This window comes from Camellia sinensis, chromosome 5 (genome assembly GCF_055761805.1).
Source record: "Camellia sinensis isolate YWXY chromosome 5, ASM5576180v1, whole genome shotgun sequence".
NCBI classification, from domain to species: domain Eukaryota; kingdom Viridiplantae; phylum Streptophyta; class Magnoliopsida; order Ericales; family Theaceae; genus Camellia; species Camellia sinensis.
In genome coordinates this window covers 20,969,216-21,109,312 of record NC_138965.1, presented here as the reverse complement: position 1 = coordinate 21,109,312, position 140,097 = coordinate 20,969,216, and the positions used below count along the sequence as shown (strand labels likewise).

The window sequence follows — 140,097 nt, the reverse complement described above, 5'->3', positions numbered from 1 at the left end:
AGTCTTTCTATATTCATTTACCACTTATATTTGTTATTTAGAATAATCTTAAATCATCTAGACAATGAAATCATCAGCAAAAAAAAAAAAACTAAAACTTATTAAAGGACGTGCCAAAAAAAAGTAAGATGTGTGACGGAAAATTGATCATAGAAACCCAGTTTAACTAAAAGAGCTACCTTCAAATCACAAGCTCTGAGATAAGTTAACTTACCAACATGAAAGCTAAAATATAAAAATTTTAATCAACCTAGTAAAAGGAATTGCACTTTTCAATAATATATCCTACCGTGTGCTTGAAAAAAACATTGTGCTAAGAAAGGGATTCAAAACCAAAAACCAAAAACCAAGAACACAAGCAAAGGATATGAAAGTCAAAGCACAAGAATTACATATTATATTTAGATAAAATAGGCCAATGTCCAGGAGTGATTTCAATAATATATCCAACCATGTGCTTGAAAAATACATTGTGCTAAGAAAGGGATTCAAAACCAAAAAACAAAAACACAAGCAAAGGATATGAAAGTCAAACCACAAATTACATATTATATTTAGATAACATATGCCAATGTCTAGGAGTGATTGTAATTAGTAAATTCATCACCAAAGCCTAGAAAAAGCTGATATTCTATTTAGTTCTCAACAATCACATAGAATAAAATGAAATACTCATTTCTTAAATTTCCCTATGGAATGATCATTTGCAATGTATTTTTTGTTATTCTTTTAGTCACCCAAACATAAAATAATCCATATTTTGATGTATTAAACATTTCATTCCAATGAACCAAACACTAATTTAAATGGACTATGTATGTATGTAAAAGATCATTCAATCCAAACTGAGAACTATACATGGTAAAATATTTATATAATTTTTAATGACAAAGATAGAAAAGGTAAAAATCATACACTCCAAAATGCAACAATAATTGTGATTTACACCAAGAAACAATCAATAGCAGCTAAGACATGGCAGAGCATTCTCTCTACAATCAAACTGTATCGTCCCAAGTTCTTAGACCCCTTTTAACCGTTAGTTTGATTCCCCGGTGGACTTTTGGGCTTGTGGCCAATGTTATTGTCCTTTTAGCATACATTCTAGAATTTATTTTTTAATTTTTCTTTTATTTTTAAATAACCCAAAAAAAAAAATTCTTTAAAAAAAATCCAGCATTTTTTTTGTAAGGGCTGTTATATATAACATTTTTATTTCACCAAACTTTTCATCTCCTTGGTGATTTCTCATATATAACATGACAAGTTTCAAATATAGCCATATACTATATATATAGATATATATATATTTAAAACAAAAACTCACAAGAAAACAATATAAAAGTATAGTAAGAGCCAATCACTCTTAGTAGCATTTTATCAAGCACCTAGGAGGCATAAATAACATGTATATAGTTTTCTTCTCTGCTGGACAGTAGAAACAAAATAAAGATATATAAAGATACCTAAGCAAACACAGATACACAAACATAATCAACCAAAGACAACATGGAGAAACAAAAACAAGAAATCATCATACAAATTATGGAGTCACAATTTTGGGTATATGTTAATATTTAGATACATACAAACATGTGCAAACATCACAGAGAGACAAGGAACAGAATCACCTGATACAAATTTTCTTTCCAGCAACAACCTAGCACAAACCTTGAACAAAACAAATGGTCAAAGTAAAATAGGAGCCATTAGAAATAAAATAAAATAACCTGAAAATTTGGCAATGGCAACAAAATCTTAATTTTTGGATCAAAACCCCCAAATAAAAACCCTAAATTTTCAATTTAAAACTTAACTTCTCAAAACCATTTTTTCCCCAAATCACTAGACATATACATGAAATAGAACAAATGGTGATAGAAAAATATGAACAGAGTTTCACAAGAAACATAAAAATCTGCCTCCGTTCAATCAACACCTCTTGATAGTGGTGGTTTTGAAACCCTAGCTTCGTAGAGAGAGAGAGAGGGAGAGAGAGAGAGAGTGAAAGAGAAGAAGCAATAGTTTACCATAAAAAGAAAGAGAATCTGTAATAGAGAGTTGAAATCAAAATCGATGAGATGATCAAAATCGAAATCAAAATCGAAATCAAAACCAAAACCAAACAAACAATGAGTAATCACTTTAATAGAAATCAACAAAGATAAGAGGAAGGAGATGAGGAAGCAATGTACCAGGTAACCCTTCTTCGATGAGATGATTCAGAGAGATGAGATTGAGCTCCCTCCAAACTTCTCTCTTTTGATGAAACCTTCTGGGTTCACTTTGATTAGAAGCCAAAGCCAAAGCCAAAGCCAAAGCCAAAGCCTTCTGGGTTAACCCTCTCTTCTTGGTTTTGCCCAAGTATCTTCTTCGAACCCTCTCTCGTCTCCCCCATCTTCTGAGTTTATATGTTCCTCTATCTAATATGTTTTTGGGTTTGGGGGTTTGGCGCTAGAGTATTTTATTTTGACACCTATTTTTATTTCGGTCATACTATTCATGATAAGAATTGCGCGTCGTAAAAAGTAAAATATTTTTAACGGTTAACATATGTGCGTCGTGAAAAGTGTATTTTTTAACGGTTAATTTTTTGTGCGCTGCAAAATGTTTAATATTTTTAATAGTCAGTGTACATGTGTCATGTAGAGTTGATGTATTAACGGCATGTCATATGCACGCCATAGAAAGTCTTATTATTTACGGCTAACATTGCAAACCGTAAAAAAATCATTATTATTAGCATTCACGACCTACACAATAGACACGTCGTGGTTGAGAAATTATTTACGATGTGGAAAAAAAGAAAGTCGTAAAAGTGAGAAATCATGGCGTGCATTTATTGTATGTCGTTGATGTGGTGCTGTAAAAATCCAGTTTTGTTGTAGTGATAATAGGGAGGGAGGGAGGGAGGGAGGGATGAAGAGAGAGAGAGAGAGAGAGAGATACATGTTGTAGCGAGCGCCGGCCGGCGACGTGCGGGTAAGCCGGTGCGACAAAGATAGACGGACGGTGTGATGGAGATGAATGTGTGAAGGGGTGACAAAGAGCGATATAGAAGGTAAAATATATGCATCTAAATAGAGAGATATCTATCTCTTGGTTCAATTTTATTTTTTATTGATTTTAAGCATTTGGTGACGAAATTTGGTTTTCCTCTCTAAAAATAATACATTTGGAGATGAAATTATTTCCTCTCTAAAATTTTTTTACAATGGTGACGAAAAATTTCGTCTCCAAAATGGTGCCAAATCTTCCGCCAAATTTTCCCAGGGTGAGAAACTGTTTTGTGACGAAAAATAAAATTTAGAGACGAATAAATTTTTTGTCACCAATTGTTTTATTTGATTTTAAGTATTTGGTGACGAAATTTGGTTTTCGTCTCTAAAAATAGTACGATTGGAGGCGAAATTTTATTTTCATCACTAAAACATGTATATTTGGAGACGAAATATTTTTTCATCATGCGTTTTCGTCACCATAGACCTTTTTTTGTTGTAGTACCATAGTTCAAAAATAACATAATTTGTACATGTAAACAAAGCTTAAATTGCAAATACATACATAGCGATGACCATTCCAAGGTTTTCGAGTCAAGAGTCCACAACAGGTGGCTAGAGGAGCTCGGTTAGTTAGAAGTTATTGGCATGATTCACAATAAGAAACAAGATCCAAGTTGTCATCTTAATGCATGGTAAAAAAAATATAAGATGTTCATTTATAACAAAACAATATCATAGCTTTCTTAAAATATTGTAAGTTTGCATTTCGAATAATAGCTTTAACAAAAATAATTTTACTATACTACTACTCACAAATGGCTCTTGAACAAAGGGTTACTTCCTCCAAAGTGCTTGACCTACAAAAGTACAATACAAGCATTCAATGAAATACGGTCTAAAACGATGAAACATTACTCTTTTCGGTTCTAATTCTAATGTTCTAGCTTATCTTTATACTATTTCTCTCAACTATATACTTTTAGGTCCATTTTCAAGCCTTATTTTATTTTATTTCAAGTACCAATTGAGCAAAACGAAGCCCAACAAGCCAAAAAGGTGAAAAGTTGAGCAAACGCTCTGCTGGCCGTTGTGGGATGCCTTTAGGGTTGCCAAGCACACCATACAATTCAAACTTCCGATCTCTTGATCTAGTCTCACTAGTGCAATGTGAAACAGAAAATGAGAGTTCAAATCCGACAACTTTTATAAAAAATCCATTTATTTCAAAATATGTCAGAAATGGATTATATCATTAGATTTCAGAGTTGCCACCTAATCTTTTGAAGAAATTAGGAAACCCGTGACTCGTGCCAAAGGCCATTATTCGCCATCACCAAATTGTCTCATATATGACATGGTATCATCTCAAGATATGTGGTAGCGCATATATTCAACTTAGAAATGATAAACCTACAAATGCAAATGAGCTGGACTTGAATGCATAAAAAATGGATGCAATACATGAGTGTGATAAATAAGACATGATGATATATAGAAAGCTTGTAAATAAAAGGATTAGAAAGACGTCGGGCTGAAGATTATTACAATTTGAATGGAAAAAAGAGGGGGGGGAAGAAGAGAGAGAGAGAGAGAGAGAGAGAGAGAGATTATTATAATAATTGAATAAATAATAAAAGAAAATAAAGAGGATTTGAGAAATTATTACAACATTGACATGATATAGCCAAACTACTGTTAAATCCAACAAATCATATTAAATATGGCAAATAAACCATCTAGCAGCTCTAGAACCACTCAGGAGAGCACTTCCCAGAAACTGTTTGCTCTGTTCTTGGGAGAATCATCCAACCAGATACAAAATGGGTCGGTCAAATAGGAAATTGGCCAATCGAACCCTTTTTCTAGTCAAGATTTAGGTCAGTGTAGAAAATTCATTACAGAAGCTAAGAACATCTTCCAAGGGGTGCTCATTTCTTCTACCTCCTTCACTTATAGAAATCACTTAGGAAAGAAGTAGATCGATCTCAACCCTTAACCATAGTATGAACATATATTTATATACAATAGACATTTTCACTACAAAAAAAAAAAAAAAAACACTTTTAGCGACCTTTTTTTTAGTCACCAAAAGTGTAATTTTGGTTGCTAAAAGTATCCGCGACATCAACAAAATCGGTCGTTGAAGCCCTGTCACTAAATGATTCAGTGACCAAATAAATAAATCGGTGACCAAATATTTCAGTCACCCAATGACTAAAATTTCGTCGCCATAAATTAACATTTAGTCGCCATAAATTAACATTTAGTCGCTAAAAGTAGCCTTAAGCGGATGACATGTTAGGTTTTAGCGACATATAAATGCGTCGCTAAAAATATCTTCCAGTGACTAAATGAATTAGTTGTTGAATGTTAAAACTTTTGGCGACCAATCAAGTTTTGGGTCGCTAAAAAAATTATTCACACAGACTTTCAACAACAGGAACAAAGTGTCACCAAAAGTAAATTTACAACTGCAAAACCTGTCACCAAAATTCATTATTTTTTAAAAAAAATTTACAATTTCCATGTTCTGTACATAATTCATAAACCTATAAACATAAGCAAAATATAATTTAAATTAATACACTTGTGTAAAACATCTAAAATATAAACTTCATTCAAAAGTAGTAGCATATTAAATATAAGCAAAATATCAAATCCAAAACATCCAATATAAGTACAAATCTCTTACAATCCCAAACTTCAAACATATGTAATTCCAAAAAAACTCCTAGGCTTGCAAATTCATAACAAAAACCTATGACAAAATATATCAAAAAATTCAAAATGTAATCCTTTGATGCTCCCCGAACTATGTTCCATCCATTGCCAATCTGTTAAACATATGAAAAAAATTACAATGTTAAAATGTTAATAATAAAGTTCTTGGTCTGAAAACATTCATTTCACATTATAGATGAACAAATTAGGAGCAAATTTTCCTACGGTGAATTACAAGATTTCAATATATCAAAATAAAAAAGTAACACGTGATTCACCAGTTAAAACTTGGCATGTATGAAAAGTTAAAACAATGTTCATGTGTTGAGCCAGAACCTACAATCTATTGTAAATATATTTTCTAGAGACACCAAGAATATACATCACCACGACATAAGAGACCATATACCAAACGAAAAATTAATTACTTTACATCAGATTAGCTAAACCAGTATTTCAAAAGTTGAACAAACCCCACTGATCAACACAGGAGGTTGTTAAGGTTAGGAACCACTTTCTTGGGCAAGCCAACTACATATGCAACATTATAAAGGATCTATTTCATAATATTCTTTACTCATGGAAGAATCAAAAGAATACACACAAATTTATTCAAGTACACATATTTTTTTATAGGTACTGAGTTAAATTTTTGTGTCACATTTGTCTTTTATGTCCATTGATTGAGCAGTCACCATCTTTTAGAGTCCAAAGTTATATATCAAAACATGAGAGAATTTTTTTATTTTTTTATTTTTTTTAAAGAAGAAGAAGAAGAAGAAGAAGAAGAAGAAGAAAAAGAAAAAGCTGAAATTTGCATACCTCTTCATAAAATGTCATTACTGTAAGACGGTATCCTGCTAAAAACAAATACTCCTTTACAGCACAGTTGAGATCTCGACGTTCATTGTCCTTCAAAGGGCCCGAGTCAGAAAAGGAAGTCTCTCTCTTTCCTTGTTGAGAATGTGCCCCATTATTTGCAGAAACATTGGCATTTGTCCCTAAAAAATGCAATTAAGATAGATTAAATTCACAAAACTGGAGAAAACATTGTGGCCTATTTCATGATAGAATATAAAAACTATAATGAAACCTACAAAGCACCACTGTAAACCAGGAAAAACTAATAAGATCTCATTATTTACTGTGCAATTTTAATTTAAACAGAAAAAATCATAAAGATGTTGAAGAAGGGAACAAGCAAAGGTGTACAGATATGAGTTTTTTAATATGTTCGCTTCTAAAAACTCTATTTTACCATGGATGATTAATAGCCAACACAGTTATAGGAGAATATTGCATATGCAGAGCAAAAAAACAAGAGGAGATATGAAGGAACTCAATTTTATCCCAGGTGTTCCTATATATCTACTAAATTTAACATCAAAATAATACTCCCTAATCCATGCTTGGATCAAAGAAATGTCAAGTAATTCCTAATTTCTAACCTATAAGGCAGCATTAAACCATTAAAATGATTGTAACAGACTTGTTCATATACATGTCCACAAATGTGATAAAAACATGCTTTCCCTCATGAGACTCAAGGTTATGCTAAGAAGGATCCTATGTCAGATTTAAGCATATTCAAAACACAAGAACATTTTGTTGTTCATGTAGGTTTCAATTAATTTAAGGGACTGTAGACCGCCCGAACTCGCTCCGCGCGCGAGGGCTCGAATTGGGTTCATAGCTACTACAGTTTGGACTCCTATCACGGTTCTGAATCTAATCTTACAAAGTGTAATGTAAGACTGATAAATTACCAAAGAGTCCAAATCCGGAAAATCGTTTTGGAAAATCGATTTTATTCAAAAAGCGCCAAACATGGACTGCTTTTCTAGATTTCAGAGTCGCTACCTAAATATTTTGTTTTGGAAAATTTAGGAAACCCTGACTCTTGCCTAAGGCCACGTGTCCGTCATCACCAAAGTTGTCTTGGCTCGGGAACTTGGGTACAAGAGGGGAAGGTCCTGAAATGAGCACCCCCGCTTGCCCGATCAAAGATCGGCCTCTACTAACATGATATGTTGTTTTTGAAAACACATGTGTTCTTATTCTGGTTATTAATCTAGAATTACTATGTGATGCGTACAGCATACAAGTATAGACTCAATCACTCGGATTGGAACAAAATAACTCATGTTTATTTTTCGAAAATGGTTTGAAGTTGTTACTCGCAAGTAGGCTAAAATGCGGATTTGCCACCCTCAAGTGGGCTTAAAACATGATGATTTGCCACTTCAAGTGGGCTTAAAATGCACATTTGATGAATTGTTCCAATTCAAGCAATGAAGCCTTCATCCACAGGCATTCACGTAGTTAATCACTTAAGCGCATAGCCTCATGGCAAGCATGCTGTCATGGTAATCACTTATACGCATGCAAGGATGGTAAAGCATAAACACTCACAGTGTACTCTAAGCCAAAACAGAAGCTAGTTAGAAATCATGCATGATCCTAGCTATGTTAGATGCCTAATGCAACACATGCAAAAATGCAACTAAGATAGGCTCGACTATTCTAAGATGGCATATGAATGCAACACTTGATAACCTACTTTGAAACACGTATTCAAGCAAGTATTGAAATTCAATGCAGTTTGAATGATGCGCCAAGCCTGGTGCATGCAAGACAAATGAATGATGCATGCATGCAAGCATAAGGATGCTAATTGAAATATATCCTAAAACTAACCATCAAAAGCTGATAAGTAAAAGGGAGAAAGAAATGGGGTTGGAAGACATGCACACACTCACACACACTTATTACAACATTGTGGCCTCTCGACGGAGGGTCCGAATAATAAACTAACTAGCCACGCTAATTAAACTAATTATTACAAACCAAAACTAATTAACTATTTCTAGTTAACTAATTATTACAAAACAAATCAATTAATTAAGCACATTAACTAATTAAGTACAAAACCGACGAATTAGCTAACTAAGTAAAGCAGCTACAGCTGTTAAAAGAGGTCCTCGGGGCAAGGGGTGCATGCATGCTCGATCGCCTCGCTCAGAAATCCATTGCTATGCTCAGAATTGCCTCTGTTTGCATTTGATTTGATCTCTGAAAAATGCACTAACTTCCAGATTGCTTCTGCTCCAACATGGGGACCTCCTGGTGGGCTGCCGACCAGAAAAGGGGGCTGACCAAAAAAACTGGTTGTAGACTAGAAAAATGGTCGGTCGACCACCCCTACTGGTCGGCCAACCAGTTAATTTGCTAAGCTCCAGTTTTGCTGCAACAAAGAACAAGAAGGGGCATAACAGTGTATTTGCAAGATATGTGTGCACAACCACCCTCCCTATCATTTCTCAAACTCAAGGGAGTGCGGTACTCGACTCTCGGGCCACCAACCGACCATCGCAATGCACAATGGCCGAGAAGCCAAGTTTGCACAAGTCAATGTCAATGAATGCACAAATAACACATAAGGGCCTCCACCGCTATCATGCTTGATCAAGAGGGTCGACGACCAAGAAATGCTACACGTTTCATCACTTTGAGTATGAAACGTGCGACATTCCTCGTGTTTGGATTAACGTCCAATCTAAACACATGCAACGCAAACAAGATGATCAACTTTCAATGCTAAAGTGACATGCGCAAGACTCTCTCATGTAAGCAATGCATGCATGGCATGTTTAAAAGCTAAGGCATCAAAGCTAATGAAACATATTACACATGAGGTATGCGCTATCAATCTCAAATGGTCAAACCAACCCCGGACAGAGGTCGAACATGCCAAAACAGTGGCTGAAATATGTTTAGATCAAGGCATACAACACAAGGAGAACTTGCTCATTTGATGGCTCATTAACAATGCACAAAGACACAACTCTCAAAAGCTCTCAAGGAATGAAAGAAGTGAGAACATGACACACGTACATGCTCTGAAATAACATGTTAAGCGATGCCCAAACATGCAACCATCACAAATATAGCATAGTAGGGTGCTCAAAACTCAAGACTACCTAAGGTACTTGCACCATAGCCATATCAAGCAAGCCCCAAAGGGCCAAGATGACTCAAAACAGTCCCAAGGCAGGTCAAAACAATGCCAAAACATGCATGGAGTAGAGCTAACACATGCTAGAATAAGAGGCATAAAGCATGACGCATGCAAGGCCAATGAGTGGGATTACACTACACATACCAAAACCAAGCATGAGGTGACTTCACCAACAAAAATTAGAGTTGTAACATGGTAAAATAACACCAAAAACATGCTGAGATGGTAGCCCCAAAAGCTTAGGCAAGCATGCATACAAATTGGCTCATAAGTGAAGCATAAGGCTCAACCCTCAAACACAACAAAGGGATGATAAATGCGAGAATATGGCAGAGGCATATGGTTTGAAATAACATGCCAAATGATGCCATGCCATGCAAAAAGCTCAAATATGACATGCTAGAGGTCTCAAAGTTTATGGCTAGCAAAGCCAAATGCACTATAGCTATGCAAAGCCAAGCATGCATGACCAAGACCACTCAAATCAGACCTAAAACATGTTAAATCAAGGCCAAAAATGCACTAGAGTAAAGCATACACATGCTAGATCAATAGGCCAAAACACCAAACAAGCTAGGCTAGTGAACAAGCTTGCACTACAAGTGCATAAACCATGTAAGAGGTGACCTTGTCGACCAAAATCAGAGCTAAGGCATGCCAAAATATGAGTAAAAGCCTGCTGGAGTGGAGCCAAAAACATGCTAAAATGATGGTCCAAAGCATAGAGAATGTTAGGCTAACTAAGAGGATTGCACTACAAGTACATGAAGCATGTAAGAAGCAACCAAACTAACCCAAAACAGAGTTATATCATGTTAGAATAAGGCCTAAAACATGCTAAGATAGAGCCTTATGAAGGTAGAAAAGCATGCTAAAGTGTTAAGCCAACAACACATGCAAACAAAACACAAGAGGGGGAGACCACCCCCATCCATTTTGGGTCTCAAAACCCACTTTCCACCTCTAAAATTCCTTTGAAATTCAGTGGTTAAAAGGCCAAAACAAGGTGGTCTGAAAGGCCTTAAGAGATAGAACAAAGCAAAGGAAAATAAGCCACCAAAGGGGGTAAACCACCCCTAACTCAAACAAAGCATCAAGCAACCTTTTAAAAAACTTTAAAACAAAGGTTTTTGCAGTTGAAAGTTAAGCCAAAAGAGGCATGCAAATGTGGCTAAGTATGCAATCAAAACAAAGCTTAAAAAAAAGGGAATAGGACTCACCTTAAAGAACAACAAGAACAGCCACTTTTGAGGCAAAACCAAGCCAAAATCACTCAAATGCAACCTCCAAGAACCTCAGCTCAAGAGTGAAGGTGTTTCACGGGGTGTTTAGTGCAAAAGTGTGAACAAAACTCACTTTAAGGCACAAAATAGCACAAATATAGAGAGAGAGGGAGAAATCAAGAGAGAGAGATGTTTATCCCTTGTAGACGCCCCCGAACGCCCTGGGAGGACGAGTCCCCCGTTCTGTTCGTTTTTGGGCTCATTACAGTTCGGACTCTCAAATTGTCACGGTTCTTAATCTGAACCAAAGAGTCCAAATCCGACAAATCGTTTTGAGAAAACAGATTTTGAAAAGAAGTGCCAAACATGGACTGCTTTGCCAGATACAGAGTCGCCACCTAAATATTTTTTATGGGGGAATTTAGGAAACCCTGACTCGGTGCCAAAGGCCACGTGTCCGTCATCACCAAAGTTGTCTCGGCTCGGGAGCTTGGGTACGATTGGGGAAGGTCAGCTATGAGCACCCCTTCTCGCCCGATCCGAAGATCGACCTCTACTAACCGTGATATCCATTTTTGAAAACGTTATGTGTTCTTATTCCGGTTATTAGCCTAGAATTACTATGTTATGCGCACAATAAACAAGTATAGACCAAATTGCCTAAATTGGAACAAAACATTTCGTGCTTGTTTTGAAAATGGTTTGCTACTCGCAAGTAGGCTGAAATGCAGGTTTTGCCACCCTCAAGTGGGATTTGGAAAAGATGGTTTTGCCACTATCTAGTGGGCTTAAAACTCATAGTTTTAATGCATTATCCCAATTTAGTTAATTCAACCTTCATCCATAGGCATTCAAGCAGTTATATCACATAAGCAGCTAGCCTCATGGTAATCATGCTATTATGGCAACACTAACACGCATGCGGTATGCTAAAGCATAAATGCTTACCTAGTACTCCGAGCCAAAACAAAAGCTAGTTAGTAATCAATGCATGATCCTAGCTCATGTTAAAATGGCTAATGCAAAACATACAAGATGCAACTACAATAGGCTTGGCTATTCTAAGATGGCATGTGATGATGCTACAACTAACATGTATTCAACTTCGGAATTGAAATACATATGTAGTTAGTATGATGCGCCGAGCCCGGTGCATGTAAGACAAATGTATGGATGCACGCATGCTATCATACTGTATGCTAATTGAAACATGCCCTAGGCTAACCATCGAAAGCTAGGAAATAAAAGGGGAAGAAAGACGTGGGGTTGGGAGACATACACCACACTCACGCACACTTATTACACAATTGCCCTCACTCGGAGGGTCCGAATAAATATTACAGTCCGAATAAATAATACTAAATTAGTTATTACAGCATTTCAAATTAATTAACAAATTAAATGCAGAAAGAAGGTGGCCACAGCCCCGCCTCGGGATGCGTGAATGATGCATGCTTGACTCGTCTTGCCCGAAAATCCGTACCATGCCACTGTTGCCTCTGTTTACACTGCCTTGCCCCTCTGAGGATCACATAAATTTTCAGAACTGCTTTGAATCACTCCCTGAGTGCTCTAGAGTGTCACCGGCCAGAAATGCCACCGGCCATGGGAATGGGATTATCGGCCAAATCTTATGCTCTCGGCCAAACATGTTTTGCCGGTCGGCACCTAAAACTGCCGGCCGGCCAATTCTTCCTGCTGAAACCTGTAGTTGACAGCAGCAGAGGGCAAGTAGTGTATGGCATGGAATTTTCAAACAAATGTGTGCATGGCCACACTCCCTATCATGCAATGGACTCAAGGGAGCATGGCCATCGACCCTCAGGCCATCAATTATGCATGATGGCCTAATAAGCCATGCTTGCAACTTGATGTAAAAATGCATGCAAACAAAACACATGAATGCCAACACCCTATCATGTATGATCAAGTGTGTTGGCGACCAAGGGGATTAGCTCATTTCATCACTTTGAGTATGAAATAGACTAATCCGCCTTGTGTTCGATATAACATCCGATCGAACGCCTGACACATGCAATGCCAACTCATGTTATGCTTATCTTGCCATTTTACTTGGTCAATTTTACTTACTCATTTTAGCATTACCCATCCATCCTTTAATTGATTAAGTCCAAATGAGAGTCCTTTAATGGGAAAGAGGGCCTAAGCCTCAAGTGCCTTGAGCATGAAGAAGACCTCATGCCGTTGGCTAGTAGAAACCCTCAAGAGGGTTAAAGCCATTAAGCATGAACGTCTCAACTTCATGCTCAAACCAACAAGAGGCTCAAGGCTACTTTCAAAGCAATGAAAGTGAAACATGTAAGGAAATGGCATGAATGGCATGAAGTATGCTCTGAAATTGTGTGCAAGACACTACTACAACATGCAAATGGTTCAAGCACTCATGCTCAAATGGACCAATCGACTAGGCATGCAAGAGCATTACACCGTAACCACACAAGGCAAGCCTCAAACAACAAAATCAATTCAAAACAGAGTTATGCAGCCTCAAAACAGTAGCTAAAGTGCATGGAACAAAGGCCAAAAAAAGTCAATGAAGCATGTTCACGCAAGAGGCCAATGAAGCACATAAGCCATAGCTGTATGGTATGATGCATGCAGGTCTCAACCACCTCAAAACAGTGTTTCTACATCCCAAAACAGTGCTGAAAATGCTATGGACATGCACCAAAACAAAGCGATATAGTATACCAACTCATTGGGCTCTTGAAGCACATGAACTACAACTATGTAATGTAATGCATGAGAGTTGTATCCAGCTCAAAACAGAGTTTCTATATGTCAAATATGAACTAAAAACATGCTGGTCATGCATCAAAACAAACTTGCAAAGCATGTTTTCTTTTAGGCCATTCTAAGCACTCAAACCACAACCATGCAAGGCCATACGCAAACCATCCAAACAAGTTAAAATGGAGCTTAAACATGCCGAGATATGAACAATTGTAGGCCAAAGTTAAGCTAGCACATGTTACGAAGTTAGGCTAAAACAAGAAGCATGTTAGGCTAGAAGGTGAGATTGCACTACAAGTGTAAGAAATAAGCAACAAGGGTCTTATCCACCCTAAAACAGATCTGAAACATGGCAAAATAGGGCCTAAAACATGCTGGGCTTAAGCTAAAATAGCCCAAAAAAAGATGCTCTTTTACAAAGCCAACAAGGCATGGCATGAGGAAACTAGGAGAGGAGGTATCCCCTCCCATTTGGGACCTCAAAACGACTTTTCCACTACTGAAATTCCACTGGAATTCAGTGGTTTAAAGGCCAAAGAAATGTTGTTTTAAAAGCTTTCGAACAAGGCTCAACACATAGCCAAAAAGCTACAAAAGTGGGTAGATCAACCTTAACTCAAAAAGGGCTTTAAACCATCATTTTTTATCCATAAAAACAAAGGTTTTTTTAGTTGAAAACCAGGCCAAAAGAAGCATGCAAAGATGGCTATACAAGTACACCAAGAATGAGCTCAAGAGGAGAAGAGTCTTACCCTTAAAGCTCAGTGCCAAAACAGGTCCTTCTTGGACCAAAATCAGCCTTAGGAGCTCCAAATACACCTCCAAGGATCACCTCTTCAAGGTAGGCAAGTTTGATCAAGGGTGGAGGCACAAGAAATGGGAAGAACCCTCACTTTTGGGCACTTATATGCTTCTATACACACAATATAGGAAGAGAGAGAGAGAGGGAGAGAGAGATGAGAATTTTAGAGAGAGAGGAAATTTTTTTTTCAAGTTGTATCTCTCCTTGTTCTTATTCTAAGAGAGCTTAATTGATATAGAAATATATCAATCTGCAGCTCCTCAGAACTCCCACGTCCAGGCATGGGCTGGGGTATGGCCTAGAATGACAGCTGCCAGCTGTCTACAGAGATATCTGTTGAAAATCACATTTGGCCGACCGGCCATCAAAGTGGTTGACCGGCAGTCAAATTGGCCGGCCGTCCATCATATTTGGCCGATTGAAAATCAAGGTGGCCTGTGGGCAGGAGACTTGGTCGACAGGCCATCACCTTCCCTCAGGAACACATCCACAAGCTCTTGGTGCAAAACCAGACACAAAGCAGTCGAGCCGAGAGATTCTGAGGCAAGGCGCGCAGCCGAGGCCTCCGGGAACTCAAGACGAACACAAACAAGAATGATCACCGAGTGTTCAAATGATGACGTCCAAGTCTTGAAGACGGTCAAAAATGGGGTGTCTACAATTGCCCCTCTTTGACAAAACTCGGAAGTCATAAGATGACGGGAGTGAATGTCAAAGCCCGGAGACGACCCATTTTTGACGAGGCCGAAGACTTAGACAAACATACAAAACGGCAAAGGTATGCGCTCGCAGGCTGGAGCAAAATGCAAAAGACAATGCAAGGAGCCGAACATAACTTATGATCATGCGAAGAAAGCTGTAACCAAGCATAACATGCGACAGTTTTAAGCTAGCATACACCAAACTACACTACAATGCAGAAAGGATGTAAGAGAATTATGTAATTCTCAATACATCTCACTCGGAGAATACAATACCTGCGCGGTTCATCTGGTTGCACCAGTTTCAAATGAACCGTACATACAATATCGTGCCTGAAAGAGAAAGAAAACTTAACAGGTACAGATATCGTTAGCAATATGCATAACATGCAATCGAAAGTGTGTGACAACGCAAGTTGAGTGGGACGCATAACAATGCTGTGAAGGCACAAACACATGTAAGTAAAGAACACGTGACAACGTGCACAATGTGTATGAAGAAATTTGAACACATGTAAGTAAAGCATGTGTGTCCACGCGAGCAATGTGTATAGCAAGGAACTTGAAATTGAACACATGTAAGTAAAGCATGTGGTCTACGCAAGCAATGTGTAGAGAAAGGAACTTGAAATTGAACACATGTAAGTAAAGCATGCGGTCTACGCAAGTAATGTGTATAAAAAGGAACTTGAACACATGTAAGTAAAGCATAACGCAACAACGCATGCAATGTGTATAAAAGGAACTTGAAATTGAACACATGTAAGTAAAGCATGCGGTCTACGCAAGCAGTGTGTATAAAAAGGAACTTGAAAATTGAACACATGTAAGTAAAGCATGCGGTCTACGCAAGCAATGTGTAGAGAAAGGAACTTGACATTGAACACATGTAAGTAAAGCATGCGGTCTACGCAAGCAATGTGTATAAAAAGGAACTTGAAGACATGTAAGTAAAGCATAACGCAACAACTCATGCAATGTGTATAAAAGGAACTTGAAATTGAACACATGTAAGTATAGCATGCGGTCTACGCAAGCAATGTGTATAAAAAGGAACTTGAAATTTGAACACATGTAAGTAAAGCATGCGGTCTACGCAAGCAATGTGTAGAGAAAGGAACTTGAAATTTGAACACATGTAAGTAAAGCATGCGGTCTATGCAAGCAATGTGTAGAGAAAGGAACTTGAACACATGTAAGTAAAGCATGCGGTCTACGCAAGCAATGTGTAGAGAAAGTAACTTGAACACATGTAAGTAAAGCATGCGGTCTACGCAAGCAATGTGTATAGAAACTTGAAATATGGTAAGGACCAGTTATTCATGATGTTGAAATGCCAAGCACTGTAACATGGTATAACTGAAGCGATTTGTGGAATTCACAAGATACGAAAAGGATACGGGAAGGGACGTTCCTTGCGCGTACCGAGCATCGCTCATAGAAGACACGACTTGAGGTCAACTCGAAGGCCTACTAATGTTCCGAAAGTGTACTTCCTTGCACTGTCTCTAGTAATGAAGGCGCCAAACCACATAGTTGACCCGAACAAGGGTGCGAGAGGTGCATTGACCACAAGGGGAGGTTACCAGTATCAATTCCGATACTTTGCTGCCCTGCTCTTCTTTTTGCTTTACTTTCCTTTTTACTAGTACTTTAAACACATTGCACTGCCTTAGGCAGGTTTTACCTTTTCAAAAATGTGTATTTTGCAAAACACATGAGGGAAATGAAACAACCATTTTATTCAAAATGATGTTACATTTGTGCTTTCTATGCATCGCATCGCATGGTATCACATAACAATGTGAATGAAATTGAACTTGGTTTGAAAATTGAGCACTCGTATCGTAATAATCAGGTAGTGAACAGACTTACAACTCGATAAGCAAAGCAAGGAAACTCGATAAGCTAGCCAAGTGCGAGTATAACTCGACAAGCAACAAAGACTTGAAAAGAGTGAAATACAACTCGATAAGCAAATTTACAACAACTCGATAAGCAAATGGGCGTGACGCCGCAAAATCTATCATCGGAGGGCCTTGAAAGTGGTGGCATTCCCCAAATTCTCAGCATGTTTCAACATATAAACAGTTTAGGGAGCAAAGAGGAAGACCACCGGCCACGGGAGAAAGCCACCAGCCTCAACAAACGGCCATCGGCCAGAATCTTTGATCTATCGGCCAAACGTTGTGGTCGGTCGGCACTATATTTGGCCGGTCGGCCATGAATGAAAGAATCACCAGAATGTTGACACCTGTCCTCCACTCAATCTTATCCCCTACAAAAGGCCTCAGCTTCGTAGTTCTACTCAATTCAACACTGATTTGCTCGAAATGGAGGGATTTCTTGCCCAGAATCTCTCGTCCTGGATTAACAACTTGGATGGCTCGGAAAAGCTGAATTTTCGAGGTTTCGGCATAAATGCACTATTCACTCTGAGTCGCACTCCGCTGCACTTTTCGTTTCTTCATGCCGCAGCGAGGTTTTGGAACCCGGTGACTCATGTTTTTAGCTTTAGCGGGCAAGAGGTATGCCCTACCTTCGAAGATTTTCAAGCTTTAATGGAATCCGAGCATGACGAAGAGATCTTACCCCAGCTTAACTTTGGTCATGTTCAGACCTTAGGGCGAATGTGTGGACTCACTATGTATGATGCTCGATCTCTGATTTGTGACGGAATGCAAGATATTCCGAGTTTGATTCATCAGTTTTCGGATACCGGTGACCACGGCGACCATCATTGGCAAGGCTTCCGGTGACATGCCCTCTGTTTGTACATGCTATCTCATTTTCTGTTTTCCTCAGGCTCCGGGAGATCTAGCGTCCAATTGATTGAGGTTGCCCTAGGCTTGAAGGAGGGCAAGAGTTGCATTGCCATGACTCTAGCAGAGACGTTGATGGGCTTAGACGCCTTTTATCATCGAGAGACGACCAGATTTGCGGGGAGTCCACTACTGCTGCAGGTAACGTTTCCTACCCAATCTTACATATGTATTGCTCACATCACTCGACCCTCAATCTCGATTTTTCTCACAAAATCCCTTTCCTCACTTTTCTCTCATCGTACTTCTCTCTATTCTATATTCTCTCATTTTTCATCCCTTCCTAGGTGTGGTTGATGGACAAGTTGCAGGTTGTGGACTCTTGCCCAGCATATTCAGCTCGCGGCTACTTCTTCAGGCAACGTCTGGTTGACGCCCTTGATGAGGGTTGGTGGTTCGACTGGATGTGCAATTTATCTGCCGACGTCATTGCTTGGCGGTGCCCTTGGCTCAATCTACCGGCAATGGGCTACAGCATGTCCTGGTAGACTGGGATTCAGTTGATTGGCTTTACTCACTGTGTGTTCTATTTCCCATTCCGGTTCCGACGCCAGTTTGGCCATGACCATATTTGCCCCGCAGAGGGGATAGAATATCCAGCTGCCTTTCTGTTTCGAGGTGCGCAGCTTGTTCGGCAGGCCACAGCGTGGAGGACAAGAGAACTCCTGGCCCCCGCTCCTACTTTTAGTTGTACTTTGTCTGATGAGTGCTTGGATTGGCTCAATGAAGAGGCACATGAAGGGCCCACTTTAGCATCAGAGGCTTCAACCAGCTCTGGGAGGGGGCGCAGGAACACCTGACTTGACTATGCCCCGGATTTATTGCTTTATTTAGTACTTTCATGTTTTCCTTATAAATGTAATAAAAAAACAACTTCAATTTGTATGCAAGAGCAGGAGGACTCTGTACTGAAATCAATGAACTTTGAAGGTTGTGGTACTGAAAATTTCCCGTTTTGGTCTAGAGATGGTCTTAGTTGTAAAAAGATTAATTTGAACAAAGTCAACTTTTATCAAAACTTTTCAAAACTATTTTCGATATGGATCAGAACTGGACACGCCTGAGATCTGTCACTGAGATGCACAAACCTCGGATCCCGGCAACTGGAAAGTTGCCCCTAGTCTGAATAGTACCGCAACACTGCATGGCAACAGAAAGTTGCCCCTAGTCTGAAAAACACTGTACCGGAGATCATGACCGAACTCTTGAATGCTGAATAGACGAAGATGACCAAGATGATCAAATGGACAAAGCTGATCGGGGAAAAGTTTATGGCTGAACTTCAGGATGAAGTTGCCTGCGTATCCCAAAGATGGGAATCAAGCCTTACGTAGTTCAGGCTTAGGTTCACTCGAGTATTTTCACTCTCCTTTTACGCTCTAATTTTTGCCAAGGCCGCTCTTTGCGGGTTTTCAACCTTGCGAGCTCGATTTTTGTAATTTCAAATTTTCTATGCTCTAACTTTTGCCTAGGTCGCCCTTTCGGGTTTTCGGCCTAGCAAGCCTCTCAAGGGTAATATTTCTTTAACTTGTCCATATTGATCAGTTGTAAGAACTCCAAGCCATCTAGATCCATCAGAACCACAGCTCCACCTGACCAGACAGACTTAATGATATAGGGACCAGTCCAATTAGGTCTGAACTTGCCCCTTGGGTCGTGGATGGGAGCTCGGTTATCCTTGAGCACCAAATCTCCTTCCTTTAGATTCCTGGACTTAACTTTCTTGTTGAAAGCCCAGGCAATTCTGCGCTGATAACCTTGAACATGGTACAGTGCTTTCAGTCTTCTCTCATCAAAGAGCATGAGTTCCTCGAACCTGCTCTGCTGCCAATCTGCTTCGGCTATTTGACACTTAGCCAATACTCGCAAAGACGGAACCTCAATTTCGATAGGTAGAACGGCCTCCATCTCATAAACCAATGAATATGGAGTCGCCTCAGTAGAAGTTCTAATTGAAGTCCGGTAGTCCCACAGAGCAAACGGCAGCTTATCTGGCCAATCCCGGTAGGTTTCCACCATCTTCTGTAAAATGCGCTTGACATTCTTGTTGGCGGCCTCAACTGCTCCATTGGTTTGCGGCCGGTATGTGGATGACTTATGAAAAGCCACATTATATTTTTCCAACAAGTCAATCACTTCCTTCTTGAAATGAGAACCATTATCTGAAATTATCTCATTTGGGACTCCATAGCGACAGATGATGTTGTTTCTGATGAACTTTGCAGCATGTGAAGCCTTCAACACCGCATAGGATTGGGCCTCAACCCACTTCGTAAAGTAATCTATCGCGACCAGGATGAACTCATGCCCATTCGACCCCTTCGGAGTAACAGCCCCGATCACATCGATTCCCCAAACTGAAAATGGCCATGGCGAAGTCATATTGTACAGCTTCGACGGCGGAATGTTCATGCGATTTGCATAGATCTGGCATTTGTGGCATCGCCGAACAAAGCCGATACAATCCTCCGCCATGGTGGACCAGTAGTAACCCTGTCTGAGGATCTTCCGCGCTAGCATTACCCCATTCATATGTGCTCCACATTCTCCTCCGTGGATGGCCTCCATCAGGCGCTTTGATTCCTCAGCTTCTACACACAGCTTATGCATTCCTAGATGACCTCTCTTATACAATTTACCTCCGCAGATGATGAACTGAACGACCATTCTTCTGATTGCCCTTTTATCCTTGGCATTTACCCCTGGCGGGTATGCTTCCTTCTCCAAGAAATTCCAAATGTCGTAATACCAGGGGTTTTCGTCTTGAACCTCATCTATAGCAGCAATTGACTCGTATGCTGGTGCAAATTTCTGGTCAATGATGACGGGACGCGTCCAGACTCCGGACGGGATGTCTATCATGGAAGATAGAGTTGCTAAAGAATCTGTGAACCTGTTGTTCTCTCTTAGTAGATAAGCAAAATTTAGCTTCTCAAACTGAGGAATTAACAAGTCCAAGGTCCGGTGATACATCATCATCTTTTCTTCTTTGACTTTCCAGTCTTCTTTTGCTTGAGACACAACAAGGTTCGAGTCCCCGATGACGTCCAACCGTCTTGCCCCTAGTTCCAGGGCTGCTTCTAAACCAGCAATGCATGCCTTATATTCTGCTTCGTTGTTCGAGACTTTGAACCGGAGTTTGAAGGCTAGAGGAATACGGGAGTTGTCGGGCGCTATCAACAACACTCCTATCCTATACCCGTACTGGTTTGACACTCCGTCAAAATACATCGTCCAAGTTTCATCTTCGATGTGCCAAATGGACTCGTCTGGGAATAAGTACTCAACTACTTCACCCCCTTCCACTGGATGATCGGCTAAGAACTCTGCCACTGCTCTTCCCTTGATTGACTTGCGCGTCACATATTTTAGATCGAATTCGGAAAGCAACAGCAACCAACGAGCTAGCCTACCTGTAAGTGCAGGTTTCTCGAAAAGATATTTGATGGGATCGAGTCGTGAAACCAACATTACGGAGTGAGCTAACAGGTAATGCCGCAGCTTCCTGGTAGCCTATACCAAAGCTAAGCAAGCTTTCTCCAACGGTGTGTAGCGAGTCTCATACTCTAGCATCTTCTTGCTCAGATAGTAGATGGCTCTTTCCACTTTGTCTTCTGATTCTTGCGCGAACATGCAGCCCATTGTGGTCTCGGTTACCGAAAGATACAATATCAATGGTCTCCCCGGCTCTGGTGGTGACAACACAGGCGGGTTCTGTAAGTATTCCTTGATCTGTTCAAAAGTAGCTTGACATCGGCCGTCCCATTGGAATTTCTTTCCTTTCTTCAGGAGACCAAAAAGTGGTTCACAAGTCAAGGTTAATTTTGAGATGAACCGTCTTATGAATTGCACTTTACCCAGAAAGCCTCGCACCTCCTTTTCAATCCTTGGTGGTGGCATTTCTAGGATGGCCTTGATTTTGGAAGGGTCGACTTCGATGCCCCTTTGTGTAATCAGAAACCCTAGCATTTTTCCCGCCGTAACATCGAACGTACACTTCTGAGGATTCAGTCACAGCTGGAATTCTCTGATCCTTTGGAAGAACTTTTGCAAGGCGATGTAGTGGCCTTCTCTTTCCTTGGACTTGACAATCATGTCGTCCACGTACACCTCCACCTCTTTGTGGATCATGTCATGCAATATCGTGGTCGCGGCCCGTTGATATGTAGCTCCAGCATTCTTCAACCCAAACGGCATCACTTTGTAGCAGTATGTCCCCCACGGGGTGGTGAAAACAGTCTTTTCCCGATCTTCGGGTGCCATCACTATCTGATTGTAACCTGAGAAGCCATCCATAAACGAAAGCAAAGCATGCCCTGCCGTGAAATCCACCAACTCATCAATATGTGGCAAGGGGAAGTCGTCCTTTGGACTAGCTCTGTTCAAATCCCTGAAGTCCACGCATACTCGGATCCTGTCATCCTTCTTCGACACCGGAACAATGTTGGCCAACCAAGTCGGGTATTCGGATACCAGCAGGAAGCCTGCATCGATTTGCTTGGTGACCCCTTCCTTAATCTTGATGGCCCAGTCCGGACGAATGCTTCTGAGTTTCTGTTTGACAGGTCGGGCCTCAGGGTCAAGAGGGATCCGGTGCTGTACAATCTCAGGATCGATTCCAGGCATGTCTTCATAGGACCACGCGAAAACATCTTTGAAATCTTTTAATAAAGCGACTAAGCGCTCGCGTTCCTCCGAAGACAACGTGGACCCGATCTGGACTAGCCGCGGGTCCTTCTCAGTACCAATATTCACAGTAGTGATTTCATCAACTAAAGGTTTAACAAATCTTTCCTGCCCTTGATCAATTAATCGTTGCAAAACTGGAGGAATTTCTTCCTCGTCGTTTTCGTCAAAATTTTGAAAGTCCTGATTTAAGCAATATATCAAAGGCACAGAAAAGTACTCAGAAACCACATCCACATTATTCTCATTAAGTACTTCCAAACCGTCCGATTCTTCTATTACAACAGACTCAAATGAGAAAGAAAAAGACGACCTGGACAGGACTGTGGCATCCAGGTTATCACCCCCAAGAATACCGGACTTAGACTCAGTTGAGCTGGAACCTGATTCCGACTCACAAGACTCGGTGGAATCAGATTCCGGCTCACTACCTGACCCGGTGCTGCTTGATAAAAATCCCTCTTTGTATTGCCAAACGAGAGAGGGTGCGATGGATGCATCCAAACTAGTTGATGGTAGGCCCACAGGCGTTTCATTTCCGATCATGGACACCGAGAAGTCATCCCCCAAGCACTTCTATTCGATCAAAGGATCTGAAAGTAGACAAGCTAGTGCTACCCCCATTTCAAGTTCGGTGTCCTCGGACTCCATTTCCCCACTATGCTCAGCCTCGACTGTCGGGTTTGTCTTCTCTTCGGTAACATCGTCCCCAGATAATTGTAGGTCAAAGAAAATCTTGAACCCCGGTATGCGCTTCCTCTCCGCATTCAGCCACGGCTCCGAAAAACCACAGAATGGAAAATCCTCCCCCTCCCAGATGAAGCGTCCGTTTAGGGTACCCTGGATGGGCCGGTGCATCAACTCAAAAGGCTTCCCCATCTGTTTCGCTCTGGCTCTTCCAGCCATTTCCTTTCCTTTCCTTACCCAATCCTCCTTGGTGGGCAGATAACCCAAGCCAAAGGTATGAGGGTTATGTGGCACTTCGGCCAATGCTACGACGCCTTTCTGGCCGCTCTTTCCCAATCCCATCCCGGGGATGTGTTGAAGCTTGTTCATGAGGTACACTGATTGAGCACTGACATATACCCCCTCATTAATAGCCAAGATGTTTTGCACGACCCGAGCCTCAGCAAGGGTGAAACCAGATAAGAACACATCCTTCATACCGTGCTCAATTTCCAAGACTGGTGTAAACACCTCCGGCGGTGGATGGATCAATGAATTCCCAAAAATGATGGCTACTCCCTTCCCATAGGGGTATGTCACCATCTGATGCAAGGTGGACGAAACAGCCTTTATCTGGTGCAACCACGGCCGCCCCAAAAGCAGATTGAAGGTCGCAGGAACTTCCAAGACGTGAAAGTCAATCTCATGTTGTCCCGGCCCAACCTTGGTCTGAATCTTCACTGTCCCCATTACCTCTCTACTTGTGTTATCATACGCCCTTATCACCTGGGCTGTCGGCACAAAGTCCGCGGTCTTTAAACTGATTGCATAGGCAGTCCTTGTTGGACATACATTGATGGCGGACCCTGTGTCGACAAGTACCACGGGTATCCATTTGTTTCTACACTCCACGGAGATGTAGAGTGGCTTGTTGTGGTTCGCACCCTTAGGTGGCAGTTCTTTGTTAGAAAAGGTCAACATCGGGGTAGCTCCTCCCGGAAAAACTAAACCCACCAGCTGTTCGGGCATGGTGTCTATAGAAAGCTTGGCCTTGTCCATGGCTGATAAGACAGCCTGTCTGTGCACTCGTGATGCCATAAGCAGTCCCCAGATGGAGATGTCTGCTTGTATCTTTTTTAACTGTTTGAGCACAGCCTCTTCTTCGAATTGTTTCTCTTTTTGCTTCTCAGCCTCCTTATCTTTCCCAGACGCCTTTGGTTGATCTAGGTGTGGAGGCTTGAAATACTGTCCACTCCTAGTCATGTGATCGACTTCGCCGATGTACCAGGTGTCATCGGGTTGGTTGCTCCCCCAATCCTCGTCTGTGTGGGCAAGACATAGATCATCGTCCTCCTACCACATTCCATCAGCAGCCGACAGACACCTGTCCGGCTCTGGTATGACTGTTCTCGTACTCGCGGTATCTTTCATCCCTATGCTCACAGCATTCTCTGTTCCTGGGCACACAGCAGTTTCAGTCCCCATATGGGCCTTTGCCTTTCTGATTCTCGCGAGATCTTCAAATCTTTCCTGTTCCGACCGTATCAACACAGCTGGCTGCTCAATAATTCCTGTATTTAGAATACTCCAATCCCGAGTGAAATTCTTAACACCGGTGCTCCCCGGCGACGCATTCTGATTTCCGACTCCCTCGACTGTCACCGACATTCGTGCCCCTGCCGAACTCTTCCACCACATCTGGTTGATCATCCAACCACCCAGTAGCCTCTGCTGATTCCTCATAATCAAACCAGTTGACTGCTGCGCCCCTCGGATCTTGGTCACTGTAAAACTGGAGATTGGCAAGGTCTTCTTCCACAGCCCTTAAATCATCTGTTCCCTGTCCCAGACTACCCCCTTGGATCACACACAGTTCTCCCCCTGTTGGCAATTCCACATCTGGCCATGCTGGCTTATTGATGAAATGTAGTCACCCGGACTATATGTCTTCTCAACACGACTCCCAGATTCTGCAGACTCTGACTCAACAACCTTCTTCTCCTTTGGGATCTCCTCTCTCTTGTTCTCGATAGTCACCACTGTTGGCTTAGGTCGGGTCATGGAGATGTCCATCATGCACAAGTCGGTGCTGTTGGGAAGAAATACCTCCGGCTTAGGCAGGTGGGAAGGAGTGATATAGATGCTAGGATCGTAAGGCACGCCCCCAATTTGGATGAAGTTGATCCTTTTAGGCAGTGGAGTTTGGTTATGTGTGGAGAGAGGGTTTGTTGTAACATTGGGTTTCTCGGGAGGCAGAATCATCCCATTATCGATGAGATCTTGAATCTCATGACGTAATCGAAAGCACAGATCGGTGTCATGACCGTGCTTTTGGTGAAATGCGCAATATTTGGTTGGGTTGTGGGTAGGGGGAAGTCTTTTTGGTAAGGGCCACGGTTCTAGGGGCTTCAAATGCCCTTTTCTGATTAAAACCCCCAGAGCTTTGGATAAGGGCATATACAGTGGAGCGAAGGTTCTTTTGTTTTTGGGTGGGTATTTGGCTGTTTGGGTATGGCTTCCGGACGCGCCGGAGAATGGCGCAGCTGCCATGGTTCTTAGAGGGGGGTTGGTGGTGACCATGCTCACTTCGGAGGCTCTTGTAGTTGTAGTACTGCTCGGGCCTGCGTTAGTGCTGCGGTTGAAAGTTCTTCGGGGTTGCTCTCGGTCATTATCAATTAAGCCTTGCTTTAAGGCATCCTCAATCTGCACCCCCATTTCATGTAGATCAGAAAAGGTAGGGAAGGGGAGTACAATCATCTTTTGCATCAACTTCGGCTGAAGATTGCGCACAATCATCCGAATCTGGTCTTTGTCTGTAGGCCTTAAGGTCATAATCGAAGCCTTGGCCCTCCATCTGGTCACGAATTCTGAGAAACTCTCTTTAGGCTCTTGCCTTGTTGTCTCGAGATCACGGGTTGTAATCTCGATTTGTGTATTGTGTGAGTATTGCGTAATAAAGGCCTCGACCATCTCGTCCTAGTTTCTCTTGACATTATCTTCTAATTTGGCATACCATATGGCCGCCACACCCGACAGGGTTCGGCCGAACAGAGACAGCTTCTGAAGTCTGCTGAGGCCCATTGGCCTTAAGATGTCTGAAAACAATCTCAGGTGCACCATGGGGTCCCCGGACCCATCAAATCGATCAATGTGCGGCATTTTTGAATCTGTCAGGCAGCGTCACAGCTGCGTCGGTATATCCATCTTCGATGTCAGGGATGGTCTTGACTCCCTGGGATCTCTTGAACATCTTTTCGAGCTTTCTCAACTTTAATGTTGTGGGGTCTGTCTCGAACTCAAAGGGAGAGTCCGGTAGGTTGGTGGGTGTTTTGGATAACTGGGGTTGGATTTGGGATAGGATCGGGGGTAGAGGTGGTCCCGTGGGAATGTTCGCATCATTCTGAACATTAGTTGTTTCCCCGAGGGTTGGAATTCCTGGCGGGGGAGGAACTTGCTGCGAAGCAGATGCTCTGGTTTGCTGCTGTAACCTTACGATTAACTCTGCTTGTTCATTCATAACCGTGGCCTGCTGCTTGGTGAACTCTGCTTGTCGGACAGCATCCTGCTGCATCATTTTCATACTCTCTTGGAGCTGGCGCACCATCTCCTCTAAATTGGCCATACTGTTCTGCTCTGACTGAATTATCGGTATATGTTCCTTTTCTGTGGGAGAAGCAGAATCCTGATCCCTACTATACACAGGTGGGGTAGACAAAGCCCTCTGTATTGACTGTTGAACTGATACCCTCTGCCTAGCTGTCCTCCATCTAGTAACCTGGGGTAGAGAGTGGTACACTGGTTGTTCGTCTACTAGATCCTCAGATCGATGGAGTCGACGACCTCTAATCCAGAGTGCTTGGGGAATATCTACTGGGTCAGAAGCAATTGTGCTCGACTACCTAGTAAAAAGATAAATAAAGCATATAAATAAATAGACAATTGGACAGCGTAACAACGTAAAATAAACACAACACACAGCTGGGTATCACAACAAACTGCCAACAAGCTGAATGTACTGTTCCTTATTCACTGATCACTGTTTCCAAATTGTTACCCCTAAGTCTGAATCTAATACCCGTAGATGACTGATTCCCAAAAACACTGATGCCCGCAGGCCTGACACTCAGACTTGCGAATTGGTATGCGTGTTCCCTGCGTAGATACACTCTAAAAACACATAGCAAGTAAACGAGAGCCAAAACACCCCTATGGAGGGGTAGGGTTTCCCTGTCCTATTTTTTGTTAGGAGCTAGGGTTTCACTATGCACGCAGCAGTTTTCAAACAACCTAACATCGGGTAAGCAACCTGTCCTACTTTGGAATGGTCACTATGGATTTCGATATGCACTAGGTCGAATGGTCGAAAAGGGTGCCCTGGTGAAACCGGGGTTTGTGTTCCCATACTGTCAGAGCCCACAACCGGTCAGCCTTATGGCATGTTTTGACAAAGTCAAGCCTCCGGCAAACCGTTCAGAAATGGCAGATGGCAAACACGGTGTCCTAGGCGCACCAATGCACATGCAATGCAAAGAGACACATAAATGAAATCGAAACAGGATATCACGAGTTCGAGTCAAGCTCTCTAAATCCCCAGCAGAGTCGCCAGAAACTGTAGACGTCCCCGAACGCCCCGGGAGGACGAGTCCCCTGTTCTGTTCGTTTTTCGGCTCATTACAGTTCAGACTCTCAAATTGTCACGGTTCTTAATCTGAACCAAAGAGTCCAAATCCGGCAAATCGTTTTGAGAAAACAGATTTTGAAAAGAAGTGCCAAACATGGACTGCTTTGCCAGATACAGAGTCGCCACCTAAATATTTTTTATGGGGGAATTTAAGAAACCCTGACTCGGTGCCAAAGGCCACGTGTCTGTCATCACCAAAGTTGCCTCGGCTCGGGAGCTTGAGTACGATTGGGCAAGGTCAGTTATGAACACCCCCTCTCGCCCGATCCGAAAATTGGCCTCTACTAACCGTGATATCCGTTTTTGAAAATGTTATGTGTTCTTATTCCGGTTATTAGCCTAGAATTACTATGTTATGCGCACAGTAAACAAGTATAGACCAAATTGCCTAAATTGGAACAAAACATTTCGTGCTTGTTTTGAAAATGGTTTGCTACTCGCAAGTAGGCTGAAATGCAGGTTTTGCCACCCTCAAGTGGGCTTTGGAAAAGATGGTTTTGCCACTATCTAGTGGGCTTAAAACTCACAGTTTTAATGCATTATCCCAATTTAGTTAATTCAACCTCCATCCACAGCCATTCAAGCAGTTATATCACATAAGCAGCTAGCCTCATGGTAATCATGCTATTGTGGCAACACTCACACGCATGGGGTATGCTAAAGCATAAATGCTTACCTAGTACTCCGAGCCAAAACAAAAGCTAGTTAGTAATCAATGCATGATCCTAGCTCATGTTAAAATGGCTAATGCAAAACATACAAGATGCAACTACAATAGGTTCGGCTATTCTAAGATGGCATGTGATGATGCTACAACTAACATGTATTCAACTTCGGAATTGAAATACAAATGCAGTTAGTATGATGCGCCGAGCCCGGTGCATGTAAGACAAATGTATGGATGCACGCATGCTATCATACTGTATGCTAATTGAAACATGCCCTAGGCTAACCATCGAAAGCTAGGAAATAAAAGGGGAAGAAAGACGTGGGGTTGGGAGACATACACCACACTCACGCACACTTATTACACAATTGCCCTCACTTGGAGGGTCCGAATAAATATTACAGTCCGAATAAATAATAATAAATTAATTATTACAAAATTTCTAATTAATTAACAAATTAAATGCAGAAAGAAGGTGGCCACAGCCCCGCCTCAGGATGCATGAATGATGCATGCTTGACTCGTCTTGCCCGAAAATCCGTACCATGCCACTGTTGCCTCTGTTTACACTGCCTTGCCCCTCTGAGGATCACATAAATTTTCAGAACTGCTTTGAATCACTCCCTGAGTGCTCTGGAGTGTCACCGGCCAGAACAAAATGCCACCGGCCATGGGAATGGGATTATCGGCCAAATCTTATGCTCTCGGCCAAACATGTTTTGCCGGTCGGCACCTAAAATTGCTGGCCGGCCAATTCTTCCTGCTGAAACCTGCAGTTGACAGCAGCAGAGGGCAAGCAGTGTATGGCATGGAATTTTCAAACAAATGTGTGCATGGCCACACTCCCTATCATGCAATGGACTCAAGGGAGCATGGCCCTCGACCCTCGGGCCATCAATTATGCATGATGGCCTAATAAGCCATGTTTGCAACTTGATGTAAAAATGCATGCAAACAAAACACATGAATGCCAACACCCTATAATGTATGATCAAGTGTGTTGGCGACCAAGGGGATTAGCTCATTTCATCACTTTGAGTATGAAATGGACTAATCCGACTTGTGTTCGATATAACGTCCGATCGAACGCCTGACACATGCAATGCCAACTCATGTTATGCTTATCTTGCCATTTTACTTGGTCAATTTTATTTACTCATTTTAGCATTACCCATCCGTCCTTTAATTGATTAAGTCCAAATGAGAGTCCTTTAATGGGAAAGAGGGCCTAAGCCTCAAGTGCCTTGAGCATGAAGAAGACCTCATGCCGTTGGCTAGTAGAAACCCTCAAGAGTGTTAAAGCCATTAAGCATGAACGTCTCAACTTCATGCTCAAACCAACAAGAGGCTCAAGGCTACTTTCAAAGAAATGAAAGTGAAACATGTAAGGAAATGGCATGAATGGCATGAAGTATGCTCTGAAATTGTGTGCAAGGCACTACTACAACATGCAAATGGTTCAAGCACTCATGCACAAATGGACCAATCAACTAGGCATGCAAGAGCATTACACCGTAACCACACAAGGCAAGCCTTAAACAACAAAATCAATTCAAAACAGAGTTATGCAGCCTCAAAACAGTAGCTAAAGTGCATGGAACAAAGGCCAAAACAAGTCAATGAAGCATGTTCACGCAAGAGGCCAATGAAGCACATAAACCATAGCTGTATGGTACGATGCATGCAGGTCTCAACCACCTCAAAACAGTGTTTCTACATGCCAAAACAGTGCTGAAAATGCTATGGACATGCACTAAAACAAAGCGATATAGTATACCAACTCATTGGGCTCTTGAAGCACATGAACTACAACTATGTAATGTAATGCATGAGAGTTGTATCTAACTCAAAACAGAGTTTCTATATGTCAAATATGAGCTAAAAACATGCTGGTCATGAACCAAAACAAACTCGCAAAGCATGCTTTCTTTTAGGCCATTCTAAGCACTCAAACCACAACCATGCAAGGCCATACGTAAACCATCCAAACAAGTTAAAACGGAGCTTAAACATGCCGAGATATGAACAATTGTAGGCCAAAGTTAAGCTAGCACATGTTAGGAAGTTAGGCTAAAACAAGAAGCATGTTAGGCTAGAAGGCGAGATTGCACTACAAGTGTAAGAAATAAGCAACAAGGGTCTTATCCCCCCCAAAATAGATCTGAAACATGGCAAAATAGGGCCTAAAACATGCTGGGCTTAAGCAAAAACAACCCAAAAAAAAGATGCTCTTTTACAAAGCCAACAAGGCATGGCATGAGGAAACTAGGAGGGGAGGCTATCCCCTCCCATTTGGGACCTCAAAACGACTTTTCCACTACTGAAATTCCACTGGAATTCAGTGGTTTAAAGGCCAAAGAAAGGTTGTTTTAAAAGCTTTAGAACAAGGCTCAACACATAGCCAAAAAGCTACAAAAGTGGGTAGATCAACCTTAACTCAAAAAGGGCTTCAAACCATCATTTTTTATCCATAAAAACAAAGGTTTTTTTAGTTGAAAACCAGGCCAAAAGAAGCATGCAAAGATGGCTATACAAGTACACCAAGAATAAGCTCAAGAGGAGAAGAGTCTTACCCTTAAAGCTCAGCGCCAAAACAGGTCCTTCTTGGACCAAAATCAGCCTTAGGAGCTCCAAATACACCTCCAAGGATCACCTCTTCAAGGTAGGCAAGTTTGATCAAGGGTGGAGGCTCAAGAAATGGGAAGAACCCTTACTTTTGGGCACTTATATGCTTCTATACACACAATATAGGAAGAGAGAGAGAGAGAGAGAGAGAGAGAGAGCTGAGAATTTTAGAGAGAGTAAATTTTTTTTTCAATTTGTATCTCTCCTTGTTCTTATTCTAAGAGAGCTTGATTGATATAGAAATATATCAATCTGCAGCTCCTCAGAACTCCCACGTCCAGGCATGGGCTGGGGTATGGCCTAGAATGACAGCTGCTAGCTGTCTACAGAGATATCTATTGAAAACCAGATTTGGCCGACCGGCCATCAAAGTGGTCGACCGGCAGTCAAATTGGTTGGCTGGCCATCATATTTGGCCGATTGAAAATCAAGGTAGCCGGTGGGCAGGAGACTTGGTCGACAGGCCATCCCCTTCCCTCAGGAACACATCCACAAGCTCTTGGTGCAAAACCAGACACAAAGCAGTTGAGCCGAGAGATTCTGAGGCAAGGTGCGCAGCCGAGGCCTTCGGGAACTCAAGACGAACACAAACAAGGATGATCACCGAGTGTTCAAACGGTGACGTCCAAGTCTTGAGGACGGTCAAAAATGGAGTGTCTACAGCCCTAATCCGAAATTTCTGAACCTCTTGGAAGCGGAAGAGAGCTCCCCTTATATAGAATATGCAAGCCAAAGCTTGCTTGAATTGCTCCCTACACGTGTAGAGAGGATGCATTCTGTGTCTAACAGCTGGCACCAAAAATATCTACAAAAGCAGAAAAAAGGCCGTAGACCACTTAAAGTGGTCGACCGACCACCCCCCCTAGTCGACCGACCACCTCAGGTGGTCGATAAGGGATAAAATTGGCTGGCAGGGGAGAAAAAAGGTCTATATAGAGATAAGAAGGTGGTGGCAGGCTGTAGACCACTTAGGCTGGTTGATCGACCATCCACTCTCGTTGACCGACCACCAAAAGTGGTCTACAGGGAAGAAAAGTGGTCTAAAGGGGAGAAAACTGGCTGGCAGGGAAGAAAAGTGGTCTACACCCCTACTTCTCCCTTCAGGCAAAAGGGGGGACCAAGGGTTAGCTTAGAACAAGCACAAAACCAAGAAAGTTCAGAGAATCAGAGGCAAGGCGTGCAGCAGACAACCCCGGGGACTCCAAACGAGCGCAAAAATGCGCAATCATCGAGCACTCAATTGATGACGTCCAAGTCTTTAGGACGGTCAAAAATGGGGTGTCTACAGTTGCCCCTCTTTGACAGAACTCGGAAGTCATGAAATGGCTGGAGTGAATGTCAAAGCCTAGAGACGACCCATTTTTGACAAGGCCGAAGACTTAGACAAACAGGCAAGATAACAAAGAGATGCGCGGCCGCAGACAGGGGCAAGATGCAAATGACATGTAGAATGCAAAACATAACTTATGATTATGCAAGGATGGTTGTAATGAAAAATCTAGATTCAAATGTTATGCAAAGAAATGCTACAGTAAACTCGTACACAAGTAAATAAGTAAACACGCCACGCGTGGGAATTACAGACTGAACTACATTTCATGCAAAAATGATGTAAGAAAATTATGCAATCTTAGCTAATATGTGCGATAGATACACAAAGCGAACGTGTTATAGATACACAAAGTGAGCAAAGTATGATAGATACACAAAGCGAACGTGTGATGGATACACAAAGTGAGCATGTGTGATAGATACACAAAAGGTGAATGAAGTGTGATAGATACACTAAGTGAACATGTGTGATAGATACACAAAAGGTGAATGAAGTGTGATAGATACACTAAGTGAACAAGGTGTGATAGATACACAAAAGGTGAACGAAATGTGATAGATACACTAAGTGAACAAAGTGTGATAGATACACTAAGTGAGCATGTGTGATAGATACACAAAAGGTGAACGATAGATACACAAAGTGAACAATGTATGATAGATACACAAAGTGAGCAAGCATGTGCGATAGATACACAAAGTGAGCAAGTATGTGCGATAGATACACAAAGTGAGCAAGCATGTGCGATAGATACACAAAGTGAGCAAAGTGTGATAGATACACAAAGCGAACGTGTGATGGATACACAAAGTGAGCATGTGTGATAGATACACAAAACGAACGTGCGATAGATACACAAAGTGAGCATGTGTGATAGATATACAAAGTGAGCAAAGTGTGATAGATACACAAAGCGAACGAAGCATGTGCGATAAATATACAATATAAACAAAGTGTGATAGATACACTAAGTGAACATGAAAATGAACATGTGCGATAGATACACAAGATGAACATGCGCGATCTCTTACCGAGACATAATCAATCTTAACCGGAACTTCTCTGAATGAACCGTACATACAATGTCGCCTGGTTGCGCCAGCTTCAAATGAACCGTACATACAATATCGTGCATGAATGAGAAAGAAACTTAATAGGTACAATGCAATACAATGCATGACGCTTAAGGAATGCAATAAACAAACATAGCGGCGCTTTAGAAAGCACCTCATAGAGTGAGTGGCGATGAACCGCTCTACTCTGACGGGATCTCCCCTTGTGTTCTTCGAACTCTTACCTTGCGTTCTTCGAACTCTTTCCTTCAACTCACAGTATAAAGGTTCTGAAATGCTAACAAGGATTCTTCACGTAGAACACTTTGGATGCCACTTTTCTTCCTGACCATATTCACAACTTTCCCTATTCTCCAACGGGGTGGCAGACTAGATTGGTTCAGTTTCCAGAATTGAGGTGCATACACACTATCTCAACCTATGGGGCTTCCATACAGATTTCAAGCCGAGGATACAACCTGGGTATTTAAACCAGACTTTACTCTCGGAAATCCCGAACCTTTACATTCTAGGCATCAGCCATTCAAACTCTAGTTTCCACCGTCGCAGTTGGTCTCCTAGGAACTCATTGCAAACACAGCCAAGATGCCTCTGGTAGGGACTGGTACTTAGGAAGAGCACTTCTGATCGCCATTCTGGCTTGAAGTAAACTTGATCTTGAGCTTGAGGTAGAGGCACACTCATACTTCGGAGCATTGACAAGGCCTGAAGAGGTACATTCGGAATGCAATCTCGAAACCTTCTTAAGTTGAAACAAACTCAGATACTTCAATTTTTCCTCTTTTCTTTTGCTTTGCAGTCCGAAACCTATATAGCTTCAGATAGGTCCTTGTTCTACTGTTCTCACATGACTTGGGTCGAACCCTATAGTTTTATGAAAGATCAAATCCTGTTTTTCACATATGTGGAGAACGGCACAGCACTCTGAGCACAAAACGTTTCATTTTTGAAATTGAAATTGAGAATGAGTCTTTAACCGGGTATTGAGTCTACGACGGACCACAGCCAAAACGACTCAACAAAGGAAAACAAAGGTAAACAACCTAAACACATCTATTGACACTCAAAACGACTCAAAACAAGAATCAAGACAAACAAAAACGCACACACAACGCTTAGACGTGTCCCACCAGTGGGAGACCTCTCAGTTCACAAGGAGCCAGTTTCTTCGGGTAACATTTCCCACCATTTTCTCATTTGTGATTCTCACATCACTCTGGCACTCAATCTATTTTTCTCTGAAAAGCCCTTTCCTCACTTTTCTATCAACACGCATCTCTCTATTATTCAAACTCTTTTCTTTTTTATCCCTCCCCTAGGTGGCTGATGGATAAACAGGAAGTTACAGGCTCTTGCCCCTCGTATTCTACTAGATTCTTCTTCTTCCACTCACAACAGTGAGCTTTCCCACAGAGGGTTTGTGGTGCAACTGGATGTGTATCAGATCTGCAGCTGACATCTGTTAATGATGTCCTTGGCCAGTTTGGATGTGATCAGACCTATTCAAATGAAGGAAGTGGAATATCCTGCTCCATTCCAATTCGTGCTTCACACTTGGCTTGATACCTCGCTGCTTGGAGGATATAGGTGCTTTCGGCCCTTTGCTATTAGCTTCAGTCGTGTCCTTTCTGGCGAACATGGTGCCCTTTTCCGACAAGTATGGTGCCTTTTCTAGCAAGTATGTTGACAAGGGGGAAAAGACAGAAAACCTGACTCAATTGTACCCCTAGTTCATTACTTTGACCATTTTTTATTTTTTGGCTTCTGCTAAAACAATTTTGACCAACATGAGAGTTAGATTAACATACTTGTTTGATTTTCTGATTTGAAATCATGCAAGTCAGGCTATGAGCACTGAAAATTTTCCTTTTTTGGGTCCGAGAAATGGTCTAGTTTTTAAAAAATGGAATAATTTTTGAGAAAATTAGTCAACTTTATTAAAAATTCTCAAAACAGTTTTTGCAAATGGCCACTGCTCGGCCAACACGAAATCTACTCTCGAGATGCACATCCTTAGATCCAAAACAATGGAAAATTACCCCTTGTCTAAATGGCATTGCACGGCAACGGAAAGTTGCCCCTTGTCTGAATGGCACCACAACGCACTGTAATCAGTCCTCAAAGTGATGATCACAACTGAACTCTCGGATACAGAGAAGACAAAGATGACCCATTCAATCTCATGGACAGGACAGTTGAATTTGAAGTGTTTACGGTTGGACTTCAGAATGAAGTTGCCTACGTATCCCAAAGATGGGAATCAAGCCTTACGTAGTTCGAAGTCTGAGGTTTACTCGAGTGTTGACGCTCTTCTTTTGCGCTCTAACTTTTGCCAAGGCCGCCCTTTCGGGTTTTCAACCTTGCGAGCTCTGTTTTTCTTTTCTTTTCTTTTCTTTTTTATTTTTTTCTTCTTTTTTCTTTTCTTTTTTTCTTCTTTTTTTCATTTTTGTTCATTTCCTTTTCTTTTTCTTTTTCTTTTTCTCTTGCTCTAACTTTTGCTTGGGTCGCCGTTCCGAATTTTCGGCCCAGCAAGCCTCTCAAGGGTAAAAGTTTAACTTGGTCCATGTTGAATGGTTTTGAGATCTCGAAGCCATCTGAATCCAAGAGAATGGCTGCTGTTCGCTGATGATGTAGAAGTCCATCCAATGGGGGCTGAATTTGCCCCTAGTGTTGTGGATATGAACTCGATTGTCCTTCAGTAATACTTTCTTCTTCTAGCTACTTGAATTTGGCTTTCTTTCCAGTCTTCATCGGTTTGTAGAATGATCCATTCTTGAATCTTTGAGCACATCTGACATTTTTTTGCCCCTAGTTCAAGGGCTACTTCCGATCGAGCTTTGCAAGCTTTCTTTAACGACGTTTGACCTTCTTGATCTGACTTTCTTGCCCCTAGTTCGAGGGCTGCTTCGAATCTGGCCTGACGGGCCTCCTTTGATGTCACACGACCTTATTGCCCCTAGTTCGTGGGCTGCTTCAAATCTGGCCTGGCGAGCCTCCTTTGTGGTTGACCATTGAACATTCTGAATCCAAGTTCAAGGTTTGAAAGCAAAAGGGGTCGAGTCTTGAGGCTAAGAGTGATCCTATGCTGCACAGTCTCAAAAGCGATTCCACACAGGTCTTCGTAGGACGACGCAAAATATTTTTTGAAATCTTTTAAGAAATCGACTAGTTGCTCGCGCTGAAGACAATGTAGAACCAATCTAGATCAAGCCAGGATCCTTCTCAGTACTCATATTAACAAACATGATCTCATTCATTAAGGGCTCAGCACGTCTCTCTTTCTCTCAATTGATCAAATTTTTATAAATCCAGAGGAATTCCTCCCTCTTTGTTTTCATCACAGTGTTAGAAAAGTTTTGAAAAACTTAGGTCAATGCAATGATTTCAAGGCACAGAAAAGGTAGGTGAAAAGCACTGCCGTTTCGTCTAAATCTTCTGGCACAACTGGCTTCAAGGTAGAAACAAACTCAAAAGTGTGAAAATCACTGCTGTTTCATTCAAATCTTCTGGTGCAATTGGCCCCATAGCAGAAACAGACTCAAAAGAGTATAAAAGACAAACACAAAACAAGTAAGTGATGCCAGAGGTAATACACTCGAAAGCACCTGACTCCGACACAACAAGACTGACTCGATACGACAACTCAACTGACTCAGTACAAAAAGACTGACTTAAAACAACACGACAAAACTAACCCAATACCCAAGTCAGAAAGCACAATAAAAAACAATTTGCCTATTGCTCAAAACAGTGCGTGCCATCCCACCACATCTGGAGTAAACTGAGCACCATCTGCGGGTGGTTCATCCCCCGATCACATCACATTATCCCCCAAGTTCACTGATCCGGTGCCGATAGACTTTGCAAGACTGGTGCGGCGATGATGTTGTTGTCAATCAGATCTTGTATATCATGGCGAAGATGAAAGCAACTGTCGGTGTCATGGCCGGTTTGTTGATGGAAGGCACAATACTTAGTCAAGTCATGCTTTAGAGGGAGAGGATCGGGCAGAGACCGTTGTTCCAATGGTTTCAGGCGCCCTTTCTTGAGTAGGACCTCTAGAGCTTTTGACAAAGGCATATAAAGTGGGGTAAAACCCCTCTTGCCTCGGGATGGATATTTGGCTATTTGTGATCTGGTTCCGGATGCACCGGTGAATGGGGTGGCTATTTTTGGTGTGGTGGTGGTGACCATTCCAACTTCAGAAGATCTTGCAGTTGCATCACCACTGGTGGTTGCATTCGAACTGCGTGTATAACTCTTCTTGGGTGACTCCCTTTCGTGACCAATCTGACCTTGTTTCATTGCGTCTTCAATCTGTACCCCAATCTCGTGTAAATCAGCAAAGATGGGGAGGGGTAAGACGATCATTTTCTACATCAGGTTAGGCTGCAGGTTGCGCACAACCATCCTTATCTGATCTTTCTCGACCAGCCTAGTGGTCATTGTAGAAGCTTTGGCCCTCTAACGGGTTACAAAGTCAGAGAAGCCATCTTTCAGCTCTTGCCTAGTTGTCTCAAGATCACGAGTCGTGACCTCGATTTGCGTGTTGTATGAATACTGGGCAACGAAGGCCTCAGCCATCTCCTCCAAACTCCTCTTGACAGAATCTTCCAACTTCACGTACCAGATAGCCGCAACACTCGACAAGATCCAGCCGAAGAGGGAAAGCTTTTGCAATCTGGAGAGGCCCATTGGCCGTAGGATATCCGAGAACAACCGCAGATGTACCATAGGATCTCCAGAACCGTCAAAACGGTCTATATGCGGCATCTTGAACCGGTCCGGTAATGTCACCGCTGAGTCGGTGTATCCATCATCTATGTCCGAAATGGAATTAACACCTTGAGCTCTTTTGAACAGCTTTTCTAGCTTGCTCACTTTTAGCGCTGTTGGATCCACCTCAAATTCAAACGGTGTGTCCATTGGATTAGCCGGTGCTTTGGACAGCTGGGGTAGAATTGGGGGTGGAACTGGCCCCGTTTGGACGCCCATATTTTCCTAGACGTTTGCAATCTCCCCGAGTGTCAAAACCCTAGGTGGGGGTGGAGGCGGATGCGAAGCAGATGCTTCGACTTATTGTGGTGGATGCTGCTGCTGAAGCCTGGCAATCAACTCTGCCTGTTGAGCTACCACTTCTACCTGACGTGCAGTAACCTCTGCTTGGCGGGCAATATCCCATTGTATAGCCTGCATGGTTTCTTGGAGCTGATGCATCATGTCCTCCATGCTGACTGTAAAACCCTGATTAGACTGAACAGGTGTGTATCCTCTCTCTGAGGTAGAAGCAGATATCTCAGCCCAACTGCGCACATGTGAGGTGGATAAGGACCGCTGATCTGGTAACTGTTATACTGATGATCTGTGCCTGACTGGCCCTTCTTTGCCTTACCACTGGAGAAGGAAACACTGGTTGCCCTTGAACTAAATCTCTGACCTGACAAAGTCTATCAACACAAGTCCAATGAACCTGGGGGATATCGGAGCCTTCTGAAGCTATGGTTCCAGGACTACCTAGCAAAAGAGAAAACAGACAGCACCTCAGCCTGATTTCACCAGAACCAATATGAGCAAAGCTGAATGATTGTGCCCCCTACAGAATTCAGCCCAAAATTATGCATGTAAACTGATACCCTCAGGCCGATACTCAGACTTGCAACTAGTACATACAACCTGTAGAGACACACTCTGACAGCACATATCAAGCAAGTGAGAGCCAAAACACCCCTATAGTGGGGTAGGGTTTCCCTATCCTATTTTGTCAGGAGCTAGGGTTTCACTACGCACGCATACGGTTTCAAACAACCTATATTCGGGTAAGCAACCTGTCCTAGTTTGGAATGGTCACTATGGCTTCCGATATGCACTAGGTCGAATGGTCGAAAAGGGTGCCTCGGTAACAACTGAGATTTGTGTTCCCATCGTGGCAGAGCCCATAACCGGTCTGCCTTATGGCACGCTTTTTCAAGCAAGCCTCCAGCAAACCGCTCAGGAATAGCAGATGGCAAACACAGTGACTTAGGCGCACCTATGCAAATGCAATGCAAAAAAACACATAAGTGTAGATAAAACAACATATTATGATGTTCGAGTCAAGTTCTGTAAATCCCCAGCAAAGTCGCCAGAAACTGTAGACCGCCCGAACTCGCTCTGCGCGCGAGGGCGCGAATTGGGTTCATAGCTACTACAGTTCGGACTCCTATCACGGTTCTGAATCTAATCTTACAAAGTGCAATGTAAGACTGATAAATCACCAAAGTGTCTAAATCCGGCAAATCGTTTTGGAAAATCGATTTTATTCAAAAAGCGCCAAACATGGACTGCTTTGCCAAATTTCAGAGTCGCCACCTAAATATTAGGAAACCCTGACTCGTGCCTAAGGCCACGTGTCCGTCATCACCAAAGTTGCCTCGGCTCGGAAACTTGGGTACAAGAGGGGAAGGTCCTGAAATGAGCACCCCCGCTTGCCCGATCAAAGATCGGCCTCTACTAACATGATATGTTGTTTTTGAAAACACATGTGTTCTTATTCCGGTTATTAATCTAGAATTACTATGTGATGCGCACAGAATACAAGTATAGACTCAATCATGTGGATTGGAACAAAACAACTCATGTTTGTTTTTCGAAAATGGTTTGAAGTTACTACTCGCAAGTAGGCTAAAACACGGATTTGCCACCCTCGAGTGGGCATGAAACATGATGATTTGCCACTTTAAGTAGGCTTAAAATGCACATTTGATGAATTGTTCCAATTCAAGCAATGAAGCCTTCATCCACAGGCATTCACGCAGTTAATCACTTAAGCACATAGCCTCATGGCAAGCATGCTGTCATGGAAATCACTTACACGCATGCCAGGATGCTAAAGCATAAACACTCACAGTGTACTCCAAGCCAAAACAGAAGCTAGTTAGAAATCATGCATGATCCTAGCTATGTTAGATGCCTAATGTAACACATGCAAAAATGCAACTAAGATAGGCTCGGCTATTCTAAGATGACATATGAATGCAACACTTGATAACATGCTTTGAAACACGTATTCAAGTAAGTATTGAAATTCAATGCGGTTTGAATGATGCGCTGAGCCCGATGCATGCAAGACAAATGAATGATGCACACATGCAAGCATAAGGATGCTAATTGAAATATATCCTAAAACTAACCATCAAAAGCTGATAAGTAAAAGGGAGAAAGAAATGGGGTTGGAAGACATGCACGCAGTCACGCACACTTATTAAAACATTGTGCCCTCTCGACGGAGGGTCCGAATAATTAGCTAACTAGCTACGCTAATTAAACTAATTATTACAAACCAAAACTAATTAACTATTCCTAGTTAAATAATTATTACAAAACAAATCGATTAATTAAGTACATTAACTAATTAAGTACAAAATTGATGAATTAGCTAACTAAGTAAAGCAGCTAAAGCAGTTAAAAGAGGTCCTCGAGGCAAGGGATGCATGCATGCTCAATCGCCTCGCTCGGAAATCCATTGCTATGCCCGGAATTGCCTCTGTTTGCATTTGATATGATCTCTAAAAAGTGCACTAACTTCCAGATTGCTTCTGCCCCAACATAGGGACCTCCTGGTGGGCTGCCGACCAGAAAAGGAGGCTGTAGACCAGAAAAAGTGGTCGGCCGACTGCCCCTACTGGTTGGCCGACCAGTTAATTTGCCAAGTTCCAGTTTTGCTGCAACAAAGAATAACAAAGGGCATAGCAGTGTATTTGCAAGATATGTGTGCACAACCACCCTCCCTATCATTTCTCAAGCTCAAGGGAGTGCGGTACTCGACTCTCAGGCCACCAACCGAGCATCGCAATGCACAATGGCCGAGAAGCCAAGTTTGCACAAGTCAATGTCAATGAATGCACAAATAACACATAAGGGCCTCCACCTCTATCATGCTTGATCAAGAGGGTTGGCGACCAAGAAATGCTACACGTTTCATCACTTTGAGTATGAAACGTGCGACATTCCTCGTGTTTGGATTAACGTCCAATCTAAACACATGCAACGCAAAACAAGATGATCAACTTTCAATGCTAAAGTGACATGCGCAAGACTCTATCATGTAAGCAATGCATGCATGGCATGTTTAAAAGCTAAGGCATCAAAGCTAATGAAACATATTACACATGAGGTATGCGCTATCAATCTCAAATGGTCAAACCAACCCCGGACAGAGGTCGAACATGCCAAAACAGTGGCTGAAATATGTTAAGATCAAGGCATACAACACAAGGAGAACATGCTCATTTGATGGCTCATTAACAATGCACAAAGACACAACTCTCAAAAGCTCTCAAGGAATGAAAGAAGTGAGAACATGACACACGTACATGCTCTGAAATAACATGTTAAACGATGCCCAAACATGCAACCATCACAAATATAGCATAGTAGGGTGCTCAAAACTCAAGACTACCTAAGGTACTTGCACCATAGCCATATCAAGCAAGCCCCAAAGGGCCAAGATGACTCAAAACAGTCCCAAGGCAGGTCAAAACAATGCCAAAACATGCATGGAGTAGAGCTAACACATGCTAGAATGAGAGGCATAAAGCATGACGCATGCAAGGCCAATGAGTAGGATTACACTACACATACCAACCAAGCATGAGGTGACTTCACCAACAAAAATCAGAGTTGTAACATGGTAAAATAACACCAAAAACATGCTGAGATGGTAGCCCCAAAAGCTTAGGCAAGCATGCATACAAATTGGCTCATAAGTGAAGCATAAGGCTCAACCCTCAAACACAACAAAGGGATGATAAATGCGAGAATATGGCAGAGGCATATGTTTGAAATAACATGCCAAATGATGCCATGCCATGCAAAAAGCTCAAATATGACATGCTAGAGGTCTCAAAGCTTAAGGCTAGCAAAGCCAAATGCACTATAGCTATGCAAAGCCAAGCATGAATGACCAAGACCACTCAAATCAGACCTAAAACATGTTAAATCAAGGCCAAAAATGTACTAGAGTAAAGCATACACATGCTAGATCAATAGGCCAAAACACCAAACAAGCTAGGCTAGTGAACAAGCTTGCACTACAAGTGCATAAACTATGAAAGAGGTGACCTTGTCGACCAAAATCAGAGCTAAGTGTAGACATCCCCCCGAATGCCCCGGGAGGATGAATCCCCCCCGTTCTGTTCGTTTGTGGGTTTACTACAGTTCGGACTCAAATTGTCACGGTTCTTAATCTGATCTCACAATGTGCAATGTGAGATTGATAAATCACCAAAGAGTCCAAATCCGGCAAATCGTTTTGAGAAAACAGATTTTTAGAAAGCAGTGTCAAGCATGGACTGCTTTGCCAGATACAGAGTCGCCACCTAAATATTTTTTCTGGGAGAATTTAGGAAACCCTGACTCGTTTGCCTAAGGCCACGTGTCCGTCATCACCAAAGTTGCCTCAGCTCGGGAACTTGGGTACGATTGGGGAAGGTCAGCTATGAGTACCCCCGCTCGCCCAATCCGAAGATCGGCCTCTACTAACCATGATATCTAGTTTTGAAAACGTTATGTGTTCTTATTCCGATTAATTAGTTAATCTTACTATGTGATGCGCACAATACAAAAGTATAGACTAGATCACCTAATTTGGAACAAAGCATTGCATATCCGTTTGTTCGGAAAATGGTTTGAAATTTGTTACTCGCAAGTAGGCTAAAATACGGATTTCAACGAGTTGTTCCAACTCAAGCAATCCAACCTTCACCCACAGGCATTCAGGCAGTAATATCACATAAGCACATAGCCACATGGTAAGCATGCTATCATGTTAACATTCACACTCATGCAAGATGCTAAAGCATAAATACTTACAGCGTACTCCGAGCCAAAACAAAGAAAATGTTAGCAATCAAACGTATGATCCAAGTCCATGTTAAATGGCTAATGCATCACAGACAAAATGCAATCTAGAATAGGCTCGGCTAATCCTAGGATGGCATGTGAAATGCAACAAGTAACATGTATTCATGTTAGATTTGAAATACTATGCAGTTAGCATGATGCGCCGAGCCCGGTGCATGCAATACTGATGAATGAATGCACGCATGCATAGCATAAGGTATGCTAAATTAAATATGCCCTAGTACTAACCATCAAAATCAGGTAAGTAAAAGGAAGAAATAAATGGGGGTTGGAGGACATGCGCACACACGCCCACACTTATTACACATTCGCCCTCGCTCGGAGGGACCAAAAGAATAATACAAATTAATTAACCTACGAGCTAATTAATTATTACAGACCACTTAACTAGTTAAGCAAATTAACTAAGCTAAGAAAGCAATAAAACAGCCTCGGGAAGAGGGTCCAATGCATGCGTGCTCAGGTTTGCTCGGAAATCCGTCACCATGCATAAGCTGCCTCTGTTTACCCTGCTCTGCTCTTCTAAAAATTGCACAAGTCCCAAGGAACACTCTCTGAACACTGTGGAGCATCACCGACCAAGGGAAAACACCACCGACCATGGTAGAAGGGTCATCGACCAAATATTCAGCTCTCGGCCATCTATCATTGGTCGATCGGCACTTTATGCAGTCGACCGGCCATATTTATCTGCAGAATCCTGTTTTGACAGCAGCAGAGGGCAAACATGGCATGGCAATACATTTCAAGCAAATGTTTGCACAAACACCCTCCTTATCATGTTCATGACTCAAAGGAGGATGGTCATTGACCCTCGGGCCACCAATCACGCATTTCAATGCGTGATGGCCAAAGAGGCCAAGTTATACATTTTGATGTCAAATGAAATGCAAACTAAATAAACACATAAGGCCCAACCTCTATCACTTGATCAAGAGACAAGGCATGCATGCTCAATGCAATGCAACCTAGACATGTGAGTTAAGTATGCAATCATGAGCATGAAAGCAAGTAATGTGTACTAAACGCACAACCTAAACAAACAAACATGCAAGGCATGTAACAACATGTGCAAGCTAACAAGCATGCAATATGCAATGCGAACATGCAAACATGCAAGACACGTAACATGTTAAGCAACCAAGACAAAAGGAAGAAAACATGCTAAATGCAATGTGATTCAAGGATGCAACACATGCGATAGGCCAAGTATGCAACAACACACAAGGCGAGCATGCAACAACATGCAAAGGAGGGACTTACACCAAGATGGACAGCTCTCTACTAGGTCCAAAACAGTGGCCAAATGCTAAGGAAATGAAGGCCAAAACACATACAAACATGCATGCACACACGGCCCAACTCTTAGGCATAAAGAAGCAACTTTTAAGCGCACTTAAAAGAGGATAAACATGGACTAATGGCAAGCATAGCAAGCTCTGAAAATACATGAGGAATGATGCCTAATCAACCTATCAATGCAAGCAAGGCATGCAACTATGTCAAAAACTCAAGGTAAGCCAAGGGGCTTAAACCATAGCTATATGAAGCAAGTCCCAAAGGGCCATGGGGACTCAAACCACCCCAAGGCAGATCAAAACAAGGTCAAAGGCACACCTAGATGGCATCTAAATGGCCTAAGTCTAAAGGCATGCAAAAGGGTCCAAACATGGAGCATAAGACACCAACCTCTTGAAACATTAAAGGAGCATCAAATGCAAGCATACAAGCATCCCACAAGGACTGAAATGATGTTATAAGTGGTGCCAAACCACTGAAACAAGCCAAGTAATGCATGCTCAACACTCACACACCTAAGGCTAACAAGCCAAAATGCAAGGTGACTATGCAAAGCATGTCATGGATGACCAAAACAACTCCAAACAGACCTTAAGCATACTAAGACATGCATAAAAGCTTCATAAAGCTAGGTCAAAAACATACTAGAAACAAGGCTCAAAGCATGTTAAGGCAATTCATGGCATTACAAGACAAGTAAGCAAAGCAAGCATGGTGTGTCTAAACCAACTTAAAATAGTGCTATATCATGGCAAAATAAGCACAAATACTAGCTAAGACATGGCCAACATGAACTCAACAATGGTGTTCACACATGAGGCTAAAATGACAGCTTTTGAAGACAACAAGGAGAGGGGATGGCCCTCTCCTTCTTAGGACCTCAAAGCACCATCTCCACCACTGAAATCCCTCTGGATTTCAGTGGTGAGGAGGCCCAAACAAGGTGGTCCCGGAGCTCACCAAAATAGCACAAAATGAGGGCCAAACAAGGCCTAAGAGGGGTCAAACAACCCCAAACACCAAAACAACCTTAAACAACTATTTTAAGCACTTAAAATCAGAACTTTTATATGTTATAAGTTAAGCTTAAAAACATATGCAAGGATGGCTAAAAGCCTATGCAAAAATGGGGAATAAAGGGGTAAAGTTCTTACCCTTGAAGACCTTCTTCACAAGGACCACTCCAGCCCCTTCTCCAAGCTTAGATCAACTCAAGAACTCTGAAAATCACTCTTTAGTACCTCAGTAGCTAAAGGAAAGTGTAACTCTAGGTGTTTGTATGCAAAACTATGAACAAAACACCTTAATACACACACAAAGAGCAAAAGAGAGGGAGATATAGAGATAGATAGATACACAAGACCTAACCCTAATTCAGACCTCTGGAACTCTTTTTTGTAACCCTTGAGGAGGGAGGAGAAGGCCTCCCTTTATAGAAGATCACTCTTGCAAAGCTTACAAAACAAGCTAAACAAGAGTGAAATCCCTCCATACGCGTGTATGGAGGGGGTGCAAAGTGGGTGCCAGCTAGCAAAGCTGGCACAAAATATTTGTCAAAAGAAAATACACAGTGGTCGACCAGCCAAAAATGCCAAATTGACCAAATAAATGGTCGACTGACCAAACATTTGGCCGATGGCAACAAAACAATGGCCGGTGGCCTCAAGCCATGGCCGGTGAGATGCGGGGATGGCCAACAAGCCATTCCCTGCTCCTCAAAAGCAAAACACAAGTGTTTGGTGCAAAACCAAACACAAAACAGGCAAGTCGAGAGGTCTTAAGGCAAGGCGCGTGGCCGAGACCTTCGAGAACTCAAGACGAACACGAACATGGATGATCACCGAGTGTTCAAATGGTGACGTCCAAGTCTTGAGGACGATCAAAAATGGGGTGTCTACACTAAGGCATGCCAAAATATGAGTAAAAGCCTGCTGGAGTGGAGCCAAAAATATGCTAAAATGGTGGTCCAAAGCATAGAGCATGTTAGGCTAACTAAGAGGGTTGCACTACAAGTACATGAAGCATGTAAGAAGCAACCAAACTAACCCAAAACAGAGTTATATCATGTTAGAATAAGGCCTAAAACATGCTAAGATAGAGCCTTATGAAGGTAGAAAAGCATGCTAAAGTGTTAAGCCAACAACACATGCAAACAAAACACAAGAGGGGGGGACCACCCCCATCTATTTTGGGTCTCAAAACCCACTTTCCACCACTGAAATTCCTCTGGAATTCAGTGGTTAAAAGGTCAAAACAAGGTGGTTTGAAAGGCCTTAAGAGGTAGAACAAAGCAAAGGAAAATAAGCCACCAAAGGGGGTAAACCACCCCTAACTCAAACAAAGCCTTAAACAACCTTTTAAAACACTTTAAACAAAGGTTTTTGCAGTTGAAAGTTAAGCCAAAGAAGCATGCAAAGGTGGCTAAGTATGCAATCAAAACAAAGCTTAAAAAAAAGGGAATAGGACTCACCCTTGAAGAACAACAAGAACAGCCACTCCTGAGGCAAAACCAAGCCAAAATCACTCAAATGCAACCTCCAAGAACCTCATCTCAAGAGTAAAGGTGTTTCACTGGGTGTTTAGTGCAAAAGTGTGAACAAAACTCACTTGCAAAAGGTGGTGGCAGACTATAGACCACTTAGGCTGGTCGACCGACCACCCACCCTAGCTGACCGACCACCAAAAGTGGTCTATAGGGAAGAAAAGTGGTCTACACCCCTACTTCTCCCTCCAGGCAAAAGGGGGGGGGGGACCAAGGGTTAGCTTAGAACAAACACAAAACCAAGAAAGTTCAGAGAATCAGAGGCAAGGCGCACAGCCGACAACCCCGGGGACTCCAAACGAGCGCAAAAATGCGCAATCATCGAGCACTCAATCGATGGCGTCTAAGTTTTTAGGACGGTCAAAAATGGGGTGTCTATAGGGACCTAAAGATTTCTAGGTCATGAACCAACTCCCAGAACCTGCATATGAACCTGTTAAAGATAATCTTTCATTACAATCACACTTTAATATAATCCTTTCCTTTTATTACTTGTATCTGTCTTCTAACAATCTGTCAACACTTCAAGATTGCTATGAACTCCCAACACTTTCTATGAGCCTATAAAGCAAGGAAATTTATTGCCAAGAGAAATTATGGAAGAAAAAGGATCCAACATCTTCCCTTTTAAAAGCTATGGTGGATGCAAGCCGGGATTGGATTATGCATTGACTTATCTATGTTGTTTAATTCTTAATTGAAACAAAAGCCCATGAATTTGAAAAAACCAATCTGTAGTAAAAGTGGGGGCTAAGTGGATTCATAACCTATAACAGTGCCAGAACCTTGTTTAATACTATACATACCTGAAACCTAAGGCATCTCCAATTCTTGACTCAAAACCTAAATCAAATTTAAATTTGGATAAAAATCACTTAAAAAATCTCTCCACTCAAACTAATATCAATATGAGTTTTACCCATTGTTTTATCCTAATCAAGGGAAGACTATGCTCTTCCCTCGAGTCTGACCCCTTACCTATGTAGAACAGGTACGCAAACTAGTTGTAGATGGTGCAGCCTCGGTAGTAGCTTCATTTGCAGATGGTGCAGCCTGTGTAGTAGTTGCATTTGTAGATGGTAAAGCCTGAGTAGTAGTTGCATTTGTAGATAGTGCAGCCTAGATATGTAGAGCATTTGTAGATGGTACACTTTGAGCAGATGGAGTTAAGTTAGATGGCATGGCTTCATACAAGTCAAAACCTACCAGCGAAAAAAAAAAAAAAAAACTCTGTTTGTACTATCATATGGGATTGCATTAATTATCTCAAGTCCAAAGCCGCCTCTCCATCCCTAAAAAAAACAAACAGAAAATGACCCCAAAAAAAAAAAATCATTCTCATATGACTAATTTCAAATTGTATATCAATTCCTACCCTTTTTCCAAACAAATAATTAAAAACCAAGAGGCTAAATTAGCAAAAGCATCAACATTACTCTAATCTCATCAGAGAAGAAGATAGAATTTTGCTATTTACTTTACTTATCATGATGCCACTACCCATTTTCTTAACTTTTCCCTTTTTCTACCTCTAAACCTCTTCACATGCTCATTCAAAAACCCTTCAACAATAAAAAGTCTCAATTGAAGATGATGTAGACACAATGAAATCATTTTCGAACACTCTTAAATACACAGAAAAACGAAGATCAAAAATTCAATTTACTCAATATTATAAATCAATTCATAGTGCAAGGAAACTAATCAATCACTAGCACAAACAGTATTGGACAAAGTCACCATTCAATTAACATATATAAGCACATTTACTAAAGAGAGAGTTATATGAAACTTTTGTATTAGAAAATCTCATATTGCAATTTTGAGCACTCTGAAATACACAGAAAAAGATCAAAAATTCAATTTATTCAATATTATAAATCAATTCATAGTGCAACAATCAATCACTAACACAAAGGACAAACTCACCATTCAATTAACATATATACATATTTATAAATATATACATATGTATGTATTTAAAACTTTAGCATTAGGAAATCTCAAATCCATTGATTTCAATTTGGAAAACTCTAAAATACAAAGAAAAATAGAAGATCAAAAGCTTGATTATTCACTGAAATCAATTCATAGTGCAACAAAACTAATCGAACAATACCACAAACAGTATCGAACAAACTCACCATTCAATAAACATATACACATACAATACAGAAATATATGTATGTACATAAAATAGAGAGTAATTTGAAAGTTTAGTATTAAGAAATCTCAAATACACCTTCGATTGAATAAAAGTCACATTCAGGCCAATAATCTAGAGAGAGAGAGAGAGAGAGAGAGAGAGAAGAGGGCAGCGACCCAAATAGAGGGTCGCGATCTGCTATCGCTTAATGTTTCTGTGCCGTTTGCATTCGGCGGTGCGAGAGAGTAAGAGGGAGAGGGAGAGGAAATACATTCAGAATATCAGAGACATAGAAGAGAAGAGGGCAGCGACCCAAACAGAGGGTTGCGATCTGCTGCCATCCAGCGCTGCTAAGCATTTTGCATTCGGCGGCGCGAGAGAGCAAAAGGAAGAGGGAGAAGGAGAGAGAGAGAAGAAGAAGAAGAAGAAGAAGAAGAAGAAGAAGAAGAAGAGCATACATGTGCTGTGCGTTTCTGATGGACTGAGAAAATGAAATGGAGAAGTGAAGGGAATTGATTCTTTATTCACCCAAAATATTTAGTCAATTATTTTTGGTAATAAAAAATTAGGGTAAAGACAAATAATTCATTAGTGACCAAATTAATTTGGTTGCCATAAATATTATTCAGATTTTCGGCGACCAAATAATGTTTGTCACCAAATAAATACAATTGGCAACTAAAATTTCCATTGCCAAAAATAAATTTGGTTGCCGAAAATTTTTTAGCACTCCCACGTAGAATTTTCACTTGGCGCCAAACTCAACAGCGACCAAAAAATTAAATTCGTCACCAAATGTTTGGCTTTTAAAGACCATAAATATTCTGTCGCCAATTATGTATCTTTGGCGACTAAAATTTTGTTTGGTTGCTAAAAAATGTCGACAAAATGCTTTTTAATTGACAAATTAAGAGGATCAAAGAAAAAACAAATTCAAGTTTAAGAAATATATGAGAACCTGCATTATCTCTTTATGAATAAGGGTAGTTTAGTATCCAAATCTATGTTATTAATTAGATCAAGTAGATTACTGCACATAATTTTGTGATGGAAGCTTTTCTTTGAAAGTAAGGGATTCATAAAAAGTCCATTGAAAACACTTCTTCTATTTATGGAGCAAGGTGTTTCCACCCATTTCCATGTTCATAGATAATTGAGAAGAGAGAGTTCAATGCTTTTTGACATAAAAATATCTTGTTTTGCTTCTAAAATACTCAATAAAAGGGAAGAACACCACTTTTTTAGCATCAAATCCCAAAGATCATCCAAGCAATCCTATGAAATAATCCCTAACACTCATTGATATTGAGTAAAGAATTGAGACACATGAATCAAAATGCTGGGAAGATAGGATATGTGAAGAGAAAGTGTGTAACAACAAGCAAAACTATTCTATATATTAAACTTGTGAATAGATAGCTAATTTCTAATCCCAATCACATTCACAAGATTCCAAAATAAACAACAGTAAAAGACTTTAGCCATGGAGAGCAAGAAAGGAAGGAAAGGCTATCAACTCAATGGATGAGTGGCTAATTAGTACCCTCTCTACATTTATGAGGACTTGTTACATATTGACAACAGTTATATAATGAAGAACAATGTCAGAAATAGAGGAAAAGAGAAGAAACGGTAGTCAAAAGTTCAATAATCTCACCTCTTAAAGAGAATGAGCTTCTTTGTTTTCCAAACTCTCTCTTGATTCTCTCAAGTCCTTCTAGATGTGTTTTAAAATGTTCAGGAACCTTCACAAGAAGCTTAGGATCAAGCTTTAATGGTGTTTGATTGTTCAAAGTTAGATGGTAATGGGTAGGAGATGAAGCAAAAAAAAAAAAAAAAAAAAAAAAAATGTGAGGCTTATATTAGCCTTGGAAAAATATTTCAACCCCTAGAAAGGGGCTGCTGAGCTCTATTTATAGAGCTTCAGGTGTAAATATCTGAGACATTTATAGAGCTTCGAGTGTAAATATTTGAGATATTTATGAAAAATGTGTTAAACAAGTTAAAATTCTCGAAAATGCTGTATACCCGGACAATTCAGCCAACCATTCCCTTTGATGTCCGGCCAAATTCACTTTTAACCGGCCATCATATATTGTCCGGCCAGTCAAAAAGTACGTTATTAGACTAACAAGGTAAGGTTGGCTTGATTGAGAGGAGAAACAAGTATTTCAGAGGATTTTACCTCTTCTATTCATTTCTACTATATCCGTTGCCCTGTTTGTTTGAAAATGTGTAGTATTCTAGTTTGAGAAATAATGAGTCTCAGGACATATTGGAAAGCAAACTCGTTTTGAAATAGTCTCATTTGGTCGAAAAGTACTTTGGTCAAAACAGGTATTTGGATGGTTTAAGGCTTACATCTTAAATGTCTTGTTGGGGGATTCACAGGACTAGCACATCTCGTTTTCATCATTGGATACCCAAGAAAGAGCACCCAAATCTTAAGACTGGTCAAAAATAGGGTGTCCATAGCCACACACGCGGATTAAGCAGTTCACCCATCTGGTTTTTCCTTCCAATTTAAAATGGACATATTTCTCACATCCGGACTTAGTTTTAAGTGATTCTTAAGTCTAAATTCAAGCCCTAAAAGTATAGTTTCTAATAGTGATTGTCTCACATCCAAATTCCAAGTATAAAAAGAGATATGATCAAATTAGTGAAGGCCACTCACTTTTTCTTAACCATTTCTAAACCATTTCTTCCCTGGCTTAATCTTTTCCTATCTTTCTTTCATTCTTTCCTATTCAATTCAGGGTATCTAAACATGATGTAAAACATACAAAAATTTTATGGGATACTTATTTGAAAGATTCTACACAAAACCCTTTGATTTGTTCAAGCAATTAGTTGAATTCTCACAATTTCTTCTTAACCTAGCTTCTTTTGATCTCTTCTCCATTTCTTTTCTTTTAATCTACCAATAACCTATCCTAAATCATTTTCTTGTTGATTTATATTTATATCATGTGAATTTCTTCTTAATCTAGCTTCTTTTGATCTCTTCTCTATTTCTTTTCTTTTAATCTATCAAGAACCTACCCTAAATCATTTTCATGTTGATTAATATTTATATCATGTGAAAGGGTAGAAATCCTCATCTTGTGATGATTTTTACTCAATTTTTGGTCCAAGAATTGAAGCTCCTTTGTTCATCTTCTTGTTCTCCTTCTTCGTCTTCTCCTTTTCTTCTATCTCATCTCTCTCTTCTAACAATTTTCTAACAATTTCCAGCAGATTTTTCATTTTTACTTCTATTCTTCTATTTTTTTATTTGGCATGGAGACACTTTTCTCCCTTCGGTAAATCCATCCCCTTGAGGTCTATGCTTCACCTATGTGCTTCACCAATTCCTTAATCTCCATCATTAGCTTAGTTAATCAAGTTTAGTTCTAATTAATCAACGTTAGTCTCTAATCATTATTAACTTAATTAATCTCAGTTAGGTTTAATTAATCCTGCTTAATTATTGCTAATCCTGATTAAGTTTTAATACATTGTATGGAAATGCTGGACTCGTTAGACCTAAATCATTAAGCTCCTTAATTAAGATTTCTAACATTTTTAGATATTCAATATTCAAGTTCGAAGTTGCCTCCTAACTCTAAAATGTTCTCCCAAAATTCTACACCAAAGTTCCTTTTCCAAGTATAAGCATTCCTAAGTTCTTCATCATTGGTATTCTTCATTAAAGTCTCTTATTCACACTTGACATTAAGTTCTTTATTAAATATGCTCTCTACTTCTAGTCAAATGTAAGGTAATGAAATTAAAGTAAGCATTCGATTGCGTCACGTAAAAATACTTGTGGTGTGGTACATATTTACTTTCCAAAATCAAGAGGTGACTACATCGTAAGTCTTAGCAATTAATAATACTATTCAAATGTTCAAAATTTTCTAATTACTCATTTCTAAGCTTTACTTTAAGTATTTTGTGTAATGAGATAGTTAATTTGACTTAGGGCATTCAAAGATTGATAATAGTATGGTTATGGCACATGACATTGTTTGTGATGTTACAATATACTATATTAAATTCATAATTGTAGAGTATATTTTTAGCCTTTGGATATTCAAACAATAATCAATGGTACCATAAAAAAGCAAGATAATTTGTAATGAGAAATCCGACTCAGTAAATTGGGGGTTTTTATTCTCAATGCTATCCAATTTTGGATTTGGTGCTAAGTGGGTGAGCTGGATAAAAGAATGTGTAACTTCAACAAATATTTCTATTTTGGTGAATGGTTCTTCAACTTCTGAGTTTAAACCACAGAGAGGGCTCAGACAAGGAGACCCGTTATCACATTTTCTATTTAATATAGTGACGGAAGGTCTTAACATTTTATTGAGTAGGGCAAAACAACTGGGTTTGATTAAGGGCGCATTAGTGGGTTCTGACCTGAGGATCACGCACTTACAATTTGCAAATGATACTATACTATTCTGTGAAGCTGAATAGGAGGAGGTTTTAAACATTAAAAGAATATTGAGATGCTTTGAAATTATGTTGGACCTGCAAATCAATTACCATAAGAGTGTGGTGTGTGGGGTGGGTATTCATTCAGATCTCTGTCAAGAATTTGCTTCCAAATTACATTGCCTTTATCAAACACTGCCTCTGAAATACTTGGGAACGCCTTTGGGGGCCAGTCCTAGGAGAAAGAAACTTGGCAGTCTATGATAGAAAAGCTTAAATGAAAGCTTGCCTTATGGAAAAGAAGATTCCTCTCATTTGCAGGTAGACTAACTCTAACAAAAGTTGTGTCATCTAGTTTGCCTATATATTATCTTTCTCTAAAATTCAAGCAGCTTTTCTTTGGGGAGGTTCAGATCTTAGAAGAAAAATTCATTTGGTAAAATGAGGTGATGTTACTCTTAGTAAAAGTCAAGGAGGGTTGGGTGTGAAAAGAATAGATTTGATGTATGTATGTTGACTATTAAAGTAGTGGTGGAGGTTTGGGGCAGATTTGGAGAATCATTCTGTTTGCGGTGTTCTGGTCAATATGGAGATTAAGGAATGATTATATTTTTAACAATGCCAAACCTAGCTTAGAGGAGCTTTGTGATTTGGTCAAAGTGAGAATTGCATTATGGATCAAAGCATCATGCTCAGGATTGTTCTTTTCAGTGAATGACATTATCTTTAATATACATCAGGTCAGAATTTGTTCCAGGTGAGAGGCTGTCAGGTATGTCTGCTGATTGTTGTATACTGCTGATTGTTCCAGGTGAATGGTTGTCTGATATTCTGTTGTATGTTGCTGATTGATGCTGTGTGGTGCATGGTTTTGGGGATGCTGTAATGGTGAATCTCTTGTGTAGATCCTAGGAGTTGCTGAGTTCTGTGATGGTTTGCTGTTTCGCAGTGTTGAGGCCTACTCTGTTGCTCTGATGTGTGTTGTATCTATTTGTGTTGTTCTGTTTTTTTGCTATTCTTCTCTGTGCTTTGGTCTCTTTTGATTTGTTTCTCACTAATCTTGGGTTTGTGCTAGCAAATGATAGTATTTTCTTAGCGGTGCCAACCTAGTTGGGATTGTTAAGGTTAGCGTTGATACTTTTTGCACTTCCCTCTTTGTTGATGTAAGTTTTTGCATTTTTTGCTTTCTTCATCAATAAAGTTTCTTTTTGCTGATTAAAAAAAAAAATTGTAATGAGAAATCAGCTAAAACAAATGTGGTAATGTTGATGCAGAAATCAAACATTAGCATGTCACCTTTTTGTTACATAAAAAACACAATGTAAAGATTATTTAATTGATTAAAAACATTGTTAGCATTATCACTGACAAATAAAATTTATTATATATTAATTAAAATTTTGATTCAGTTTAAAATTTGTCTTGGGCAATTTTAACGAAGGCTTTCATTTGATTTGATGAAATGATTGAGTATATAGTGAGATGAATGGCTATTCCGAACAATTTTGTATCTAGGTTTGTATCTTATTTAAGGTTAAAAAAATAGAGAAGTTGTTGCAAATAGTTTATACATTGCAAATTTCAAATCAGATAATAAATTGCAAACATCAATCCAAGCGACAAAATACCTAAACAACAAAAAAAATCACCTAAAATCAACAATAAGAATAGGAAATCGACTAAATACCTAAACAACAAAAAAAATTCACCTAAAATCAACAATAAGAATAGGAAATCGCAACAATGGACAAAAGAAAATGAGATTTATTCAAAGCAATATTCAACCAATAAAAAATCTAAACCATAGTGAAAGTTTGAGACGCAGGAGAGCAAACTCCATGATTCATCAAAAGCCGAATTGAAGTTGTTCAATTTTGTGATCTCGTACAATTTATTTGATCATACCATCAAAATTTGAACACAGAGAAAATCAACATCATTAATAGAAAAAAAAATAACGTTAGAGACCCATAATTTGGATTCCTAAATTTACCTCTAAAAAAAGTTATAAAACAAAATTTCCCCTAATAACAAAAATATTTATATAATATTTGAATTACTATATATATATATATATATATATTATAATTATCATTTTGAATTGTTTTCTTATTTGTAGACTCTATGTGGGGAGTTGCATCGTTTTGATTGTGGGAGCAAACTTCTTTAAAAATAAATAAATAATAATAATAATAATAATCACCAAGTTCAAGTTTGGGAATTTTGACATCTAGCTTAGCTTGCATTTCTATGCTACAAGGTTGGGTATAAGAAACAAAATTATATAATTTTTAGAAAAAAAAAATTGAATTTATTCCCGAACTATATTAAAATGAACAATCATCACATATTTGAATAGTTTTTTTAAAAATTTACAAACATTTTTAATACTGTAAATAATTTCCTTCTGTTCATGACAATTATAGGTAGAGAACTCAGTGGTGTTTTGGAATAATGGTAAAAAACTGATTTTTTAACTTTTTGTATAAAAAAAGGAGAGAGATGATGTGACCCAAAAAAATCTTAAAAATATATATATATTAAAAAAAAAAAAAAAAAAAAAGAGAAGCTAAAAAGCTAATCATCCCAAATTGCCCCTCATGCTTTTAAGATTTTCAGCGAAACCAAACCAAACTACACCTTTGTCCAAGGCAGGTGAGGTTAACAACTTGAATTCTTTTTTGTCTTTCTACTATGTAAAAAGCTACATACTTTTAAAATTAAATAAATTCATAAGGTTTTCAGTATATATCATTATTCTTTCTAACTAAATATAAATATTTTTCTTAAAATTTTTCTAAACTTTTATTGATATTTTCTCAAGATTTTTTTATTTATTTTTCCTACCAAATAATCCCCAAACCTCAAATTTGTTTAAACTGATACTCAAATAATCACCAAAAAGGATCTTGGAGCACATTTTGGGTCCTAGTTCACTGTTAATTTTTTTTAATTTACTTTTATCTTCCTTTTTTTTTTAAATTTATATTCCATTTTACTTGATTTGATTCAAAAAAATCTATTCAATAAGGCAAGCAGAATCATCATTCATGATTATGCTAAATTATTCATGCAATAATTAATTATATATATATATATATTTTTTTTCTTTTTTTAGCTCCATGATCATAAATCCTTATTAATATAAGAGAAAATTTTATTTTTACCTTTATACTTTCCCTCGATGATTAATTACATCCTAAACTTTGAATAATTTCAATTTTACCTCCAAAATTTTTGAAATCATATCAATTTGTTTCCTACCGTCACATTTAAATGACAAAAATTTTAAATATTACATATTGACCCTAAATTTCAAAACAAAGATGCAAACTCAGCCTCTCTTCTTCTCTCTCATCATTCCATGAATTACCCAAATCCTTCTGTTGCCCTCATCCTCCTTCCTCCGCCATCATCTTCCCCACTATTACCACCACCAAGAAGCCCTTTGCTCTCACTACACACATCAAATCGTCTCTATCAACATAAGAAATAGTAATACATGAATCAATCTCGGTTGAATCTGATTCGATTCATCAAATCATCTTTATCAACACAAGAAACAGTAATACATGACTCAAAAGGTTTGTTTCTTCATTCAATTCGTCTATATTTCATTTTTCAGTGTTTGAATATGATTAATTTGATCTCTAGTTTTTTTTGGTTTGGATGTAAAAATTATGCTAAAAATTTGGGTTTGTGTTGGGCACGTTTGTTTCTTCAACTTTAAGTTAGATCAGAAGTCTCGAGAGCCATCCTACAAATCAAAGATCGAAGCCATGAGACTCAGCAAATCCAATACCATGTTCATTGATTTTTCTCATGTCATGCAATTTAACGATGTTCTTCAAAAGGTTGTCTCTAATAAATACCTCAGGTACTTCATTCAATTCTCTCACTTCATTATTGTATATATGTATAGATGTATTTGTGTGATGTAAAAATCCTTTAATTTTTTTGGGTTGGGTTCAATTTTGTGATGTCCCGAGCCCTTTAAAGCAAATTGAGTGCATTAATTGATAATTTCTATCTCTTTGTGTTGTCTTCATCATTGTTGAACCTTTTGAGTTTGGTGTTATTATCCATTCCTTCTTGTGGTTGTTCCAGTAGGTACATCTTAGTGTGTTTTGAGATGTCATCTTGTATTTTTGGGTGTTGGAGAGAAACCGGAAAGGTTGGGAAATGTTTTGAAGTTACTTTGTCTCACCTTCAGGTTAAGACTGCTTGAGCGGTCTTTTGGTCGCTCCAGTGGTGAAATCGACCTTCCAATATATTGTTTTGCAGTCTAAACTTCTAGAAGCAAGAGTTTTTCACCCAACCAAATCTTTCATTGCTCGAGCGGTCTTTTATAGAGGGAAGTGGAGATTCTGAGTGGGTATTTTTCACTCGAGCACGGGTTTGATCGCTCGAGCGGTCCCTCAAATTTGAATTGTTCACTTGAGCACAAGTTTGGTTGCTCGAGCGATCTGTCTGCAGTCTGCTCTGAAATTGTATCAAATCACTTCAAAAGTTGAGTCTTATACACTTTTCCATCACTTTTCACTTTCCACTCTCTCTCTACTTTAACAATCACTCTCTTTTCTCTCATCTCTCTTTATAAACCCTCCACCCACTTCACTTACTCCTTGATCTCTCATTATCCATTGAGATTTTGACCTTAGTGTTTTCTTTAATATTTGAAAGCTCATCAACGGCCACGTAGTGTATAGTGGAGATCGATTTTAATGTTGTTGATTTCGGAGCTTTTCATCTTTTCTTCTCGAAGTCTTGAGGTATAGATTTTCTTTGAGTTATATATATAATTTTAGCATATCTTGTTCATTTCACTATAATTTCTAGTTTGGGTTTGGGTTTGGGTTTTGAAATGTTGAACCGAGAAAATGTTAAAAAAATGATTTCTTTCTCATGGTTTGGCCCGTGATAAATTATTTTGTGAACTATGGACCATTTGGGATGCATGCTTGTAGTTATTTTGAAAATGAAGGAAAAATTCTCTTTTGGATAAAACCCTAGGTTTTGGGGAAATTTTGGGGAAAGTGAAATTGGTGTAATATCCATGAAATTGATGTTAAATCCTTTGAGAAATTGAAGAAACCTTCCTTATGTTGTTGTATTGATGAGGCACGCATGAAAGGATAAGAATTTTGGTTGAACAATTATGGTAATGTGTGATGTATATGTTTGGGTTTTGGAAAAATTGAAAATGGATGATGATAGTGAATATGAGGAAATGTCATATGTCATATGGATTCGTACCTTACCATGATTTTGAGAACTATTAAACCATGGAAGCTTCACTTGAACAAATGTGAAAATTATGAAGATATTATACGAATGAGATATTTATCTGTAATTATTTCTCATTTCATTCATTTGCATCATCTTGAATATCGTTCACTTACGATCTTGACTCAGAAATTAATTCATTATTTTGAGAAAACAATTGTTGTTATTGAAAATGTTTTGGGGTAAATACGTTTGCTAAGTTCGGTTAGGGGGTGTAACTGGTATTGTTTAAGTTGGCTTGAGTATTTAGGGTGAAAGATTGAAAATACGCGTGGATGAGGTACCACATGCCTTTTGCTGAAGAGTTGGTAAAGTGGGGGATTGATAGTGCTTGTTATGCTTACTTGCATACACCAGTCTAGTGATTACCTGAGTCATATGTACCAACCCATTGTCCAAATTAGACTTTCATGAAGAAAATGAATTTTGAATGAAATATTACATGGACTTCGAAAGAAATGGAGAACTTTGACATTTGAACCTGGCATGGCGTTGCATTCATGTATATGAGATTGCTTAAAACATATATACTTTGTTAAGATATCTTTACTGGGCCTTGCTCTCACCCCTAGTGAATTTGTGCAGGAAGGATGCAGTGACCCCGCCTAGTTGAAGGTGTGGAGTGTATTGAGGGCAAGAGGCTCTCCCTTTTGTATGATTTTGTTTGCAAGCCAAGGGCTTAATATGTTTAGGTTTGACAACCTTTTTGTATAACTAGGCTTAAGCCTTGGAACTTGTAACCTCATGGCATCTACATTGTTGTTTATTTCTTTTACTTTTATATAGTTACAAATGCTATGGATTCATCTTTTTAGGAGGGTGAATATGTATTGCATGTGAACACTTTTGTATGCTTCTTCTATGAAATAAAATACTAATTGAGGGAGTTAGTTGATTGAGGATGGATCATGTGTTGGGTATATTTATTGTAATGCCCTCAAATTTATAAATAATAAATTAAATAAGATAAATATACCCAACACACAATCCTGCCTCGATCAACCAACTTCCTTGATTGGTATATCATTTCATAGAAGAAATATAAAAAAAGTATACATGCAATACATATTCACCTTCTTCAAAGATGAATCCATAGCATGTGTAACTATATAAAAATGAAGGAAATGAATAACAAGATAGATGCCTTGAAGCTACAAGTTCCAAGGCTTAAGCCTAGTTACATAAAAGGTGGTCAAACCCAAACATGTTATGCCCTTGGCTTGCAACAAAATCATACAAAAGGGAGAGCCTCTTGCCCTCAATACATTCCACACATTCAACTTGGCAGGAGCACAAGACCTTGTAGGGATATCTTATCAAAGTATATATGTTTTGAGCAATCTCATATAAATGAATGCAATGCCATGTCATGCTCAAATGTCAAGGTTTTCTATCTCTTTCAAAATCCATGCAATGCTTCAGTCAAGGGTCACTATCATCATGAAAGTCAAGATTTAAATAATGAGGTTCACTATCTTCATGAAAGTCAAGATTTAAACAATGGGGTGGTAAATACGACTAAGGTAATTCCCCAGGGCTAGTGTCTACAAGTAAGCATATCAAGCACTACCAAATCATGCCTTACCGGCTACTAACCGAAGGGCTTAGGTACCCACACAAGTGTGTTTCTGGTCTTACACCAAGGACACTCAGTCCAACTTAATTTCGAATCCACACCCCCTAACCAGACTTACCAAATGTATTTACCCTGAAATGTTTTCAATAACAACAGTTGTTTTCTAAAAACAACGAGTTAATTTCCGAGTCAAGATCATAATTGAACGATATTCAAGATAATACAAATGAATGAAATGAAAAATAATGACATATAAATATCTTATTTGCACAATATCTCCATAATTCTCACATTTATTCAAGTAAAGCTTCCATGATGCAGTAGTTCTCAAAATCATACTAACTTATGAATCCATGTGACATATGACATTTTCTCATATTCACAATCAATAATCATTTATCAAATTTTCAAATTTCCAAACATACACATCACATATTACTATAATTTCAAGAATATTACACCAATTTCACTTTTTCCAAATTACTCCAAAACCTAGGGTTTAATCAAAAAAGGGTTTTTCCTTTATTTTTAAAATGACTACAAGCATGCATCCCCAATGGTTCAAAGTTCACAAAAACTAATTTATCCTGGACCAAATCATGAGAAAGAAATCATTTCTCTAACATTTTCTAGGTTCAACATCTCAAAACCCAAACCCAAACTAGAATCGTAGTGAAAAGAACAAGATATACTAAAACCATATATATAACTCAAAGAAAATCCCTACCTCAAGACCTTGAGAAGATTGAAAAGCTCCGAAATCAACGGCATTAAAATTCGATCTCCACCGTACACAACGTACCCCTTGACGAGCTCTCCAGATTTAAAAAAGACATTAAGGTCAAGATCTCAATGGATAATGAGAAATCAAGGAGTAAATGAAATGGGTGGAGGGTTTTCTAAAGAGAGATGAGAGAAAAGAGAAAGAGTTAATGTAAAGAGGGAGTGTGAAGTGAAAAGAGATAGAAAAGTGTGTAAGACTCAACTTTTAAAGTGATTTGACACAATTTTCAAAGCAAACTGTGGACAAATCGCTAGAGCAACCAAGCCTGAGCTCGAGCGAACAATTCGAATTCGAGAGACCGCTCAAGCGATCAAACCTGCGCTCGAGCAAAAAATACCCACTCCCAAAAACTCCACTCCCCTTTGTAAATATTGCCTGAGCGATGAAAGATTTCGTTCGAGCTGAAAATGCATGCTCCCAAAAGTTTAGACTGTAAAACGAGATACTGGACGATTGATTTCACCGCTCGAGCGACCAAAAGACCGCTGGAGCGGTCTCAACCTAAAAGTGAGACAAAGTAACTACAAAACATTAGCCAACCTTCCCAGTTTCTCTCCCACCGCCAATGGTACAAGATGACATCTTGGAGCACACTAAGATGTACCTACTAGAACAACCACAAGAAATAATGGATAACAACACAAGACTCAAAAGGTTTAACAATGATGAAGACGACACAAAGAGACAGAGATTACAAATTAGTGCACTCAATTTGCTTTAAAGGATTCGAGACATCACAACTCATATCTAATTTATTGTTTATAAATTTGGGGGCATTACAAATTTTTAGGTTCAAGCCATAGTTGAAGAATGCCTACAAGAGATTTGTGATGAAAAAAAAAAAAAAAAAAACCCACATTCATCACCGATGATAACCCTAACAAGGACATCAATGTTGCCTTTTTTAACCTCCCTTTATTAAAAAGTTATTATCCAAAATCATACACACACAAATGCATATATGCCAAGAATTTGAAGCAATTGTTGTTTACATTGGCCTTGTTTGGGAAGTTAGCTATTTTAGTAGGCTAAAAATTTTGTGTTTGGAAAGATGGTTAGATTTTTTTTTTTTTGTAATTGGATGCGATGTTTGTGAGAGAAAAAGTGAAATGATTATGGGTTTGATGTGACATTTTGTCTTATTGACTATTTTAGCCTATATTGTCTTTTTGTGAATTTCAGCCTAAAAAGCCAATTAATAGCCTTTCCCAAACAAGGCCATTGTGTTCTATTATTGCCTCCAATGTCCCCACAATGAAATTTTCACATTGTGTTGGTTTGCTCCCAATTCCCTACGAAAAAAAAAAAAATTTTCGACAGATTGAAGGATTTGAATACTGTTGATGTTGGGAAACTGGTAGCAATAAGTGGCGTCGTCACTTGCACCAGTGAGGTTAGACTAGAGCTTCTCTAGGAAAGCTCTGTGAATTCGGAACCAAACAACGGAGGCTTAGGGAATTCCGGCAGAGTTGGTTCTACGAATCCATTTTCAGAGGTTTCTTGAGAAATAAGATGATCGAGTTGCAATGGCAGAGGAAGAAGGAGGGCTAGAAGCTGGTGATGGTGGCCGACGGAGTTGTAGAGGTGTATAGAGGAGATACGTTGAGTTTGCATCTTTGTTTTGACATTTGGGATCAAAATATAATTTTTTTAAAAAACTTCTTCCCTTTAAATGTGATGATAGGGGACAAATTGATACAATTTCAAAAACTTTGGAGGTAAAATTGATTTTTTTTGAAATCTGGAGGTGTAATTGATCATCAAGACAAAATATATAAGTAAAAATGAAATTTTCTCTTAGTATAAGGACACAAAACTAAAACTTGGTAGTCAACACTTGTCATATAGTACACTAATTTTTTTGAAATAAGGGAACACCATGCAAGAAATATATGTTTTCATTTTTCAAATGGATTTAAAAATTAAAAAAAAAATTATTTAGAAATAATTTGAAGAATGTGTAGACATAAATTTTTCAATCCTAACCATTTGAGAAGCATGAACCATTTGAACTTGCAACTCAATTTCCTCGCGGCCTGAATTCGTTTGGCATGCTTAAACCATAAATAATATATCAATTCTACAAGTTTGCCTTATTATCCTTAAATAATTTCTTATGTCTTGTCTCAAATCTATTTCTCAAGCTACTCAAACTTGGTTTATATACTCTAGATACTACTTCACTAACGCTAGGGGTGTAAATCTGGCCCGACTCAACCTGGCCCGGCCCATGTAGGGCCTCACGAGCTCCAACCAAAATTCAGACCGAGTCGAGCCAGCCCACGGGCACAAAAATTAAGCCCAGGCCCAGACCCAAGCTCAGGGGTATTCAGACCTTAGGCAGGCCAGTGGTCCGGGCCTTGGGCCTGGCCTCGGACTTAGACGGGCCTAACCATTTTTTTTTTGTTTTTTTAATTTTTTTTTCTACCAAAATTTTATTATTTTTCATTAAAAAATACACTAGGCCTTGGACGGGCCGGGCGAGCTAGGCTTCGGGCAAGGTCCTAAGTGGGTCTTAAGCAGGCCACGGGACAAGCCAAACGGGCCGGGCTTCAAAACAACGGCCCAGGCCCTAGCCTAGGGGCTCGGGCTAGGCCGGGGCGGGCCTAAACGAGCCGGGCCCATCTTGGGCCGTGGGAGGGCTTTGAGCCACCCTCGGGCCACGGGCCATTTTTACACCCCTAACTCACGCTCCATTTGTTTGGGCATAAAATATTTTTTAATGCAAAATATTTTTTTACAAAAAACGTTTTCCACAAAATGTGTTCCCAAAGAAAACATTTTTTATTTTTTATTTTATGTTTGGTGGTGGTGGTGGAACGAAGGTAGAGGTGGAGGTGGTGGTATGATGGTGAGGCGATGGAGGGGATGATGGCGATGGTGATGATGGTGGTGGGGTGGTGGAGGTAAGAGTGGTAAAATTTTAGTTCAGAAAACGTTTTTCACTTTCTAAAAGGGAAAAATATTTTCTACCCAAATAGGTTTGTTTTCCGTTGACCATGGAAAATATTTTCCATTACCTTTCCTTCTCTATTATATCAAACATCAAAAACTACAAAAAAAAATATTTTTAAAAAAACATTTTCCGCCCAAACAAACGGAATGTGATTGACAATTAGATGGTTTAGCACTGAGTGGCGTCTTGTACATAAACTTTCCATGGTCAAACATCACAGTTCAAGCCAAACTACCAAAACTCAAATTTAGTACTAAAACAGTTTGAATTATTAATATATTTTTTGGATTACTTTTGTCTTGATTAAGTAGGAACTTCCTTGTTTGTTAAAGAACCTATCTTTTAACACTTCTCAAACCGTGTAACATACTTGTGTCGTATCATGTCATGTGTTGGTAGATTTTGCTCATAAATTGAACTGTAAAGTTGGCTTGTTACCTCTAACATATCTTGGTCTTCCATTGGGGGCTTATCTAGGGAGGAGGAAAACGTGGAAAAAATGTAGATTGGCTGGTTAGAAAAGAATGATGTTGTCCTTCGCAGGAAGATTGACTCTGATTAAGTCGGTTTTATCTTGCTTACCTGTGTACTACTTGTCTCTGTTTAGAATGCCTGAGGGTGTGGCTAAGGCATTTGAGAGAATTCAAGCAGCTCTTTTACGGGTGTAGACCGCCCGAACTATGCTCCGCGCGCGAGGGCTACTACAGTTCAAACTCCTGTCACGGTTCTGAATCTAATCTCACAAAGTGCAATATAAGATTGATAAATCACCAAAGAGTCCAAATCTGGCAAATCATTTTGGAAAATCAATTTTAATCAAAAAGCTCCAAACATGAACTGCTTTGCCAGATTTCAGAGTCGCCACCTAAATATTTTATTTTTGAGAAATTTAGGAAACCCTGACTCGTGCCTAAGGCCACATGTCCGTCATCACCAAAGTTGCCTCGGCTCAGGAACTTGGGTATGAGAGGGAAAGGTCCTAAAATGAGCACCCCCGCTCGCCCGATCAAAGATTGGCCTCTACTAACATGATATGTTGTTTTTGAAAACACATGTGTTCTTATTCTGATTATTAATCTAGAATTACTATGTGGTGCGCATAACATACAAGTATAGACTAAATCACTTAAGTTGGAACAAAACATCTCATGCTTGTTTGGAACTTGGGCTTAAAACTCGCATTTCGATGAATTGTTCCAATTCAAGAATAAAACCTTCACCCACAGGCATTCAGGCAATTAAACACTTAAGCACGTAGCCTCATGTGAAGCATGCTATCATGGCAACACTCATACTTATGCAAGGATGCTAAAGCGTAAAAGCTTACCTAGTACTCCTAGCCAAAACAAAAACTATGTTAGAAATCAATGCATGACCCTAGCTATGTCAAGAATGCCTAATGCAACACATGTAAAATGCAACTAAGATAGGCTCGACTATTCTAAGATGTCATGTGAATGCAACTTGATAACATGCATTCAAATTGGTATTGAAATACAATGCAGTTTGTATAATGTGCCGAGCTCGGTGCATATAAAATAGATGAATGATGCACGCATGCGAAGCATAAGGATGCTAATTGAAAATGACCATAAACTAACCATCGAAAGCGGTTAAGTAAAAAGGAGAAAGAAATGGGGGTTGGAAGACATGCACACACACGCGCACACTTATTACAAAATTGGCCCTCTCGACGGAGGGACTGAATAATAAGCTAACTAGCTAATCTAAGCTAATTAAACTAATTATTACAAAACGAAGCTAATTAACTAACAAGTTAACTAATTACAAACACAGATGAATAGCTAAGTGCATTAACTACTCAAGTACAAAACCAAATAGCTAACTAGCTAAGCAAAGCAGTTAAAAGGAGCCTTGGGGCGAGAAGTGCATGCATGCTCGATCGCTTCGTTCGAAAATCCATTACTATGCCCCAATTTGCCTCTGTTTCCCTTTGATTTCAAAACACTGCACAAACCTCCAGATAGCTTCTACTCCATCATGGAGACCTCCAGGAAGGCTGCCGACCACTTAGTGGTGTTGTAGACCACCTGTAGACCACTTACACATGCTGCAGACCAGAAAAAGTGGTCGGCCAGCTACTTTTTCTGGTCTGCCGACCAGAAATTCTGCCCAACTTCATTTTTGCTACAACAGAGAACAAGAAGGGGCACAACAATGAATTTGCAAGGTATTTGTGCACAACCACCATCCCTATCATTTCTTAAGCTCAAGAAGGTGTGATTCTCGACTCTCGGGCCACCAACCGAGCATCACAATGCACGATGGCCGAGAAGCCAAGTTTGCACAATTCAATGTCAATGAATGCACAAATAACACATAAGGGCCTTAAACTCTATCATGCATGATCAAGAGCATCACGACCGAGAAATGAGGCACGTTTCATCACTTCAAGTATGAAACGTCCCTCGTTTCTCGTGTTTGGATTAACACCCTATCCAAACACAATGCAATGCCACAACATGATCAACCTATCAATGCTAATGGCATGCAAACACAATGCAATGTAACAACATGCAATGCAACAATATACAAACAACATGCAAACACAATGCAACGCAATAACATGCAAACAACATGCTATTCTACCAATGCTAAAATGGCATGCACAAGATTCTATCATGCAAACAATACATGCATGGCAAGCTTAGAAACTAAGGCATCAAAGCTAGGAAAGAGCATCTCACAAGAGACATGCAAAACAATGCTCAATGGACTTAAACCGAATATGGACAAACCTAAATCATGCCAAAACAGTGGCCAAAATGCTATGAGAGGATGGTATGAAAGGCAAGATGGTGATGCTCATGCAATGGCTCATCAACTAAGCATAAGAGCGCAACTCTCAAACATGATCAAGAAGTGACAAACATAGAAGTGTGACAACACTATATGCTCTGAAATCAAGTGTGAAATGATGCCAAATCATTCAAACAACATAAACATAGCATGCAAGAGGGCCTAAAGCACATGGCTACCAAAAGGGACTACACAAGAGGCATGCAATACATGGCACAAATGATTGAACCAACCATGGACAGAGCTCAATTAGGTCAAAACAAAGACTAAAACATGCTGAGATAGGAGCTCAAAAGTCTAGGCATGCATGCGTACAAGTTAGGCCATAAGCGAGGCACAAAGCACAACCCTCCAAAGTATTGAAAGAGTGAAAGATGTGAGGACATGGTAGTGAAAGATGCTCTGAAATCACATATCAAATGATGTCAAATCATGCAAATAGCCCAAGCAATGCAAGCTAGTGACTTGGAAATTCAAAGCTAGTGAGCAAGAATGCACTATGGCTATACAAAGCAAGGCATGCATGACCAAAACAACATAAAATAGAGCTTAAGCATGGTAAAACATGAATAAAAGCTTCCTGGAGTAGATCCAAAAGCATGCTAGAATGATGGTCTAAAGCATGATGCATGTTAGGCTAGTAAGGAGGATTGCACTACAAGTGCAAGGAGCATGCAAGAGGTAATCAAACCAACCCTAGACAGAGGTATATCATGCTGAAATAAGGTCTAAGACATGCTAAGATGGAGCCAAAACATGCTAGAAAGACATGCTACTTTGATAAGCTACAAGTAGGATTACACTACACATACAAGAAACATGCAAGGGGTGACCAAGATAGCCAAAAATAGAGTCATGATAGGTCTAAAAGGTCACAAAAAAGTGCTCAAACAAAGCTTCAAGAAGATAGAACTACATGCTCCTTTAATGGGTCATTAACACAAGCAAACAAGAGAAGAGGAGGGGGACAACCCCCTCCTATTTAAGACCTCAAAACACACTTTCCACCACTAAAATTCATCTATAATTCAGTGGTGAAGAAGCCAAACAAAGGTGATCACAAAGGCCTAAAGAGGTGGCCCAAAACAAGGCAAAACAAGGCACAAAAGGGGGTAGATCACCCCCAACACCAACAAAGCCTTAAACAAACATTTTCAATACTCAAAAATGAAGCTTTTTGCAGTTGAGAGTTAAGCCAAAATAAGCATGTAAAGGTGGTCTAGTAAGCAACTACAACAAGGCTTTAAGAGGATTAGAGACTCACCCTTGAAAAATCAAAGCAAGACAGCAACTTCTGAGGCAAAAACCAAGCCTTGAGCTCCAAACAAACCACCAAGAACCTCAGCTCAAGAATGAAGGTGTTTCACTAGGTGTTTGTGTGCAAAAGTGTGAAGAAATGGCACTTTAAGGCACAAAACAACACAAATATAGAGAGAATGAGCAAAATAGAGATAGAGGGATACATGTATAGCTGTAAGCAATTTTTCTGACCCTAAGACAAGAGGGAGGAGTCTCCCTTTTATAGAAAACCATGCATCAAGCTTGTTCAACAAGCTTGAAGCTTGAATCAATCCCTTCATACACGTGTATGGAGGATGCTTTCTGTGCCCAACAACTGGCACAGCTGGCATAGAAAATATCTGCAGAAAGTGCAGGAAAGCTGCCGACCAGTTGAAGTGGTTGGCCAGCTACTTGAACTGGTCGGCCGACCAGAAAAAGTGATCTGCAGGAAGAGAAAGTGGTCGGCAAGGGGGAGGAGTGGTCTGCACAAGGAAAGCAAGGTGGTGGCATGGCTACCGACCACTTTTGGTGGTCCACAGACCACCAAGACCAGCTGACCGACCAGAAAACTGGCTGGTAGGGAAGAAAAGTGGTCTTCAGGGAGACAAACTGGTCTACACCCCTTATTACACCCTCCAAGCAAGGAAAACAAGGTTTGGTTCAAAACCAAACCAAAAAGAGAGCAAGACAAAAGTCCGCGGGACAAGGCACGCAGCCGGAAGCCCCGAAAACTAGTCTACGAGCGCAAAAAGTGGTCTACGAGAGGGAAAGGTGGTCTACGGCCACAAAAAGTGGTCTACAGACCTCAGTTTCCCTCTAGGCAAAGGCAACAAGGCATGGTCCAAAAACCAAGCCAAGATGAGAACGTTAAGAGGTTCCTAGACAAGGCGCTCGACCGAAGGCTTCGGAAACCGGAAACTAGCCTACAAGAGGAAAAAGTAGTCTACGACTACGAAAAGTGGCCTACAGGCCTCTCTCCCCCTCCAAGCAAGGTCAACAAGGCATGGTCCACAAACCAAGCAAAACACAAAGAGTTCAGAGGCCCGGAGGCAAGGCACTCAGCCGAAAACTCCGGAAACTCGAAACAAGCACAAACATGCGCGATCATCGAGCGCTCAATCGATGACGTCTGAGTCTTAAGGTCGGTGAAAAATGGGGTGTCTACAATGAGGAGGTTCGGATCTTAAGAGGAAGGTGCACTTAGTTAAGTGGGAGGAGGTGACTACAAGTATTGGCCAAGGTGGCTTGGGCATTAGAAAGATTAGGGTAGCTAACTCTTGTTTATTATTTAAATGGTGGTAGAGGTTTGCAGGTAAGACAAAAACATTGTGGAGGAGAGTGATTTGTAGCAGGTATAATTAGGAGGAGTGGAGGTGGCTGCCTTCTTGTGCTACTAGCACTAGACTGTCAAGATTATGGTCTAATTTAATCTCAATGGCCAATTTCAATCCGGATCTACTGGAGAGGTTTCAAGTCAATTTTAAAATAATGGTGGGGAATGGTAGTAGGGTAAGGTTTTGGGAATATAAGTGGTGTGATTCCTATTATTTGGAAGAAGATTTTCCTAGATTGTTTAGCCTGTCAAGGGATAAGAAATGCTCACTCAGTATGTTTACTAATCTGAAGGAAACATCAGGGGAGTGGAATATAATACATAGAAGGGAGTTTTTTTTAATAGGAAAGATTGGAATGCTGCAGTTAGCCTCTGTCCTTGAATCTGGCCTTCCAGTTAGCATGGGAAGAGCGGATCACCCACAATGGGCAACCAATTCCACAAGTTTGTTCTCAATGTCTTATTTGTACAGCTTTAACACTATGGAGGTAGGGTTTATTTCCAAATCTATTAATTTGATTTGGAATAATGTTTTTCCTCCCAAGGTGAAATTCTTTGGTTGGCTCACGTGGAAGCATAACATTAAAACTCCAGTGTTTCTACAAAGAATTGGGGTTCTTACGGGAAGTACATCCTCCTTGTGTTACTTTTGTAAAAATGAAGAGGAATCAATGCTTCACATGCTCCTACATTGTCCTTTTGTGTGGAATATCTGGTCTTCCTTATTAAAGTGGTGGAGGCTACAATGGGTCATTCCTGGTATAGTTGCTGGTCTGCTGAATTGGTGGGAGGGTGGTATACTGAAGAAGCAAGAGAGGATGATTTGAAGGAATATCCCTCTTGTTGCGTTGTGGTCTATATAGAAGCTAAGAAATGGTTGTGTTTTCAATGAGGCTAAAATTGATGTTTGGGAACTCTCTGACTTGATTAAAACTGGGGTTGCTATTTGGCCGATATCATCATCAAAGGTGTGGTAGTGCACGGTCGGTGATTTTATTTATAATCTCAATGAGGTTCGAGTATGTATTGGTGGGGTTTGAGAAATCTATGGGCAGCTTTGGTGTTTTTGTTGTGCTGGGCAAGGGTTGTTGTGTTGTTTAGGAGCTGTGGTTTGTCTGTTTGGGTCTTTGTGTTTCTTTATTTTGTTTGTTGTTGGTACCTTACCAACTTGGTCTTGAGCCTACAGATGATTGTGTGGTCCTCTTGGTGCTAATCTAGTTGGGATTATGATAGGTTACTATGATGTGTTGCTCATTGGCCTTCTTTATTGATGTATTCTCTCATGCATTTCATACTAGTTTTCATCAATAGAGTGTCTTATTTTGTTGATAAAAAAAAAAAAAAGGCAATGTGTTGGTATTTTTTAGGGTAGTAATGTTAGTTATAATAATACGATGACATTAATAAAATTTTAAATATAATATATATTTTTTTATACAAAATGTGTGGAGATGTGGTTTGGAAATACTCTTCAGATCCCGGTGGACGCTCGTGATCCTCAACTAGCCACCTGAAAAAGAATTAACACTCTGGTCGGGGGTGTTAGAATTAGCACTTCGACGGATAAGTCAATGTATGTTCTCTTGATTGCTTGTATCTTAAGTTAAACATGTTAGTTCTCACATACCTCTATCTGGCTGATGTTCTTCTATTTATATCTTTTCTTTCTTAGGTCTCGGGATTGGGCCCACTTTCAATTCGCCATTCGGCTTCTTTTGTAGCAGACCGCTTTTTACTCAGCCCCTCGCTAAACCTACTATTTGGCTGAATAGGGTAGGATTTGAGCGTGCGAGACAACGCCAAGTGCTATATATTTCGACTCTCCAAGTTCAACTATTTGGCCTCTTTATGACTCTCAATATTCAGCCCCCAGAATTGCCCCACAAGCACTCCATTAACGATAGTTGGCTGGAGTGTTTGGTTTCGAACTCGAAAAATCAGAGCTGAAATTCGGCGGCTGACCTCATTCCAACACAGATGTCTGAGCACACGCTTCTCGATTATCATTTCGACTTCCCGCCCCTTCGTACACTTCTATTTATTGTGATTTAAAATTTCGACATCTTTTCAAATACATACACATTTTTCGACACTCGTCGCTGGACTACCTTCTGAATTAGCTCTGCAATTTCCTTTTCTTCACTATCCTCTTCGTCTCTTGTAAGTTCTCTCTGTCTCTGCTTTGAATCTTTTTTCCTGCTTTGTTTTTGTCTTAGCATATTCCTATAGGCTGAAGGAAATGGCAAAACATTTAAAAGACCTCCTCTCCTCGGATTGAATTTCTGGCTTCCGACGCCATTTCTCCATTCCTGATGACGTCCGTCTGTCACGCGTGACAGACCACACCCTCGATATGGAGAGGGCTGATGAAACCACGATTGTCTTCCCTCTCCTATCAATCGCAGAGGGTGGAGTCTGTTTCCCCCTTCACCCATTCCTTAGGGCTGTGCTTTGCCATTGGGGTTTAATCCCTTCCCAACCCAATGTCAACTTTTTTAGAATCGCAATGGGGATTATAGAGCTAAACCGTCGCCTTAGGATTAACCTTGACATTCCAGCTATCCGGCATTGTTATGCCTTGGCCAAGTCTTCTGGTCGGCACGGGCGTTATTTCCTTAAGGTCAAGGACATCGACCATCAACTAGTGACTATGCTTTCCAGTTCTGGGAAACGAGTCGATGATGTTATGGTCGTTGTCCAAGGTAACTGGCAATTCGGCGAAGGCAAGGATCGCCTCGATCCTATTCCTAGACGGAAGGGCGAACCAGGTGGCCGTATAGCTTCTTGTGTTTTTTTTTTTTTTTTAGTTATATTTGTAAAGCTTCATTTCTGAGACCTCATGGTTTTGCTTGTGCAGGAAACGATTTGAAGAAAGTCCTGACTTCAACTGACGACACCGTTCTTTCAGAAATCAAAGTCGTGCTCAAATATTTCGATCATCCGAGTCTCCAGAAATAGGGGAGGGCGGCCCACATTCTGCATCGCTACGAACCAACCTATACGACCTTCTCGGCGGCAGAAAACATCCCAATTCCGAAGGGTGAAGAGTCTCTTACCGCTCTTATTTTGTTCGACTTCAAAAACTTGCGGCAATTTGGTTTCGAGGGGTCCGATTCGGAGTAGGCGGAAGTAGCTAAGGTCGCCGAGTCAGATCAATTCGAAGTGGAAGTAGACGAGGCATTGAGGTTGGCCTTTGAGGAAGCCGGCCTTAATTCAGCTGACCCTCCATCCATATCGGGCTGAGGGGACCTTCCATTTGACGACGTTTTTAACGGTTTAGAGGACCTTCCCGGCGCATACCCCGAAGACATGGCTGGGTTAAACCTCACGCAACTTGCCAAAAAAAGAAATGCGAAAAGGTTGGCCGCGCGGCGAAGAGCATAAGCCATTCGATCTGAAGTGCCACCTGCCGCCGAATCTCAGCCCTCTCTGCCTATTGTCGTATCTCAGTCCTCCTTGCCTGTTATTGGGAAGGAAACGACAAAAAACCAAAGTGCCGAGTCCGCAGTGGTTGTGCAAGCCGATCAAGAGGCTGAGCAAAGGGCAGAGAAGCGTCCTGCTGAGGTCGAGGCTGGCTCAGAAGAAGACCGTGCTGACAAACGACCTCATTTAGAGGAATCGGACGTGATTGTGCCTTTTGTCATTCAATCGAAGATAAAAAAAACACGCCGATCTCCTCTGATGCTTCAGTAATTAAAGATCCAGCCGTCGCACTCAGCATGGCTACGTCCGTCTCATTGCCGACTGACAAGGCGGCTTTCCGGGCGGAGTTGGATCTGGTTGCAATAGCATTAGCCGCTCAATCGGCTCTTTTAGTATATATCTTGACTTTGTCTTTTCATTTTATGCAAATACTGTTTTGGTTTTAACTTTCTGTTTTGCAGATGGTCGGAAGGATAGCCGAGATGAGCTATTGCCATCATGACACCGTCGAACAACTTGGCCGTTTACAAACGGAAGTTGAGGACCAAAGGAGCAGGGCCGAGTTCGAAGCTTTGAGGGCCAAAATGGAAGGCGCAAGGGCCGAGGCCGAGATGGAGAGGGCCAGAAATGTAGACGAGCTCAGGTTGGCTGCCGAGCAAAGGGCGAATACGAGTGAAACTGCGCTCAAGTTAGCCCAAGAGGCGATCGCCAAACTTGAGGCGGACTTGGCGGAATCGAAGGCGGCGAAGGAAGTAGCCGATTTTGAGGCTTCGAAGGCGTATGAGGTTGGGAAAAGCACTGCCCTCGACAATTACGTGGAACAAGTCCCCAAATTCGAGAATCGGGGATTCAAACACGGCTGGCTCAAGACCCTTGTTGCTGCTAATGTGACATTGGCTATGCTGATTCCATACGAGCAAGTGGATGTTAAACCGCTAGAGTTCGACTTCGAGGATTGAATTGGGCGACGCTTTTGTTTTAGGACTTTGAATGTATTCTTACAGCTTTTCGTTTAGTAGTTTTCATGTATTGCCACAGTTATAGTTTTTTGCTAGGCATTTTCATGCGAACTTGTAGCTTTTTGTTTAGTAGTTTTCATATGTAAAATAGCTACAATTTGTGCCCAATTTACTAATGAAAATTCCCTTTGTACTTTGCTATTATTTGTGCTAAATTTTGTTATTGATGAAAGGTATTGGTTTTTTGCTATTTTGGATAAAACATTCATGTATACTTGCCGATTAGATAATTAGGCAATTTTAATTTATCCTCGTTGAATAGCCGATCAGATTAATAAATCCGAATGCTAATCCAAAAAGCCGATCAGTTAACTAAGCAAATTTAACTCCAAAAAGCCGAATGCTAATAGTTCATGGAGTGGCTGTGGCACACATCGATCGGCGTCGGACTTGGATGCTTGGCCGATCAGATTAATAAATCTACCCTTGCCCCAGCCAATGCATGAACTCCAAAAAGCCGATCAGATAACTAAGCAAATTTAACTCCAGAAAGTCGAATGCTAATAGTTCATGGAGTGGCTGTGGCACACATCGATCGGCGTCGGGCTTAGATGCTTGGTCAATCAGATTAATAAATCTGCCCTTGCCCCAGTCAATGCATGAACTCCAAAAAGCCGTATGCTAATAGTTCATGGAGTAGCTGTGGCACACATCGATCGGTGTTGGGCTTAGATGCTTGGCCAATCAGATTAATAAATCTTGCTATTGCCCCAGCCAATGCATGAACTCCAAAGAGCCGATCAGATAACTAAGCAAATTTAACTCCAAAAAGCCGAATGCTAATAGTTCATGAACTGGTTGCGGAGCACATCGATCGGCATCAGTCTTTTGGAGTTTAACGTTAATGAAATTACCTCGGGGGCACTGCAAGCATTAGAAATAAATGGGATGGACTCTTCGTGCCAATGACTCCACTTATTGTGTTCAGACTCGATTTAAAACAATTTGTTGCGTGAGGTTAGATAAGTGCGAATGTCAAATAGACTATTCTTCAACAGCAAAGGAGAAGCGCGAACATTGGCTGAGCTCGACACTGCAATGAATCACAGCAGCGAACCCATCCGTGCGAGAGGTAAGATGTCCAAAGAACGGGAAAAACGTCAGCCTCCAAGTCGTCGAAGTAGATCACCCCGAAAGGAAAAACAACAACGGGAAAGCTCTCCTCGACCGTGACCGAGAAATGAGGCCAACGCGACGCCACGACCGTTGATTTTTGCGATTTTTGTGGGGAATAAACCGATGACGGAGGCGGACTCCATTGTCAATGACCCAGGTGTAGCGGTTGAGTTTGCTCAACAGATTTTTCCACCGAAAGTCCAGCAGTCGATGGTTGGTCAACAGGATTTCGAAGTATTTCGAGAGGGCATCCACGGGGCGGTGAAAGGGCTGTATACCGCTTATATAGTCGGCATGCGCCTGCGCGCCGCGCGGCGAGAAATAGAGAAAAAGGACAAACGAATTCAGAACTTGGAGGGTCACGCGGAGAAGGCCGAGCGTGAGCTTAGGGAACTTAGGAAGGCTCAAACCACCGAGCCGTGTGCGGCAGGTCAACCCAACTCAGTCGTGGAGGAGAGAGTGACCCAACGGCTGTTAAGTCACGCGATAGCCGATCGAGATACGACAAGCATGTTTGCCGTGGAAAATGCAAGGACCGTGGGTTATGAAAAAGGCTTCCACGACGGCCGAAGAATCGGGATAGACAAGACCAAGGAGAAACTCGCAAATGAGGTGTGCCGATGCAAGAATCGGGGCTTTAGACACGGGTGGATTAAGGCTCTCCAAGCCTCAAAGGCACTTCAAGGAGTAAGAGTTGAATCGGCGTCGCCATTATATCATCGTCGCGACTTTCCTTTTAACGCTTTCGAAATTGAGAAGAGCGATGACGAGGGCGATGCCAAGTAGAACTAAACATATATTGTAAATGTTCCAACTAAACAACTTTCCTTATAAACGTTCCAACATATATTGTATCTATTGGATAGTTCAATAAAATGTTTTATTTTAAACGTTTGTATTTGATTTTCAATGTTTACATGCCGAATTAGGCATCTCGTTTCGAATGTTTGCATATTTTATTTCGTTATGCGGTTGCGACGGCCCAATTTATTCAAGCATTTCATTTTCAATGTTTGTATGCTTAATCTATTTATGCGGTTTGCGAATCCTAAACTTAATCAAGCATTTCATTTTGAATGTTCGTATGATTTAACATGTATACAGTTTTCGCCGGATCAACTTAACGAAGCATTTCAACTGAACTTAATCAGGCATTTCGCTGGCTCAACTTTCATGTGCAGCTTAATTTGTTTTTTGTACGACTCTGGCTCTGAATTCAGAGTCTTATTCGGCCAATAATTGCCCGCTCATGAGTTTTCGAATCTAGAGTCTTATTCGGCTCATAAGTGCCACGTATTCACGAAGGGCACTCCGAATTCGGAGGCTTTATCGGCCAAAAGGCATCACGCGCCGATGGGGCTCCAAATCTGAAAGGGCGCTCCGAATCTAGAGACTTAAATCTTGGTCAATCGTGATATCCATGAAGGGCGCTCCGAATCCGGAGGCTTTATCAGCCCAAAGGCGTCGTGTGTCGATGGGGCTCCGAATCTGAAGACTTTATTTGGCCAATCGTGATATCCATGAAGGGCGCTCCGAATCCAGAGGCTTTATCGGCCCAAAAGCGTCGTGCGCCGATGGGGCTCCAAATCCGGAGACTTTATTTGGCCAATCATGATATCCACAAAGGGCGCTCGGAATCCGGAGGCTTTATCGGCCCAAAGGCATAATGCGCCGATGGGGCTCTGAATCCGGAGACTATTTGGCCAATCGTGATATCCACGAAGGGCGCTCCGAATCTGGAGGATTTATCGGCCCAAAGGCGTCATGCGCCGATGGGGCTCCGAATCCGGAGACAGGCCAATCGTGATATCCACGAAGGGCGCTCCGAATCCGGAGGCTTTATCGACCCAAAGACGTCATGCTCTGATGGGGCTCCAAATCCGAAGCCTTTATTTGGGCAATCATGACATCCACGAAAGGCGCTCCGAATCCGGAGGCATTATCGGCCCAAATCGTGATATCTACAAAGGGCGCTCCGAATTCGGAGGCTTTATCGGCCCAAAGGCGTCATGCGCTGATGGGGCTCCAAATCCGGAGACTTTATTTGGCCAATCGTGATATCCACGAAGGGCGCTCCAAATCCGGAGGCTTTATCGGTCCAAAAGCGTCGTGCGCTGATGGGGCTCCGAATCCGGAGACTTTATTTGGTCAATTGTGATATCCACGAAGGGCGTTCCGAATCCGGAGGCTTTATCGACCCAAATCGTGATATCCACGATGGGCATTCCGAATCCAAAGGCTTTATCGGCCCAAAGGCGTAATGCGCCGATGGGGCTCCGAATTCGAAGACTATTTGGCCAATCGTGATATCCACGAAGGGCGCTCCGAATTCCAGACGCTTTATCGGCCCAAAGGCATCATGCGCCAATGGGGCTCCGAATCCGGAGACTAGCCAATCATGATATTCACGAAGGGCGCTCCGAATTCGGAGGCTTTATCGGCCTAAAGGCATCATGCGCCGATGGGGCTCCAAATCTGGAGACTTTATTTGGCCAATCGTGATATCCACAAAGGGCGCTTCGAATCCGGAGGCTTTATCGGCCCAAAGGCGTCCTACGCCAATGGGGCTCCGAATCCAGAGACTTCATTTGGCCAATCGTGATATCCACGAAGGGCGCTCCGAATCCAGAGACTTTATTTGGACAATCGTGATATCTACGAAGGGCGCTTCAAATCCGGAGGCTTTATCGGCCCAAAGGCATCATGCGCCGATGGGGCTTCGAATCCAGAGACCTTATTTGGCCAATCGTGATATCCACGAAAGACGCTTCGAATCCGGAGGCTTTATCAGCCCAAAGGCGTCATGTGCCAATGGGGCTCCGAATCCGGAGACTTTATTTGGCCAATCGTGATATCCACGAAGGGCGCTCCAAATCCGGAGGCTTTATCGGTCCAACGGCGTCATGCACCGATGGGGCTCCAAATCCGGAGACTTTAAGACTCAATTGTGCGATGAGAAAACGAGAAACTTTGCATTGTAAAAAATGAGGTGTACATGGCGAACCGTTCAGAACAACTATCATGCCCCACAAGTCGGGTCAATGATAAAATTTGTGTAAATGCGTTGAATTCCAAGGCCGTGGTAGACTTTTTCCTGACATGTCTTTGAGCCTATATGGCCCTACTCCTGCGATCGAATCAATCTGATAGGGGCTGTCCTAGTTAGGACCCAATTTTCCATCAGTCAGTTTCCTGGCAGCTGGAAGTACCTTCTTCAAGACCAACTCTCCTGGTGTGTAGCGGTGCAGCTGAATACGTTGATTATACGACTTAGTAAACTGCTGCTAGTACCGTGCCATGGACACAAGGGCACGGTCTCTTCGTTCTTCGATCAGAATCAAATCCAAAGCCAACATCATGTCATTTCGGCCCATATCAAAAACTTGCGATTTCAAGGTTGGGTGGCCGATCTCCAGGGGTATGATCGCCTGGGTTCCAAAGCATAAAGCAAACGGCGTTTCTCCAGTGGATCGCCTCGACATAGTTCGATGAGCCCACAATACACTCGGCAATTCTTCGACCCATTTGCCTTTAGCTTTCTCCAGCCTCTTCTTGATGCCGTCCAAGATGGATTTGTTAGAGGTTTCGGCTTGACCATTGCTTTGAGGGTAAGCCAGCATAGAAAAGTAAGGTCGAATACCATACTTGCTGCACAGCTCTCGGTAGACGCCACAATCAAACTGGGTGCCGTTGTCTGAGATAAGAGCTCTTGGAATGCTAAATCATGTTATGATATTTCTCCATACAAAACGCTTAACATCAGCATCTCGAATGTGCGTTAATGCCTCCGCTTCGACCCATTTTGTGAAGTAATCTATCGTAGCGATCAAGTATCGCTTGTTCCTTAGGGCCCTCGGCAATGGTCCTACGATATCAAGTCCCCACTGGGCGAACGGGCAGGGACTGGTGATGGAGCTTAACTCTTCAGCAGGTAGATGGGTTAACAGGGAGAATTTCTAGCACTGTTCACATTTCTTCACGTAGCATTCGGTATCGGCTCTCATTGTCAGCCAATAATACCCCTAGGTTATAGCTCGATGGGCCAAAGAACGCCCGCCAGAATGGGCACCACAACTGCCTTCATGTATTTCAGTCAAAAGCTCTTCGACTTTGTCTGGGTGTACATATTCCAGGTATGGACTAGAAAGGGATTTTTCATAAAGTTTTCCTTGCGGATCCAAGTAGTATCGCAGTGCTTTGTTTCGCAGCTTGTGCGCTTCTTTTTTGTCCGCTGGGAGCTATTCGAAAGACAAGAATGCAGCAATGGGGTCCATCCAACTCAGTCCTGACTCTATGACATTGACCTGGATTTCCTCCGAATGGCCAATGCTCGGCTCCGGGATGAAACCTACTTCGATGGTCTGTTTAATCTCTGAGTTAATGGAGGAGGCTAGGCAAGCTAGGACGTCTGCATGTGTGTTCAAATCACGTGTTATCTGATTCAATTCATGATGGTCAAATTTGACCAGCAAGGCGCTAGCCGATTTCATGAAAGCCGACATACGGTCATTTTTGGCTGCGTACTCCCCCTTTAGCTGATTGATCACCAATTTTGAATCGCAACATACCAGCAAATGCCGAGCACCTAGAAGGTGTGCATTCCTCAAGCCGGCCAGAAGGGCTTCGTATTCGGCCTCGCTATTTGATGCTTCGAAGCTGAGTTTGACGGCCTGCTCAATTATTGCGCCGTCGGGAGCCATGATTACTACTCTGGCTCCGCTGCCCCGTTGATTGGATGATCCATCACAGTACAACTGCCAAATGTCCCTAACATAAATTCTCCAGTTCAACTTAGGTCGAATTTTATCAGACTTGAAGTCGACAAGACCCCCAATGAATTCGGCCACAAAGTCGGCAAGCACCTGTCCATTGATTGAGGTTCTAGGCAGAAACTGAATATCGTACTAGCCAACTTCAAGAACCTATTTTGAAACGCGTTCTGATGCTTCTGCACTGCGTAGTAATGATTGGAGGGGGTAATCTGTTAGCACCTCGATACTATGCCCCTGGAAGTAATGCATCAGTTTTCTTGCCGCCATGACTAGGGCTAGGATGAGTTTTTCCAGCAGAAGGTAGCGTGTTTCAGCGTCGACCATTGCCTTGCTCACATAATACACTGGTCGCTGCTCCCCCAACTCCTCCTTTATCAGTACGGCACTGATGGCCCAGTCGGAAACTGTCAAATACAAAATGAGCGGGTCACCTGCCGAAGGTGTTGTCAAGAGTGGAATTGATCGGAGGTAGGTTTTTAGGCCGTTTAAAGTAACTTCACACTCGGCGGACCATTCAAAAGCCTTGCCCTGCCGTAGTGTATGGAAAAATTGTCGGCAGCGATCTGTAGACCGATTGATGAACCTGTTGAGTGCGGCAACCATCCCCATTAACTTTTGAACCTCTTTTACTGAACGAGGGGAGCCAAGCTCCAAGATTGCTGTGATTTGCCTCGGGTTGGCTTCGATTTCTCGATAGTTGACAATGTAACCCAAGAATTTGCCAGAGCCGATCCCAAACGCACATTTAGAAGCATTCAGCTTCATTTTGTATTTGCGTAAAATTTTGAATGTCTCTTCCAGATCGACTAGATGAGTTTGCTCCTCTTTGGACTTGACCACCATGTCATCAATGTACACTTCCATAGTGTGGCCGAGTTGCTCCTTGAACATGACAGTGACCAGTCTTTGGTAAGTTGCCCCTGCATTCTTCAGCCCAAAAGGCATAACCTTATAGCAGTAGGTTCCTCTTGGGATGAGGAATGCAGTTTTGTCTTGGTCTTCCGGATGCATGGCGATTTGATGGTAGCCTCTGTAAGCATCGAGGAAGCTCATACGCTGATGGCATGCCGTCGCATCTACAAGTTGGTCAATTCTGGGTAGTGGGAAACAATCCTTGGGGCAGGTTTTGTTTAGGTCCGTGAAATCAACGCACACTCGCCAAGTCCCATTTTTCTTCTTCACAACCATATTATTAGAGAGCCACGTAGGGTAGGTCACTTCTCTAATTGCCCCGGCGTCAAGCAACCTGTCAACCTTTTCAACAACGGCAACAATGTGCTCTGCGGCTGACCTCCGGCTTTTCTGAATGAACGACTTGCATTTAGGGTCAACATTCAAACAGTGCTGCGAAACAGACGGATCTATACCCGATATCTTATATGGAGTCCATGCAAAGACATCAAGGTTGCTAAGCAGGAAAGAAATTAGCTGCTGTCTGTCAGCTTGATTCAGGGAGGCGCCGACCATGAAGAACCTGTTTGGGTTTCTGTCGATTTCAACTCGATCTAGGGCTTGCGTGGCCTTTTCACGTGGAAGCCGCCCAACATCGTCGAGGCTCTCCCGATCCGGCACCTCAATAGAATTTACTTGCAACTCCTTTGGCGTCTTTCCAGCAAGGAGATAGCATGCTTGTGCCGACTTCTATGAGCCACGGATTTGCTCAATGTCGCATTCTGTCGGGAAGCGTAGCAGCTGATGATAGGTGCTTGGCACGGCCTGCATAGTATGCAACCAAGTTCGCCCCATGATGAGATTGTACGGCGATGGTAGCTTGACGACCAAGAATTCCATATCCACTGTTCACGAGCCCCCTCGAACGGGTAATGTGATTTTTTCCAACGGGTACTCTAGATTGGCGTTGAAGCAGAATAGTGGATAAGGGACCGGAGAGAGATCTGATTCGGAGAAGCTGAGTTTGGTGAATATCTTGTAGTACATAACCTCCGATGTGCTCCTCGGATCAATGAGTACGCACTCAACTATGAATCGGTTTACGCGTAACTCAATTACCAAGGGATCGATGTAGGGAAGTGTCACTCCGGCCAAATTTGAATCATCAAAAGCAATGCTCGCAACTTCATAGGGCTGTTTAGCCGGAGTGAGTTGATTTTGAGGGTCGAGATTCGACTGAATCGTATGCATCGCGGATGACATTGGCAGGCTGTATATCATGTAGATCACGCCGAGTGAAGGGGAATCCTGTCTTAAGGCTATTGCTTTGGTTGAGTTGTCTTTTCGGACGTACTGTTGTAACCGACCATCTTGTACCAATTCCTCCAAGTGATCCTTCAATGCATAACAACTCTCAGTATCATGGCCATGGTCCTTGTGATACTCACACCGTCTATCCCGCCTTCTCGTGTCGGGAGGTCCCACCATTTTGGACGACCATTTGAAGAACGGAAGATGTTGGACTTTGGACATAACCGCACTAATCGGCTCTGTCAACTCCGTATATTTCTTATCGGCGCACCTCGTGCGCCTGCTGTCAACTTGCAGTTATTCATTTGCTCGGTGGGAGCATTGGTCGTTTGATCGGCAAGGATCCCGTCTCTAGTCTCATTTAGCCGGATGTCGTGGTTCACAAAATTTGTTGGCTGAGCAATTTCAGAATGGGTCGTCTTGTTGGCCACGTTTCCGGCTTTAACCCGCAAGGCGTCATCCTCCACTTTACAGTATTCCTCAACTTTCTTCTTCAACGACCAGACTGTTTTGGGGGGTCTTCTAGTCAAGGAACTGCGGAGAGCACTGTCAGAATGCAAACCCATTTTGAAGGCGGTGATGGCCATGGAGTCGTTGCAAGCGTCATCAAGATTAAAGCACTCCCAATAGCGTGCCGAATACGCTCCTAGTGTTTCTCTTGCCTGGATCTGCATTGCCCAGAGAGAGTCGGCTTGTTTCGGATGGACCTCATTGGTGATGAATCTGGCCCTGAAGGATTTCTGTAATTGATGTAAGCTTTTGATCAAAGCAGGCTCCAGTTTATAATACCACCTGACAGCAAACGGTCTCAAACTGCTGGGAAATATTCGGTACATGAGGGCCTCGTCGTCTGCATGTAATGTCATGGCTTGCTTGTAGTGACAGATGTGATCGGTGGGGTCTGATTTTCCATCATAGAGAGTGAACGACGGAGCTTTGAACTTTTTGGGCAGAATCATCCTTGCGATCCATCGCACAAAGGGATCATGCTGGTCTTCTTCGTCTGAACTATTTCTTCTACGCTTATGCCTTATATGTGGACTCTCTTCAGAGGAACTGGAAGTTTCGAGTCATCCCTTCTTCTTGGGCTCCGGGGATAATGAGTCAAAGTCGCTATCAGTGTCTTGTTGTCGGGCTCGAGGTCGTCGACCACCTGCTCTCGAGGTCATTCCGGATCTTGGTGTACAGCTTGTTTGGACTTTGCCACTTCCAAGGCCAAATCCTGACGGAGACGTTCGTTCTCAGCAATAATGTTCTCTAACCTCTGTTCATTTTGTTTTGCTTGTTCCATGATCGCTTGCATTGCCTCATGCTCTGAAGTTGAGTGTGAGGCGAAGTTCAAGGCGCGTCTTGCGGGGATAGTCTCCGGTCCAAGCATGTTTGTTGGAGTGAGGTCGTCTTTCTGCGTGGTTTCATCAGTGACTATCGGAGGGTCTTCTGTTACGCCCGCCATGGATGTATTTGAGTATTCCCATAGACGGCGCCAATTGTGGAGATGTGGTTTGGAAATACTCTTCAGATCCTGGTAGACACTCGTGATCCTCAGCTAGCCACCTGAAAAAGAATTAACACTCCGGTCGGGGGTGCCGAGATTAGCACTCCGACGGATAAGTCAATGTATGTTCTCTTGATTGCTTGTATCTTATGTTAAACATGCTAGTTCTCACATATATCTCTCTGGCTGATGTTCTTCTATTTATATCTTTTCTTTCTTGGCCCTCGAGATTGGGCCCACTTTCAATTCACCATTCGGCTTCTTTTGTAACAGATCGCTTTTCACTCGGCCCCTCGCTCAACCGGCTATTTGGCTTAATAGGGTAGGATTTGAGCGTACGGGACAGGGCCGAGTGCTATATATTTCGACCCTCCAAGTTCAACTATTCGGCCTCTTTACGACTCTCAATATTCAGCCCCCACAAAATGATATGACATAATATTAATTTTTTTATTTTAAAAATAAAGAATTTTGGTATTGATTTTTCCCAGGGGTAATAAGTTAAAAAAGTTTATATATTTTGTATGAAAACATGTATAATAATATATATATATATATATATATATAGAGAGAGAGAGAGAGAGAGAGAGAGAGAAATGATCATAAAATATCATTTTATCCCCTAAATTATTACGCAAAAATCAATTTGGCACCTAGACTTCGCATTATTTTAATTTGACCCCTAAACTTTTTTAAATTTGATCAATTAACCCTGCCATTTTTTGTTAATATTTGGGGGGCTAATTGATTTTTAGAATATAGTTTGGGAGATTAAATAAATTTCTAAATAAAGTTTGGTAACATGCCAGTAAGTTTAGTTTGATTGTAGATGAAAACTGATTGCAGGGGTAATTTGATTAAATTTAAAAAACTTTAGGGGTTAAATTAAAATAATGCGAAGTCTAAGTGCCAAATTAATTTTTACGTAATAATTTGGGGAGCAAATTTCTCGAGAAATTCTCCATCCTTTCTTTTCATCACCCTCAATTGCACCCTTAATGAGATGACAAACAATAACAATCAATCAACGCTCTTCAAAGTGTAGAACCACTTTATATAAAAATGAGTCATATCATTAAGAGTGAAATTAGGGACGTAAAATTTAAAAAAATATATATATAGATAATACCAGTAGATATATATATTTATTTATTTATTTATTTATGCATTCCACCTTAACATGACAGTAACAACGATTCTAAAAATATAAATGTTACACATAATGAAAGAAATAAAGATAGGTCCCACATAATGGGAGATCTACATATGGTACCCATAATTTTATCTCACATGTGTTATATTCTGTGGAATAATTATGTGTTTCTAGCACAAATGTTTTAAAAATCAAATCGGTGAACGAACCAGAAAATGAATCGGGGTAGACAGATCACTGGTCAGGGATAGATCTAGGATTATGACTTTGGGGGGGGGGGGGGCAAAGTACGTTTAACCTCTAACCAATAAAATTTGAAGTTCAATACCAATTTCTACTAACATGAAAAAAATCAACAATGTTACAATAAAATATTGAACTATATATTCCTTGTCAACATAGTTGAGTACCAAAAGATGATCATACAATTGATAATATTTTTTTGCCCATATTCACTTACAAAAAGTATTAACTATTTCTACATGCATTTATTTACTAAAAGTAGGCATCTTCAATTGAGCTCAACGCTCTTTCATAATATCAAAAGCATGAATGATAGAGTCTACCACAAACCTTCGAGCAATGTCTTTTTCAATGTACGTAATCAAGTAACTAGCGAGAAAACCATCTTCCATCCTATTGCACAATTTAGACTTAACGAGTTTCAAAACTGAAAATGCACATTCCAATATAGCAGTTGAAACAGGTAAAGTCAACATAAGACGGATCAATCTATTAATAAGATGATAACTTGTTGACTTTTTGTTTTTGCCAACATTTGACACAACTTAGAAATGGTTGACAGCTTCTGAAACTCGGGAAGTATGGAAATATCAAGCTTATAGTTTTCCAACTGATACTTCAAATGCAATTTTTCTTGCACGGAGAAATCCATGGGATAAAATTTATTTGCAAGATTGCAAATATCCTCAATTTTGAATGATCTATAACCATCCCAAAGATCCAAAGCTGAGCTAAGAACAAGCAATTCCATTACATCTCCCTTAAACCAATTGTTTAATTCTTGTAACTGAGAATCAACTATAACCATAAAAATATGAACTCGAAAATGATGTTCCACGGTAAGCTGACCTCTTTCAGAACGAGACCGACCTTGGCAAAGGACAGCTCATATCAGGAATCTATATACCATGATCATTAGAAAATAATTTAATTTTCTCCAACAATGGAACCCATTCATCTTCTCTAAATTTTTGAATAAGTATCTTCGTTGTAGACACCAAATCCATTGCATTTAATATATCTTGAGATTTACTTTGCAAAGCTTGGCACAGATCATCAGTAATCTCCATGAAATCCCTCATAAGATGTAAGATGAAGACAAACTCAAAAGATGTAATGGAATCATAAACTCCATCCGCCTCAGCTTGTTGATTCAGGCCTCGTTTGGGATACTACCTTTTTAGCCAATTAGTCAAAAAGTTACTAAATTAGCCAATTAGCCAATTAGTCATATCAAAAAGTCAACAATTACGGCTTCTCTCTACTTTTTGCACAGCTTTTCGTAATTAGTCAAAAGTCATCCCAAACATACAAGTTTTTTTTACCTACCTTTTTAGCCAATTAGCCAAAAAGTTACTAAATTAGCCTGTTCCCAAACGAGGCCTCAATTTGCTTCCATGATTAATTATGTTTTTTAGGACTGCACAAGTAGCACTAAACATGTTTATCAAACTACAAATGGAACCCAAATGAGAACCCCATCGAGTATCTCCAGCCCGTTTCAATGTTCCAATCTGATTTTTTCCTTTACCAGTCTCGAATTCATCATCAATGGCAAGCTTTTCAGCAATATCTGCAGTCTGACCAGCTCTTAATTAATCATGTCTTTTGCAATATGAGCCAACTATATTAATTGCTCGAGTCAAGTAAGAGAAAATTTGATTGATAGATATAACCTGTTTAGATGCTCCTACTAAAGCCAATTGGAGCCGATGAACAAAGCAATGGACATAATATGCGAATGGACACTCAGCACAAAATACAGCCTGCAACCCAGTCCATTCTCCAGACATGTTACTGGCAACATCATATCCCTAACCATGAATATTTTGCACACTAAGGTTATGACGAGAAAGGACAATACAAATTTCTTCTTTCAAAATTGCCGACGTGGTGTCTAACACATGAACTATGTCAAAGAAATGCTCTTTTATAAAACCATATTTATCAACAAATCTCAAAATAATTGCCATTTTCCCTCTTTTAGATTCACCTTCAGATTCATCAACTATAATGCAAAAATTCCCATCACTAATCTCCCAACAAATGAATTTTCTAGTGAGAGTCCACGTTTCCACCATCCAGGCCGACAGCTCCGACGAAGCCTCCACCAGACCACTGACAACAAAGCATCTCCGTATCCCTCGTCTCTTTGCTCCTCTCTTTTGCAGAATCCCAGCAAGTCTCTCAGATCAAATCAGTTGTTTTCTTTTCTTTTTTTTAATCTTAGTGCTTTATTTAAAGCTTCTCCAGCTAGCCTTATAGTTTATATATTTGTAAAAGTTTCATATTTTACATTTTGACCCACTAAAGTTTCTAAAATTTTGCTTTCATCTTGACCTAATTTAAAAAATACATATACATGAAATTTAAAATAGATTATTATATATGTTAACTAATTCAAAAAAAAAAATTCAAATAGTTAAAAAAAATTGGGAGGCTACTCTATATAATTTTGAAATTATTTTTAAAAAAAAAATTGGGGGTACAAACTCCTATAATTTTAAATTATTTTAAAATTTCTAGTATAATATATAATATTTTTCAAATTTTTTGGGGTGTAGCCGCCCCCTAGATCCATCCTTGGGTTCAACTGTCGGGGTTGAACCAGAATTGAACCATGATGTAATAAATATATTAAAATTATATTTAAATAAAAATATAGTAATAAAATTATAAATTATAAATATTAAATTATCTTAAATATTTCTCCTAATATTTTTTTTACTAAAAAATATAATAATATATCTTAAAATATTATTAATTTTAATTTTGGAAGAGGAAATCAAATATTCAATATTCCCTCCATATAATTTTAATTCAAATAATTTGATTGAAAGAATGGCAAAAAATTTGGAGGGATATCAAAATTTCAAGTCTCCCTCTAATATATTTGATTGAATCCCACATAGATTCCTTGAGTTTTTTTTTAAAGAAGTTTTTTTCTTATAAATAGGTAGGAACTTTCACAATAATTTCAAGTTCCTAATGGAATTCTTCACAAGACGAGATCCTTAAAAGAGAGCTTCCAATTAAAATTTTCTTATATATATATATAAAATAAGAAAGAAAGAATGGAAAGAAAGAAATAATAAAAAAAAGGTTAGAAAATATCAAACAAAAAGTTCAAAATTTTTAATTTCATCTACCTACCAAACCGGTCCCGGTTCGGCGATTCAACCGTCGGTTTTCCCGGTTCTCTCAAAATAAGTCGGTTTTTGGTTTCGAACGGTTTAGAGGGTATATTCGGACCGAAACATCGACCGGTCGACGATTCAACCAGCTAAACCAGCCGGTCCAGTCCAGTTTTCAAAACCATGCCTAGCACAAATTTTGACATTAAAGGGTGGTTTTGAATGATCTAAATAAGTGCACTTTTTGACTTTTTATAAAATATGGATTGAGTTTGAAATGATGTGGGAGAGAGGTGATGTGACTTAAATAGGATAGTGACTTTTTACCTTTTTTAGATTATGATAAACAAGGCCTAATATATTATTTTTATAGCATTTTTATGTATAAAATTTGAATATAAAGAGTTTTACTTTATATTAAAATAGTAATTAGATAGAAATATAAGGGTGTGGGCAGTACAATTTGGTACTATTTAAGGGTAAAATTATAAATTAAATTGTAAATGGTGAATTAACAAATAAACAAAAGCGTTTTGAGCAATTTCAATTTCTTAGTTGATTGAAAAATAATTTTAAAAAGCAAATATGCTAGCGGCCCAAATTAATCCACCTAAAAAATTGTGGGTGGGTGATTGTGTGGTATAAATTAATTTGTGTAGCTCTATGTGTAGAATAAATCTAATTCACAAGATAAAAATTTTGGATAATTTCTGGATTGATAAAGGTAGATTCGTAGTATTACTCTTTAAACAATTATCGAACATTTGTATAAATATATAATACTCCCCCGTCTCAAAATATTAGTCTCTTATTCTATTTTCATTCTCCCAAAATATTAGTCAATTTTTAAAAATTAAGGAATAAAATAATATGAATTTACTATATTGCCCTTCTTTTAAATTCATTAATAACACAAAAAGTACAATTATGACAATTGATATTCCCAAAAAAATGTATTATCAAAAGATAATTTTGAAAAATTAAATATTTTAAAATGTAATAATTGTATTATAAAAAAAAATGGATTTCCCAAAAGAGACTATTATTTTAGGACGGAGGGCATACTAATTTACATAATATTTTTCATATATAAAACACTAATTTACAACAAATTTCACATTTTAAATCTCTGTCACATTAATTTTACTTTGATATTTCATTAGAAGAAAATATATATATGTATTAATTATAACAGAGCGGAATGATTTCGAAAACGAATTATAAATTTTAAATTATAGATCAAATTAGCTTGTTATTAGCGAACTAATCAATATAAATTAACAAATCAATACGAATTAAGCGATATTTTGCACCTTTACAATCTATTAATGGTTTTGTAAGAGTATATATTTTTTTAATGATTACGTAAGCTTTTTGAATCAAATAAATAGAAGTTTAGGCCTCGTTTGGCAACAGGTTGGTTTAGTCAAAAAGTCAAAAGTTACTAAAAAAGTCAAAAAGCTAACAATTCATAACAAAAAGTCAAAGATTCTCTTTTTTCTCTACTTTTTTCACATCTTTTCATAAAAAGCTAAAAAGTTATCCTAAACATACTAATTTGTTTTAGCTCATATTTTAATCAAATACTCAAAAAATTACTAAGCCTCCGTTTGGGAAGTGGGTTGGCTTTTTGATTTTTTTGGCTATTTTAGCCTGGGCTAAAAGTTTGGTTTGGGAAGGTCTTTTTGGCTTTTTGATTTTTTTGGCTTTTTTTGTGAGAGAAGAATGTAATGATTATGGGTTGGATGTGATATTTTGTTTTTTGTGGCTAAAATAGTCTATTTTGTCTTTCATGACTAAAATAACCAAAAAAATCATGTTTAACTCTTACCAAACAGAACCTAAATTAGCCTGTTTATTAAAGTTCACTGGTCTAATACATGGACATCCCGGTTTGTTCGTTTATTTCGGCTCATGTGTACAAGTTTATTCATAATAAAATTCAATGAGATTCATATCCGTTAGGGCTGGGCAACAAACCCACCCGCCCGCACGAACCGCCCGACCCTATCCTACCCGCAGTGCTTTGGGCGGTTTCGATGTAGGTAGGCGGGCGGGTGCGGGTCAAGAAATTGGCAAAAGATCGGGTTCGGGTCGAACCCGACCCGCCCGCAACCCGCAGTTTTTTTTTTTTTTTTTTTTTTTTTTTTTTTTTTTTTTTAAGAAAAAATAACTAGTTATTATTATTATTTTTTACATTTTGGATGGATGGAGATAACTAGTTATTATTTTTATTTTTACATTTTAGATGAAAGTAAAATTTATTATATGGGCACTTATATACATTATCATGATCTAATGATATTTAAATTAGTGTTACTAGTTTGACTTTTATTTATACATATAAAAAAAATCATTATATTCTATTAGTCTAGTAGACACAGTTAAATATGATATTTTGAATTGTCATTCTATTATCACATTATTGCATATTAAAAGCTAAACAGTGAAGATTAATCCACTATTAAAATTAATGTTACTAGTTTGACTTTTAAGGGTTTGTTTTTGCATATTTAAATTAGTGTTACTAGTTTGACTTTTAAGGGTTTGTTTTTGCAAGCTAAGGAGGAAGATTAATTACTATCCTCAAACATGGTTCCATATCATCTTATCTAACATGTAGACTATTTATTATGATCATGAATTGTATATCTTGTAATTTAATTTATAACTCTTCTTAAAAAAAAAAAAAGTGTTTAGAAAGTAACAAAAAATGTCAAATTTGCTTAAGTAAAAAAAAAAAAAAAAAAAAAAAAAAAAAAAAACCTAAACCGCAAACCGAACCACACCCGCCCGCACAAACCGCGAACCGCATCGCGGGCGGTTGCGGGTCCATTTTTCCCCAACCAAAACCGACCCGCGAGCAGCCCTAATATCCGTTATCATTGGTTTGACTTTTAAAATATGTTTTTATTATAAGAAAAAAAAATCAAAAATTTACAAAATTTAACAATAATTTGGTAAAAAAAATTTAAAACATATTTGTCATTTTATATAGAATAATGCTTGGGACCCCCTTTTGGGGGTCACCCCTTCACCCCCCTTGCCACGTGGCAGGTGGTGATTGGAGGAGCAGGAAAAAAAAAAAAAAAAAAAAGAAAAGGTAACCAATGAGAGAGAGAGAGTGGGGGTCAAAGGGGTGGGGGAAAAGGGGGATGAATCATTACTCTTTTATATAACTTTATTTTTTGGAATCCATCATTTTGTGATACAAATGTTTTCTATTTTTTGAAATAATTATGTATTTCTAACACTCCTCTGACATTAATATATTATTTTTGTAGCATTTTTTATATACAGATTTTGAATATAAAGGACTTTACTGATATTAAAATAATTATAAGACCAAAATATATTTTTTACACCTGGCTGGCTGTCGTAATCTATTTTAATCAGTACGTAAGATTTTTTTTTTTTTTTAATAATGATTATGTAAGCTTAGAAGACCCGATTGCACACCGTGGTGATTGCTGTGTGCTTCGTAGAGCCTGTTTTAAGTCTTATTTTAATGGTTTAAATTATTTATTTTTTTAAAAAATATCGAATATAATAAATTTGTAAAAATATTAACTTGGTCGAATATCAATATCATTTTCATCACATTACATTTGTAAATACAAAAATGAATTGTAAATATGATTGTAAGTATAAAATTAAAGATGAATATTATTAAATGAAAATGTTATTAATATCTGATTAATTTAATTTTTTATAATTATATTTTACTTGATTTTTTTTTTAAAAATAATAATATGTATCGTTAACATAGAACTCAAAACGAGTCTCACGAGACGTACAATAGTGAGAAGACCAGATAGCATTGGAATATAAAATTTACCTATATTAAGATAAAGGATTTTACTTATATTAAAATAGTAATTAGACAAAAATATATTTTTTACACATGGCTAGCTGTCGTAATCTATTTTAGTCATCAAGGGTGGTTTTTTTTTTTTTTTTTTTTTTTTTTTTTTTTTTTTTTTAACGATTATGTAAGCTTAAAAGAGCGGACATGGGTCACTATTATGCAGTGCACACAGGGATGATTGTTGTGTGTCTGGTAGAGTTCATTTTAAGTTTTATTTTAATGATTTAAGTTATTTATTTTTTAAGAAATATCGAATATATATCTGTAAAAAATTAAGTTGGTCGAATATCAATATTACTTTTATCAAATCACATTTGTAAATACAAAAATGAATTGTAAATATGATTGTAGGTATAAAACTAAATATAAATACAATTAGATGAAAATGTTATTAATATCCGATTAATTTAATTTTTTTATAATTATATTTTACTTGATTTTTTTTTAAAAAAAATAATAATTTAAATCATTAAAATAGACCTTAAAACCAGTCTAACGAGGCATACAACAGTGAAAAGCCCGGATAGCGGTGGAATATAAAATTTCAATATAAATTTTACTGGTCCAATACATCCCGTTTTATTCGTTTATTTCACCTCTTGTGTACGAGTCATCCATAACAAAATTTACTGAGATTGATATCCGCTATCTTTGGTTTGATTTTTAGAATCCTTTTTTATTAAAAAAATTTAAAAATTAAAATTAATTTAGTTAAAAAAATAAAAATACTTATCATTTTATATAATTTTATCTTTTGGGGGGTTAAAAATAATTTTTTAAAATTTAAAAATATCCCTTTGATATTTATTTTGGTCAAATTAATTTCTATTTAAAACAATAAAATAAAATAATTTTAGAAAAACAAATCGAACATGGTCCATAATTGTAGCACAATATTTTATTATTTCTTTTTAAAGTGTGAAAGGTAAGTATTTGAAAATAAGTATTACATTTAATTTTTTTTTTTTTTTTTTTTTTGCAAGATTGAGATGGTGTTTGATAAGTCAATTCAATATTTAAATTTTCATGTATTAAAATAAGTTTTTTTGATAACTCTATTCATATTAAGGTCAAGTTTGGCATGATTGAAAAAAGATAAAAAGTCAAAAAGTCACTATTCTATTTAAGTCACATCACCTCTCTAACACATCACTTCAAACCCAACCCAAACCCAACCAACATTTCATAAAAAATCAAAAAGTATACTTATTTAGTCTTCCTAAACTAGGCCTAAATTCTTAAAATGTGGTCTACAAACTTTTTTTTTTATTTTTTTTATTTTTAAGTAATTCAAAACTTACTGACTTAATTTACTACTTATGTATAAATATTAACATGTATCACTATGATCTCACCCACCATCATGTGCCATCACTACCACTCCTACCCCAACCCCACCACCACAACCACAACCACATCTAATATCGTTGCTACTGCTACCATACCTAAACCCACTCCCACCGTCGTTGCTACCACCACCTCTACCACCACCATCATCACCATCACCACAAGTACCACCATGGTTACCGCTACCACAATAACTACTATCATTACTGTCACAATTCTCCATCTATACCACCATCACTAGTCATGGCCACAACCAACATTGTATCACCACAAACTACCACCACCTGTCTATCTCAAATACACCACCCCTTTACCATCACCACAACCACTTTCACACCACTACCATCACCGCCATTGCCACCACTCCTACAACCATCACTATCATCTTACCACCACAATATACAAATAGGACGAGAAAATTTGAAAATAATAATTTTAAATTTCATCATATATATATATATATATATATCAAATTACTTGTTTTAATTCAGTACTTAACATTTTATCAAATTATTTTTTAACCTAAAAAATTTAGCATTTAGTTTTCACTACTTAATTGTTAGCTTTCAATTTCCACTTTTATCAAACACCACTTAAGATGATGTTTGATGCAGGTTTTTATAAGTTGAAATTTGATTTATAGAAAACTAGCTAGTGTTAAAAACACTCCAATTTTCTTTTTTCTTTTTTTTTTAAAGTTTAGCTAAACTATTTTTATCTAATAAGTTATAAAAATAAAAATAAAATGCACCAAACACTTTGCCTAGACTCTTAAAATTTGAAAATATAAGTAACTCTAACAAATTACACCAAACTTTTGATAGGTTTTATTTATTTACTTATTCGAAAATTCTCCGGTGTGCACCCCTTTATATGCAACCTACCATGAAAATATATAATTTTACTACAAATTTTTTAAATATCAATCACAAAATGTATTATCTCTCCATAAATTAGCGTAACAAAAATTTCATAACTAAGTCACAAACTTTTGTAACATCAACCACAAAATTTTGGATATTTTCGTTACGCTAATTTGTAGTAAGATTACACATTCTATGATTGATATTTTAACATTTTATAATAAAATTACGCTAATTTATTTATTAAGCAATAGTTCTTATATTCAGTCGGTTTCTTTTCCTAGACACCTGCTGAATAGGGAATTTGGTTTGTTGTTGAAAATGTTCTACTAACATTAATGCATGGTTCATGGTTTGGGGTAACTCTATGGTTAGAGTAGTTTTGACTTTTACTGGCATATTTTTCAATGAGTTGATAAAAGTGTCAATGTGTATTTCATTTTAAGATTTTAAATCAAGTTATAGTTTTTCTAGGAAAAAAATTAACAATAACTCCTCCTCACAATAACTTAACAGCAATGTTAGATATCATGAAAAACCTTTCATGAAAATAATCATGAAAGTTTTGTGACCCTTGGATTAAACTTATAATAAAACACTACACACTAATCAAAGTAATCAAAGGATCATAAATCTTTCATGATCATTTTCATGAAAAACATTTTATGATCCCTAACTTTTCCATAACTTAATTTTTAACAATAACTCCTAAAAAAAATTTCAGAACATTTTTATGAAATAAAAATAAATTAAATAATTAAAAAGACTAAATTTTTAAAAATAGATTAAAAAAATACTTTTTTAACTTTATAAACTCCATTATTTTTATTTTATTTTTATAATATCCTACTTATATATTATTAAAAATGCTAGAAATTTCTAATAAATTACAAACTAAGTTACAATGATGTGGGGGTCTCCTACATATATGGATGTGTGGGTGCTGGGTCTGCTAGATGATTGCTGTGCAAAGGATGAGTCTGGGATGGTTTGCTTTTGTTTTTTGTTCAGTATAGTGCAGTGTTAGCCTTGTTGTTTTGTAATGCTTTGGGATGCCTTGTTTTCTGCTGCAGTTTTTGCCCCTTGCTTTGTTGTTTGTTTTTCCTTTTCCTCTCTTGTTGGTCTCTCACCAACTGGAGGTTTGAGCTTATTTTAGCTCTTAGCTCCTCTTTATTGATGTTTCCCATTGTACCCTGTACGTGCTCCATCAATAAAGTTTTCTTTGCCGATCAAAAAAAAAAATATATATGGATGTGCAACTTACCCTTTATTGTGAGTGATTGATAATTTAATTTGCAATTATTAAGAATTTGTAGAAGGATGGTCATATTAAACGACATGTTTAAATGACAGTTTAATTGATTATATATAGAAATTTAATTAATAATTCAATTTTTTTAAAAAAAAATAACTCGTTAGAGATATTTACTTTTTTCATTAAAAAATATATTAAATGATTTGTTAGAATTAACCGATTATATATTGAATTTAATTAATAATTTATAATTTATAAAATAAAAAAATGGTGTGTTAGATTTATTTAGTTATGCTCTCATGAAATAATATTTTCACAAAGTTTATGTAAAAAATTATTTTCAATTAATGATATGCCAAACTAACTCAATATTCTTTTAGCGTAAATTATAAATACTAAAGTGTCATTTTAAAAATTACATCTCGTCTCTTAAATTTTCTAATCATATAACAAATAATCCTTTCATTAATCAACTATTTTAACGATGTTCTTCATTTAACTGCTTTAGTCATTCATTATTGTATATAGTATAGTTAAGAACATCATTTTTCTGTCAATTCTGTAAAATGACAAATTTTGACAATATGTATATTTATAATTTTTAGAACTACAACAAGCAATCTGCATTTTAAACAAACTCAAAAATTATATTTGTAATTTTTCTTTCTTTCTTTTTATTTTTTTATTTTTATTTTTTTTATACACACCTTAACTTCTAGACAAAATTTTTTATTTTGCCCTTGACTACTACCACAGGTAAATAAGTCATAGCTTGCAGGTATGCTGGTTATTCCCACACGGAAGATTTATAGCAGTCAAAGGATTCCACGGTTGATTTACTATTATGGTTGCTGGGTTCATTTTTATATTTGTATGTAATTGTCTTGTTTTGGTCCAGTGGTCCTTTTCTGTTGGATGTGGTTCTTGGGTTGTTATCTTAACATCTGTGTGCTGGTTTATTGATGTTTTTCATTGTATTATTCCTTAATCATTATCAATAAACCGACTTTTTGACACCTTTATTGATGTTTGTCATTGATTTTTAGATGTTTTTTTTAAAAAAAATGGTACGCTGGTTATTCAACTATAAAAAGAGCGAGCCCTTCCATTGATTTTCTACAGCAAAGCAACAAGATTTCAATTTTCATTTGAGGTGTGTTTGGAAAGAAAGAAAATCCAAGAAATGGGTGTTGGAACGGGAGTTGTGATGATGATGGTGGCCATGGTGATATGCCTTGCCACGGTGGCACATGCAGCTCAGGGGACTGCTACTTACTATGGTCCTCCTTACAAGCGTGAGTGTTATATTATTTTATTTTTTAACGACTAGATAAACATTTATTGACGCTTTAAAGTGATTTGAACATGAAATTTTGTTTCTTATTATTAAATTTATACCGAATGCTAAATTTATAATCAATACACCACTTGCATGCAGCAACAAACTTATGCATACTCTACATTATCTATATGAAAAATCTTATTGCCTTGTTTTGGTCATTCTATTTTGACTTTTATATTATTTTGATTCCTATAATTTCAATTAAATCAATTTTGATTTTAAATTTTTACTTCATCTCAAATTAGTCCAATCGATTTCAATTCTTAACATTCTTTTATAATTTTTTTAGTTTATACCACTTCTAAGTATATATCATGCAAACACCCAACAAATTTACACATACAAGTAGGTGACCTTTCTCAACATATGCTCTAAATTATTTATGTCTATTTAGTTTGATTTTTCAAAATCTGTTTTTAGATTAAAAAAAAAATTAATATTCTTAGTGAATTTTTTTTTTTACATTTTAATCATTGTTTTGTACTTTTTAGATATACTTAATCAAGATGCATCTAATAAGTAAAATAAATTGGCTAAAATATTTTAAAAAGGGTTTATTACACTTTCTACGCTTGAACTATTATCAAATTATCTACTTAAATCTTGAACTATCGATTGAATCTACTAAAGTATATAAATCAAAGTTTATTTAATCCCTAAACTATCAATGGAATCTATTAAAGTCACTAAAATGTTTAATTCAAACCTATTTAGTCCTTAACAGGATTACAAAAATAAAATATAAACCCAAAAATATTATAAATTAATAAAAGACCTAATTAATAATTTATTCTAAAAAGATGTTGAATTTTTATTTTGTTTTGAAAAAGTGTTTTATTTCAATGCGTGTTTAAATTAGTATTAGAGTCTGGCTTCTCAATTTTGCCAATGAAACTATACGACTATTGATATACTGACAAAATATAATAAAATAATTTAAATAATAATACTTCACAACAAATAATAATAAAACCAAATAATTCATTAATTAAGTTACAAAAAACAATTTACTGAAAAATTTAAAGACAATTAATTAAAAAACTATAAACAAAATTGAAATATAATATTAGATAAATCAAACGACTAGTCATTGTAGAAAATAAGTAAGAAAATATACCTCTTAACTAAATCCTTAAAAAATACTAAAAATATACGAAAATTTGAACACAAATTTGTGTGTATTTTTGTTGGAGTTTTTGTTTGTTTTTAGTGAAATTTTTTTCTTCATATTTTAGTCAATTTTATTCTTTTTACTTTTTAAATGTATCTAATCTCGATGTAACTACAAAATAATAATAATAAATTGACTAAAATATGAAAAAAAAAATTAGTGAAAGCAAACGAAAACTCGTTTAAAATTAGTTTCTAAGATTTGTAACCAAAAACGCTTTTATTTTTTGGGAAATTACAAAAATAAAAATCAGGTTAGACTATTATAATAAAATAAATCTTAAAATTTTAAATTTGTCAATTTAAATCCTAAATCTTTAATTTATTTTTAATTTGAATCATTTATCTATTTTTGTATGTAAAATCTACCCAAATATATATATATATATATATATATATTTAAACATTTTATATTTACATTGAGTTTAATGAATAAAATGCAATTTTTTGGTTCGATTTACACTACAAGAATTAAGGTTTTAGAGATAAAAATTTAAGAATAAAATCACTTTTTAGAGACAAACTGTTTTTCTCGCCAAAAGTGTTATTATTTTATTTTTAGTGACAAAATTGGATGTTTAGTGATGAATTATTAAGCTTTTAGGACCAAAAGTTTTGTCTAAAAAAATAAACCTTTTTTTTTGTTCCTTTTTAGTGACATTTTCAAAATTGTCTCTAAAAGCTCTTTTTTTTTTTTTTACTTCTCGGGACGACCTGTTAACGATTGTCCTCGCGATAACTAAAATAAATTCTTAAATATTTTTTGCAACAAAATTTATACTTCTAAAGACAAAAAAAAAACTTGGTCTAAAAAACTCTTATAAATATTGTAGTGTTAGTTAATGAAAATAGACGAATAATTTAAATTAAAAACAACTCAAAATATGAAAATTTGAATTACTTAAATTATAAATGGTTAGAAGAGTCAGATTTAAAAAAAAAAAAAATTGCAATTATCTTTTTTTAATTTTATTTTTTCAGCATCTGCATGTTATGGGTACCAAGACAAAGGGAAAATGATAGCGGCGGCAAGTGATGCCATAGGGGGAAAGAAGGCGTGTGGAAGAAAGTACAAGGTGACGTGTACAGGTCCGACAAATAAGGGTGTGCCACATCCTTGCACTGGTAAGAGCGTAGTAGTAACCATTGTTGATTACTGTCCACCTGGCTGTCGTGCAACCATCGATCTCTCTCAAGATGCTTTCGCCATTGTTGCTGACCGCAATGCTGGCAAAATCAATATCAAATATACTCAGTAAGCCCAATTTTTTTTCTTTTGGTACTTCGGAAAGGAATCAGTAAGCCCAATTAACTCTATTTGTGGGTGATAAATGAACTAAATAGTTTGATTCCGGCTTATGTTTTACTCTTTAAAAGTTTATTTGAGTTCAGTTTATAAAATAAATAAATTAAATTTGAATATATTCTGAAACACATTAAAAAAATTTAAATCAAACTTGAACAATTAGCTGTTCAGCTCGTTTATTACTCATAACTCTCATTCAAGATATAAATAACTCTAGGGTAAATTACACTGACACCTCCTGAGATTTATATTTATTACAGTTCTCTCCTCACCTTTTGGAAATTGCATCTCCCCCCTGAGGTTTAAAGTTTCATTTCAGATTCTCCCTTCAGCAATTTTATCTTTCGAGTGGTTAGAAATAATTTTTTACAAATTAAATTGAAACAACTATACGTATGTATATAATATACCCAAAAGTTAAAATGATAATTATTTTTTACCCTTAAATGATAATTATTTTTTATTTTTTATTTATTAACCAAATTAAATTTTAATTTTTTTAAAAAAAATTTCTAAAAATCAAACCATACATAACCTAATAATCTTTTATTAAGTCATTTCTTACGTTGGTAACTTATTTAATTATTTGTTAATTTTACGACATTTTTACCATCAAACCTATTTGGTAACCATTTCGTTTTCGGTTTTCAATTTATATTTACAAAAATTTTAAAAATTGTCATAAAAACTTTTTTGATAATTTTTTTTTTGTTTATAAATGGTTGTCTCAGTTTGTAAATTTGAAAAAAAAAAACGTAAATTCAAAAAATGAACTTACGTTGGTTTTTAAACAGAAATTTAAAAACTTTACTAACAAAAAAAATTTTCAATTAATTTTTTTTCCAATTAATTTTTTTTTCAATGAATTGTTTTTTCAACTAATACTAACTGAGGGGACAATTGGTAATGCTACTTAAACCTTAGGGAGAGGATTGTAATTTCTAAAATATGAGGGGTGTCAATGTAATTTACCCAATGAGGGCAAAATTGGTATTTAAAAAAATTAAATTGCTGAAGGGGGAATCTGTAATGAAACTTTAAACCTCAGGGGGAGATGTAATTTTCAAAAGGTGAGGGGGGAACTGTAATAAATATAAACCTCAGGGGGTGTCAGTGTAATTTACCCATAACTTCTATTTAGCTATTCAATTTTTAAAATCATATTTTGACTTTTGAATTCATATTTTTTTTATTTTTAGTATTTTTTTAATATTTTGATCATTTTTAAAATAAAATTAAAAAAAAATAGATATGTTCAAAAATTATAATATTTATAAAAAATTATTACAAGTTTAATAAATACTACAAAATACAAAAATATAAAAATTCAATACATTTTCATTTTCTTCGTATTTATTAAATTTTACAAAAAAATATTTACAAATATTTTACTTTTTGAGTACATTTACAAAATTTAAAAAAAAATTGAACAAAATATTAAATAAATACACTAAAAATAAAAAATAAAAATATGAATTGAAAACTCAAAATCTAATTTTGAAAACTACATAAGCAAACATAATGTTCGGTTTAGAGTTTTTAAAAGGAAAATGTTTGACATCCATTAAAAATTCTCACAATTTGACCTATAATGATATTGTAGGATAGATGTCAATTTTTAAATTATTATATACTCAATGATATAAGATCTAACTCATTTGCCACATTATTATAGGTGATTTTGTGGGTCTAAATTGTAGGTCACTGGCATTACTATTTTCAAAAACAGTTTTTTAAGCTTTTAATATGCATTTTTTTAGTGATATATTAAAACATTTTAATAAATTTTTTAATTTTTTTAGATTCATGTAATTTAGTACACTCAAACAAGTACGAAATTTATACAATTTTTTTTTCTTTGAAAACTCATTGAATCCAAATAATATATATATATATATATATATTCAGTATATTTTCATATTTTGCTATATTCAATAAATTTTTAAAGAATTTTTGTATAAATTTTATACTCACTAAGTGTATCTAGATTCAAATGATTTAAAAAGTAAAAAAATTAACTAAAATATTAAAAAAATTTACTAAAAAAATATGGATTGAAAATTTAAAAATGTTTTTGAAAATTTTAAACCAAACAAATGTTATGTACAATATTAAGGGGAAATTACCAATATATATATATATATATATATTCTTTACATTTGACGCTTGTAACAAAATAAATCCTGAATTTTTAATTATATCAATTTATTCACATTAAGTTTAATAATTAAAATACCATTTTTGGGGGGTCAATTTTACTCAATGAAAATATGTAAATTATTTATATTGAAAATAAACCAAAAAAGATTATAGTTTAAATTGACAAAATTAAAAATTCAGGATTTAGTTTGTTACAAAACTCAAATTCATAAGGAAAAAAAAAATTGTAATTTTTTTTACATAATATTAATTTTCACTGCATTTTTTTTTTTACTGTTAGTAAAAATGCATATAAATTTCTTTAAATCATGTATTTTAGTGGTTAAGCATTTAAATAATATAGTTGTCGATAAAAATATCATCACTGATTGCTCTCTCTCTCTCTTGTTGTGATTTTGCAGGGTCTGAAGCTATACTATATACGAAAGATTTGGAAGGGACAAGCTTATATTATAATGTAGAAATAACACAAGCATGTCATGGAATTTGTATATTCCATGAGTTAGCTTGTAACCATGTAATGCATCTGTATCAGTGGAATAAATGAAAATCCTTTCGAAGCTTCTAAGATTTTGCAGTTTTATGGTACTTTAAAAATATCTAAAATGTTAGTGACATCTTTTTAGAAAAATTATAAAAGAAAAATAAAAAAATCTAACATTTGATTTGTATCAAAATAAATTTTGAGTTTTAATCTTCTTTTTTTTAATTTAAATCTTAAATATTTTATTTATTTCAATTTAAACCATTTGTTTATTTTTTGTTAGGTAAAATCAACAAAAAAAGAGTATTTTAGTCATTAAACTAATGAAAAATATATATTTTGGACAATTATGTACACCTACATTGAGTTTAATAACTAAAGTACTATTTATTTCATTGGTTTTACGTAATGAAAATAGACTGATTATTTATATTGAAAATAAATCAAAACATTAGGGTTTAAATTAAGAAAAATGAAAAATAATAATTTATTTTGTTTTCTTGATTATTTTTGTAATTTCTCCCATCTTTTTTTTAGCTACTTTTTATTTATAAATTTCATGAAATTATAGGTTAATTACATCTTTGGTCCTTAAAGTATGAATCGTGCATCATTTTGGTCTATAATATTTAATTTGTATCAATCTGATCTCCAATGTGTAAAATGTTTCAATCGGTTTGGGAATTTCAAATTGGACTCCAAATATGTGCCAAGTTTTGAATAAAAGTACTACCAAAGAAAATTCTACAATTTCAAAAGGGGACTAGAGGAATAAAAAGCTTAAAAAACAACACACAAGTTGCAACTAAAAAAAAAAATTTAACAATTTAAGCCAACAACAAGCTCCATTCAATTAGAAAGAAAAATTGATAGAAAGTGAAAGTGAAAGAAAAGAAATATAAAAGAGAGCAAGCATTTGATTATAATGAAAATTTTATAAGAAACAGATATAAAAATTTAAAATTTTAGTTACATATAGGTAACTCACATATTCAATTTTTATTATATTTTCTTGTGTTTTTTGCAAGAAATTAAAAATAAGCTAATATGGGTTCTACAATGGATGTGGCAGCAAAAATCGAGAGTAAAATAGACTCAAGAAGGGGATAAAAACACTAGGTATTTTCATGTAATGGCAAACAAGAGACAAAGTCAAAATCTTTTGGATTCAATAATAGTAAATGGGCCGCGTTTAATGGAGCCCGATATGGTAAGGCAAGCAGTGTTTAGACACTTCAAAGGGGTATATTCGGAAAATTGGAGCAATAGACCAAAGCTTTCTAGGCAGTTCAAGCCTGTTGCAAATAGGGATAAAGTGGAGGAACTTGAAACAGCTTTGACAGAAGAGGAAATTTGGTCTGCTTTGAAAGAGTGTGATGGCAATAAAGCCCCAGGACCAGATGGGTTCAGTTTATCTTGCATTTAGAAATGCTGGAAATTGATGAAAGGTGAAATTGTACAACTTATGCATGATTTTCATTCTAATGGAAAGTTGGTTAAAGGTTTCAATAGCTCATTTATCACTTTGATTCCTAAAAAGGATAATCCAAATGGATTAGGTGATTACAGGCCAATCAGTTTAGTCAACTCTGCTTATAAGATTCTGGCTAAGGTGTTGGCTAGGAGATTGAAAAAGGTATTGCCTAGGGTGGTTGGAGAGGTGCAATCGGCATTCTTAGATGGAAGATTTACAATGGATGGGGTTTTAATTGCGAATGAAATAGTTGATTGGTGGAAAGTGAATAAGTTGAAAGGTATAATACTCAAGCTTGATTTTGAGAAAGCATACGATTCAATGAATTGGGGATTTTTATTCTCCTTGTTGGCAAATTTTGGATTTGGTGACAAATGGATCAATTGGTTGAAGTGCTGTGTGACATCCGCAAGGATTTCTGTGTTGGTTAATGGATCTCCTACAGATGAGTTTTCTCCTCAAAGGGGTCTTAGGCAAGGGGATCCACTATCCCCTTTCCTATTTAACATTGATGTTGAAGGTTTGAATTTATTACTGGAAAGAGCAAAAGAAATTGGTTTATTTAAAGGGGGCAGGGTTGGAACAAATGGGGTATGTATTTCTCACTTACAGTTTGCGGATGACACCATTATTTTCTGTGAGGCAAATTGAGAAGAGATTGTAACAGTAAAGAGAATACTAAGGTGCTTTGAAGTTATGTCTAGGCTGAAAATTAATTTTCACGAAAGTGTGGTGTGTGGGATTGGTGTTGAGGATAATCTGGTTCATAAGTTCGCAGTAAAATTGAATTGCATGAGTCAGAAGCTTCCCTTGAAGTATTTGGGGCTACCTCTTGGAGCAAATCCAAAGAACCTAGTAATATGACAAGGTTAAAAAGAAACTGTCATCTTGGAAGAGGAGACTGCTTTCTTTTGCTGGGAGAGTAAATTAAATAAAAATCAGTCTTGGCTAATTTACCTATTTATTACATGTCTATTTTTAAAGTACCTAAAGGTGTGGTTAAGAAGATTAATAGGCTGCAAGCTGCTTTTCTGTGAGGAGATTCAAAAATAAAAAGAAAAATGTATATGGTCAGTTGGGAGGTGGTAACTAAGCCCAAAAGCCATGGTGGTCTTGGGGTGAGGAATATTTCAGAAGTGAATGATTTCTTGCTCTTGAAATGGTGGTGGAGATATGGGGTTGAAGACAAGTCACTATGGAAACTGATTTTTGCAGTAAATATGGTTCTTCTGGAGGGAGGTGGTTACCATTTCAAAGGGGTTCAAGTGTGGTTTCTACATTGCGGCAGAGTATTATGAATCTTGCTTATTCTAACCCACTACTAGTGGAGTTCTTTAAGGAAAATGCAAGCATTGTGGTTGGTGATGGGAATAGAATTAAATTCTGGAGTGACAGGTGGTTTAGGAATATAAGCTTCAAAGAGGAGTTTCCTAAATTGTTTAATATTTCTGTGGAGAATGAGGTCTCTCTGAACCAAATTAGTCTGAAAAAGAGTAATTCAAGTAATTGGGTTTTGGAGTTTAGAAGACCTTTGTTTGCTTGGGAAATGGAAGAGATGGGGAGGTTGAATGCTCTGCTGCTGTAGGCCCCCAAGTGTTAGAGATTTAGTGGAGGATTCCTTGAGGTGGACAACATCTTCATCTGGGCTGTTTTCTGTTGCTTCAATTTGGAGATGGAAAGTGGAAGATAGGGACTCTGCACTCAGAATATCTGAGTTGGTTTGGGGAAATGTCACTCCTCCCAAGGTGAAGTTTTTCTGTTGGTTAGCTTGGCTTGGTAGAATCAAAACATCTGTCTTCATGCTCTGAATTGGAGTTCTAAATGATAATGCTAGTATTCTATGTTTGTTTTGTAGAAATGATACAGAGTTTTTAAATCATATTCTTCTTCATTGCCCAAAGATTTAGTTATTATGGTCTGGTGTGATAAAATGGTGGGATCTATGGTGGGCAACACCAGGATCACTGGCTGAGGTATTGCAATGGTGGGATGGAGTGAGGATGAAGAAAAGGGAGAGAAAAATATGGAAGGTTGTGTCTCTAATTCTGATGTGGTCTGTGTGGAAGATGAGAAATGAGGTGATGTTTAATGGTAAACATTTAGTGGTTGATGAGTTGCTTGATCTAATAAAAACTAGAGTGGAATTGTGGGTGACAAACAATAGGAAGGATCTTCAATTTTCAGTACATGATTTGGTGGCTAATCTTCAACAGGTCAGATACTGTTTAAAGTAAAGTTGTTGTTGCTGCTATCTATTCTGTAATATCTATTCTGTCACTTTGGAGATGGAGGGTTGTGTCTTATTTTTTGGGGATTGTTGTGTTTGCAGGTCTGTGTGTCCTGTATGCTGCTGTCTGGTGCAGATCTGTTGCTTTGTTGCTGGTGTGCTGTGCTACTTTGGGGTACTCTGATTAGGATATGCTTGTAAGGGGAAGTCCAAGTTGTTGGTTGGGAAGCTAGTGTTGCAGATTTGGAAAGCTAGTGCTGCTGCTGTGCTTGTTGCTAGCTATTGTTAGCTCTTCCTGCTGTGGAATTATTCTCAGTATTGGGTGGTTATGTGCAATATGAGGGCTAGTTTGCACTTGGGGTGTCCTACTTTTTATCTTTTTTCTTCTTTTTCTTTTTGTGCTATTTGACTGGTCGCTCGCCAATCTTGGGCTGCGTGCTGGCATATGATAGGGCTTGCTCTTTGGCGCCAACCTAGTTAGGATTTTTGAGTTTAGCTTTGATGCTCATTGCACCTCCCTTCTTTTTTTGTTGTATGCTATTTGCATCTTATAGTTTTATCATCAATAAAGTTTTCTTTTGTTGATTAAAAAAAAAAATGGGTTCTACAAGAAAATTAGTTTTCCTCTATTTTCCACCACTTTCAAATTAAAAAAACTCATAAAACTTTAAAAAAATAAAAACAATAAATTATTTCCCTCACTTTCTATCTATTTCATCCTAAACAAATAGAGTCCAAAGAGTCGAAACAAAATGTAAACTAATGTTTGTTTGGCTCCATGAGTGAGGATTGGACTAATAGTGAGGGAGGACTACACAGAGAGTATTTGGTTGTGGAAAGTTGTGGTGGGACTAGCAATCCCCTTTCTTGACTGGACTAGTATAAAAGGAAAATACATGAGATTAAAAATCTAGTGATAAGATTAATGGTTGAAAGACCATTATATCCTTTGTCCTACATCAAATAAAATGGTAGAAGAAGGGTATTTATGAAATTTCATATAATTTTGATTTTTTTTTCCTTCAAAAGTTGCATTAGTTAGTTTATTACATAAGATGGATTAAAATATTTTTAATATTATTTTTTAAATAATTTATTTATGAAATAAATATTTAAATTTTTTAATAAATACTAAAAAAAATATGAGTTTTTTTTTTTATATTTAGTGAATTTTTAAATGATTTTTACTCAAAATTTATATTTTTAAGTATCTCTAGATTAAGTAGACTTAAAAAGTACCCCAAAAAAATTTCTAATATTAAAAAAAATACTGAAATTAAAAAACATTAATTTTATATATTAATACTATCTATAATATTACTAATCCGGTGATGTACAAACAAACATCATACATCTCTAACCTAATATCATTTTGAATTGTTTTCTTATTTGTAGCTTTTAAGTGTGGGGAGTTGCATGCATTTTGACTGTGGGGGCAAACTTCTTTTAAAAAGCAAAATTAAATTAAATTAAAAAGTGAGTTCAAGTTTGGGGATTTTGACATCCAGCTTGCGTTTCTATGCTCTAGGTTGGGTATAAGAAACAAAATTATATAATTTTTAGAGGAAAAAAAATTGAATTTGTTCCCAAACTTTATTAAAATGAACAATCACATATTTGAATAATTTTTTAAAAATATTTTAAAAATATTTTTAATACTATAAATAACTTCCACCTGCTCGTGACAATTATAGGTGGAGTGAAACCAAACCAACCAAACTAGGCCTTTGCCCAATTCAAGTGAGGTTAGCAATTTGAGTGTTTTATTTTTTATTTTTTGTCATTCTACTCTGCAAAAAGCTACATAGGTAAATTGTGACACCCCCAAAATAAAACATAAGAAGAGTCCAAGATTTTCCTCATAACCATACATCTAACACCGATATAAAACCCATCTCCTGACAATAATAATCCATCCTAAGATTTGTGTTCATTAAATTCTGAAGGGGAGACAAAAGTGCAACACATGCAATTATACATTTAACATTTATAGAACATGAATTTATAGCATGTGATACCACTATCCAAAATAGATAAATGCCCTCAAGGCTACAAGTTCTAGGGCTTATACCAGGTTACACAAAAATGGTTGTCAGAATCCATACAGGTAAAGTCGTTGGCTTGACAAAAATAACAACATAAAATAAAAGAGCTATGTGCTCTCAAAACACACGTTCCCACCTTCGATTCGGCGGATTCACCTCCTCTTTTCTTGCACAAAATTCACTAAGGTGAGCAAAATGTCCAGTAGGAAAATCTTAACAAAATATATATATTTTATACAATTTCGTGCGCTGAATACAAATGCCAGACTCAAATATATTTCTCATCTTTAAAAGAATATATATATATATATATATAATGCACAATGTCAATTTAATAACACCGTTTTCCAACAATTTCAAAATGAAATTTCATGGGAGGTAAATACAACTCAGGAAATCCCTAATCTAGCGTCCACAAGTAGGCCTAACAAGCTCTACCCAAACCCCACTTTACCGGTTTTTCACTAGAAGACACGTGGTACCTCCTCGCTACTTCACCGATCTCTCACCGGAAGGCACGTGGCACCTCCTCACCACTTTACTGATCTTTCACCAGAAGGCACGTGGTACCTCCTCATCACTTCACTAGTCTTATACCAATGTATTTACCCAAAACAAATCCAATAATCTTGTTTTACAAAACAACTTTTTTCGCAGAACATTGATTTCTCCAATGTAATATGAAATCAAATCTAACCATGATGTAATGGGATGTTAATGCAATATATCCCTATGCATTTCTATATTTTCACTCTTTTATTTAATCCACACAATTTTCCATTTATGATCACAATACCCACAATTACTATACAATGTGCTTCCATTATACACATTTCAAGAGTTAAACAACAATTTCATAATATGTACTTTCACTACATGTTACTCATCACGTTCAACTTGTCATTTCAAGACCAAATAATAACAACATGCCCAACAACAAACCCCAAAGAAATTCAATTATTCCTTTGCCATGGAATTTCTCATTTTACATGCAACATAGAAATTCTTCAATCATATATATTCCTCAAATCACTTTATCAAGCATAAATTTCATAAAACCACCACACTTCTCCACAATCCCCAATTTCTAGGGTTTCACCAAAAACTAGGTTTTTACCCAAACAACACATTTCCATGACAACATCACTTGTACTATAAAGATTTGAAAAGAATGTTGAGAAACCCACTTCAAGACCCATTCGGAGTTCATAACCCAAAAATCAAAGTCTTAACAACAAGAAATAGCTCTAAACAGGTTTTTGGAGAAGAAAAGAGAAGAAAACCCCCAAATTTGATGGCGTTGAAATCCAATCTCTATCGCACAAAATGAACCCCTCGATTAGCTCTCCAAAATTAATGAAGGATGTTAAGTCAAAGCTCCAATGGATTGGAACAAATCAAGAGTTTATGGTGTTGGGTAAAGGCTTTTAGAGAAAAGCGAGAGAAAAATATATTTTTAGAGAGAGAGAGAGAGAGATGTGTAAAAAGTAAGATATACTCAGCCCAAGGAGAAGAAAAAGAGTAGATTTTCAGACTCAGCGCATGCTCGCACGTGCGGCTCACTCCTCTACACCTGCCATTCATTGTGCAATTAAAGTAGTAGCGAATGAGTGAAGGCCTCTCCTCTCTGCACGTACATATAGACACCCCATTTTTGACCGACCTTAAGACTCAGACGTCATCGATTGAGCGCTCGGTGATGACGCATGTTGTGCTCGTTCTGAGGTTTCGGAGTCTCGGCTGAGAGCCTTGCCTCCGGACTTCGGGGTTCTTTTGTGCTTTGTCTCGGTTTGCGAACCGAGTCCTATTTTCTCTGTTTTCTCTTCCCAAAGGGAGGGAGAGGTCTTGAAGACCATCTCTCAGTGGCCGTAGGCTATGTTTCGTGGTCGTAGGCCACTATTCCCGTTTGGAGACCAGTTTCTAGTTTTCAGAGCCGTCGGCCGCGTGCCTCGGTTCGGGACCACTTAACTACCTCCGTTTGCTCCAGTTTTTGGCACACACCTTGTTTCCTCTCCCTAGAGGGACACTGTGGTCCGGGAGACCACCTTCGTGGTCGCACGCCACTTTCGGTGCTTAACAGTCAGTTTTCGGGGCCCCCAGTTGTGCGTTTTGACCCCCGGACCCTCGTTTTGCATCGGTTAGGGTTCATTTTTGGCATGGACCCTATTTTCATTGTTAGGAAGGTGGTACAAGGGTGGGAGACCACCTTTCTCCTTGGAGACCACTTTTCTCTCTCCTCCAGCCAATTTTCTTGTCAGGAAACTGGTCTCCCTCACTTTTAGGCCATAATTTCTGATTTCTCATCCCACCATTGTGTTGCATTCATCTAGGAGGCCACCAATATGGGTAGGCTGACCACCTTTGGTGCTTGACCCTTTTGACCCCTTGGTCTCCCTCACTTTTGAGCCACATTTTCTGGTCTCCCATACCACCATTGTGTTGCATTTACCTGGGAGGCCACCAATCTGGTATGGTCGACCACCTTTTTAACCTGACCCTTTTGACCCCTGGTCGGCCGACTAGGGCAAGTGGTCGGCTGACCACTTGAGCTGGTCGGCCAACCATCTACTTTTTGCCCTTCCTGAGTGCAACACAGCTGTGCCAGCTAGGAAGCATTTGACCCATCCTCCGGGATTTAGCCCCTTTGCTTGTCTTCTTAAGGAAGCTTTGGTCCTTTTGCTTAGCTTCTAGGAGAAGCTTGACCCTTTTGGTTAAGCTTCTTTTAAAAGCTTTGACCCTTTGTTGAAGCTTCTTAGAGAAGCCTTGGCCCTTTGTTTTCTATAAGAGAGGGTCTCTTCTCCTTTTGCAAGGGTTAGAAATTTTTGGCTGAGGCTTATACACTTCTCCCTCCATAGCTCTCTTCTTCAAGCTCTAAACCACATTATTCTTGCACCCATTACACTACACCTCCTAGCACAACACCTCCACCATCCATCCAACCACCTTGGAACTGATTTGCAGAGGTTGAAGGCTTATTACCTTGGTCCAGAAGTTGCTGAAGGTCGGCTTTACAAGGGTAAGCCTCTATTTCTCTTCTTTTTTTTTTTCATTATTTTGCTTCATATCTTAGCCCTATTTGCAAGCATTTTTGGGTTTCGACATAAACTGAAAAAAGTTTTCTTTTGATCTTGTAAACATGTTTTCTTAAGGTCATTTTTCTATTGGGGGTCATCTACCCCCTTCCATGCTTCATTTCCTCATGTTTTGAGCTATGCATTTGAGCATCTGCATTGCCCTTGGTTTGGCCTTTTAGACACTGAAATCTAGTGGATTTTCAGTGGCTAACATGTGTCTTTGAGCTTCAAAATCATAGAGGGGTGACCCTCTCACCCCTTGTTCTCTTTACTAGCTTTGTTGGCCTTCCAAAGGGCCCCTTATTTGCATGTTTTGAAGTCATGTTTCAGGCCCTATTTGGTGAGTTTTAAGGTCTGCATAAGCTCTATCCAGAGCCCTTTTGGCCATTTTGGATGTCTATTATGCATGTGTAGAACAATCCTATTCAAGGCCTTTCAAAGGGGCTTTCACTTGCATGCTTTCTAGACTAATTTCAAAGCCTTTTTGGTGGGTTTTAGGACCCTCATAACCTCTGTCTAGAGGTGGTTTTTCCATTTTGTGTGTCCATCATACATGTGTAGAATAACCTCATGCATGGCCTTTCAAAGGAGCACTTAATTCTTGCATGTGTTGACTGAGTTTCAGTGGTTATTTGGGCATATTTTTGCATGGCATACTTCTATTTTTGGTTGGTTTGGTGAGCCCTCATGTGCTTCATATACGTGTAGTGTAAATCATGGTTCACTAGCTTACTTCGCATGTTTTGTTGACCCTTCATGTTAGCACTTTTTGGCCATACATTAAACTGATATTGTGCATATTTTGGACTACCCTAGCTCTGTTTTTGGGTCTCATGATTGAATGATGTTTGTTTTGCATGCTTGTAGTTCAATACCCATGCTTAACTTTGAGTTTTAAGGTCCGTTCCATGCATATACTAAGGTGTGTTCATGTTTTGGGCCCATTATACATCATATTTCAGAGCTTGTTTGAATGCCATATTGCCATGTTTTGTACTCTTTAAATGTGTTCGAGAGTCGGGCTCGTATGCCTCATTTATCGACCATTGAATGAGCTCTATTTCTTTGCATTCTGAACCATCATTTTAGGCCATTTCCTCACTATTTCAGACCTGCCTAAGGTCTGTTTGGGGTTGGTTTTGCCATTGATGCATTGCTTTGGGTACCTCTAGTGTAACGCACTTCACTAGTTTCGGTACCCGGGCCCTCTAGCATGCATTGGTTGACATATTTGCATGATTCGGGACCATCTTTTATGCCATTTCAGAGCTGTATCATGTGCCATTCTATGCCATATTTCATCCTTTGCCATGCTTTGTTAGAGTTGCATGTTGTGCCTTAGGATCGGTCCTTTGCATCCGTGCATGTTTGCATGTATTTCGGTTGTCTCATTTTCATCATATGGCCATTGATTTGGGTGTGGCTGAGGTCCACTCATGTTGGTTTAAGTCTATATTGCATTGTGTATGCCATTTAGTTCACGTTGTTGCATGATTTGATCATTGCAATTTGTATGCCTTGTTCATTTCATTGTGTTTGTTAGTCTTCATATGCATTGCGTGTGCCATATAGAATCATCTTGCATTGAGTATGCCGTTGATTATTTCATAGCATTGTGTATGCTAGCAGCATGTTTGCATGTCATTCCTTGCATGTTTACGTCATTCATTGGCATTTGCATCTAGGTTGCATGTTAGAGTTACATTCATGCATGTCATGCATATTGCATTGTGTTTGGAGTAGGGTTTAATCCAAACACGGGAAACAAGGGACGTTTCGTACTCCAAGTGACGAATCGTGCCTCGATTCTTGATCGCCGACACCCTTGACTATCCATGATAGAGTCGTTGGCTTCATGTGTTCATACTTGCATTCATTCCACTAAGTCGTGCAATTCGACTCCTCGGCCATCATGCATCGAGATGCGTGATTGGTGGCACGAGGATCGAGGTCTACACTCCCTTGAGCTTGTACAAGGACGGGGAGAGTGGTCTTGCACACATATGTTGAAAATACCTTGCTTTCTCTCCCTCTTGCCTTTGTTGCAGAAAAAGGTGGCAAACCGACCACCTTTTTTGGTTTCCACCACAAAGGGTGGTCGGCAGGTGTTTCCCAAGCCAATATCTGGTCGGCAGCCTTCTCAGGGTGGATTTTTAGCCTCTTGGAGCCTTGTGCGAATTTCTAAAATCAGTTGCAAACAAAGGCAAGACGAGGCATCGTGATGGAATTTCCCGACGAGGCGACTAGGGCATGTATGCATCCATCATCACCCAAAACAGAGCCGAGGCAGTCACATTCATGTAGTTTACATGCTTACTTAGCTAGTTTGTTAATTAGTTAGTGTTGTGTAATAATTAGCTGTAGCTGTTATTTTATTCGGACTGTATTATTTATTCGGACCCTCCGAGCGAGGGTACAATTGTAATAAGTGTGTGTGTGTGTGATGTATGTCTTCCAACCCCGCGTCTTTCTCCCTTTTATTTACCAGTTTATGATGGTTAGTTTAGGGCATGTTTCAATTAGCATACTCATGACAGCATGTTTGCATTCATTCATCTGTCATGCATGCACCGGGCTTGGCGCATCATACTAACTGCATTGTATTTCAATTCCGAGTTGAATACTTGTTAGTTATAGGATTTCATATGCCATCTTTAGAATAGCCGAGCCTATTGTAGTTGCATTCCTGCATGTGTTGCATTAGGAATTTCAGCATAGCTAGGATCATGCATGAATTTCTAACATAGCTTCTATTTTAGCTTGGAGTACTCGGTAAGTGTTTATACTTTAGCATCCTTGCATGTGTGTGAGTGATTGCCATGATAGCATGCTTACCATGAGGCTATGTGCTTATGTGATATACCTGCCTGAATGCCTGTGGGTGATGGTTGGATTATCTGAATTGGAATAATGCATTAACTGTGAGTTTTAAGCCCACTTGAGAGTGGAAAAAATCATATTTTCTAAGCCCACCCGAGGGTAGCAAAATCTGCATTTTAAGCCTACTTGCGAGTAGCAAACCGCTTTCAAAAACAAACATGAAATGTTTTATTCCAATTCAGGCGATCCAGTCTATACTTGTATGCTGTGCGCATCACGTAGTAAATCTAGGCTAATAACCGGAATAAGAATGCATAATGTTTTCAAAACTCGATATCATGGTTAGTAGAGGCCGATCTTTGATCGGGCGAGCGGGGGTGCTCACGAAGTGACCTTCCCCAATCGTACCCAAGTTCCCGAACCGAGGCAACTTTGGTGATGACGGACACGTGGCCTTCGACACGAGTTAGGGTTTCCAAAATTCTCCCAAAATAAAATATTTAGGTGGCGACTCTGTATCTGGCAAAGCAGTCCATGTTTGGCACTTCTTTCAAAAAAATCTGTTTTCAAAAACGATTTGTCGAATTTGGACTCTTTGATGATTCATCGGTCTTGCATTGCACTCTGTGAGATTAGATACAGGACCGTGACATTTGAGTCCTGAACTGTGGTGAGCTCATATGAACAAAACGGGGGGATTTCCCGTCCGGAACGTTCGGGGACGTCTATAGTACAGCCCCACTCCTGCACATGCGGCCCAAGCCCCCACACGTGCGGTTCCGCCACTCACCCAGAAATTCCATTGGCTAAACCTGAGATAGCAAAAACTCAATCTCGGAACCAAATAAACAAGCAGAAAGAAAAGAAAAAAAAAAGCCTGAGAAAGGTTTCAAGAATGGCGAACCCAAACGGTTGACGAGACCTTTGATTAATTTCCAACACTCCCAATAAGAGCAAGATAAGCACCATTAAAGGAGAATGAGACGAGTTATATACCCAAGAATCACATAAATTAAATAAATTTTAAATGTTTTCAGTATATATCATTCTTTTTTCAAACTAAATATTTTTCGTAAATTTTTTTTAAACTTTTATTGATATTTTCTCAAGTTTTTTTTTCCTTTCAAATAATCCCCAAACCTCGAATTTGTTTAAAATGATACTCAAATAATCACCGAAAAGGATATTGGAACACATTTTTGGGCCTAGCTCATTGTTAAATTTCTTTAATTTACTTTTATCTTTTGTTTTTAGGATAAATTACAAATACACCCCTTGTTAGAATTTTTTATTTAACATAATTAACTAAAAAAATGAAATTCATAATTGCGCTCCGATACGATAATAAAATTGCCTAAATTATTAATTGAAACATATTTCTAACATCATTAAAAACTGTTAATTGACTTTATGATTTATTAATAAAAATGACGATTTGTTATGAAATTAGAAATCTCAAGGGATAGAATATAATTTCTAAAATTACAGAGAATAATTTGTATTTTAATTAAATCTCAAGAGATATGTTTGTAATTTACCCTCTGTTTTAATTTGTATTTCATTTTACTTGATTTGATCCAAGAAGGCAAGCAGAATCATCATTCATGATTATGCTAAATTATTCATGCAATAATCATCTAAATGAAATTGAAATGACAATCAAAATATGTATACCAATTCATTTATATATATATATATATATATATTTTTTTTTTCTAGCTCCATGATCATAAATCCTTATTCGTATAAGGACACAAAAATAAAATTTGGTAGTCAACACCTGTCATAGTACCCTACTTTTTTTCAAATAAGGGAACACCATGCAACAAGCCTCCATTTAGTTTTTGAAAAGAGTTTTGAATTTTGAGTTATATTTTAAAAGATAAGTTATTGAACAGAATTTTAAAAATTGAAAATTTATTCAGTTATGAATTTTGAAAATAATTTTGAGACGATTTGTAAATTTTTTTATTTTTGTAATTGAATAGATGAGTGTGAGAGAAAATTTAATTAATTGATCTATAGAATGTGTGAAAATGAACAAGACGAGAGGAGAGAGGAGAAAGAAAAGGTAATTGACTGATTTATTAATAAAATAAAATAAAAAAGAAAAAGAGATGAGAGAGAATAAACAAATTTGACAAGAATTTTGAAAATTTGTTAACCCAATATGTTTTTTGATTTTTTTTTTAATCTAAATGTTAATTTAAAAACTAAACCAAACACTACATATGTTTTCATGCCAACCAGCGCTGGTTGAGTTGGTAAGGATCAGACTCTTTGCCTTTAAAACTTAGGTTTGATTCTCGTTGCCAACATTTTTTTTTAGTGGGCGATTTATAAGTCTAAAGTAAGTCTTTGACAAGGATTGCGATTTGACCTAGCCTTTGACTGAGAGAGCCTTCTCTCACCTGAACTTTTACGACAATATATATATATATATATATTTTTTCATTTTTTGAATGGATTTAAAAATTTAATACTAATTTTTTATTTAGAAAGAATTTGAAGAATATGTAGACATAAATGTTTCAATCCTAAACATTTAAGAACCATCAGTTTCCTCGCGGCCTGTATTCGGTATTGGCTTGCTAAACCATAAATAAAAATATCGAGTTCTACATATTTGCTTTATCATCCTTCAATAACTTCTTTTACCTTCGTATGCATGTTAATTACTAGTCTTGGACTAGAGGAGGTTGTTTTGGTCCATGAGATTCAACATGAGTTCCGTTTTAATGATTTAAATTGTTCATTTTGTTTGATAATTCGTTTATTTTATCTACAAAAAAAATTAAATTGATTCGATAACTGTAACTTGTTCAATTTATTATTTTCGTTATTAAATAAAACAAAATAAATAAAAAAAGCGTATGGTTTATTTTTTTTAAAAAGGTAAATTAAAAACACACCCTTGAGGTTTACTTAAATTACAAATTACCCCCTTCAGTTCTAAAAATTACATTATGTCCTCATAAGGTTTCTAGTTTCATAATAAATAGGTTCTTTTATTAATAAATCATCAAGTTAATTAACAGTTTTTAATAATGTTAAAATTTTATTTCAATTAATAATTCAGATAATTTTATTATTGTATATGTGAACAGTTAGAAATTTCACTTTTTTCAATTAATTCTGTTAAATAAAAAATTTTGACAGGAAGGTATTTGTATTTTTCCAAACCACGGGCGGCAATTCATATTTTAAGCAAAGCTCACGAGGTGTATTTGTAATTTACTCTTTTTAAAAATACAATTATCGTCCATTTTTTTAGTAAAAAACACGATAAATTGAACAAGTTAGAATTGTCGAATTAACCTGATTTTTTTTGTAGATGAAATATATGAAGTGCCTAATAGAACAAACGGTTTATTCATCAAAATGGGAATCATAATAGGCCCTACGGGCCCAAATAACCCCCTCCAGTCTAGATTTTTACAAAAGGGAATCCTCCTCCTAAATAAATACTTTTTATGAAGATTTTGCTTTAGGACTCCTTTAAAATCACATCGTGCTTGATGGATGTCCATAATGTTTAGTGTAACGCCCTCAAAATAATAACATTAAACCCATCAGATAAGACAAGCATTTACATATAAACTAACCACATTCCTTTATTTCATTGAGTTTCATTACATAAGTATTACATGTTAACATCAAAACAAAATGCCCTACGGGCTTACAGCTTTCCAAGTTAACACTTGGTTTCAACAAAAGAGTACTAACTCGTTTACACATTAAGCCCTTGGCTTGAAGTTACATGTAATACATCAAAAGTAAAACAACTACACTATGTCCGCCTCTAGCCTCCCAAGCTATGTCCTTGGAGGTGGCATGCTTCCTGCACCTGAAAATGATATTCCCATAAAGGGTGAGCCACAGCCCAGTAGAAATGCACTAAACCAACCATGGACAATGACTAAAACATTAGCAATTGATAGTTGGTCAAAACTGATACAATCACATAAATAACATATTTATGTCAACGACTTACAAGTCCCAATTACTTTTCATTTTCCCTTTAACAACAGATAAGCATACTAGCTCTATCATCGTTTCCACAGATATGTATAAAAACTATATCTCACATTCAGATAAGCATAAAAACTATATCCACATTCTCAACAGATATGTATAACAACAATATCCTCAGATAAGCATATAAGCTGTATCCACATTCTACAACAGATATGTATATCAACAATATCTACAGATAAGCATACAAGCTGTATCCACACTTCACAAAGATAAGCATATGAGCTCTATCTTCACTTCTCTAGACAAGCATATGAGCTCTGTCTACGGAGTTCATCCTCTATCTCCTCCCAATACCTATCCGGTTTAGAGGTACATCCCCTATCTTCCCCTAAACCGCGGAGTACATCCCCTATCTCCTCCTCTACACATAACGTATATAAACACATTGGTTCTATATACAATCACATAATACACACAATTAATGTATTCTATCAACCGTCAAGTTCCATGACACATTCCATTGATTAGTTTCCGTTTACCTAATCATCATGCATTGTCTACAACAATCTCGACTATCCTCCACCGATAGCCCAAAATAGTTATTTCTAAAACAGAAAATAAATGCACAAATGGATATTCAATCAACATTTCATTTCCTCATTTCTCACCAATTAATTAAACAATGTAATTAGGCCATTTTCCATAATTACCATTTCAACCCTTAGGTCCCATTTTCATCAATGATTCAACAATCATTCCATTTTTCTATGCCAAACATGCATCTAGGTTTATTATGAATAAAACCCCAACTTTTGTAAAATTACACAAAAGCCCCAAACTTTCACAAAATTACCAAACCAAGCCCAACATCTCGAAATACCAAAATTTAAAGACAAAACCCATAGAAAGGAGTAGGTTATCCCTACCTCAAATTTGGAGTCCCAAAGGAGAAGACGACAAAACCCAACGTGCTCCAAAACCCGAGATTTTCAGATTAAAATGAAGCCCTCGACGATCAACAACTTTTTTGTAAAGGCCAAAGGTGAGTAAATCACTCCTACTAGATCAAAACCTAGAGAGAAGGTAGAGTCTAGAGTGAGAGGCTCAACAATGGTGATTTTGGAAAAGTAAGAGAGAGAAGAGAAAGTGAAAAAGTGATTTAAAGAGTCACAAATTCGGGACTTTAACCCAGATCTCTGCTCGAGCGTAAAACACCCCGCTCGAGCGGCCACTCACAGACTTCCGCTCGAGCGGCCAACCTCCCGCTCGAGCGCAGAATGCACTCGCCCAGCACTTTTGCAGAACCAGGCCTCCGCTCGAGCTCCCAACCCTACGCTCGAGCGGTACTCAGACAACCCCGCTCGAGCGGCCAATACCACGCTCGAGCGTACAACGCTGCACAGGAAAATACTGAATGGGTGTAATCTACGCTCGAGCGCCAACACCTCCGCTCGAGCGTACAGGCCAAAAATCTGGGCAACTAGTTTTGGTTTCTAAACTCAACCAACCTGTAACAAACCCGCTCAACACATCCTATAACTCAAATACAAAGTAAGAAAGGATGTAAACAAGATAATAAACAACTACCAACATCCACGGACACATGTCCGGATCACTATACAACAAGGGTAAACCCGGGATCGCTATATTTAGAGAACCCCATTTTAGACCCTTAAATGTACGAGTCCGGATCCTCTACCGTGTTTTCCTACGGCGCTTTCCTGCCATGCTCCAAAACGACGTCATTTTGGTGTTTTTTTTTTCTCCTGTTTTCTTCTCTCATTTGAAAAGACTGAACTCATTTTGACGAAGTGTAAAAGCCTGAGCTCCTTTCCTTTCAGTTTTCTCACAGAACAAAACAAACCCACCCTTCAAACCCAATCATCTATATATATACACACACGTATGTATACATATGTATATATATATATATATATATAGGATCATTTTTGTTTTTTTTTTTGTTTTTCCCTGACCTCTCAAAGGTTTGTGAGCTCTCATCTAAACCAAGAATGAAGCCCAAATATGAAACAGACTACAGACTAAGAAGAAGAAGAAGAAGAAGAAGAAGTGAAAGTGAATCACTAATCATCTTTACAACTAGTTTGAAGAAACTAGTCAATGCTCAAAAAAATTCACCTTCTGTGGCTGATTCTTACCATTAAGGCCATCAATTCAGATTGAAACTTGTTTTGAGGGAAGAAGAATGCAAAAAATAAAACAATTATTTTCAATCAAAAATACAAACCCAGATTTCAAACCAAACAACAACAGAGGGTTTGTCCCAGATTGGGTTTATTTTCTTTTTTTGGAGTATTTCTGATGAATATCAATCGGAAAAAAAAAAAACAAGAGAGTAAACCAAAAACCTAGAAACCCATTTTCGATCTTCGCATTCATCGGAATATTTCTGGCGAGCAATGGAAGAGTGAGGGAGAGTAGGGCCGAGTGTGAGCTCTTTCACCTCTTCAAATGGCTCGAACAATACACCGATTAGAGGCCAACTGTCCGAGCCCTTGGAAGCACAAACCAAAAACCCATTTCTGATCTTTGCTTTTGAAGAAAACCCAAAACAGAATACGCAAAATTCAGCGAAGAAGATGAAGCAGAGGACCCAAATGGATGTACTCGCCGCCTCACGTTGCAGTCTATGCTTGCACCTGCTACTCTGTTTCACCTCTTTGCCTCTGTCAACAGGTAGGTTCAAGCAAATGAGGTAGAAAGAAAAGAGGGAAAGGAGAAAGGACAAATATATATATATATATATATAACCAAAACGACGTCATTTTGGAGCATGGCAGGGGACATCGCAGGAAACCACGGCTGAGGATCCATACTCTAAATGTACATGCGATGATGTGACAGAGAGTGAAATCTTACGGCCTATTTTAGAAACCTAGCTAAACGTTAGTTTTTTTGACTTTTTAATTTTTGGAGGTTACATTACCTCTCTATTTATATATATATTTTTTTAAAAAATAAAAAAATACTAAAAAAAATCAATTTTTAACACACTTTCCAAAACAAGTCCATGTCATTTGGTATGTAATAAATAAAAAATTAACATTTATCACACCGTATCTTGTTAGTCAAATTATGAGAGTTGTTGTAAATCTAAAACATTTTTCTTGATGTATTTAGGCTTTACAGAAGAATAATTTGGATTTTGTAGTACAACATTATGTAACAACTTCAACTGAATTTCAAGAGTGTCAATTTTATATAAAGAGAAACAAAAATAATACACGAATAAAGCTTATTTTCAAACATCATGGAACATGGTAAAGGATAAACTGTAGACCGCCCGAACGTCCCGGCTTCGCACGCGAAGGCGCAAAATCATTTTGTTCATTAGCTACTACAGTTCGGACTCAATGTCACAGTTCTAAATCTAATCTTGCAAAGTGCAATGCAAGATTGATAAATCACCGAAGAGTCCAAATCCGGCAAATCGTTTTGGAAAACTGATTTTAATAAAGAAGTGCCAAACATGGACTACTTTTCCAGATACAGAGTCGCCACCTAAATATTTTATTTTGAAAAATTTAGAAAACCCTGACTCGTGCCTAAGACCACGTGTCCGTCATCACCAAAGTTGCCTCGGCTCGGGAACTTGGATACGAGAGGGGAAGGTCATGCAATGAGCACCCCCGCTCGCCTGATCAAAGGATCGGCCTTTACTAACATGATATGTTGTTTTTTGAAAACACATGTGTTCTTATTCTAGTTTATTAGCTAACCTTACTACGTGATGCGCACAACACACAAGTATAGACTATATCGCCTAAATTGGAACAAAACATCTCATGTTTGTTTGTTTGAAAATGGTTTGAAGGTACTACTCACAAGTAGGCTAAGACGTGGATTTGCCACCCTCAAGTGGGCTTAGAAAACAACATGATTTTGCCACCTCAAGTGGGCTTTAAAACTCGCATTTTGATTAATTGTCTCAATTCAAGCAATGAATCCTTCATCTGCGGGCATTCATGCAGTTAATCGATTAAGCATATAGCTTCATGGCAAGCATGCTATCATGGCAACACTTACACGCATGCAAGGATGCTAAAGCATAAACACTCACAGTGTACTCCGAGCCAAAATAGAAATCAATGCATGATCCTAATTATGTTAAGAATGCCTAATGCAACACATGCAAAATGCAACTAAGATAGGCTCGGCTATTCTAAGATGTCATATGAATGCAATTAGATAACATGTATTCAAATTGGTATTGAAATACAATGCAGTTTGTATAATGCGCCGAGCCCGTTGCATGCAAGACGAATGAATGAATGCAAACATGGTAGCATAAGGATGTTAATTGAAACAAGCCCTAAACTAACCATCGAAAGCGGTTAAGTAAAAGGGAGAAAGAAATGAGAGTTGGAAGACATGCATCACACACACGCACCCTTATTACAACAGTTGGCCCTCTCGACGGAGGGTCCGAATAAGAAGCTAACTAGCTAATCTAAGCTAATTAAACTAATTATTACATAATCAAATTGAATAACTAGCTAACACCAAGCTAATTATCACAACACGTTAACTAATTAACAAATTAGCTAGTTTAATTACAAGTTCAAAAGCTAACTAACAAGTAAAGCTAATTGCAGATTACAAAGCCTCAGCTCAATTCTGAGAGTTCGAAGATGCATGCTCGACCGTCTCGCTTGGAAATTCGTCACCATGCCTCATGTTGCCTCTGTTTGCACACTTCTGCACCTCTGAAAATTGTGCCAACTTCCATAGTGCTTCTGACCTACCTTAGGAACCATCTAAGAGGTAGTCGGCCAAAAGGTGTGGCCATCGGCCAAAGAATAAGGGTCATCGACCGATTTCAAGGCTATCGGCCAATTATTGATAGTCGATCGGGCACTTCTTCCTGCAAACTCTCCTTTTTGCTACAACAGAGCACAAACAGAGGCATGGCAATGTATTTGCAAGAAAATGTGTGTGCAACTACACCCCTTATCATGTCTAAGGCTCAAAGGTGTGTAATGTTCGGCTTTCGAGCCATCAATCACGCATTTCGATGCATGATGGCCAAAGAGGCTGAGTTGCACAAATTAATGCCAAATGAATGCACAAAAACACATAAATGCCTTAACCTATATCATGCATGATCAAGAGGGTCGGCGACCAAGAATTGAGGCACGTTTCATCACTTCAAGTATGAAATGTCCCTCGTTTCTCGTGTTTGGCTTAACACCCAAACCAAACACAATGTAATGCGTGCACAACTTAACAAAGCTAATGGCATGCAAACAATGTAATGCAACATCAGCATGCAAGCAGCATGCAATGCAACTCAAGCATGCAACAACAATACAATGGAACAAGCATACAACAACATGCTATCTAATCAACATGCTAAATATCATAAACATGCAACAACATGCAAATAATAATGTCATGCAACAATATGCAAACAACAATGCAATGGCAAGGACCATGTAATGCAACACTTAGTGGACTTAAACTGCATATGGACAGACCTAAGAGGGTCCAAAACAGTGGCCATAATGTTGAAATGAAGGCACTAAAAGGAAAAACATGCATGCACACATATTGGTCCATAAGCTAGGCAACAATGCACAACCCTTAGAGGCACTCAAAGGGTGGAAGAAGTGGGAACATGACAATGCTATATGCTCTAAAATATCATGTTAAATGATGCCAAATCATGTACATGATACAAATAAAGCATGCTATGGTGCTTAAAACTCAAAGCTGGCAAGGCCAATTGCACTACAGCTATGCAATACATGAAGCATATGGCAAATACAACCCAAAACAATTCTAGAGCATGTCAAAATGATGCCAAAACATGCATGGAAGGAAGCCAAAATAAGCTAGCATGGTGAGCATGAAGCATGAAATATGCAAGGCCAAAAGGGAGGATTGCACTACACCTACTAAGACCAAGCGTGAGATGGCTTCGCCAAAAAAAATCAGAGTTATATCACGGAAAATAACCCCAAAAACATACTGAAATGATAGCTCGCATGCTTAGGCATGAAGGCATACGCAATGGCTCATGTTTAAGGCATAAAGCATGAACCTTCCAAAGCATGGAAAGAGTGACAAATACAAGTGTATGACCACACTACATGTACTGAAATCACATTTCAAATGATGCCAAATCATAAAAATAGTCCAAGTAATGCATGCTAATGGACTCAATACACAAAGCTAGTGAGCAAGATTGAACCATGGCTATACAAAATAATGCATGCATGGCCAAAACAACACAAATCAGAGCTTAAGCATGCTAAAGCATGGACAAAAGCTTCTTAGAGTTAAGCCTAAAGCATGCTAGAATGATGATCTAAAGCATGATACACATTAGGCTAGTAAATGGAATTGCACTACAAGTGCATGGAGCATGCATGGGGCCATCAAACCAACCCAAAACAGATCTAAGACATGTTAAAACAACACCAAAAACCTACTGAGATGGACTCAAAACACGCTAGAAAGACATGCTACTTCATGAGGCATGCAAGACTAGTTTGCAAAATTTACACTACAAGTGTATAAAGCATACAAGGGATGACAAAACCAAGTGAAAACAGTGGTATGCCATGCTGAAATAAGGCCAAAAACATGCTAAGAACAAGCCAACACGAGCTTAACAAACATGCTACTTTGTAAAGCTAACAAGGCTAGCAAAGAGGATTTACACTACAAGTGTATGAAGCATGCAAGAGGTGACCAAGACAGCCAAAAACAGAGTTATGGCAGTGTAGACGTTCCCGAACGCCCCGGGAGGACGATTCCCGTTCTGTTCGTTTTGGGTTCACTACAGTTCAGACTCTCAAATTGTCACGGTTCTAAATCTGAACCAAAGAGTCCAAATCCGGCAAATTGTTTTGAGAAAAATAGATTTTTAGAAAAGTGCCAAACATGGACTGCTTTGCCAGATACAGAGCCGCCACCTAAATATTTTTTATGGGGGAATTTAGGAAACCCTGACTCGGTGCCAAAGGCCACGTGTCCGTCATCACCAAAGTTGTCTCGGCTCGGGAGCTTGGGTACGATTGGGGAAGGTCAGCTATGAGCACCCCCTCTCGCCCGATCCGAAGATCGGCCTCTACTAACCGTGATATCCGTTTTTGAAAACGTTATGTGTTCTTATTCCAGTTATTAGCTTAGATTTACTATGTTATGCGCACAGCAAACAAGTATAGACCAAATCGCCTAAATTGGAACAAAACATTGCATGTTTGTTTTGAAAATGGTTTGCTACTCGTAAGTAGGATAAAATGCAAGTTTTGCCACCCTCAAGTGGGCTTTAGAAAAGATGGTTTTGCCACTATCTACTGGGTTTAAAACTCACAGTTTTAATACATTATTCCAATTTAGGTAATTCAACCTCCACCCACAGGCATTCAAGCAGTTATATCACATAAGCAAGTAGCCTCATGGTAAGCATGCTGCCGTGGCAATACTCACACGCATGCAAGGATGCTAAAACATAAATGCTCACCGAGTACTCCAAGCCAAAACAGAAACTAATTAGTAATCATATGCATGATCCTAGTTCATGTTAAGATGGCTAATGCAATACATGCAAGATGCAGCTACAATAGGCTCGGCTAATCTATGGATGACATATGATGATGCTACAACTAACATGTATTCAACTTGGAATTGAAATACAATACAGTTAGTATGATGCGCCGAGCCCGGTGCATGCAAGACAAATATATGGATGCACGCATGCATAGCATAAGGTATGCTAAATCAAATATGACCTAATACTAACCATCAAAAGCAGATAAGTAAAAGGGAGAAAGAAGTGGGGGTTGGAAGACATACACACACGCACCCACACTTATTACAAGTTGGCCCTCACTCGGAGAGACCGAAAGAATAATGCAATTTAACTAACTAACAAGCTAATTAAATATTGCAGACCACGTAATTAATTAAGCAAATTAATTAATCTAATTTAAGCAATAAACAACCTCGGGAAGAGGGTCCAATGCGATGCGTGCTCGATTCCGCTCAGATGTCACTGCCATGCACAAGCTGCCTCTGCTTTGACTGTTCTGCTTCTCTGAAGACTGCATAAGTCCCAGGGTTGCTTCTCTGAGTGCTGTGGAGCACCACCGGCCGTGAGGAATAGTCACCGGCCATGTATGATGGTCACCGACCACAAAATAATCCATCGGCCAACAATGGATGGCCGGTCGGCACTTAAGATGGCCGGCCGGCCAAAACTTGTTGCAAAAAATTGGTTTGACAGCAGCAGAGGACAGAACTTGGCATGGCAATGCATTTCAAGCAATGTATGCACCAACCACATTCCTTATCATATTTATGACTCAAATGAGGATGGGCCTCAATTCTCGGGCCATCAATCACGCATTTCCATGCATGATGGCCCAAAGAATCAAGTGTGCATGTTGATATGGAATGCAATGCACATAATCAAGCAAATTGAACTCAACCTCTATCACAAGCAATTCAAGAGGCGAAGCATGCATGCCAATGCAATGCAATCCTAAGCATGTCAACTAGTATGCAACATGGACAATGCTAAGAAGCATACAAGGCATACAATGGTCATGCAAGACATAGGGCATGAGACAATGCAACTAACAAGTATGCAAGGCACAATGTGGGTGTTCGAGCACGCAAGCAAGCATGTGACTTCATTCAATCATGCAACTCCAATCATGCAACAACACACAAATATGCAACAACATACAAGGTGGACATACAACAACATGCAAAGGGGTGGGCTTAAACTAACATGGGTAGCTTGCAAGCTTGCCAAAATCAGTGGCCAATACTATGGAAGTGAGGTCCAACACACACACACGCATGCATGCAAATATGGTCCAACACTTAAGCATATGAAGACAACTTGTAAGCACAAAAACATGGACTAATGACATGCAACATAAACTCTGAAAATCATGTTAAAATGGTGCCAAACCAAGCCAACAAGACAGGCATAAGCATGCAATTAGAGGTCCAAAACTCAAGGCAAGCTAAGGAGGTATTGAAATACCCTTAGCAAAACCAAACATGGCATGAATTAAATGACCAAAAATGGAGTTTTAGCATATTAAAACAAAGCCTAAAGACCACTTAGATGGCATCTAAATGACTTAAATTCAAGGGCATGCACAATGACCAAACATGGAGCATAAGACACAACCTCATAAGGCATCAAAGAGGCATCAAAGGCAAGCACGCAAGCATGTCATGAGGACTGAAATGATGCTATAAGTGGTGTCAAACCACTGAAATAAATCAAACAATGCATGCTTAACACTTCACACATTTAAAGCCTACAAGCTAAACAATGTAAAGGGGCTATGCAATGCATGCCATGGTCGACCAAAACAACTAAAGGCAGACCTTAAGCATGGGAAAATAAGTACAAAAGCTTCACAAAGTAGGGCCTAAAACATGCTTGAACAAGGGTCAAAGCCTAGATGCATGTTAAGGCTAAATGATGGCATTACAAGACATGTATGCAAAGCATGCAAGGTGTGTCCAAACCAACTCAACACAATGCTATTTCATGGCAAAATAAGCATAAATATCAGTCAAGGCATGGTCAACACACACTTAAACTAGATGCTCCCTCAAGAGGCAAAAATAGCCCTTTTCAAGGACAACAAGGAGAGGGGGTGGCCCTCTCCTTCCTAGGACCTCAAGGCACCATTCTCACCTCTGAAAGCCCTCAAGATTTTAGTGGTGAGGAGGCCCAAACACAATGGTCCCGGAGCTCAACCAAAATGGCACAAAACAGAGGCCAAACAAGCCTTAAGAGGGGTCAAACAAACCCAAAGCTTAAAACACCCTTAACAAACTATTTAGAGAAGACAAAAACAAGACTTTTATATGTTATATGCTAAGCTCAAAAATAGATGCAAGATAGGCTAAAAAGCTTTGCAAAAATGGGGTAAAAATGGACAAAAGTCTTACCCTTGTAGACCCTCTTCACAAACAATGTTCCAGCAGCTCTTTTGGTTCCAAACCAGTCCAAAAGCTTCAAGGAAAGACCTCTGGTACCTCAGCAACTAAGAAAAGGTGTGATGGTGGGTGTTTGTGCACAAAAATGAGACTAAACACACACTAAACACAAGAGAGAGAGAGATATAGAGATAGAGGATATATGTAAACCCTAACCCTAAATCTCAAGCTCTGAAAATGTTGTCTAAGTTGTCTAACCCCTGAACAAGAGAGAAGAGGTTCTCTTTTATAGACAATTAGTCTTGTAAAGCTTCCAAAGGAAGCAAACAAGAGGGCAATCCCTCCATACACGTGTATGGAGGGGGTGACAGTGTATGCCAGCTGCACAAAAATATCTGCAAAAGTAGATGCACAGTAGTTGGCCGGCCAAAAATGCAATTGACTAAAAAAAGATAGCCGGCCGGCCATCTATAGTGCCGGTCGGCCAAATATTTGGCCGGTGGAAGCAAAACACAGCCGGTGGCCTCAAGCCATGGCCGGTGATGTGTGGGGATAGCTCACAAGCCATTCCCTGCCCCTCCAAGGAAAAACACAAGTGTTTGGTGCCAAACCAGACACAAAACAGTCGAGTCGAGAGGTCCTGAGGCAAGGCGCGTAGCCGAGACCTCCGGGAACTCAAGACGAACACAAACAAGGATGATCACCGGGTGTTCAAGCGGTGACGTCCAAGTCTTGAGGACGATCAAAAATGGGGTGTCTACAGTTGCCCCTCTTTGACAGAACTCGAAAATCATAACAATGACGGGAGTGAGTGTCAAAGCCTAGAGACGACCCATTTTTGACAATGGTTAAAATGCCACGAAAAGTTATTTTGAAAGGCCTTAGAAGATGGCTCAAAAGCTATACAAGCTAAAGAACAAAAGGGAGAGACAACCCCCTAACACAAAATAGGCCTAAACCATCATTTTAAGGACTAAAAAAAACAGAGTTTTCTTTAGTTCAAAACCAAGCCAAAAACAGTTTGCAAAGGTGGTAAAACAAGCATGCAAAACAAAGCTTTAGAGGGACAAGTGCTTACCCTTGAAGCCAAATAGCAAAACAACAAGATTTCTGAGTTAAAACCAAGCTTTAGCAGCCCAAAACAAGTTCCAAGGGACCTTAACCCAATGGTGATCAAGTCTTCTTAAGGTTTGATAAGTTGAAGATGGATGTATGCAAGCCTTTAAGCACAAAATCCTTGGAGAGAATGAAATCTAGAGAGAGTTTCTAGAGAGAGAGGCTCCCAAATCTTTTGCCAAAATTGTTCTAATCTATTCTCCCATGTTCTAACCCTTGAATATGAGATATAAGGCTTCATTATATAGAAAAATATCAAGTTTGGTCGAAATATCTGATTTGGGACAGGTGGCACAAGCTGGAAATAGCTGGAGGAGAAATATCTGTCAATTCTGGACTTTCTGGACATTTTTGGCCGATCGGCCAACATTTTTGGCCGATAAGGTTCACTTTTGGCCGACCTGTGGCCGATGAGGTCAAATTGTGGCCGATGCACTTCCATAGAGGCCGATGGCAAAAATCAATCCTGGTCCTTGATTTGAAGAAAGCCTAACTCCTTCATCTGGACTCCTTTTCATGTCATTCTTGAGCCTAAACTGTAGCCCCGAAAGTCTTCCTTCCAATTATGCAAGCCTCACATAAAAATCCCATGTGTTCTAAGAGATATCCCTCTTTTAGTGAAGGATGCTCAGTTTCGGTCCAACCGGAATGATGCCCAACTTCAGCCAATCATATCTCCCCCATCCGGACTCGACTTTAGAAGATTAATAAGTGAAAAATGAAGCCCCGGAAGTAAGCTTTCCAACGGTGGTGGCTTCATATCTGAAATCCAAATTTTCAAAAGGATAAGCCTGATTTAGCGAGGGCTGCTCGACTCTCTCTCTTAACTGTTCATGCCCAACTTCTTCCTCAACTAGGTTTCTTCCCTCTTCTCCTCTTTTCTTCAACTCAAAACCCCTAAGCAAGGTGTTTTGAAATATTTTTCAGAGATTTCACCTCTCTTTCATTCATTTCCACTTTGTCCTTGCTCGGTTTATCGAAAAGCGCAACATTTGACAAAATGCGAGCCTCGGAACATCATAGGAACTTTATTTCAAAATTTTTTTGAAAGAGAGGGTTTTAAGGTCTAAAAACCATTCAAAATAGCTTTGGTCCAAAATGGGGTGTGAGGTTGGGATTTGACTCTCCTCTTGCCGAAGAAATCAAACTTTTGCTCTGCACATCTTTCACCACCAAGTAAACCGTCAGTAGCACCCAAGTCTTAAGGGCGGTCAAAAATGAGGTGTCTACATAAACCCCCAGAAATTCCTAAACAGTAGTTTAAATCTAATGTTTATTAAGAAGCAACCACTACTATAGGGTTCATTTGGAATGTGGGTTAGCTTTTTGACTTTTTGACTATTTTAGCCTAGGGCTAAAAAGTTGTTAGGTGTTTTGGAAGAAAGGGTGTGTTTAAACTACAAAGAAATTAATCTAAAACACACAAAATCAAATCTAATTTTTTCCTGCAGAAGAAGAGCAAAACAGAAGAGAAAATGGGTCACAATTGAACAACCCCTTGAGCAGAGTTTCTATTGCCTTTCTAGCTTTCCTTACAAGCATTTTTATATAAAACTATATCAACCCAAGTACCAATAAAACATTTGGTCAAATTTCCTCCACATAAGTTAACTCTAATTAACAAAACCCAACCCAAACATAACTAGAGTTAACTAAACATAAGTGATTGTTTAGATACAAAATTAAACAAGCACATTACATCGACATTGCCCCCCTCCCAATGTGCTGCTCTATAACTCCAAGTAACTCTCTGAAATGCTGGAACTTTTCTGTGGGAAGAGCCTTAGTGAATATATCTACAATTTGTTCATCTGACCTACAGAGTTTGAGTTGCACTTCACATTCTTCAATTGCTTCCCGAATAAAATGATGTTTAATTACAATATGACGAGTGTGACTGTGAAAAACAGGATTCTTAGTGATGGCAATAGCTGATTTGTTGTCACAAAAAAATTCTGTACCATCTTCTTACTTTTCGTAAACATCTTCAAGTATTCTCCTCAACCAAATTGCTTAGGAAGTTGCCAAACCTGTTGAAACATATTCAGCTTCTGTAGATGATTGCGCCACACTTTGTTGCTTCTTTGATGTCAAAGAAAATACTCTAGAACCCAAAGAAAATGCATACTTAGAGGTGTTTTTCATATAATCAGTACAACCTCCCCAATCACTATCACAAAAACCAAACAATTTCACAGTTGAATCTTTGCAATACTTGATATCATAGCTGGTTATGCCTCGAATATATCTCAAAACTCGTTTTATGTTATACTCATAGTGGTGTGTGTGTGTAAATTAAATAAACAATAAAATAAAATAATTCAAAAAATAATTATATAAATTATTTTCCAAATTAAACGCTTATAGAAATTAATGTCGAGGCTTGTGTTGGGCACAATCTCCTTAAAGTAGATTTCGCCATCGCTTCGGTGCTTCGAGTTTTAATCGGCGTCTACTTCCCAGAATGCAACGACTAATACTTAATTTTATAGCACTATAAAATCAAGTCTGGCGAACCAAATAATGCTATAACTCTTTCTTTTTCTTTTTCTAAAAATAAATGCAGAAACAGATACAAGAGCAAAGAAAGAAAAGAAGAAAAATGATGAAATTCTGAGGAAAAAATTGAATGCCAAGAATGCTGGACTTGAAGGCTTTTTATAGTAAAAATAGTGGCTATTCCGAACAGGTAGAAAACCTATTCGGACAAAATGAACAGGTACCTGGACAGATTTGAATCTGTTTGGACAAATTCAGTTTGAATTCAACAGGTACAATTTGAATTTCAACAGGTAGAAAACCTGTTCGAGTGGAAATCAACAGTTATAAACTTGTTCGGACCTGTTTAGGTGAGAAAAAAACTAGACCAAATTTATTTTAAATTTTGAAACTGAAATTAAAAAAATAAAAATTATTTCTGGCCCAAAAAGATAAGTATTGGGCCAGACAAGCCTAACCCAACCTCACACCACACACTCGAGCCCAAGCAAAGCCCAGCCCGACTAGACGGACAGCGGTGGTAGTGCATGTGTGGTTTTTGTTTTGGGTCCAATGGATCTAGCCCACTTCACCCATAACCTCACCCTTCCACAAATTTGGGTACCCCTTGGGGCCCATCCCAAGTATCCCAAGCTAAGGTATATAAACCCACACAAATCCATAAGCCTTTCCAATGTGGGACAAGCACATTTCATAAATGTGTAAGAAACCCACCTAAAGCCACATGAACCCGAAAACGAGCATTGAATTCTCATTCATCCGGAAATGGTTTTAAGCAACCAAATACACAGTTTTATTCACTACGCGGCATAAAACATGAACCCAATTAGAAACGTTAAAAATAACGCTTGGGTCCCACCTTAATTAATGCTCAAAGTTAGCAAGAAATAAGATTTTTTCAAAAGTTTCAAAAGCCATTTTCCAACATTTTGCAGCACCAAGATGATTTTGGCTAGGATTATTCATAAATCTATAAAGTAAACTTGCAGCATACATTATATCCGACCTTCTAGCTGTAAGATACAACAAATTTGCAACCAAGCCTCTATACGACGAACCATCAACTTTTTTCTCTCTATCTTCGTTTGTAAGTTTTTCATTGTGGCCATGGGTTTACAACCACTCACGCCAAATTTCATTAAAATATTTTCAACATATTTCTTTTGAGAAATAAAAACTCCATCTTTAACTTGATAGATTTCAATTTCAAGAAAATGATTCAACAAACCCATGTCAATCATTTCATATCCTCCCATCATGTCATTTTTAAATTCTTCAATCATTATCTCATCATTACCGAAAAATAACAAATCATCAACATACAAGACAACAATAAGAATTGACTTACCTTGATTTTTCACATATAAGGTTGGCTCACTCTTGCTCTTCTTGAAACCCTTTTTGATGAAATAGAAATCAATTTGGCTATACCATGCTCTTGGAGCTTGCTTTAGCCCATACAATGCTTTCTTCAATTTATACACCTTGTCTTCATCTTCTTTCATTAAAAACCCTTAAGGTTGTTCAACATACAATTCCTCTTTCAATTCTCCATTTAAAAATGCAGATTGAACATCAAATTGATACAATGACCAACCTTTTTGGGCTGCTAAAGCAATGAGAGCTCGAATGGTGTCAAGTCGTGCAACCAATGCAAATGTTTCTTGAAAATTGATTCCATGTTGTTGTGTGTACCCTTTTATGACCAGCCTTGCCTTGTTCCTTTGGAATGAACCATCCGAATTCAACTTTACTTTATAAATCCACTTCACCTCAATGTTTTCCTTGCCTTGTGGTCTTTCAACCAATTCCCATGTGTTGTTCTTCTCAATGAATTCAATTTCTTCTTCCATTGCTTTCTTCTAAGCTTCCTCTTTAATTGCTTCCTCAAAACTTTTAGGTTCTGCTACACAAAAATTGTATCTAGCATACACATCACTCCAACTCCTCATTTTTTTTAGAGTTGAGCTAGGTGAGGATAAATTAGAATTTGAGCTTGAACTTGGAGAAGAGCTGGAAGATGATGATGAACCTGCCTTTGGTGAGAAATGATGTGAATCTTCATTGTCTTCATCTTCATGTGTTGAATTTTCTTGCTTCTCATCAACTAGGACAAATTGCTTCTCAATTTTACCTTCTTCCCAATTCCATGAAACATTGTCATCATATAACACATCCCAACTGATTATAATATGATTTTTCTTCAAGCTATACAATCAATAACCCTTGGATTTGCTGCTATATCCCACAAAGATACATTTCTCACTTGTTTCATCTAATTTGCTTCTTCTTTCCTTTGGAATTTGAGCATATCAAACACATCCAAATACTTTGAGATGTTTTACTGATGGCTTTCTCCCACTCCAAGATTCTATGGGAGTTTTGTTCCAAACAACTTTGGTAGGACGCCTATTTATCAAGTACACTGCTGTGTAAATTGTTTCAACCCAAAAACTCTTTGATAGCGCCTTTTCATGCATCATAGATTTGGCCATTTCCATCATCGTTTGATTCTTTCTTTCGAATACTCCATTTTGTTGTGGAGTATAACCCACTGTTAGTTGCTTTTTTACACTTTCATCTTCACAAAATTTGTCAAACTCCTTAGAGTTGTATTCTTTGTCATTATCACTTCTCAAAGTCTTTATGTAGTGCCCACTTTGCTTTTCCACCATGCTCTTGAATCTCTTGAGAATAGTGAACACTTCAGATCTTTCCCTTATGAAATACACCCATGTCATCCTTGTATAGTCATCAATAAAAAGAATAAAGTATTTGTTTTAGGCATGGGAGGGAGTTCTCATTGGCCCACAAACATTCGTATGAACTAACTCTAACATTTTTTTGGCTCTCCAAGCAACTCCTTTAAGAAAAGGTTGTTGATGATGCTTCCTAAGTGCACACCCTCACAAGCATCATGTATTTCCTCAATACTTGGAAGTACTTGGACCATATTCCTTTGGTGAAGCACTTTGAGACTATCAAAATTCAAATGCCCAAGTCTTCTATGCCACAACCATGACTCATCATTCGTATGAGCTTTCAAAGTAACATTTCTAGCATAGTTGAATGTGAGTGGGAAGCTTTGATTTTTCTCCATTTGAATTTTTGCCACTATTTGCTTTCCATTTCTGTCATGAATGGTGCAGCTATTAACTTCAAAATGGACTGCATATCCATGTTCCACAAGTTGTCAAACACTTAGCAGATTTTGCTTCAAGTCTGAAACAAGCAACACATCATGAATAAACTCAGTCGCCTTCTTTGTTTTAACTCTCATGGTTCTTTTTCCATTTATATTTACTAACACTCCATTTCTCATTTTAACTTAAGAGCAAATTGAAGTGTCCATGTCCAAGAAAATAGACATATCACCTATCATATGATTGCTACACCCACTATCAAGGTACCAAGCATCATTTTTATGTTCTGAGGCTACTTGACAAGAATAAAATAAGTTTCCTTCTCTATCTTTCTCCTCTAAAAAATTAGCTTGTTGATTGCTCTTGACTTTGCAATCCTTATGGAGGTGGCCGAAATTCTTGCATTTATAACATTATTGTTTCCCTCGGAACCAACAATCCTTCTCTAGATGATTTCCTCTTTCACAAATTTTGCACTTTCTTGTATTTTCTTCCACACTTGAACTTCTATCAATCTTGCTTCTACATCTTCCCCTTGATGAATTTCTTCCTCTACCTCTTCATCTTCCTCTTCCTTGTCTACCACCTCTTAATGATTCCCCTCTTTTTTGTTTATTACATGACTAGTATATGCCCGTGCCTAAAGGCACGGTATAAATATTGTTGGGATTAAAATATAATGGTAATTTATATGTATAATGTTAAAATTTATGGAGTCTGTAATATTTTTTTATACAAATATTAAAAAATTATAAAGAAATATTATTTTGATTATATAGAAATATAATTTATCTAATTTGTTATAAAAATAAAATAAAATTGAGGTCAAATGAATTTTATAATTTGAATTTAGTTGTATATTTTAAAAATAATTTTTATAAATTTGAAATTCAAAACTTATTTAGTTTTAGAGTTTTCGAAAAGAATTTTTTTAATTTTAAATTTGTATTTTATTTTTTTTAGTAAAATTTTTAAATATTTTAATAAGCATTTTTTATTTTGCAGATCTATTCAATCTGAATACACTTAAGAATTATAAAATTTAGAGTAATGCTATAAAATTTATATTTAAAATTTTAAAAATAATATCTACAATTTTAAAATAAAATTGTATAAGTGGTTGTTTAAGGTGTGTTATATAAGTATACTTTTTGACTTTTTTTCTAAAAAAGTAGAGAAAAAAATATGTATGTTTGGGATAATTTTTTAATTTTTTACGAAAAGATGTGTAATAAAAGAAAAATGGCCATTCTGCCCTTTTGACTTTTTGACTTGATTTTTGAATTGTTGAATTCAAAGAGTAAAATAATAATTTTGTCGTCTAAGCTTTTCCAACAAACTTCTTCCAATTAGTATAAATTTTTTGACATTTTTAATAATTTTTTAACTTTTATAATTTATGCTAAACCAATCTTGAATAATACATTTTGCCCGCAAGAGAGTGAAATGGCAATTAACAAAAACACATTTTGCACTTAAGAGCCACGCGCACAAAAAATTAAAAATAAATAAATAAATAAACCTAAAATTCTGCACCCCACCAGCTCACCCACTGTCCTTTGTCACCCACCTTACTTTTTCAAATTTTAAATTTCAAAACTCTCTCTCTCTCCTCAAAACACACTTTGCTACCCCAAAAAGAGGAGGGCAGAATTTATAGCATAATTTATTTTTTCAATTTTTTAATTATGTAAATCTGTCTTATTTAACTGTTTCATCGTTTATAATTATGTAAGTGAGGATGACTATCTTAAGTCTATCTAAAATTTACTTAATTGTTTCATCGTTTATAATTATGTAAGTGAGAATGATTATCTTAAATCTATCTAAAATATTATGTAGTTTAATCTCAATTAATTAAATTATATTCCATTCTTAAATTCAATTGTTATTAAATTCAATTGATTAAATTATTAAATTTCATTCCTTTTAAACTCAATTGATTAAATTCCATTCTTAATTACCTAATATTGTTATTATGAGAGAGTTATTTATTGTTATTATGAGTGTAACGCCCTCAAAAAAATAACATTAAACCCATCAGATAAGACAAGCATTTACATATAAACTAACCACATTTCTTTATTTCATTGAGTTTCATTACATAAGTATTACATGTTAACATCAAAAGAAAATGCCCTACGGGCTTACAGCTTTCCAAGTTAACACTTGGTTACAACAAAAGAGTACTAACTCGTTTACACATTAAGCCCTTGGCTTGAAGTTACATGTAATACATCAAAAGTAAAACAACTACGACCGCCTCTAGCCTCCCAAGCTATGTCCTTGGAGGTGGCATGCTTCCTGTACCTGAAAATGATATTCCCACATAGGGTGAGCCACAGCCCAGTAGAAATACACTAAACCAACCATGGACAATGACTAAAACATTAGCAATTGATAGTTGGTCACCACTGATACAATCACATAAATTACATATTTATGTCAACGACTTACAAGTCCCAATTACTTTTCATTTTCCCTTTTTCAACAGATAAGCATGCTAGCTCTATCATCATTTCCACAGATATGTATAAAAACTATATCTCACATTCAGATAAGCATAAAAGCTATATCCACATTCTCAACAGATATGTATATCAACAATATCCACAGATAAGCATACAAGCTGTATCCACATTCTACAACAGATATGTATATCAACAATATCCACAGATAAGCATACAAGCTGTATCCACACTTCACAAAGATAAGCATATGAGCTCTATCTTCACTTCTCTAGACAAGCATATGAGCTCTGTCTACGGAGTTCATCCCCTATCTCCTTCCAATACCTATCCGGTTTAGAGGTACATCCCCTATCTTTCCCTAAACCGCAGAGTACATCCCCTATCTCCTCCTCTACACATAACGTATATAAACACATTGGTTCTATATACAATCACACAATACACACAATTAATGTATTCTATCAACCGTCAAGTTCCATGACACATTCCATTGATTAGTTTCCGTTTACCTAATCATCATGTATTGTCTACAACAATCTCGACTATCCTCCACCGATAGCCCAAAGCAGTTATTTCTAAAACAAAAAATAAATGCACAAATGGATATTCAATCAACATTTCATTTCCTCATTTCTCACCAATTAATTATCCTAATTAATTAAACAATGTAATTAGGCCATTTTCCATAATTACCATTTCAACCCTTAGGTCCCATTTTCATCAATGATTCAACAATCATTCCATTTTTCTATGCCAAACATGCATCTAGGTTTATTATGAATAAAACCCCAACTTTTGTAAAATTACACAAAAGCCCCAAACTTTCCCAAAATTACCAAACCAAGCCCAACATCTCAAAATATCAAAATTTAAAGACAAAACCCATAGAGAGGAGTAGGTTATCCCTACCTCAAATTCGGAGTCCCAAAGGAGAAGACGACAAAACCCAACGTGCTCCAAACCCGAGATTTTCAAATTAAAATGAAGCCCTCGACGATCAACAACTTTTTTGTAAAGGCCAAAGGTGAGTAAATCACTCCTACTAGATCAAAACCTAGAGAGAAGGTAGAGTCTAGAGTGAGAGGCTCAACAATGGTGATTTTGGAAAAGTAAGAGAGAGAAGAGAAAGTGAAAAAGTGATTTAAAGAGTCACAAATTCGGGACTTTAACCCAGGTCTCCGCTCGAGCGTAAAACACCCCGCTCGAGCGGCCACTCACAGACTTCCGCTCGAGCGGCCAACCTCCCGCTCGAGCGCAGAATGCACTCGCCCAGCACTTTTGCAGAACCAGGCCTCCGCTCGAGCTCCCAACCCTACGCTCGAGCGGCACTCAGACAACCCCGCTCGAGCGGCCAATACCACGCTCGAGCGTACAACGCTGCACAGGAAAATACTGAATGGGTGTAATCTACGCTCGAGCGCCAACACCTCCGCTCGAGCGTACAGGCCAAAAATCTGGGCAACTAGTTTTGGTTTCTAAACTCAACCAACCTGTAACAAACCCGCTCAACACATCCTATAACTCAAATACAAAGTAAGAAAGGATGCAAACAAGATAATAAACAACTACCAACATCCACGGACACATGTCCGGATCACTATACAACAAGGGTAAACCCGGGATCGCTATAACCTCCCCCCCCTTAAAGAATTTCGTCCCCGAAATTAAACACAAGTTTTCAAAAACAAGTTTTCCTCCATTTTAAACAATGTTACATTTTAACATTCAACAATTCGACCCATTACCTGTCATCCCATCTCTTTAACAAGAGACGTATCACAATATGTAAACAACATATGTATTATTAACATGCACCAACATTATGCACTAACTTTCCAATGTCAACAATATATTCAACATATATAGTGTTACATCTAACTACCATATGAGGCAAGTTCCAAAACATGCTTCCAATAATCAAAACATTCTCAATGTTTTACAACTTAAGACATATATAAAAGCTCTTAAGTTCAACATAATGTAAAATTTAAATACAAGATCACACATCAACAAACAAGTCCGGATATTTCTCACGGACTTCCAACTCACGTTCCCAAGTGGCTTCCTCCACTCCGTGATGTTTCCACAAGACTTTCACCAAAGGAATGGTCTTACCACGCAGGACCTGATCCCGCCTATCCAAGACCCGAACCGGTCTCTCCTCATACGAGGCATCCTCATCTACCTCTAAATCGCTCCAATCCAGCACATGTGATGGATCTGGCTCATACTTCCGAAGCATACTCACATGAAACACGTCATGCACTCCGGACAACTGCGGCGGTAAGGCTAACCGATAAGCAACCTCACCTATCTTCTCAAGGATCTCAAAAGGACCAATAAACCGAGGGGATAATTTCCCACTCTTCCCAAACCTCATCAGGCCTCGCCTAGGTGATATTTTCAGAAAGACATGATCACCTACCTCAAACGCCAAAGGCCTCCTCCTACGGTCGGCATAACTCTTTTGTCGACTCTGGGCTGTAACAAGCCTCCTACGGATAAGCTCAACTTTCTCCGTCGTCTCCCTAACCAACTCCGGACCCAACAAAGGTGCATCACCCACCTCGGCCCAACAAACTGGAGACCTACACGGTCGGCCATACAAGGCCTCAAACGGTGCCATACCGATGCTAGACTGAAAACTATTGTTGTAGGCAAACTCTACCAATGGCAAGTGCCTCTCCCACGTCCCACTGAAGTCCAGGACACAACCCCGAAGCATATCCTCGAGGATCTGAATAGTACGCTCGGACTGTCCGTCAGTCTGAGGATGATAAGCCGTACTAAAGGTCAACTTAGTGCCCAGTGCATTCTGCAAACTCTGCCACAACCTA

The 140,097-nt window shown here is 38.3% G+C and overlaps 2 protein-coding genes across 2 annotated transcripts; one reads left to right on the top strand and one right to left on the bottom strand.

Moving 5' to 3' along the window:
* Positions 1 to 38,850: 38,850 nt before the first annotated feature.
* LOC114286451 (uncharacterized) lies at positions 38,851 to 94,117 on the bottom strand. The gene is made up of 7 exons (XM_082871597.1): positions 93,935 to 94,117; positions 87,222 to 87,359; positions 86,967 to 87,125; positions 86,453 to 86,717; positions 86,062 to 86,343; positions 85,876 to 85,972; positions 38,851 to 39,079 (listed from the first exon to the last, which is right to left on the bottom strand). Exons 1-7 carry the CDS (start codon positions 94,115 to 94,117, stop codon positions 38,851 to 38,853), a joined length of 1,353 nt encoding a protein of 450 aa, XP_082727723.1.
* Positions 94,118 to 96,907: 2,790 nt separating this feature from the next.
* On the top strand, positions 96,908 to 102,560 carry LOC114286401 (EG45-like domain containing protein). The gene is made up of 3 exons (XM_082868362.1): positions 96,908 to 97,307; positions 99,506 to 99,779; positions 102,392 to 102,560. Exons 1-3 carry the CDS (start codon positions 97,196 to 97,198, stop codon positions 102,396 to 102,398), a joined length of 393 nt encoding a protein of 130 aa, XP_082724488.1. The 5' UTR covers positions 96,908 to 97,195; the 3' UTR covers positions 102,399 to 102,560.
* Positions 102,561 to 140,097: the final 37,537 nt, after the last annotated feature.

What these genes read in the sequence shown, in the direction of transcription:
- LOC114286451 (XM_082871597.1), bottom strand. Translation starts at nt 94,117, where the DNA reads ATGGAGAATTGTGACAGTAATGATAGTAGTTATTGTGGTAGCGGTAAC. An exon ending in TAGTAGGAGCATCTAAACAG is followed by an intron (nt 87,126 to 87,221) that starts GTTATATCTATC and finishes AGAGCTGGTCAG; the next exon opens with ACTGCAGATATTGCTGAAAA. An exon ending in AATGTTGGCAAAAACAAAAA is followed by an intron (nt 85,973 to 86,061) that starts GTCAACAAGTTA and finishes GTGCATTTTCAG; the next exon opens with TTTTGAAACTCGTTAAGTCT.
- LOC114286401 (XM_082868362.1), top strand. Translation starts at nt 97,196, where the DNA reads ATGGGTGTTGGAACGGGAGTTGTGATGATGATGGTGGCCATGGTGATA. An exon ending in CTATGGTCCTCCTTACAAGC is followed by an intron (nt 97,308 to 99,505) that starts GTGAGTGTTATA and finishes TTATTTTTTCAG; the next exon opens with CATCTGCATGTTATGGGTAC.